Source organism: Molothrus aeneus, chromosome 6, assembly GCF_037042795.1.
Source record: "Molothrus aeneus isolate 106 chromosome 6, BPBGC_Maene_1.0, whole genome shotgun sequence".
Taxonomy (NCBI): Eukaryota; Metazoa; Chordata; class Aves; order Passeriformes; family Icteridae; genus Molothrus; species Molothrus aeneus.
The window spans coordinates 3,760,131-3,904,309 of record NC_089651.1 but is presented as its reverse complement, the minus strand read 5'-3'; the positions used below and the strand labels follow the sequence as shown (position 1 = coordinate 3,904,309).

At 39.8% G+C, this 144,179-nt stretch overlaps 1 protein-coding gene across 3 annotated transcripts; it reads left to right on the top strand.

Moving 5' to 3' along the window:
- Window positions 1-66,710: 66,710 nt before the first annotated feature.
- Window positions 66,711-135,928, top strand: SYT9 (synaptotagmin 9). 3 transcript variants are annotated; one of them, XM_066551178.1, is made up of 8 exons: window positions 66,712-66,898; window positions 98,572-98,923; window positions 102,016-102,562; window positions 127,308-127,428; window positions 128,473-128,644; window positions 129,226-129,355; window positions 129,932-130,088; window positions 131,082-135,928. In XM_066551178.1, the coding sequence occupies exons 1-7, from the start codon at window positions 66,751-66,753 to the stop codon at window positions 130,037-130,039; spliced, it is 1,578 nt and encodes a 525-aa protein (XP_066407275.1). In that variant the 5' UTR covers window positions 66,712-66,750; the 3' UTR covers window positions 130,040-130,088; window positions 131,082-135,928. The 3 variants fall into 3 exon arrangements, with proteins under 3 accessions (XP_066407277.1, XP_066407275.1, XP_066407276.1); XM_066551179.1 differs by lacking the exon at window positions 129,932-130,088 and having other exon boundaries at window positions 66,713-66,898; XM_066551180.1 differs by lacking the exons at window positions 129,932-130,088; window positions 131,082-135,928 and having other exon boundaries at window positions 66,711-66,898; window positions 129,231-129,348.
- The last annotated feature ends 8,251 nt before the right edge of the window (window positions 135,929-144,179 follow it).

Genomic DNA, 144,179 nt, shown 5'->3' with positions numbered 1-144,179 from the left:
TTGTGGGACATTTAATCCACATTTCTGTTTTTAAGGGCAGCAAAATCCCACTATGGAAAAAATGAAGTACTTTATCCCACTGGATACAGAGGCTGACAGAAACAAATGCAATGTAAATTGCCTATATATTATCAGACAAAGCTGAGTCCCACAACAAACAAGCATTAAATCTGCTTCCTTGCTTCCTAAACCCCACAACCTCTGAGAAAGAAATACCAGAAAAATGTAAAGGCATACTGAATTACAGCCTGTTTGGAGACCTGCTGTGCAAGATGCTACCACACAAATAAATATGATGAAACCTACCCAGAAAATAGGGGTTTTTTTCTCTCTTTACAAAATGGGCTGAGGTAAATGAGACAGTTTTATCTCATTCTGAGCTGAAATGATCTGTCCCAACAATTCCTTCAGAAATATCTTGCTCTTGTCTACTACCTTCACCTGTAGCAGAGCTGCCCTCCTACTCATGTTTGTAAGGGAAATTAGGCATGTTACTGTGGTTATAAAATGACACAACTCTGCAAAAACATCATCACCCCTGATCCAAGTTTTGAGTTTCTGCTTTCCCCGCCACTGAGCATGCTGCTCACATGGTTTGCTGTGTGTGCACATCAATGCTGCCATCTCAAACTCTGAATATTTACTGTGCTTTTATATCCCACTTTGGCTGTGTCTCCAACTCCCCACTCATTCACTTCTCAGCATCTGAGTAGGCAAACACATCAGAGTTCTGGATCATCACTTAAGTCTCCAATTCACTGACTAGCTCCTCCTGCTGATTTATAGGCTTAAACCTAAGCAACTACCACTGGGTTTGCAATTTCTGAAGAAATCTAATATCAAAGGGAGTCATTACATGAAAAAACCTGTTCTTCCTACAAATAAAACCCAAGGTTATTTAAAAGTACATAAATACAAACTTACTCCTGGAGGAGGCAGAAAATTAATTTCTGATACACTCACAGTTTACCTAAGCTGCAGGATGACAATTTACACTTGTACAAGATTGGACATTCACCCATTATTGCTGTTGCTTCCAGTATCTAATAATTTCCTACTCATCTTGTGCTGCTGGTATCCATGGCAGCTGTGCATCCCACCAGGGGCCTGCTGAAAACACCCTTCCAGAAGGGACACACACAAAGTACAGACAGAGGGCAGAGGAAATAAAATAACACAGGGTTTGGAAGAAAAAAGGGCTGCACTTTGATATTTAATTTAAAAAAAAAGCATGTTAATTAGAGATTTGCAAAAGTGAAATAAGTCAGAATACATAGACATAAGTGATTATTAATGTATCACTAAAATAAATGCTAGAAGGCAAAACCAAAGTAACCTCCAAACAATAATTCCATCAATAATGAGCAAATAGTGAATCCTGCATACTTTTTATGCCCTTTTCCCTGCAATCTCCTTACTTACAAGCAATTGCATCTAATCCCTTGTGCAGGCTGCCCTAGAGCAGAGGCTGGGCAGAGCTAAAGAATCAAGCAGGGATTGATTCAAAGCATCTCCTCCATGGATCCACCTTGGGCAGCACCAGAGCCCAGCCAGGCCTGCACCCAAGATGAACCAAAATGGCCCCAAAATGCCCCAGCGCTCCCGGGCTCTCTCCCTTGGATCAGTTCTGCTCCATTTGCATCTTGCAGTTCATTGTCCCATTCCAGCTTTAGCCCCTGCAGTCCCACCCTGCTTGTTTTTCTCTCTCCAGCCCATGGGGTTTGTGCTCTTGGGCTGAGATTGGGATCATTTGTCCTTGGTGCCCAGCTGGAGCAGGAATTGTTTTGTCTCCCTGCTCTGTGCACAGAGCTCACCATCCCCTGATGTGAAGCTCAGACCCACACAATAAAGCAGCACAGAATCTGAAAAACATGAAAGCTAAAACCTGAGGCATCATGAATAGCCAGTCCAAAGGACATTTTGCCGCTGGTACCCAGAGCGTAGTGGAAAAGCAAGAAATCCCAGGTCTTTTTTCCAGGGAATCCTTCCTTTATTCTAGCCACAACCAGTTTTCCCTGGACATAATTCAGTCATACAGAGGAAACACAAAATTTTGCAGAAATGTCACATCAAGATTCTGCCAGTGAAGACAATCATTTAAAAGTCAATATCTCATGTAGCAGGACTGAAGCAGCACGAGGGTCAGGGCTGGCTGAAGGCACAAGGGCAAAACCAGACTTCAAGCATCACAAATTTGAGGATTTGTCAAGGCTAAGAAAATGCAACTATGTCCAAGCAAAACATTTACCAACAGCATGCAAACCTCCCAGGGGCATTTCTAGTACAAATCAAAGCAAGGCATTCCTTAGTGCTACACCACCTGAACATCTGCGCTATTTATGTTAAAGGATAAAACTCTTTCTCCAAAAATTTATCATGAAACCCAAAGACTGTTCTCCTGAACCTCCTCTTGCAGTAAAATCAAGTGGAAGGTGTGGAAATAAATATCTGACAAAACAGCCATTTAAAAGTGTCCATTTAAAACCCTGCCTCATTCATAGAAAGAAAGCTATTGATTAGAGTATGTGATTGATCAAGGCTCAAACCAAAGCCTTGTGGAGTTATTTCGGCCAGACATTTCTTTTCAAATCTTCCACTAGAAAAAACTGCAACAGGAAAATTCAAGGTCTGTATTTTATATATGAGGTAATTGAGGAGTTCCAATCAACAAAATCCTTGAAAAAACACTGAAAACTTGTTACTAACTCTGAACATTTGAGAAAATAAAACTGGGTACAGCAATTACTGGTGCCACTATTGAGACATAAAGCAGGAATTTCATGGAGAGGATTAATAACAAAACAAAGCAAACGTGTTAGCACAATGTTTGAGGGAGTGAATTTCTCTCCACTGTATTATTTCTGTTAATAAACAAGACTAGAGAGAAAATACACTGTTTGAGAAATTATCCCAATCATCCAGCTACTTTTAAACTCTGAAGAAAAATAGCCCTGCAGTACTTCTCATGAATGCTAATTAATTTTCTGTAGCAAATCTCAATAGATCTACTGGATCCAGGAGCAGCTTGAACCTTTTGAGCTGGGGCAGACTGTGAACCTCTGTTAAATTTTTGTTCTGGAAACCCCCACATCTACCCAGGGATGGGATCTGGTGCAGTCCCAAGGTCCAGGAGTCCTTGAGTCATGATCTTCCTTCCAAGGTGCTCATTAGAAAATGCTAATCCTTTTTATGGGGAGGCAGCAAAGTAAAAGGAGAACCATTACTTTGCTGCTTCCAACAGCTTTACTACTAATTTTTGCATTCCCTTTTCTCCTGTTTTATTTTTATCTGGTTTGAATTGCCCATAATTAAAGCAGTGAGATGGAAAAAAAACAACAAAAACTTACTTGAGTTAGAGAAAAGTTACAGAAAACAAACAAAAAAATTCACAGCTCAAGCAAACAAATAAAAAAATGCAGCAAAAATTACAAAACCCTTGCCTGAGAGGAAAATGTAGAACTTTTTACTTCTGCTTGGTAACTCATGGAGTACAGTAGATGATTAGCCATAAATTATCCATTAAAAACAGAACATTTTTCTGTTTTTAACAGAACAGCACCATCCTAAATGGCATGGGTGCTTAAACTTGGGAAAAGCTTTTGGGAACAATACCTTATCAACAGAAAGTTTGGATTTGCAATTAATTATCTGTTAAACCAAGGCTGGCATTTTCTTCTCTCAAAATAAGAGAAAATAGATCTTTTTTCCCTGTTATTTCAGATTCTGAGATTATATAGCATCTCTTTTATGTAAAGCTCTCCCTTCAATATTTGAATGTGCAGGGCTTTGGCCTGGTTGGAGTATAAACCAATCAATAGCAATGTTTCTGCGCCTTGGTTAGAAAAGAAGAAATTCCACAGTGAAGTGCCTAGGGCAAATGCCAGTATAAAGCCAATTTAAAAGCCACCCCCATTAGGGGTGAATGTACAAGACAAAAAGTTATTTTTCTATGAGATTTTCTGACACCGAAGTGTTGAATAAGTGCCAAGACATAAGAATATGTTGAAACAAACTTATTTCCAATTCAACTAGTTTAACAAAACACTGCACCTTATGTGGGTTTTTGCTACTTGCTTTTGTGGCACAGGAAGTTCAAGCCTCCTAGGCTATTGTTATGCTATGCATTAAATACAATACAGTTGTTATGTTGTGCATTAAATCCATAGAAAAATGGGGCTCACACTCAACTCTCTCATTCAAATGGAAAAAAACGGTAAAAGTCTAAATCTTACATTTCAAATCTTCCTCCTCCTTGGAGCTGGGGGACAGCTGAGATCACCTCCTGAGGGTTCACAGAAGGGAATCCACTTCAGGCTGAGAGCCTTTGGGCAGCTGCTCCTGGCTCCTCCAGGAGCTGCTCCCAGCTCCTCTGTACCACCTGCATCTGCTGCTTGAGCTCTTTGCTACCCTTCCTCATAAAAATAAAAGATTTCTCCCAACAGCCTAAGCCTATCATTGCCAGGAGCCCCTGACACTGGGAATAATGGGCTCTGACTCCAGGATTCAGAAAGGCTGAACAAATGCTTTATTAAGTTATACTATATTACATTAATACTATACTATACTAAAGAAAAACCCACGACTGCCTGAGACAGCCAGGACACAGCTTTAAGTAGTTGGCTAATCACTCAAAACAACTTTCACCCATGTCCAATTAACCAAATCACTTTGGGTAAACAATCTCCATAAGGCATTCCACAGGTGCAAAACAACAGGAGCAGTGAATAGAGACAAGAATTATTTTCTCTTCTTCTCTCTGAGCTTCTCACTGCCTTTCCCAGGAAAAATCCTTGGGAAGCTGTACCTGCTGCTCTCTGTGAAGAAAGCTGTGGCCACAACAGCCCTCCTTCCTCTCCTTACAGCCAAACACCAGGTCCTTCTGATGTTCTCAACAGTGAAAACTCACGAGCTGTGGCAAAACCTGAATGCCAGAGGCTGTGGCTGAATTTGAGAACCTATCTTGCACCATTTCCTAAGCCATTGCTTCTTTTCCTTCCATTGCTTCTTTTTTCTGCCTGCAGAAACAGCAAAGTAGTTCCCAGATCTTTGGGAAGCTAAATCAATTAAGCTTGAGTAATTTATGGCTTTAAAAGATCTCAAGATTGTTGTACAGCAAGCTGAGCTGCACTGCTAGGTTAAGTTACTTGGATTATATTTTAAGGGAAGATGTGTGAAAATATCAGGTAAACAACACCACAATTTAATACTAAAAAGCAGCACAGCTAGAGTTATTGCAGCCTGAGGTAACAGATAAACAATCAGTATTTCACCTAAACAGATATACTCTAGTAGAATTGCTGAAATTACAATACCCAATGCTGTTCTTTGGAGAGAACTTTAATGCTAGGAAAAGCTCATTTTTGCACCACCACTGCCTTATCTGTAAAGTTAGCACAAGCACCCCATTCAAACACATCACCAATTATTTTAATCAGATTCTCCAGCAAACCACCCCCTCAGCCATGTATGTTATACCCAGAGACAGCACTGATAAGTGCTCATCACAAAATGCTAATTGCATTCCATTAAAAATACTCTAACAGCCTATATGATTTCAAATATTGCATGCCATTTCTGTCTAATTGGTCTAAAAGGAATATTTTCCTTTACCTTTTGTTTCCATGTGAACTTCAAAATTGTTCTGGAACTTGACAAAGACAAACACTTTGATGTTCCTTTGCATTAGGAAAATCTTTACCCAATAAATCACAATTATGTAAATACTAGCCCCCCTGGGGTTTAAGTTCCTCTTTGAGGCATAAGATGATTAGAGCAGAAAAATTATTAGATTTGTCCATGGCCACGCTATACTTTCCTTCCTCAGGAAATTCTGTTATCAAAGACTTTAATCCTATTCCCACTAAAGCAAGTAAATTTGGCCACGGAGTTAAATGGAAAAAGAATTCATTTCATCCATTCAGGCAGTCCCCTAAAAGCCTGGATGATAGTAGCATTCCCAGCATGAATATTCAGTTCCAGTTTTCAACACTGTGCTTTCACAGCCGTGAATGATTTTACTCATTCCCCTCTCTGCTGATGGGATATCTCAAAACCTGCACAACACTGCTGGGCAGGCAGCACAGAGCAATCCCATCTCCTGGGAGCTGCAGGGACATAAGTGCTACCTGGGGGTGGCCTGTGCCCTCAGCTCCCTTCACAAAGAGCAGCAGGCACAAGTTTCCCAAGGACTTTTTCTGGGGAAGGCAGTGAGAAGCTCAGAGAAGAAGAAGAGAAAGCAATTCTTCTCTCTATTCACTGCTCCTGTTGTTGCACGTGTGGAATGTGTTATGGAGATTGTTTACTGAAAGTGATTTGGGTAATTAGACATGGGTGAAAGTTGTTTTGAGTGCTTAGCCAGTCACTCAAAGCTGAATCCTGGCTATCTCGGACAGTCATGAGTTTTTCTTTAATATTCTTTAGTATCTAATTTAGTATAGTATTAGTGTAATATAGTATAGCTTTAATAAAACAATTATTCAGCCTTCTGAATCATGAAACACCATCACTTTGGGTAAACAATCTCCATGTTGCATTCTACTTTGGCACAACACAGGCACAGCAAATGAGATAAGAATTGTTTTTCTTTTCTCTGAGGTTCAGAGGATGTGAATATACAGAAATATTCTTGGGAAGAATTGTGCCTTGCTTTTCTCTGTGAAGAGAAATGTGGCTACAAGTCCCCAGAACTGCCAAGGAGGACAGAGCCTCTTACCAGCAAGCAGAGTGGGTTTGAGTTGGTTTGTGGACACACCAGGCTCCAGTGAGGGAAGGAGGAAGAATTATCTGAAATTTAAGGATTTATCTTCGAAATTCAGGGCCGGAGAATACAGCCTCCTGAATAATTTACACAGGAATGTTCTGAAACACATTTAGGAGAATGAATTAGGCTAGAGATCAGGGTGGAATTTTTAAGAACGCTTTTTCTTCTCTACATAGAATAAAAGGGAAAGTGAGTGGTGTTACATGTTTATATTATATCACAGGGCATATACCCATTTAGCCAAAGGGTTATGGTAACTGAAGTGTCTAGCACAGAAACAGGCCAACATGCCAGATTCCAAACATGTTGAGAAGCTTTTGAACTATATTCCAGAAGGGATATTACTACTCCATAAGTTTGAGGGCTCGTCACCTTCTCTCAGCCCCTAACTCCTGCTTAAAATACTTCTATACATACATGCCTGTGTGAAAATAATGCATTTCTTTAGAAGCACAGAAATAATTATCCAGAACTTTGGACAGTGCTGATGGGCCTAGAGAAATCACAAAGTGTTATGGGAGTATTTGATGTTCACACCGTCAGGTGAGGGCTCTTGCCAGCCCAGCTGTGGAACACAAGTTTCACTTTTGTTTCTATTACATCTGTATTATGCTACACACACACACAAACATGCCTATATTTAGGCATATTTGTTTGTTATGCTTTATGCTTATTTGTTATTATGCTTTATTTATTATGTTTATAACTAGGCATTTAGTTTATTATGCAACACAAGGATTAATTTTGTTGCCCTCCTCTGAATGCTATATTATTTTTGTACACAAAATTGGTTTTTATGAAGGTAATTAGAGCTCACCTGCATTCACATGAGGAGATAAAACCAGTGATGCCTTGCTGAAATTAAATGCAGCTCCTGGTCATTTGAACCTGGAACTCAGCACTTCTGGAAGCATTACCTGAATATCTGAACAGAAAGTTACAAGTTCCACCCTGGTTTTCAGGGGGGGAATTCCCTTGCAGCAGAGAGGGATAGCTGAACTCCCAAGGGCTGCAGAAGAACTCTGGCAATGAGGATATTCTACTGCTGCCAGTGATGGGCAAGTCTGGCTCTGCCCCAGCCCACAAGCCTGCTGAAGTGCCCATTGTAACTGATCCTTGCACTTGAGTACAAAGGAGATTAAATTTTCTTTCTGGTCTACTGAATATGACTGAATATGACTCAGTCACTCAGCTTCCTTTTTTTTTTTTCTTTTTTAAAGGTTTTTGAAGAGAAAGAGTACAAAAGCTCTGCCAATCTTGTTTGCTTTATCTTATCCCATACCTGCCTTCATACAAGACAAGCTGCAAAATATTCTTTTCAGCTTGTTTACCTGAAGTTTCACAAAATCCATACCATTTTGAAAGCCTAAAAGCATTTAAGGAGAGTTTCTTTGTAAACCATTGCTAAAGAATGCAAATAAACTTTCACAGTGGCCTGTAAGTACCTTCCTTTACCAGGTAATATTAGCATGACCAATATGTTACAAAACTTTGTCTCCACAGCCTTGTCTGGTTTTTCACCTTTCCAGTACTGCAAAGAGAAAGCACTATCCAAGAGAACCATTCTAACCTTGAGAAACATGGCTGGGCATTGCCCAGAAAGGATTTATTCTCTTCTAGAAAGGTGACTGTTCAGGTATTTGTACACAATTCAAACAGAGAATTTGTTCACTCTTATGACTGAGTGAAAAAGTTGTTTGAGATTGCAGCTCCAGACTTTGGCCCAATCAGCCCAGCACAGCAGATGTCTCAGAGAAATCCATTACTAAAATAAACTCCACACTGCTGTTACTGCTGCTAATAAAGCTGTAGCTTAACTCCTTTCTTACTGAGGGCAATATATTATTCTGTAATATATTATTCTGTATTATTCTGTAACTGATTTCAGCCCATTTCAATGTGGCCATTCTATGTTAAGGCACGGGAAAATCAGGATCTGCTACTTATTTTGTGCCCTTCATTAGCATCTCAAGGAGAAGCAAAACAAAATGAGCAGCTTTAGCAAAATCAAATGTTTTAAAGTGTGTTTTTCTGGTTTTTTTTTTCCCATTTCTTCAGCTTGATGGGGATCTGCCAGAGCATTGCACTAGAACTACTTGAACATGGTCTCCATTAACACACTGCTATTAATTTTAACTTTCTCAGCAACAGTATCAAATTCCTTTGGAGGCTCTCCAACTGATTTGAATGGTAGCTGATCTTAATCAACTTTTCTTACCCTTATTCAAAGAGTTGGTATTGCAGCAATGTACAAATTTGCAAATATTGTGGCAGCTGTTTGGACTTTCACAAAGAAGAAAAGGATACATTTAACCAGCACATATTTCTAATTCATGGTCTTTGACAAATCAGCATCAAAAAATGCTAGTAAAAAAACTAAAATAAATAAAAATCAATGATGTCCTTTATGGCTATTCATCATTCTTAAGAAGTTACATCCTCACTTATCACTTAAAAGGCTTGGGACCTACTTTCTAAATGTCAAGGCCATTTCTCCATAATTTTCCTCTCAGCACTGCAGCTTTTCCTCTGGCACTGATTTTCAGGCAAAGCAAAATCTCAAAACTACAAAACTAACAACAGCTGGTTTGGACCCTATTCTCTCTTTTCCTCTTTCCTCTTCCAACAGAAGAAGTTTGTCTTACAGACAATTTTCTCTATCCTTATATATTCTTTATTACTATAATTATCTCAAGACAACAGACTAACGTAGGGTAATGAAAGAAATAATTTAAGATCCTGTTGTGTGCAGACAAAACTCAACTCCCCAGGTTTTACTACAGGCAGGTAGCTAAAAACCTGATCAATTACTGCTGTATCACGTATCTTTCTTAAAATTGGAAAAGAATGGACCAAAAGCAGCACTAAGAGGGCTGTTGTGATGCATGAGTTGGAAGGAAAAATAACTGCATTAGAAATGTTCCAGATCCTATTCAGCAGTGGAAATTAATGGAACATTGTCAATTAGCCCAAAACACTTAGCTTAATGTATTTGGAATTTGCATGATGGATGGTTTATGTAACTCCATAACAAAGCTCAGCATGAGAAAATTGGTTCCTTCAACTTCTGAAACTCTGTTCATCACAAAGTGAAACAAAGAAAACAAACCATATATACACACCCATGTAACGTTTCCCAAGGGTAAAGTTGGGCATTTCCCCCTGCATTTAGGCTTTCAAACATTATCCAGAAGTAAAGCCCTTGCTAAAAAGCCCAAAGGAAGAATCTGAGCAGCAGTTTCACAGCAGTTTCACCTCCCAAGCTTAACTCACACGTGGTTGTAGGACTCGGAGGACTGGATACTAGATTTCAGACCTCTGACGGTGTACCCTGCTATGAACTGCAGGTGCCTTCTGGTCATCACCACCCTGTTCTCTTCAGGCAGAGCCACCAGGTCATAGAGAGATGAGTGGCAAGGCAGTGCCACAAGCTGCACTGGGACTGCACACACTGGGCAAAGGGTCAGCATCCCACTCAGGAGCTGCTTCTTGAAAAGCAAAGGAGAAAATTTCCCTTGTTTGTTACTCTCTTCTTCCTGTAAAACTATCATAAGAGCCCACCTGGTGGTGGTGCTTCTCCTGGACTAAGGATTGATTTGTGCAGTGAAAACGACTTGTGAGTTTATGAAGAACATCTTGTGACCCAAATGCAAACACCTCAACAGAAGGTTGTTTTGGTTTGGGTTTTTTTTTTTTGGTTTTTTTTTTTTTTAATTTGGGATACAGCGTACTTTAAAGAAATCCCTAGTCATTGTAGCATCTCTAGACTAAATTAACATCAGGGTATTCCCCTGATGCAAGTTCAGCCATCTGTAAAACTCCCCATGGAGCAAGAAGTCAAGTGCTTAACACATTTTAAAAGAATAAACTATTCATCAACAGGCAAGACCTCCCTCAGGTGGCTCGTTAAGAAGTCACATACTAGTGCTATAGTCACATACTAGTGTTATCGAGTAGTAAGTGCATGCCTTGTCTCCACTTTTCAGGATTCCCATTAGGAAAAGATTAATTGGAATGAAACAAAATTTACATTCTTACACTTACTACTGTTTTCTGTTGAAAAAAGAAATAACCTTCTTCTTCTGAACTTTGTGTGAGGCCCTGACAGAACCTTTGTCAAATCAAACTTTTTATTGAGCATTTGGCATCTGTCACTGGCATAGCTCCTCCCTTTTTCATTAATCCTGTGTTAGGGGTGAGATGAATTCTGTGCAGTTTCTTCAGCTTAGACCTCCTCCACCAAAAGTGATCAGTGACCTGGAAATGATTAGAAAACCTAGAGAGAGCTACAGATGGCATTTGTGTGGCAGTCCAAAATGTTTAAAATCACTCTCCTCCCAGAGCCAAACCCAAACAAAAACAAATATAGCATCGGATGCCATTACATATATTGGAGCTGCACACTCAGTTTTTCAATTTTATTCATAAAATTGAATCACAATCAGACTGTGTGCAGGAATACACCTTCACCCTGTTAGGTTCCATCTGTTCCCTCAGAGAAGAAGTTGGAGCTGGGGGGGGCGGGGTATGGAGTTTCCAGGGGATTTGTTGGCACTACCCTCACCCTGCTTTCCCCACAAACAGGGTATTCCTGCAGCAGGTGCAGAACCTTCCCAGGAGCTTCTTCAGAGAGCAGAGAGAGGGCAGATGAGCAGGGAGAGGGACTGAGATTGTGTGGGATGAGCTGCTGAGTGAAGGGAGGAGAGAGGGAGAGTTTGGTGGAGAGAAGACAGAGTGGTCCAAGGAGAAGGCAGATGGGCACATCTTGGCAAGGGCTCTGCAGGGCTGGGAAAGGAGTAGCTGGAGGAAAAGAGGCAAACACAGACACTGGAATCCAGCCAGCTTCAAATTCAAACAGATTAAATAATCCTCTATTCTTTTCATTTTGTTGCCTGTATACAATTAAAACATCAATCGTCTCACTTCCAAGCAGGGAACTTCAGAATGATGAGTTACTCTGGACAAGAGTTCTGCTTCCAGAGGTATTTAGACCTACATAAATTTGGTATGGTTGCTGAAAAATTCATTTTTCAAAACTCCACTCCATAACCAACATTCATAATGTACTCCTTCCAAATGGGCCCGAAGATGAGGATAGCACTGTTTTCTTAGCTGTGGTTTTGAATTCCATATTTAATAGTGACATTTATTAAATATTAATTGGAAAATACATAATTTATCCCAGTGGCTGGCATAGGTGAATAGTTCTGTCACTCATGACCTCTGCTTGAGCACAGCACTATTCATGCTCACTCAGTCAGGGGAAGGTTTCATTTTATACCTCTTCATTGCGCCCAAGTTTCCCAATCGATTTAGCACCCATTCATGTTGGCAATCAATAGGTGCCCCTCTGACCTCATCTGGAAGCCACCAAGAGCCCAGGGCAGAAGGAAAGCAGCCTCTCTCCCATTTTCATCTTGGAAGACTGAGTAGAGCAATGGAAAACCCTGCAGAAATTCATGGCTGAAGAGCAGTCAGAACAGTTTTTATGACTGCATTAACCAGAGCTGGTTTTATGAATGCCCCAGGTGCATTTCTGTGCTGAGCCAGGCCAGGCTGAACCAGCACAGGCAATAATTTATATTAATCTATTTGATGCTGCTTTGCAAGCACTGACAGTGGTCACTCAGACAGCAACTAACAAAGGAGTTGAAAAACTAGTTTTACTCAAGCCAATAATTTCTTCTCACTTTGCAGTTACTGAGGTGTAGAAGACAATGTGGGACATGGATTTTAGAAAGGAATTAGCAGTAGGTGAATATGTAAGAATTGACTGGTGCAAAGGCAGTCAATGAGCTGCAGATGTGCATCAGTAAACCCACAGTATTAACCTGAACAAAGCAAGAGAGAGATGTGTGAGCTCCCTGGTCAACAGGATCAGAACAGTGCAGAAAATTCCCTGGCCTGCACAGATCCCTAAATAACTGAGAGGTTTTTGCCTTAGGTCCTCCTGGACTTCTATGCACTGTTGGTGACACAGAGAATATTATTTCCTTACATTAGCAAGTGATGCACAACATTCATATTAAGCACTGAAGTCAATGTGAATTAAGAATTTCCAGCATTTTATTAGGGTGAGATGCCCTGAACATGTTAAATAAGTATTAAAATTTCACCTTTAGTCTCAGTATATGCATATGTATACGTATATATACACACATATATATTATTTATATATATATATAATAATATATATACATATATATTATTTATATATATTCTATATATATTATATGTAATATTTTTAATATCTATATATGTATAAAAGCATACAAATCAAAAATATTTCCATTCATTTGCTTGTAACTGCAGTTCAAATACCAGATAACTGTCTGGTAACTGTCAAATGAACAGATTAAAATTGCACATTTTCCTCACTTAGTCCCTTTCCTACAGCAATCAAGGAAAACACCAGGAAAAAGCCCAGCAGCAGAATTTCATTTACAATTCCCAGCCTTCAAACTTTGGTACTACAGACACATAACAAATCTCAAAACCAGCCTGCTTAATAACAAATTGTTTAAGCTTTAACATTTCAAATGCTGCTATCTCCCAACTGTAAGGCAATTATAAAAGGCAACTGAGAATATCTTTGCAGATGTGTTTTTGGACTTGTAAGCAGTTACACTGACATAAACCCAATGCAGTGCCACTGAAATCAATTAAAGTTGATGGGCACAAAGTTGGAGAAGAATCACAATATTGACATCCAAAAGTTAGGAGAAGGTACATCTTATTCAGCAAATATCAAGCATTACCTTAAACCTTTTTGATTTCCATTTAAAAAATTTAAAAAAACTCTAATGATCAGCTACAAATGCCTCATTCCCAAGAAGCCAAACAGTTCAATTTCGTGAACTCTTTTCTACAAAATTAACAATCAGTGGAAATGAATTGTGTGCTCCTGACTAAAATGTCATAGAAAAATTCCTGTAATATCCACATCAAATGAATGGTCTGGGGTTGGAAGGACTTGCTGGTGATTTCAGAGTCACTTTCTGCAAGCTGAAATTGGAAAACCACCAATAACAACAATTTTCTTCTTTTACTTTCTGTCTCTAAAAGATTTCTATCAATACTGGATCAAGAAAATTATTTAAGTACATCTATAATAAACCCTAAACTAGCTGAGATATGCAAATGAGTACACAAGATAAAAAACATTTTCTTTCAAAAAGCATCTGAGTATGCACATTTAATTCCTATTCATCCCTTTGTGAAACATCACAAATCTGGCCTGTAGATTTTGGCCTGCATGTTCTACATCACTTCTCAGAGAACTGAGAGCAGAAGGTGATAGCAAGAGTTCAACATCCTCTTCCACTTCTGTACTCTGCATTACTAAGATATAAATAGGAAAATTAAATATTTTTTCTGAACAGCATGTAGTGAGCAGCAATGGATTCACCACCTCTGACATACTCTGGTCCCTGACTCCCACAAAACTTCTCATCTAAGACACAAAATATGAAATAGGCAAATGTGGTGAGGGATGAAGATCAAGGGAATCAGATTTTAGTGGAGATTATCTGCAGGTAAAACTCCCAAGCAGAATGATCCTAGTGCTGAGCAGCACAAGGTTTATTCGGAAACACAGTCATGAGGTAGAGCTGCTTGCTCAGTCTTTGCAAAGTCTTCCACAGCAGCCCAAAATTATTAGCACATAGATAAATGTCAGACAATTCCCTTTTCTGACCCAAAGATGGGGCAACCCAGAGAGGCATTTTAAAAACTTTTATTCCATTTCCAGTCTCATGTGAAGAGTGAGACAATACAGATGTTGTTATTCACACCACCACAATCAGAAGCCAATTATTTCTTAATTACAATACACTATAAGCATTTCTTGGCCTGTCAGCTTTTGCCACACCATGTTGTAAATGCCCTAAAGCCAATCATCTAAAATTACTCATTGTGGGTCTAACTACAATGCATCTTTCACAGTTCTATTTCTCCACAGTATCCAGTCTTATTTGCAAGGCCATCCTTTGGAACTTGTTTCTAGCTCCATTTCTCTCTCAACAATATCTGTCCTATTCCATGGCACTTCTAAGTCAGCATTTCTTGTCTCAGAGTTTGAATATGGATGCACACTGTGTGAGCCTTCTGTCAGGCCCTGAGAACTCTCTACAAATCCATTTCCCACAGGTAAACTCTAGGAAATGTCCCCATAGTTCATCTGTAATCTGTCATGAAATCAATGAAATGTGTGAATTTCTTTGCAGTCTAATAGACTAAGTAGTGTCAGAATAAATACCAAATTCTGCTTAAAAAAGCCAAATCTCGAGTTCTACACCAGAATTTTCTACTCATTTATCACTAAGTGAAACTAATGTCACCTTTTCTAGCTCCATCAGGCCACATCCCACACTGCCATCAGAGGTTTGCAGCAGAGGTGGTGGCAGAGCTCCTCCATTTGTCAGTGTGTGATGCAGCCCTGGGCAGGCAGCAGCTCCTCTCTCCCTCTGCTGCTGAGCAGGAGCTGTACCTTGCACAGGTAAATGCTGTACCCAACCCAGTCTGTACCCAGGTCATGAGTTCATCCTCACACAAAACACCACTTAACGTTGAATTTAATATTTCTTTTTAGTTAGAGTTGGTATGAAATGTGTGAGATAGTATTTTTTGTTTGGATTTAGATGTTTAGTAATTTTATTTATATATTACTATTTATATTTTATTTATAAAACACTTTATTTATAATTATTTATATATTATATATTTAAATATGTTATTATACATACTATTTCTTTATATTTATATAAGTTGTGAGTTTTATAATAGTTTATTTTAATAAGTTAAAAATGTAGTTGTATTTTTTAATATGGTTTTTTAAGGATAAATTTTTTAAACAGGAAATGATACTTAAATTATTTCTACTTTTTACTTAATAACTAATTACTTGTGGTTTGTAATGTGGATTTTTTTATTTAATTATATAATACTAAAATTTATGAAGAAGAAAGTGAAGAAGAAGGATTAGTTACTACTTTAAAATTTTTATCTTATTATACATACTATTATATTCTAAAATTTTTAAACTCTAGATTTTCTATCATATAATATTACACATTTTATTTAAACTACAGACTCCTAATCTTAATTCTATCCTTTAATTCTGAAAATCTTTCCTACAACCTCAAATCAAATACAATATTTTCTTTAAAATCAACATCCATCAATACAAAAAATCTAAAACTCTCAATACCCAAAATTCCAACACCTGGGATTTTTCAGGGGTTTTTTTTGCTGCGAACTGACCGCTTCTTTGGGGGCTGCAAGGCAGCCCAAATGCAATCCCCTTTTCCCAGAATAGCTCCTTTCCAGTGTGGCTGCTGCCATCCCTCTGCAGCCCAGAGCACCACAGCAGCTCTGGAACACTCACATGGGAGAGGAGCACACAGCAAACTGCCTGATGCTGCTGGACACCTCTGAGAGAGGAGAAACAGGTGATCCCCCAGCCAGGGAATAATGAGCTCTGACTCCATGGTTCAGGAATGCTGAACTACTGCCTTATTAAGCTATATTGCATTACACTCATACTGTACTATATTAAAGAGATACTATAATATACTATTGGATATAAAGCGACCCTTGTGGCAAAGAGAAATGACAAGGAGGAGTCCACTGATACCAGAAGGCTAATTAATTACTCTATTGAACTATATTATATTATTCTATAATATTCTATATCTCTAATATTCTATACTTCTATACACTATATCTAAACTGAATCTGCACAAGCACTCAACTGCCCAGAATCTCAGCCGACAGTCCCAACACGCACACATGTGGATTCAATTGGTCAATGAATCCAAACCACTCACACCAGAATCCAATCACCAAACCCTCCAGGTAAACAATCTTCCACAATGCATTTCACTCGTGAACAACACAGGAACAGCAAATGAGATAAGAATTGGTTTTTTTCTTTCTCAGAGATGTCTTGCTGCGATTCCCAGAAAATATCCTTGGGAAGTTGTGCCTTGCTTTTATCTGTGAAAAGAAGGGCAGCCACACTATACCAAAGAAATACTACACTAAAGAATACTAAATAAAAATGCTGTGACTGTCTGGAGACAGCCAGGACACAGCTTTGACCCAACTGACCAAGGAAACAAAACAACCTTCACCAGTGTCCAATAACCAAATCACTTTGGGTAAACAATCTCCATAACACATTCCACATGTGCAAAACAGAAGCAGTGAATAGAGATAAGAATTGTTTTCTCTTCTTCTCCGAGCTTCTCACTGCTTTTCCCTAGGAGAAATCCTGGGAGAGAGAATTATGTCTCTCTCTGTTCAGAGAATGTGAATACCACACTCTGACACTTCAGATCCTGCCATTGCACCAGTGTCCTGAGATCCTGATGGAGCTGAGTCCCTCAGCAAAGCTTTCCAGGCAAGGGAGAGGAGAAAAGGCAGTAAGAGGGGGCTCAAGGAAATTTTCAGGAAATGTAAATAAGATAAATGTGATGCGTTCTCCCAGCATCCTGTGATGTGCAGCTCAGGCAAATTTCGAGGCAGAGAACATCTTTGTATTTATCAGCCCTAAGAGAGTTCCTCACCCATTCATTTCTTTGAGCTGCTCTTGAAAGCTGTGTAAGCTTTCAGAATTTATGCCATCTTATTGGAAAGGTTTCCACTGCCTGATAACATTGGGTGAAGAACACAGAAGTAAAAATGAAGATTAGGTTTCTACTGCGGGCTTATTTTCTCTGAGTGTTCTTTCTACACCTTGATCATCTATCAGCCTTACTCTCTAGCTTCTTAATTCTGCTTTATTTGAAAAATATGGGTTTGTTATTCACCTTTCTCCCCCTTCCCTCTCTTGTTCTTTTATCTTTAACCTGCTGGAGTCACCAGCCATTGTATCTTCCTCTTTGAGCACAGATTCAACTCTTGGCAGGGTATTTTCCTGCTTCTTGCAGCTCCCTTGTTCTGCTCTTTAAAAATGACACTTTATTTCTGGAGTTTGCTTTTCAAAACATTTTGATAAGTAGGTTAACCCTGTTTTTCTGGTTCAGCAAGCTTGGATGGTCCCCATTCTGCCTGCAAGATATTTACTTAGGTTTAAAAACAATTCCACATCATTTTAAGTGTCATCATTTTAATCACTTTTTTGAATTCAGGTAAGCCTGTGCCTCCCCTGAGTAGACTTCCACTCCTCCAGAGAGTTCTTTAACCTTGATGAAATTGTCGCCCTCACCCCCATGGGCTCTCTCCCACATTACCAGCTGCACATGGAATCTTTCCTGCTCCATCTCCTTACCTGTGTTTGCCTCCAAAGGGAACCACAGGCTAAATGCTGCAGAAAAAAAGCCAAGTACAGGATGAAAATCTCATTTCAACCCTCAAGTGGCCCTTGATTATACAGGATAATCCCAGATTAACCCCCCCAGTGCAGAAGTAGCATAATTTGGGTGAGTTTGTTCAAGCCACGACACCAAGAGTTGTGACCTATTAGTGCCAATTTTTGCCTGCCTTTGGAAGCAAATCTTAATCCTTTTTTATTTCCAACCACCAAGCCACAAGAGCTTCTGGAGATTTATCTCAAAGGACTGCTAATGAGTTGTAGTCCACCAAATATGACACTGCCAAATCTCAACCTTCCAGTTTTATGGGGAAAAAAAGAAAATAAAACAGAGTAAAGAGCAGTTTGATGCCTATTAGAAAAAAATCGCACTCTGAACTACAGTTCATGCAGGAGTTTAATCAGCAGGGAGCATAATGGCAAATAATAAATAATAAAATTAAGCCCCATGTTAATAAATATTAAGCAATCTTCCATTTGTTTCAAAACAGAGGCTTTACCATCACTTTCACAGAAGAAGATCATTATTAAAAATATTGCTCTGAATTTCTTTAAAACTCTAAAAACACACATTGCATCCTTATATAATAATATACTATAATAATAGTACTTATATAGTATATTTTTAATATACTATATCAATAATATATAGTATATATTAGTATATATATTATAATATAGCATAATATGGTATTTATTATTAATATACTATATTATATTATAATATTATGGTATATTATGTACTATACTATAATATATTATTAATACACTGTAATATAATAATACCCTTATATAATATAATATATTTATGTAATAGACATTGTGCTGATTCAACTGTTCCTCATCCCAAACTCATCCTGCTGCTTTGAACAGAGCTATTTTCACATTCATTTCAAATGTGCTTTCCTGAAGCAATCATTACAACACCAAATGAAGAAAAAGATGGAAGAAAAGTTTGGGCTCTCATTGATTTTGATTTAATGTTTAGAAAGTCTCTTATGGTACATCCAACGTGTGAGCAGTGATTGGATTAGAATTGGAGTAAATTCTCCCAGCCAAATGCAACATTTGGTAGATACTGAAATGACAATTGTGAGGTAGCACTATCAAAAAAAAAACCCACACAAAGGAAAAAATGGGGGGAAATGCATCAGGGTCTCTGCACACAAAGTAATTCAATATTCAAGTTGTCCTCTCCATCTGCTTTATTACAGCAACAAGCAGCTGAGTAGGCAGAACTGTGCTTTGCTGCTCTTATCCTATTATATTTTATATTTTATTTATTTTGCTCTGATTTAAAGGCCTGAGTTAGTGGACACAAGTAGGAGCAATGCCAATAACACTTCCTGCCTAAGCTTTATTCCTGTCAAACTTGAGCAAATTATTACAGTGGTTGCTCCAGATTTCCAAACCATTAAATTATGCTGAACCTGTGCACAGCAGTGCCTTTCCCTCCATCCTCCCATGAGTTTCACAGCACTGGTGCATATTTCTTACTATCATGAGATTTACCTTGTTTTTTCAAGCACAAATGTTACTAACCACCTTTCCTCCCATTGCAGTGTCCTGGAAGACATGACTGGGAATCTCTGGGGTCCTATCAGGGCAAAGCTGGGAGCTGGACACCTGGGCAGTCATCAAAACCTCCCTACTTGCACAGTCAGATTAAATTCTCCCATTCCTGACTTGGTTTCAGGGAATAATGCCCATAATACAGAAAGAATTTAAAATATTCTAAACTCAAAAGGGCTTCCACAGTGCTCAAAGAATTTCTGCTTCCTAAAATTTTCTTAGGCAGCTCTCAAAAAACATTAAAAGAACATAAAGGAAACACAAGTAGATGCTGTGCTAGAGCCAAATGGCTCCTGCAGAGCTTGTGCTCTATGGCTTTCTAGGATTCTGCAATAAATAAATACAAGTTGAAACACCAAAAAAGCAAAGAGGAGATCATGTACAGCAAAATGCACTGCAGAAATAAGGAATCTGGTATTTCATCCTAAGTTAGAACAAAAGAGTAATCTTTGAGCTGTTAACCCACTTGCCTTGATGATGAGCCTACTTTCTTGTTTGGAATTTTTTCCTGAAGAAAAGTCCTGTTCCCCCTGTAAATCAAATACTTTTGAGTCTGTCTTAATTCAGGACATTTTTTGCCTATTTTTCTGATTCACACCTCAAGTAAACAGGCTTGTTTTCATCATGAGTGCTAACAACAGTCCTCATTAACACAGCATTTTATAGACTAAATTCAACTCTCTGCTGCCATTCAATATTATTTGTTCATTTTAAATAACAAATTTAGCTTTCCTAATGTGGAACAACTTTAAAATGCTTTACTAGTCTAAAGAGCTTTACAATGCACTTAGGAAAAAAAAAATTGAGTTTTTAAAAATATATATATAGAAATGTGATGCTCCTTTCAATATGTATTTCTATTTAACCACTCCAAAACTTCCAGCAAGAGAAGCCCACAATTATTTAACAATAATTACATAATAATAATAATAATAATAATAATAATAACAACAACTCAGGAAGCCAAAACATTTTTACATGATGATATGTGTCTATGCTTAAAAGGTGGTTAAGAAATGATGTGTTTTGCTCACCATAACTGTTTCCATTAGATATTCAGTCACTTCTGCAAGTATTTTATTTATTTACAGAAAATATCAGCACGTAGTGGCGTTGCAGACAAAATGCAGCTACAGGAGGGTGAAATTAGATGGATTTTGCAAAAGAGTGCTAAGGATGAAGAAAAGAAGGGTTATGCCAACTTAAGAGAATGCAAGTGGTTCAGTGCAGATCTTCTTGACAATCTGTTTTTCATTTATTGATGGGTCTGCAGGGGAAAAATTCCCAAAAAACCTTTGTGAGGCCTCAACTCGAGTTAGCAAGGTTTGGCAAACAAAGCAGCTGCCACATTCTTCCTTAATTTCAGCAGCTTATCCTTGCACACAGACTGGTTTAGGCCACCTGAGCTCTCTCCAAGCTTGGGAATGTTGAGTGAGGTGGTGCCTTGTTCCAGGAGGTGATGAGCAATCACAGGGGTCAAACATCCCTCTGAAAGCACCTTTAGAGAACCTTGAATTCCTGATAGAATGTACAAATCTAAGAGAAAATCCTGTTCATGTTGCACTCAACAATCAAATATTCTTCAATTTATTTTCCCCCCTCCACATTCAGAGTGGCTCTGCTGGAGTCCAGCTCTGTCACAGACATCTTTTATGGAAAATCCTTTCCTTAGGATTTTTCCTTCTGAGAAGCTGAGAGGCCTCAGGAACAAAACAATGTAAACAATGATTATCTGCTGCTGTGGAATGCAACAGGTGCATCTGGGATTGGCCCATGTTGGTTTGTTTCTAATCAATGGCTAATCACAGCCCAGCTGGCTCGGACTCTCTCTCTGAAACAGAAGCTTTGTTATCATTCCTTTCTATTCTCAACTTAGCCAGCCTTCTGATGAAACCTTTTCTTCTTTTAGTATGGTTTTAATGTAATATATATCATAAAATAATAAATCAAGCTTTCTGAAACATGGAGTCAACATTCTTGTCTCTTCCCTCAACCAAGAACCCCTGTGAACAGTCACACACCTCCTTCTGCCAGAGGGCACCAGAGACTCCTCTTTTCTTATTACCTTACAGAAATCAAAAATAAAGATTCCTCCTGGACCTTCACCTTCTCCCTCTGTAGCTCTCCAACTCCACGTGACTTTAATATCAGGTTATTTTCACAGCTCAGACCAGAAACAAGGTTTAAATGCTTTTTACCCAACATTAAGAAAGATAAACAGTGTGTGAACAAAAGGTTGAGCCATTTTTATGAGACATAATTAAGATTCTTGAAGATTGCAAGTATTTGAGGCATAGGTATGCTGTAATATATCTGCTCCTGTCTGCTTCAAGTTAATAAAACTAAGGGAACCAGATGTCTTTGAGATTATTGCAGATTTTCACTGCCAGTAACAATTAAGCCACAGCAGGGAACTCATGGGGTAGGAGAAAACTGTAAAATTAAATTTCAAGTGCCTACAAACTAATCATACATTTAAAGCACACTCCACCAGTATAGTTTTGAAATCATCGTTCTGGCAGATTATTATTTTTTCAAAGAAAATGCAGATATCTGATGAAGAGAGCTTTAATTAAAAAATCTTGGCAAGGCACCAAGGCTTAGTCCTTCAAAAGAGTATTCTTTAAAAGCTCAGTCTCAGGCCAAAAATGTCACCACAGAAGGAAAAGAGACAAGCATACAAAGCTCTTAACATTTTAGGGAGAATCTGAGAGCATATGGGCAAAACTGGGGGGATTTTTAAAAAGCCCAAATTAAAAAGGTGCTGTTTATGAGAGAGAAGCAGTCAGCAGCTCTCATGTTCAGAGACCACTCCAATACTCTACCTTTAGAGTGGTCTTTGCTTTGAAAAAATCAATGCAAACAGAGATTCAGCAATCTAATAACAGAGCATTCCTGTCTTCCAGAAGAAAACCCGCAGGCACTTTCCACAGGCTCTGCTCGGCTCTCCCAGCCCCAGGGTGGAGCTAAAAGCAGCAGAGCTGTCTGTGGTGCTGAACTGATTTTCCCAAAAGCTCTGCGTCACTGTCTCTCCAGTGGTCCAAATTAACTGAACTTCTTCTCGTGTCTCAACAGAAAAATGTTGTCCTCAGACAATTTTGTCTCTCGTGTCAGATGCTGGGGATTTGTTAAAGAGAGGTTTCTTCTGTAATAATGACCTTTCATTAGCTGAATTATGCTGCCTGTTACAATTATAGAAGAAAAAGTCATATAGAGAATCACAACAGCCTTCTATAAATCCAGCATTTTGAGGATCACAAAGACATATAGCACTTCCAGCAGAAATCTCTAGGAATTCATTTTACAAAAGACATAATTTAGTTAATTTAGTTATAGTCTATGGGTACAGGAATTGGAATAACTGTATTTTAATTTAATGTTCCATTTCAGATTACATTCTTAAAGGGAAAATTGTGTTCAGAACAATTCTTAAATGAATTTAAAATAAAAATTCACCAAATAAGCTTTGTTGATATTCCTAAAAGTATTCCTAAACTGCCCAAAAGAAATCCCCAAATGACCACTATCACCAAATAGATAAAGGACAAATATTACTTGAATAATACCCCAGTACCTCAATACAGACCAGCACAGTCCTTCCCAAATGTTCCACATTCCCCTGTTCCTGCCTTCATTACACATTGATTAACAAAGTGGCTGCTTTTACATTTCTGATTAAAGCAAAAACTTTTGGACAGTTTTAAACAAATGAGGCTTTACCTGACCAGCAGGATTTGTTGCAGTGACAATAATTGCTGCTGCCATTTAAATGGATCAGGCTCAGCTGTGCTTTCTATTAAAGTGTTACAAACGAAAATGTTTTTCCCATTTAACTTTTTGCTCTTAAGGCACAGCCAAATTTCTTTCTTAGCCAGATCTTTTAAGGAAATGGGATTTATGCATTGAAATTGCATTACTCATAAATCCATCTGCAATTTTTCCTTGAATGCAATGGAGATGTAAAAATCCCCAGGTATTGGAAGTGTTTATAAACTCCATCACATGTTCAGGGAGAGAGGCCTTTGCAGTCCCCAGTGATGGCAGGGAAGGCTGCAGAATGAACTTGCTCTCCCGGAACAAAAACAGGAGTTTCATTTTTAGACAATAAATTCCACCTATTAAGAAGTAAATTGGGTTTTTAAACTTTCTGACCCTAAAAAGTTTCATCACCAGATGAGGGCTTAGGGAACATCACATGTTTTACCACTCAGAGAGCAAGTGAAATGCAGTCTTCATTATTAATTCCAGGTATTTCCTGGAAGCAGCTATCCAAAAGCATTGTGGCTGACTACCTGAGCAGCACTCATGACTTCAGTTCAGCTCTCAGATTGCAGATGTCTGTCCTCAATTAAATGGGAAACATCAACAATTTTCTTTCAAAGCTGCAGGGTGCAAAGGTGACCCAAATAAACTCTCAGTTTTGTTAAACTCTGTGGATCAGAATTGTATCTGGACCACCAAGAACAGCATCCACCATGTGCTTTTTTGGACAACCAGAGGACTTTTGCCTCCCAAGCTCCTCATCCACCCCAATCCATGAACACTGGATGTGTTTCAGTGCTACTTCATAGGAAGGTTCACCCCTGCACCTTTGCAAACAGCCCAAGCCAAAACTTGAACAGCAGAGCAGCAGTGACATTGGATGCAATTTCATCACAACTGGAAGAAAATAAATGTTTAGTTGAATCAGGCATCCAGGGACCTACCCATGTCCAAATCATCACTGGAATGAAAATGACAGGGCAGCTCATAAACACCTGGATGCACTCTTCACCAAGGAGTTTCTTTACTATTTTTTTTTAAAGAATGTAACTGAAATGTGGAGTCTTAACTTCTTTTTGCCAGGATTGGGATTAAATGTGTGAGATGGAATTTCTTGTTGGGATTCAGATGTTTATTAGTTCTTATGTATGGTACAGTCTCACAAACCCTGAGTTCTACAGCACTTCACTCTAACAAGGTAAAATGGAGCTGTATCTCTCTCTCTCTCTCTACGAGGCCCTTTAAGGATAAACTGTCCAATTAAGAAATGGCACCTAAATTATTTTTACTTTTAACCCAATAACCAACCACCCATGCCCAAAATGTGGACTTTTTATCCAATTACACAAACCCACCCAAACCCATGGAGAAGAAGGTGAAGAAGAAGGAGCAGCCTCCACCCTAAAACCTCCATCTTGCTTTATATATATTGTTATATTCTAAAACCTTAAACTCTAAGTTTCCCACCCTGTGATATCACACCCTTCTACTTAAACTCCACACCCATAATCTCAGTTCTGTCATTCCATTTTGGAAGCCTTCTCCACAGCCTCAGGTCAAATGCAATGTTCCCTTGGGGGTCAGTGCCTGCCAGCACAGAAAGTCTGAAATTCTCAGTAACCAGAACTCCAATACTGAAAGAGTAATTTTTCTTCAAATGTATCTTTGAGTAGGGTTAACACATTCTGTCACAGACTGTACAAATAAAAATCCCTCCAGTTTGCCCTCAAGAGCCAGAGGAAGAAATATGTGTTCTCATATGCACACACAATACCAACACAAACATAAAATGGAAAAATGAGGACAAAACCCATCAGAACTGATAAAGCAGCTTTTTAAATTTGCTTTAATTGCAGCACATGCTAATTCATGGATGCTTACTAGAGGAGAAGCCCAGTTCACATTGCCCTCTCAGGATTCAGATATCTGAGCCCAAACATGATGCTGCTGCTTGTAGCCCTGCTATCAAACCTCCTCTGCTGCACACTGCAGCCTTAACTCAAAGAAGGCAGCAAAGTGACATCCAGCATGGTCATTTTTCCCCCAGAAAATGCTGTCCCAAGCCAAAATGTCTTTGGAAAAGGAATTTAACATCCATATTGAGATTTTCAAAGTGTTTTTTTTCCATTCCAACCAGTAAGGAACAGACTTCAGAGTAAACAGTTCTAGCTGTGAGCATAATGGGGCCTATAAGAATCACACTTTTTATAATATTCCCATATAATGTCTTATATTGTAATAGAGACTAAAACCTCTACCTTAATGCAAATCTGCCTCCTAGAGCTATCAGTATCAATATTCAAGTTTATTAATAATGTTTACAAACTTCTCCTGACTTCTGGTTGCCCAGAAATGCTCAGGATGACAGCTCTGCATCCACAGGTTTGGGATAAGGCACATTAAACCCCAAATAATCAAATATTACTGTACCACAAACTTCACCCCAGGGTTAAACTGCCCACAAAAACTTGTTTTTGTTCTTAAGTAGCCTAGCACAGAAATAGAGGAAGTCTGAGGCATTAACTTCAAACACTTAAGAGCTTTGCCCATGCCAGCAGCAGTTCTAGATGTTAACCAATATTTAGTTAATAAATAAAACTTAGGGGTCATCTATAAAAAGACTAAAAATGACAGAGTGCAAATAAATACATTTAAATGGTTAAAATTTCTTATGAATTGATTAAACTCAAAGAAATAAAATTTACTTTTTTTTCCATTTAATTAAAAAAAATATTTGTGCAGCAGCAGCAGCAAAGAGTCAATGGCTTAATACAGAAAAAATAAAATTCCAATATATCTGAAGCCAGGAACATTCACTGCAGGGTTGTTCAGAATACAAATAAAAAAACGTATTCCTAGCAGCATTCCTTTAAGCCTAGAGACTGTATTTTGCTCACTCTCTCTCACACAATTAACCTGAGAAAACATTAGTGGTTTTGTAATCCTCCACAGTTTCTTTATGTACCAATCTATTTCTTGCCATTGGCAGTGTGTGAGGCCAATAATGCATGTTCAAAGGAATAAAAGCTATATTTAGAAGCCAAAAAGAACAAACTGACAAGGGGAAAAGCTGCAGCTCCAACTCACAAGAACACATGCAATGTGGAAGAACAGAGGTCATCCTTGCTGGAGTGAGTGGCAGACAGGGGAGCAGGAAGCAGAGCTTACAAGGAATGAGACTGATGCCTGAAGTTTTAATTTTCACATTTTCCAGATTTTGTACTGCTTTAGTATGTAATTCTGAACTTCATATAAAGTGTTAGCAAGTTCTCTTCACAGTCTAGTTAGACAAAACAATCCTTTTCCAGCCCAAGGACACCATTGCAGCTTCAGGCCCAAAAAGTATAAAAAAAAAAGAGTTGAGGAGAGCAAATTGAACGGATGGGATTTCATGACTTTGGACAATTAACCCCAACACGGAAATTGACCAAAACTTACAAAAGTGTGAAAACTCATCACCTGTCATCCATCTTGGGTCCATCTTGGGTGTATCCCCAGCCAGGCTCGTGAGCTGCCCCAGGTGTGTCCTTTGAAGGGCTTTTAATAAATCCCTACTTTATTCTTTAACTCTGTCTAGCCTCTGTTCTCAAATCATCAAGACCGCTGGCTCCAGAGAACAGGCAGACAGAGCTGCAAGATATCCATTTTTCAAAGTTTTATACACATCTGAGGATTTTTTAAAATTAATTCCCTTGTTTTAAGCTAGTCCCTACAGCTCATTTTGGTGCCTAACAGTACCACCTTTCTTTAGCTTTCTTTTCCCAGTTTTCAGGTGATTTCTTTAAACAGCCTCCATTTGATTTAATTTGATTTCTGCTTTATATTCTCTTCATTTTCATACTAATAACACATCTCTGAATCTACTCTTCCCCCAGATGCTTGCATTATCTCTTTTATCATGGAGTTTATCTTTTCATCCTTGAATCTACTGATTTTCTCTCTAGTCTAATTCCTTTTTCTTTTCTGTGATGCAGCCTGACCCTTTTATCAGCTATCCCATCACTTTTCTTTCATTCTCCTCTCTCTAAAATGACTCCTGAGAGACTGCAGACCTGAAACAGAGATCCCCTGAAGATCATCAGTGTCTGGAGAAGCGAGATTACAGTCTTTGACATCAAAAAACACCCTGTTTCAAGGCTCTTCCCTCTTACAGAGATTACAAAAATATCACAGCACCATGAGAGAGCTCTGCCATTGCACCTGATATTCTTTTGGGGGATGTTGAAAACCTCTCTGTGACTTGAAAACCCAAGTAGCCAAATCCTGAGAGTTGACTCATTAGCTTCTCCCAGGACACAGGAGAATCACAGGAGGCTGGAAGACTAAGAAAAATAATAAAAGAAATAGAAATAATAAAAGAAAAAAAAAGAATAAATAAAAGAAAAATGAAAATAAAATAATAAATGAAAGAATGTTTGTCTGCCATGCTCAAAAGCCAGGCTGCAGGGACATGAGAAAGCCTGCCAGTCAAATGGGCATGAAGAATGTTGTAAATAACCTGAGATTGGAATTGCAGTGTGCAGTCATGTGAAATGTGTTTCCAGCTCCAATAGAGCCAAAATTCAATAGCAAGCCTCAGAAGTGTCTTTAAAGATAATATATATTTGAGATTACAGTGAGTTATGGCTTTAAGCAAAGTACAAAGAGAAGCTTTTTTGATGACTTAAGGTACATATTAAATTATAAATTTTTGGATGTCAATGAATATTTTCAGAAAATACCTTCAATATCAATTAAAGCAGTGCTGCCATTCTGAAGAGATGTTACTTCTCAGCACTGGGAACAAAATCACTCCTAATCCTTGCCATAACTTCCACAACTCAGCTGTTAATCACTGTGTTGTGACATATATCTCTCTATATGAAAGGCTGAAGTGCTGAAAGAAAACAAAATAAAAATCACAGTTAAACGCATAGCTGAGCAGAGATTTGCTTTGAAATATCCCCACTTGAAGTCTAAACACAACTGCACTTGTCAGTTAGATTTTTTCTCTTATTTCATGGTACATAATGGCTAAGAATCCAATCCTTTCAGTTTCTCATCTGGCTGTTCACTGTAAAATCTTTTAAAATGTCACCCATAGTAAACTAGGGGTACCAAGATAGCACTTGCTACAGGACCCAAAATACCATTTGGCTATTTGCAACTTCAAACAGAGCAAAGCAGATCCACCTTGGGCACTGCAAACTCTTGCCAAAAAGTTAGGAAGCATTGTAAGGTTTTATTAAACCAGGAAACCTAAAAACAAAGTTGAAATGTTCATCCTGCCACTACCACCCAAATGTTCTGGGGAGAAGGAGGCTCTCCCAGTGTGCCCCAAAGCCAGGGCTTGCCGAGGAGCCTGCTCACCTCCCACCAAAGAAAAGTCCTTACAAATATAACCTTGGGTCTTGTTTTACACTATGGAGTCTGGTACATCAGACAGAACAAAGAAAATTCCTCAGAGAAGAGGTTCAATGCCACTTAGCACTCCACAGTCTGAAACATCATTCAGTCTACCCCAAAAGTCACTGAAGGAGCATGAATTTTAATGATGCTCTCACACACAGATCTGCTTCTTCACAAAATTAAACAGCCTTACAATAAAGGCCCCACTTAAACTGCTTTCTCTAATCCACTTGTGAAGATAAACAGTTGCTAATAACTCCTTACTTCTATAAACATCATCCTGGATTTCTTCATATTTCAAAGACTGACCCACACCTTTGAGGTTATACCACAATGGAATTAGGCAAACCATCCACAGCACATTATGTGTGTGTGTATCAACATCATAAAGTTGGCACTGTTAAATACTCCTGACGTTACACTGCTGGTCATAAAAATTTTAATTATTAAATGAGAAAATGCATGGATTTAATAGCATATGGTAAATATTTACTTTAAATAAATGTTTTAGTGTCGAGTGTTTCAGGAAAGGAAAACATCTAATGCTAATCTGACATAATGAGGAGTATTTTAGGATATGGGATTAACATCTTGCCTGGAAAAAAGCATTATTTCAGGACTTTTTCCAGTAATTTCTGTCCCCAGGATCCACACTGTGATTCCGGTTTTGTCTCTCAGGCAGCAGAGTGCTTTTAAATATCCTGTGAATTGAGAGAAAAGTTTTTACCAAGTACTCTTTGAAATAGATGAAAGCAATTCATGTTAGAAGACAATTTTTGATCCATGGATAATTACCCACAGTACTCCCAAGGGGTTGAGTCTCATATACAAACAAAAAGATGACATCTGTTTGCTAATAATGGTTAAGAGCATACATTGATTTTTGGGTTGATTAACTGACTGGCAAACTTTTGGTTTAGACAACGATGTGGAGAAAATGTGGAGAAAAACATTCTACATACACCACGTAGAGAAAAACATTCTACATACTGCAGCTATTTGCCCACAACAATTACTTCCAGGTGAGCAATTACAACCCTTTAAGTTCCATCCATAAGTTTATTAGGATTAAGAAAAATTACCTTGTAATGTCTTGACAGAATTTCCCCACTGTGCAAACAATCTTGGCACCCTTGCATTTAAACATCATTTCTAACGTGGACTTCTGCATTTCCACCTGTTTTGCAGCTAAACCAAGGAAAATGGTAGTTTATATAAAAAGCTTCCTTGAAGTTTCATGATCAACAAGAGGAGAATTGTGTCACATTTTTTTCTCTTTTCACTCAAACTCCTTAAGGTATTGTGTTTTGAAGAGGCTTTTAACCTGCAGTTGGGGTTCATTGTTACTGCTGCATACTGGATTTTTCAATTCTCTCAAAATATTCTATTTACTGCGTGCAGTATTGCATCCTCTAAACACACACAGGGCACGGTCCTGACCCAGTGATCAGATACAGCAGAGCTGAAAGGGCTGCAAAATCTCCCTGTAAAGCTGCCTAATCATTGCACCACCTCCTGAGAATGTAATAAAGATTCTCTGTGAGCTGTAGGATCTGTGGCTACTGCAAAGGCTGAAGCTTCTCTAGACAGCAACGAAGTGACGGGAGGAAGAAGTTACATGAGGTTAACACCACCAGATGAAAGAGAGAAGAAGAAAATATAACCTCAAAGTTAAATCACTGCAGTATCTTCTACAATAGCACCTAATGTCCATGCACACGATTTGAGAAGCAGTTTCTGGTTCTGAATCCCTCCAGGTGTTCATTGTTCCACTGCCAGGTGTTCCCTACCAGGAAAACTGCAAATTCCAGCACTGGGAGGAGGTGTCCCAGCTGTGCAAGCAACACAGCTCAAGGCAGAGCTCCCTCCTGGAGGAATGTCTCCAAAAATAACATTGTGGTGGGCACAATTGGTTGCTTACAACAGAAGTCATTTCAGCTGCAGCAATTTAAAAATTGCACGCAAAAAGAAAAATCAAAAATCTGCCACCATCTTTCTTCTGGAGCAAATATGAAACTGGAAGAATTAAGGGTAGGGATGCAGAAATCCACTTGGTCTGGGATTTAAGGCAGGCAGTGCAGCCAGGGAAGGATCTGGCTGAGGTGGAGCCATTTAACTGAGAACAGGGCAAGTAACACAGAGAAATATGAGCTGTGGCACAAACACAGGGCTCCCACAGGCCCAGCTCCATGAAGCAAGCATACTTATGGCCCTTTTCACCTCTAAACCATCCCCTAAAGCAACAGTTCTGCTGAGGAAGAACATCAGCTGTTGCTTATAATGTAATGCACAGGGATTTCACAACCAGCGAGAAGTCATTACACAACAATAAACTTAATTCACAAATGCTTTCTTTTTCTAGAATGGCTGCACATACATTCTATTTTCATCAGGCATCTGAACAACGTTTACAAAAAGTTGCACACCCACATGTCACTCAGGAGGAACCTATGCAATCAGCATTTCACCAGGGCCAATTTCTTTCTTCTTTTTGGAACAATGTCAGATAACAATTAGACCTCTCTTTCTCCAAGACAGGAGCTGCTTCCCAAGATTTATACTGAATGGTTTTCCTTGGCAGAAGTGACACAAAACAACTAACCATTAAAACCTAAGTTATTTTACCTGTATTCTTTCTTGCCTACAGCACTAAACTACTTATCCAGTATAAAACTATGGTGCAGCTTGGAATATTTTTTCCTACTTTTGAATATCAACGTCCTAAAGAGAGAAGCAAACCTTAACAACACCTAAAAGCATGTTCTTTTTAAGATCATAAATACAGAAGGAGTGCTTTGTCACAGACATCTTTCGGGAAAAATCCTTTCCTTAGGATTTTTCCTCCTGAGAAGCTGAGAGACCTCAGGAACAAAATGTAAACAATGATTATCTGCTGCTGTGGAATGCAACAGGTGCATGGTCTCGTGTGGTTGTTTGTAATTAATGGCCAGTCACAGCCCTGCTGGCTTGGACACAGAGCCTGAGCCACAAGCCTTTGTTATTCATTCCTTTCTATTCTTAGCTAGCCTTCTGATGAAACCTTTTCTTCTATTCTTTTAGTATAGTTTTAATGTAATATATATCATAAAATAATAAATCAAGCCTTCTGAAACATGGAGTCAGATCCTCGTCTCTTCCCTCATCCTAAGACCCCTGTGAACACCGTCACTGTGCTTGATACCCTTGGGGGTGCCAAGAGATTTCAAATGTAGGGTATTTTCTTCCACTTCATCTAAAGGATTTTATAGCATTACCTGTTTTCACAGTGTCTCCTAAAAATATCTAAGTTTCAGCATGCTTTGCAACAGCCAAATGACAGCTTAGCAGAGGATTACCTGTTCTCTTCTTTGTTGGTCATTTCTCCTCCTCACACCAAGGACTGTCACTTGCAGTGTTGTGCAAACATTATTGAAAACTTTGCTGCACTGCAGCACCAGGGAGAAGCCCCAGCTGTGGAAACCATGACCAGACATTCCTCCTGGAGGATTCCCCAGGGCAGCCTCAGTCCCAGAGCCAGCAGGATGAGGCACTGGGTGAAGGCAGAGGCTCTGCTGCCCAGCACGGAGAGGAGCAAGCAGCACAGCTCATTCCCAAGCACTGCCCTGGCGCCCCAGAGCAGCTCAGTGAGGGACTGCCTGGCACAGCACAGCTGCTCATGACAGCCCTCCCAGACTCATCTGGGACACACAGAGTAAAACTGTGCAGTGCAGAAGAATGCAGAAAGCCATATGCCTCTTTCTGTCCCCAAACAAAGGACACGACCAGTTTGAAAAAGCCCTTTTCCAAATCTGCCTGGCTGCTGGATGAACAATCATTCACTAGTAACTTCTGGAGGCTCACAGGTAGTGCAAAAGCATTACAGAGAGCTGCAGAGTTCTGAGTGAAGCCCATAATTAAGCAAGCTAATGATCTGAGATGATGATCCATGGCAGAACTGGTTTGAGTTTGTTTTGAATTCGCTTTAGAATTCTCAAAGAAATGTTTTGCATTAGTGGATAAAAGGCCCTGGTAAGTCATTTGTGCTTGCTGATAGATGTTAAATGCCTCTCAGAAAGCATATAAGAAGTCCCTGAAATGTTACAGATTATTACAGCCAGCATTTCCTCCAGTTAACATATCCAACCAACAGCAAAAATCAGAGAATAATTTTAAGGTTGAAAGGGACCATTTAGGCTTTATCTGATTAAATCCCTTAATTCCAAGCAAACAAAAGTCTGTAAATCAGGACCCTGGAGCAGTATTTTCAGTCTAACCATATCTTTTGCAGGACCGGAAACAATGATGTGCACAAGCCTCAAATGTGGGTTTAAAGGCATAAGATTTCCAACCCCAAAAGCGGATTCATTTCATGTGGCACTAGTCACAGCAGCTCTGGCCCTTACACAAACAGGATATGGAGAACAGCTGACATTTTGCTCACACAGACTGCATCACCCAGCACTTGTAAAAGTCCTGATGACCTGATTTGAAATGCCCCAGCTGTACCGCAGGGCAGCAAGGGCTCAGCTTTCCCCTGGGCTTCCCTTTGGCTGGGCCACCTCGGGTGTGACAGGGTTTACAGGGGTCCAAGGATGAGGGAAGAGATGAGGATCTGACTCCATATTTCAGAAGGCTGATTTATTACTTTATGATATATATTATATTAAAACTATACAAAAAGAATAGAAGAAAGGATTTCATCAGAAGGCTAGCTAAGAATAGAAAAAGAAAGAAGAATGATAACAAAGGCTTGTGTCTTGGACAGAGAGTCTGAGCCAGCTGACTGTGATTGGCCATTAATTCAAAACAATTCTATAAGACCAATCCCAGATGCACCTGTTGCATTCCACAGCAGCAGATAACCATTGTTTACATTTTGTTCCTGAGGCCTCTCAGCTTCTCAGGAGGAAAAATCCTAAGGAAAGGATTTTTCAGAAGATGTGTCTGTGACATTTCCAGCAGCTCATCCTCCCCGGGTGAGTGGGCGCCGCGCATCGGCACGCGGGCTCTGACCCAGAAAGGGAGAGCTGAGAAGGGGCTGATGAGATAAACTGTGCCTGTCCCCAGTTCAACACCAACACAGCCACGCTGCACTTGCAGCACACCCAGCAAAAATATCTGCTCTTCCCAAGGATTTATTTTTGTACAGCTTTTCCGCAGTAAACAAATGCTCCTGATGGAAACTATGTCAACCGTGCTGCTGGAAAATGTTAGACCCGACACCCTGATCACATCTTCAAACTCCTTTTTGGTCCTTTTTCACAAAAAAAAAAAGTCAACAGGATTTATTTGCCATCTGATTGTTACCTCTGTATTAATTTTTACTTATTATTTGGCTTAGTTTTAAATTTTTATTGAAACCTATTCTAGGTGGAAACACTGTTCTTTGAATAGTTATAGTGGCAAGACAGAGTATAAAATAATGTTTTCTCTAACATCTCCCTTTCCCACCCAGATGCTCATAAGCATGCTTTACCTTCCATTAGAATATTCATGGGATATAAATAATAAAAAAAGCATGAAAGCTGCTGGAGTGTAGGTAGAAAATTTACTCTCCTTGCTAGTTCTTCACTTTCACCTAACTTCCTTACAACTGGTACAATAACTTGAAGCAAAATCTGTCCTTTGAGAGAAACTTCTAAGCAGTTAACAATGTACTCCCATCTTTTAAATCCACACAGTGCCACAGGATATTAATGTAACAGGCCCATCCCTGATGATGTACACTGCTGCCTATTAAGAGCAGGAGCTGGGGAAACTAAAGAAATGTTTTCCAAAATTAAGCAAAGGGAATTTTTTTTGTGCTTAAGCAGATGGTATGCACAGAAAATTTTAAAACAATCTTATTTCCAGTCTCTCCCAGGACAGTTCTCTCCCCACCAAACATAGCTTGTTTTCCAAAGCATTGTTTTCATTTACCTTTCACTAACTGAGCAATTTTCCACAGGCTCTTGAATTTTCTTTGAGCCTCTACAGATACCATACATGTAGTAGACAAAGTGTTGTGTTAAAAAGCAAGAAATGAATATTTATGTTCTAAAAGTTATGGCTTATTATTAGACAGTATTTCCCCCCAAACTGTTGAGGTTTATTTTAGTAACTAATCAGCAGACATAGATTGCCTTACAAAGCTTTACTGCATAATTAATAGTATATAAAGCATTCTTGAAAATGTACAATTCAAGGTGCATTTACTAACATTTTGTGAATCATTTAAGTTTGAACTCTTTCAGTTGCATTGTAGGTTTGCTATTTATAGAAACAGGAATTGAAATAACACAGCTTTGTTTGGAGTTTAATGGCTATTCTCCTTTACTAGCTACAGAATTTTCAAAGCAGCTACCAAACACATGAATGAAGATTTGAAAGGACTGGAATATTTCAAAATTCCTCTTTATAAACTTATTTTGCTTCATGAAACTTTGACTGATGTACCCTCTTCAAAGTACCCAATTGCTACCAGCTACATCTTTCAGAAGTAGCTGTTAGCAACTTAGTGAATTTATTTATGTTGTAGATATTCTTTCTGGGAGATTTCAGAAGTTGCCTGCACATCTAATTCTCTAAACTTCTTTTGCAAGACTGCTGGTGAATGTTTTTGCCATGTTTGACTCTTCCCTGGCAGATCCAGCACAACAGGATGTGCTATTTTGTAAGTTAGTCATCTTGAACATCTTTGCCTTTCAGAGCACAGAACATTAAGCTAAACTAAGCTTGCACTGAAAAGGACACCGGGGTTTCACCAAAAGAGTTTTACAAGATGCAGTCAACACTTTACATTATTTGTCCTTTCTTCAACTCATGTTTTGACATTATATTGCTACAAGAGAATCAGTCACCCACACATATTTTTAAGCTATCCAGGCTTAGAAATGATTCTTCCATTTCTATAAATCAGACTCTTTTAAACAGAGCAACAAGTGTATTATTTAATTCATTCTAATAAAACAAATCTGCTGTCAAAGCAGTGGCCCCAATTAACCAGGTAAATGCATGAGAATGGTTAAAAAAACCAAACAAAAAACCAAAACCACAAGAAAGATTTGCAATGGGTTTGTCATTTCTTCCCAATGTTTTGGGCCAGCCACAAGGCCTTGTCTGACTCAACTCAGCTGATTGAAGTCCCCAGGGCACAGAGTTTAACAGACTAAAGTGCACACTTAGCATGATTCTGACAGTTCTCCTATGCCTCAAAGCACTCTAAGATACCCCAAGTTCAGGCTAATATTCAGCTGGAAAGCACTATCCTGCTCCATGCCATCCAGAAAAGAAAGGCAGCAAACCCCAACTATCCTTGGTAGCAGGGTTTTGGGTTGTGTTTAGATTTTGGAGCTAAAATATTTCAGAGCAGTTTGTAGAGTGACAGAGTCCCAAACCCATGATTTATTGTGGAGTGGTTGTCTTCAGGGATGTCTTCAGCTAGACCAGCTTGCTCAGACCTAGATCTCCTTGCTCCTGTGTTTCACCACTCTCATTGCACAAAACTTCTTCTTTATATCTCATTTGAATTGACCTCTTTCAGTCTGAAACCATCATCCCTTGCCCCATCACAGCATTCAATCCTAAAATGGCTGTGCCCACCTTCCAGCTGCCCCTCAGGTACTGAAAGGCCACCATTAGGTACCCCCAGAGCCTGCTCTTCTCTAGGCTGAAGGCTCAGCCTTGGCACAGGGACTGATTTCTACACTCCCCTGGCTCAATTCCACTCCTCAGCCCCAAACTGGAAACTGTGCTCCACAACTTGCAAGCCCTGAACAGAGGGGAGGGGGTGGGAAGGGTGCCAGCTTCCCTCTGGTTAACACAGCCCAGGTCACAGCTGAACAGCAGGAAGAAAATAGAACATACATTAGGACCCTACATTTGTACTACATTACAAATACTCATCGTTGCTAAACCTTCAAAAACACATTATTTGAAATAAAGCTACAGTTTGTAATTAATATGAGCAGTTACACTAACAAAAACACATAGAAGGCAATGAAAAAATCTGACAGACAAAAGACTGAGCAGCTTTTTCCTCTTGGGCATAGTCTTTAATAAGAGAATCAGTCAATCATTCTTTGAAATTCTGCTATCAGGACAAACAGAACATGTCTCCAGGAAATTTAGCATGATGGTGTCTGGAAAATGAAAAAAAAAGAGCATTTCCAAAGCATTCATATCTCCATCCAGCATTTAACAGATGCCTTTATAAGCCTTGAGCTGCAAGGACTGGAACAAGATGCTCTGTGCATTATTCTCTCACCTCCCCTATTGAAATCCCTGCCTGTGTTAATACAGGTAACAGATTTATGTTCTTACACTGAATCAAAGAGGTTTGAAACAATAGTAGATTTTTGCAATGCTTATCCAACCTAATGGGAATTCACACACACCTCAGAAGAAATTTTACTGCCTTAAGACAGAAGCAGTGTAGAATGTGGTTTAACAACATTTGGTATTTTCTGACCATTAAAACATTCTGCCCCACCACAACAAACTCATATTTTAGAGACACATGGGCCCAGTGTCCTCACCAATTTCAGTACCATAAATGGGCTGCTCACAAGCCAAATAAAAATGTACAGAAAATATGAATTACTGAATTATTCCTAGTCACTTTATAAAGCATTGCTCACCTGCAGGCATGTTTTGATTGTTTCTGGTGGTCCAGCAGGTCACTGTTGGACTCTAAAGACACTGAAGATTCCTGTGCAAGTCAGCCCCAAAGGCATACATTTGCTAAATCTTTCTTGCACATGGAAGAGAAAATAGTGAGGGGTAAGAAGAGAGAGAAGCTTTCAATGCAGAATAGAAGGAAAAAGAAAACCAGTGGTTTTTTTCCTAACAAGACTCCATTACATACTTCTAATTATATTTACTCAGAAAAAATGTAGGTATTTAGAGTGATAACAAAATTGCAAAAGCAGTACATTGCAAAATGCGTTTCCATAGTTATTGCAGTGTTCTTTCCCAAGATGAATTATTAACATTAGTATCACTGCATTTTTGAAGTCAGGGATGTGGAATCATGAATTCACCACTGACAAGACAGAGATGCTGCACACATCTGCAAGGAACAGCCTTAAAATGGTGGCAGAAAGAACCAACAGCATCATTTGCTTGCTATTGTGAAGAGTTATGCCTCATCCCATCAAGGAGGAGAGCCGCACAATTTTATTTCTTTCTAATCCAGGTAGTTCAAATTTGCAATGAGAAATACCGTCACGAGTTATTTACAAGCAGGTCGTACAGGATTTCCCTTGCCAAAATTATTCAGCAGATATGTAAATAATTTTGAAAAGCATCTGGCTCAGAGTTACCAGGTTTTGCACACGGGTGTCACTTTATGCAAATTATCCCGTAAACACATCAGTATGTTTCAAAATAAGACAGAGCAATGGACAAACTGTTCTAACTCAACCAGTTGTGGCAGATGGCAGGATGCAGGATGTCTGGAGCCTGCCAGATCCATGGCTTCATCTGGAGAGGACAGCCTTGGGAGGTGTGGCATGTGACCACTATTTCCTTCCCCCCACCATCCTTTTGTTTTTACACCTTCTACATCCAAATCCAGTAAGTGTTAAAAAGATTAAGGTATGAAAAAATGATGTTTAGAAACAGTCAGGCAGTCCAGCTAAGGATGGCCTCAGCACAGACTTCTGTATTTTCATCAGATGCTCTCCAACAGAGACCAAGAGCATCTTTGAGAAAAAAAAAACCCAAAGAAACAAATTACAAAAACCAAGGTGCATTTTCTCGTCTAAGATAATTTGCTTCTGGCAATTTGCTGTTTTGAAGCCTCTTGAACATCATCCTGGGGATTTTTTCTCCATAGCTCTATCAAATTTTCTTTCTGAACTCTTAGTTTTGTTCCCTATTGCATCCTGCAAAAGTAAATCTCATTTCTCTAACTATTTCAGAGGAAAACCAAAACAAAACATCCTCAAGAGCTCAAAATTTTTGTGGCAATGGTATTGCCCAGGAATTTCATATCAAAGCCCCAGGAAAAGCAGCATTGCCAAACAAAAATAAAAAGTATCATAAATTAACATAGAACATCTCAGATTAGAAGGGTCCTACAAGGATTACCAAGCCCAAGTCCCTGCTGCTCTCAGGATGACTGAAAACTGAAAACAAGACTAAGAGAAGTCCAGACACTGAATTCTGGCAAAGCTTGGTTATGTTCCACATTTACACTGCACATCTATACAGAACTACTTCAGCATAGCCTTGTGCAGAAGACAAAAAACTCCAGTTATTAACTCCAGAGATAGAAGTTTTGTAGCTAGAGCCAAAAAAAGTTATGGTCTTTTTCAATTTTAATTACATTTTTTCCCACATGCACTTAAATGATGCATATTTCTAAAACACACACCATAAGCGTCCAGGACAGATCACTGATGTATTAAAAAAAACCCTTTCACACTTAAAAACTTTTAAGGACCCTTGCAATGCTCCTCATTCTATGGCTCAACATATTGCTGTACATATTAAAAATGATAGAATTAAGAAACAAAAATAAAGAAAAAAAAAATCAGTCAGCATTGAGTAGTTATCTCCCAGTAGAGTTTTTCAGCTTGCATCCCACACAGCTGGTGCCAACAGCTCAAGAGGGAGTTGGGCAAGATGAAATTTTTCCAAGGACTATTGTCTACTTTGAAGTCAACATAGCTATCATATTCTATGTTTTAATTCCTGCTTTCTGAATGTCTGGGAGCAGCCACTTCTGCTTAATTCAGAAATTGCCTTCAAGAAATGGGAAAAAAATAGAACAAGAAAAAAAGAAGCTAATTTCATTGTAATGAAGAGCAGCACTTTATTCTGATGACTTTCAACTTTTGCTAGGTCTTTACTGCACACTGCACTCAACTGCTTGCATGGGGAGGTTTGATCTTGATTTTACAGTGTACCTTAGGAAGGTCTTTTTTTTAATTCATTAAAAACCAGGACATTGTCCAAGTATTTTAGATATTTCTCCTGACTCTTCAGCAAATGCTCTAATATTTAATTACTTTTCATATTTATGTTTGCCTAATGGTGGTCTATGTGCATATAACAGCTCTACTGGAGGTTTTCTATCATGTTCCAGGAATGCACTGCTCAGATTTGGTCTAAGTAAAACCCAAATAATATTACCCAACAAACATTTCTCATGTAATGATTCCTGACTAGTCATGATGAATTATAAAAAGTCACAAACAAACTTATTCTAGGAGATTTGTGTTAAGTAGCAAAAATAGCTGTACTTGTTGCCACATTTATTTTCACATGGCAAGGCAAAAGAAGAAACTGGATGCTATGTTAATGCACTGGCTGTTTCCCAACATCCTCTTGAACATCTGTTGTATCTTTCCCCTAAAAACTGTCAGTAGAATCAGCACTTCCATTGCCTCGTACATAGCAACTTAATCTAGCACTTTTATTACCCAAAAATGGATTCCAGCAATCAGCCCCAATATCCTAATGCAGCCAACATTCTTACTTCTCTTTTCAAACCAATGAGAAAGATAAATCTAATATTTCTAAGAACTAGAATATTTTCTAAGTTTCTGTAAAACTTACAGAATCAATAGGTCAACAGGATATGCAACAGTTAGTAAATTACCTTCTGGTACTACAGTAGCCACAACAAATAAACTGAAAGAATTACGAAATTAATTGCTTTGTTTGGAAACCCACCCCAATGGAGTCCTGGTTTCCCCAGTAATCTAAGAAAATACTATTTGTACAAAGACATTGTTTTAAAAAAACAGAAGTTTTGGAACCAACTGCTTGTTTTAGAATTTGTTTAACAGACTCTACAGCATCAAGTGATGAAATTCAGTAAGAGGGGATGACTGAAATAACATAAATATGTTTCTTTCAGACAATATTAAAACTTCATACGCATCCCTTAGGGTCATATTAAAAATGCACATATGCTCAAGACACCTTTAATCTATGAATAGTTTGTCAAAGTCACCAAGTTTCAACAGAGTAAAAACATTTCCAGAGAACAAGGGCTTCCTAATCTGCCTTTCCTGCACATTATATCTATTACATAGGAAACCTGAGAAGTTCTGCATCACATTTTACATTCTAATTAATTTCAACGGTATCCACCTCAAGCATTTTGGAAAGCGAGCTCACTTGCAATCTCCTGGAAAGCCTTTTCAGAGATATGCAAAATCTCTCAAAACCTAAGTGTTAGGCAAATCAAATAAAACACCCAAAGCGTCCCAACTATTCAAAAATGTTTCATGTTGAAAATTCCACCTTGCTGATAAGTTTTTCGTGTAAACTTGACTCATGTCAATAATTCACAGCATTAAACAGGAAATAATTTAAAAGTTCCAGGGCCTTTATAAACTCCAAAGAAAACTGTGCATTAGTATTAGAATGAACTGTTTGATTTTATTTTTCACTTTTATTTTTCAGCTTCTTTTCCCAGTTCCCTCTGGGTGGGATAAAAATAATTCAAGCCAGGCTGCAGTTAGTTACTAATATAACTGTGCACAACAAAGAAAAACAGATTCATTAAAATACATCTAGCTCTAGAGATCCTCCACAAAGCAAACATCTATCACCAGTCATAAAGTTCTGACTTCAAACTGAAAGCAGAGCAGCACAAATTTTACCTTCAGCTGAAATTCAAATAATCATTTCAACACTCTTCCAGTACAGAACACTTTTTAATTCTGTTATTGATGCTGCTTTCTTTCTGCTGTTGAATACTCACATCAGAACCATGGACACAAACTGGAAATTTTGCTGAAAAACTTAGAAGCATAAAGCTAGAGTTTTATGTGGAAGTGAAGGAGCATCACACCACCTACAGCCAGTAAAGGCTTTATTAGCCCATCTCAGCTCCACTGAGTGCACCCGTTCAGCTTTCAGGATTATTCCCAATAGGCTAAAATCCTGACAGTATTAGTCAGAAAAATTAAATTAGTCTTTACCAAATCACTTTGATATAAGTTATTCCAGGGCTCATTAGATCAATTCTGAACCATTAAAACACTTTTGTACTGACTGGGAAAGAGTGAGACAATTCGCAATTGATTTCCATGCAAGCTAAATTAAATTACATGGAGTTATGTGTCTAGTTCAAAAAGGGCAACAACAAGTCAATGCTGTGTGCTTTTTAAAGAAAAAAATTCTCTAATTCCCACTTCCTACAACAGTCTTTTCCAGTTTCCATAGAGAAAAATCCAACTGATACAGGCATCTAGGTGCCATGATAGTAGTTTGTAGAGATTTTTTTCTTTTTTATTTTGGGAAGCATTTAGTGAAAAAATTTGGGCTTTTGATCTTCTTTTCCAGAGTAGCCTAAAAGGATAAGTCTCTATCTTGGCCTTGTAAATTCTGCACATAAGACTTCATCTGTGGAGGTTTAAACTCTATTTGGACCATGTACAATTTACATGCAGTCTTTTGCTTTATTATTGCTTTTTCATTGTAAGCTTCAATACCATTTTCCAGCAGCCATGCACTTAGCTATCTTCAGATCCATTACTTTTGAAAATATCTCCCCAACAGTTTCTCAGAGTTGAGCACCAAAACATGATCTAAAAATCTACAAACACCACATTACCTGCCCCTAATGGGGATCCCCAGAGCTCCATCCTTGGCCTTGTGCTCTGCAACATCCTGAGTGACTTGGACACAGGATTTTGGGAGATACTAAGTTAGCTGATGAAAAATTGGGAGGAGCTATTGCCTCCTTTGAGCCAGAGGGACCCTGCATAGAGACCTTGATAAATTAGAGGCCTGGGCAACCCCCAACTGAGTGAATTTTTACAAGGACAAGTGCTGGATTCCAGGGTGGGCAACCCTGGATATACAGACAGACTGGGGAATGAGGGGATGGAAAGCAGCACCAGGCAAGGGGACCTGGGGGTCCTTGGCAAGCTGAATGTGAGCCAGCAGTGCCCTGGAGCCAGAAGGGACATCCCTGTGCTGGGGACATCAGGCACAGCATCACAGCAGGGCAAGGGAGGGGATTGTCCCACTCTGCTCTGAGCTGGGGCAGCCACACCTTGAGTGCTGGGGCAGTTTTGGGTGCCACAATGGAAAAAAGATATAAAGGTACTGGAGAAGATCCAGAGGAGGCCTTGAGAATGGGGATGGTTTTGGAGGGGAAGCTGTGTGAGGAGCAGCTGAGGACACTGGGTCTGCTCATCTTGGAGAAGAGGAGACTGAAGTCAGAGCTCACCACAGTCACAACTTCTTGTAAGTGGAAGAGGAGGGGCAGGCACTGATCTCTGCTCTGTCACAGGGGACAGGACCCATGGGAACAATCTGAAGTTGTGTCACAGGAGGTTTAGGTTGGGTATCAGGAAAAGGTTCTTCCCCTAGAGGGTGGTTGGGCACTGGAACAGCTCCCCAGGGCAGTGGTCACAGCACCAAGCCTGACAGAGCTCAGGAAGTGTTTGGACAATGCTCTCAGGAACAGGGTGTGACTCTTGGGGTGTTCTGTGCAGGGCCATGTCACAGACATCTTTCATGAAAAATCCTTTCTTTAGGATTTTTCCTCCTGAGAAGTTGAGAGGCCTCAGGAACAAAATGGTTATAAACAATGGTTATCTGCTGCTGTGGAATGCAACAGGTGCATCTGTGATTGGTCTCATGTGGTTGATTCTGATGAATGGCCAATCACAGTCAGCTGGCTCAGACAGAGAGTCTGAGACACAAGCCTTTGTTATCATTCTTTCTTCTATTCTTTTAGTATAGTTTTAATATAATATATATCATAAAATAATAAATCAAGCCTTCTGAAACATGGAGTCAGATCCTCGTCTCTTCCCTCATCCTCAGAACCCTGTGAACACGGTCACAGGGCCAGGAGTTGTTCTTTGGAGATACTTGTAGGTCTCTTCCAACTCAGAATATTCTGTAAGAATAAAAATTGAGAAACATTTTAGACAGGCATATCTTTCTACATTTAGTGCTACTCAATTTGTTATCCCTTGTTATATTATAAATCAGGAAAAGTAGTAACTTTTTCATATAAATGATAAAAGACCACCCTGTGCATAATTTAATTATCATGCCCATTTGAAACTCACTAATGGTTAACCACAGAAAAATACTGCAGAACCTAAAATGCTAATAGAAACTCATGTCTATTTCTCCATGGATAATTTTACCTGAACACACAGAAATCCCTTAACAAGCTTTGCTTTGCACAAAAAGACACAAAGAAGTTATTTCCTATTTTTGTTTCAGATTACAAAAAGCTTCCCTTCAGGAGAATCAATGTAGCACTGAAAGTTGGGCTCCAGCCATTGTTCATCAGGACACATATAGGTTACCAAAAATGAGTTCCTGAGCTGGGAAGTCAGAGAAAGAACACATCTGAAAACTATTCCAATGCCAAAACCATCTTGCCATCTAACACGTGCCAAACTTCACCATTACCCAAATTCACTTTCAGATCCAGTTTTCGATTAAATCACTTCTAGCTCTACAGCAACCTGCCTCAAACAGAACACAACAGAACCTCTGACATTCAGCAGACACAGCCACAATATGTTTGATGATGAACTGCTGTTGGTGATCATGGGGACAGGAGAAAGTCTGTTGACCAGGGAAAAATCAGGAGAAGAGAATCAGAATGCTGCTGGGAGCAGTGTGTCTCCAACTCTGTCATCACCAACAGCCTCACCACCAAGAGCCCAGTGAAAATAAGGGCACACAAGACCAGAAAGGGAACACACGCTGTACCAGGCAGGCAATTCTTCCTAATTTTTAGCAGCTCAGAAATTTAGCAGAACAGAGCAGCCTTGGAGACTGAATTTTCCACAAGAGACAATGTGGATTGCATATTACAGTAATTACAAAACTGTTATTAGTAGTGGAGAAATAATCTGCCAGTTGGACAGCCTAAGCCCACAATAAAGTGCAATGTGTGATAGAGTCAGCTCTGGAGGCACATGGGACAGCAAAAACATAGCTGCTGTTCTGGAATGGTGCAACAGACTCCTGGCAATTAAACTGGCTGTTGCTAGAGAAAACATTCAGCAATGCATCTGAAGAAAAAAAGAAAATATATCCTTTCCCACAGAGATTCACAGGTTCTGTGTGAGTTTGTTCAACAGGAGGATTTTCAGGCTGTCTTAGCATGTGATTTCTCTGAGCAGATTAATTTGATACTAGATTTTTGGTCACCTGGAATCTTCTCAGGTCAAAATCCATACCCAATGCACTGCTCTGCTCAGTCCCAAAAATGGATTTGTTCTAGTTGTTGCAATAGCCAAGTACAGAAGCAAACCTTGTGGTTTCCCCTCTATAAGGAAAGTAGGGCTTAGAGGAAATGAGGAGTTGAGAAGCTCAGGCTTTTGCTGTAACCTATGTGACACCCCAGAAGATTCACGTGGAGAGGAATCAGAGATGCATCACAGGATCAAAAAGTGAATTTTTGGCACAGCAGGAGCAATTCTCTGCCTTAGAGTACATGCATTACACTGTATATATATCTACATAGTGTACTGAAGAAAGTTCCTATTACACTGTCATCTTTCTAATGCCTGAAGCCAAATCATAAGGTCAACAGTTGTGCTACAGATCAATTAAGCTCCCTGCAGGTGGTCATTTTTCCCTGCATTAAGCACTGCAATGTACAAGAAATAGTCCAGTAAATAAAATGCTGAGACTAAATCTCCTAAGAGCACATCTGTCTAGTTGCTGCTTTTTACCACAACTCCCTTAGGTAAAAAATCACTTGTCACACTATATCTATCTTTTAAAGCAAATATACTACTTCTGTTTTATCTGCTAAAAGTGTTTCTGACCCACAGTTAGTGGATTCTTAGCACCTTCCCATGTTCCTCCTCCTTGCAGGGCAGCACTAGTAACTCCATAATAACAGTTGCTTCAGTGACATGGATTGGAAAGGATCTCTTTACCAACAGAAGTTTTATAGAAAGAACATATTCTACAAAGTTTTTATTTAAAGCAGTTGCATAGAAATAACCTTGCACTGAAGACTGCACAAAAAGACAGAGAAACTCCAAAAACTATCAGGAGCAAGAGGTGAAGGGAACATCTTGCAATGCTTTGATTTCTAATTAGAATGCAAGATCCTTGAAGCAAATAGTACAACTGAGATGGTCAATTAAGAGTGCTGTGATTGTTCTTCTACTGTAAGACCCCCTCAACCTTGCAAAAGACAGAAAATCATTACAAAATCGTTAATGCTTCAGTGTCTAGGTAGCTATCCTTTGGAGAAGAAAAAGCTTATTTATATCAAAATACAGATACAACTGGAGTAATTTTATCTTCTGGTTTCCAAGGAGACAAGTGACCTCTATAGACTTCTCCTAACAAGTGCATCAAAGTCATATCAAAGCAAGTAAAGCCATGAAAGCCATAAGAAAGTAGCTCAATGCAGAGAAAATCCGCTGCTCAAACCTGAAGTTTAACAGCTTGGGTAGTTTGCTTCGCTGTTGGTGTCACTTCCTGAGATTCCTTTTAACAGAGCACTCTCTGTGACAGGTATTGCCAACCTTTACTTCAAGGCAAAATAACAGGCAGGAAAGGCTCCAACATGGCAGCACAGAGAGTATATTACAACAGGGGCAATAATCTAACTTTATAGCACTCATGGGGCACACCTTTCCTTCCAAAATCCATCCTTTCACAGCCCATCAGCAACGCCTTGAAGCTAACATTTATGTTGTGTCAGCAATTCTCTATTTTAGTACTCCAGAATCTCTGGAGGATTCTGCTTTCTTCCTCAGCCAGGCGCAGGAAACCTACTGGAGCCCACAGGATGTATAATCACATTTTCAATGCCTTCCTAATCTACAAAAAGCAGATTTGTTTTGGCAAAGTGCACAGTTAAAGAGATTCCCTGTCTTTCCCCATGTCCCTATTGTCACTCACACATTCTGAACACACTAGAGAAACACTGAACCAGCTTTTTCTTGGAGAAATTGCGTCAAGTTTCCTCCAGTTAAAGTTTACCATCCATCCATCCCCAAGTATCTGCACATATTTTGGTTTCCTTGTGTGGCTCACCCTCATTTTCCTGCTGTTGCTCCTCCATGTATTCACTTCAGGCAGAATGCTGTAGAGCTGAAATGGAGATGGTGAGCTGCAGGACCTCAGGGTGCTGCTGGGAGCAAAGAGCATGCCTGGGGAAACTTATGACTCATTTCAGCCTGTCCTGATCTAGCTCAGCTGACAGCAATAAAAAGAGGTAAAAAAAAACCAAAACATTAAAATATATGAAAACCCTAGACAGAAGTTCTACATTGTAATTGTGCAGCAGATTAATGGGTTCTCTGTGGTAATTCCAAGATCAGCTTTAGAGCCTTGTATTACTTGTGGGGTAGGGCTGGGAAAGTGCCCTTGAGAGATTCACAAGTGTTGATGGCAAGTTCCTGCATCCTAAACATCTACCTGGGCACAGGCTAACCAAGAACTCAGGAAAAATGAGGAAAAGTTTTGATTCAGGAGACAGGAAAAAAAAAAAAAATCAATCAGGTGGAAGAAACTGTTATTTTAGGCCTGACTAATGAAGCATTTGGGAATAAAAATGTGTGAAGGTGTTTTGAATGAGATCATGAGAGACAGCACCAATGATGTTGCAGAAAATAAGAAGTGAGAAAAGCTGAACAGGAGCAAGACAGCTCCAGGTCAAACTCACAGGTGCATCAGATGCCAACAAACATGGGGAAAAAACATCACCATTTAATGCCAGAATTGGGGGCTGTAGTGTGAAATGGATTTGTGGAAAGACACAAATAGCAATAAGAAACATAAAAAACTTGACCTAGACAAATACAAGTCCAGGATTTCTCCAGTAAGGCAAATTGCAAATGCAAAACTCCCCAAACACGTTCAATATCTGTTTTGCTTAATCTTCAGAGAAGACTAAGAGACCAGATATTGAGCACAGTTGGTGATAAGAGAAAACAAAATAAGGAAAAAGGTTTAAAACCAGCAAAATCTCAACACCAAAGAAAATTCCAACGTGCACAATGCTAACGGTACCTTGCTGGAGAATTGATCTAGCTGTTCTGTTCCCCTGGATCCTGCAGTTGACAAAATACACAGAAGAGAAAGCAACAGAAGAAAACCCACATGGCAAGGGCCTGGCGAATGCTCAGGTGCAGGGCTTTAATCCACTACCAACTCAACAGCAGAATTGTCACTCAGGTTTTTTACTCACTCCTATTTGTGATGAGTTTTACAGGCAAACAGCTGTAATCCAGGCTTCTTTCTCCTACAGATTTACACATTTTCACATCCTTTTGTTGCCATATACACATTGCTCTATCATATTCTACCCCTTGACCAGTCAAGCATGTCTTACACTCATTTGGTTTGTAATTCCCTGTTTACATAAAGGATGGGCTTTCACTTTGTATGGGACAAATAGAATCAGTACACACAGAAACTTATTTTTAGAGGAAAAAGTGCTGAAGTTACCACTTTTGAGCTTCCCCATCTCAGAGGTTCTCTGAGAAATTTGCATAGCTCATTCATAGAGCATCTTCCTGGTGCTGCCAGCTCTCATTCCAGGAAGAGAAAAGAAAATGAATCAGAAATCAAGTGTTGAGCACTCACAGTCCTGTGCTTGCTCCTCCCTCTCCTCACCTAATTACAAGGCCCTCAGCACTCCCAGCTGTGTGGTACAATGTGACACAGGTGCGCAGCATCCTTTCAGAAGCAAGATGGAAAACACAGGCCTCCCACACTGGGAGCTCTGTGGCAGGGTGTTTTCCAGAATTCCTGTGCTGAAAAGCATTTGATGATACAGAAGGTTACATAAATAGACAGAGAGATGAAGGTAGATAAGAAAAAGACGTGACAGTGAGTGACAAACACATTTTGGGGTACAAGTCTTACAGTGCAGTCAGCAGAAAGCCCAAGGCAAAGTGGTGTTTTATTAAAGTAGATCACATAGCATGGAGAAAGGCTAAGCAGGGTTATCAAATCTTCTCTTTTTATCAGAAATAAAAAAAAAAAAAGACTGCTGCTTACAATTTAAAGAAAGGTCTGACTATTATGAACCTTAGCCATGGAATTCTCACTAAAACTGCTGCTTTTACAAAAGGTCTTCTCTCTCCCACTGGTGAACAACAAAGCATTGGACTGTTCAAAAGTCCTTAACTAAAAGCAAAGTAACAGATTCAAAACCACAAGTATGTCAAAGAGCTGGAAATCAAAAAGCTGCAGTATAATTTGGCTGAGTGTACGAGTTTCATATTTTTTTACTACAATCAAAGCCCTTCAGGTCTGTGCCCTTTGTGATTTATCAGTAAACAGGTGATTTTTATTTACTGTTGCTCAATCTTAATTTGAGGGAAGTAAAGGATCTACTTCACCTGCCACAATGTAAGCTTATTATGGAATTGGCTATTCTATCTGTAATTTATCACAGGAGAGCACAGGGTGCCTGCAGCAGGAAGTCTTCCAGTGGCTCACAGCTGCTGGGTGTAAGCACTTAGCTTAACATCACTGAACATCATTGTCTTCAACCACCAGCTTGCTGATCTTTCCAGGCAGCAGGATGCCAGCAAGGTCTCAGCACTCAGAACATCTGGAGCACTCCAGGAATCTTGTGTTGCCAGCCTTCTTTTACTCTTCTCCTCGTACCCTTTGGAAAAAGAGCTTAAAGCTGACAATAACTATGTGCATGCAGTTAGCCTTGATAGAAAGCATTTCCTGAAATCTCTTAATAAAACTAATAAAAAACAATAGTTTTCATTCAATTCTGATAAGATCTCGTTCAGTCTGAAAACTCAAGATCTTAAAACTGATTCTGAAAATTCAAGACCTGAAAACTGATTTTTTCCATTACTGATGTTGTATTAGCAAATAGTGTTTAAAAATTCATTCTAATCTGGGTTTTCTTCTCCCAGTTTGCTTTGACAACATCAACCTTCCAACATTCTGCTATTTACAGGTAGGATATTGCATTAAATTCACAGTGATTCCTTTGTAAATTGATAAATTTCATTTTTTCAAGAGAGAATATCTTTTATAAATATTCTTAATCATCAAAAGGAATAAATATTTTAAAAATTCTACCATTCAAATGGTTGAAGAAACACACTTTGACAGCTTCCTAGAGACATCCCTTCCTGAGAAGCATCAGAGTCCAGCAGTGAAAATCTGCTTGGACTGAATTTAATCAATCTGAAGAATCACGAGTACAGCTTTTTTGATAGTCTCATGGTGAGGAAGGCTTCACCACACACATCCATGCTGGTTCACCTGGATGGTAGCCAGGCTTTCCAAGAGATCTGCAGCCAGGGAGAGATCATAGCAGGTTGACACATTTTTCAAGAGAGCACAGCACACAAAGTACTCCCTGTGCTTCTCCTAGAGAGAGGCTCTCCTTGGAAAAATCTCGCCCAAAGGGAAGGCTGGGGGCAGGTGGGGAGCTTGAACCTTTCTCCTTACACTCTCTAAATGTAATTTAACTGCAAAGGAAAAGGCTACACATAAACATTGCTAGTGCTATTAGTGAATAGGATAGCTTTCTGTAGGAGAATAGCCATCTCTGGGAGTGAAAATGTGTGTATGTATACTGAGTTTCTCATGTAAGTGCATTATTCAACAAGCTTTCAATCAAAATTTTAGTTATGATTTCTCCTGCTTAGGTATAAACTCAATTTATCTACCAAAGTAAACACAGCATAGAAATTAACAGTTATACATTTCTAAGCTAGAGGTGTCAAGCAGAAAGTCTGAAGTCTAGGAAACAGAATAAAGAAATAAATTCAGTAATCCATACACAGCTGCCTGAAGGCTGGGAAGAAAAGCAGGTGGACTAAATAGTACTAAGGATCACCACAGGAAGGCCTGTAAACCTAGAATTGTTTTTGGATTAGACCTCTATTTTGGACAAAAATTACTTGACTGGCTGCCTAGAGAATCAGGCTGGCATCACTTGGCTAGGTTTATTACTTGGAATAAGGCTCAGACTATGAACAGGGATCTGGAAAGCAGGGGCTAAAGCTCTAAGATGATGCTTGATTCTAGCTGTGATAAATGACAAAAAAAGCTCTCTTTATACAGGAATTTAATGTGGACTTGTTGCTCCAGCTGGACATCTCACAGAGGATGGTTTTCCAAAATGTAACTCAAATTCCTCAGTTTCAACCTGAGTAAGAGATGTATCTTTCTTCTATCTGATACAATTATGGTGTAAGCACAAGTCAATGATTTATTAATGATTTACAATTTAAACAGGAAGTGCAAGTCACATGGCCAGGGATATGTTAAGGGATGAGGGGAAAAAAACTTCAGGACTAGATCATGGGAAGACAAATGGTCACAGCTGAGACTGTAGGCAGGGATGGTTCAAGAATTGAGAGCTCATGAAGCTGAAACAGGCATTAAATCATAAAAGACAAGCAAGTGTGGTGGTGTTCACAGGGGTCTTAGGATGAGGGAAGAGACAAGGATCTGACTCCATGTTTCAGAAGGCTTGATTTATTATTTTATGATATATATTACATTAAAACTATACTAAAAGAATAGAAGAAAGGATTTCATCAGAAGGCCAGCTAAGAATAGAAAAAGAAAGATGATAACAAAGGCTCTGTCTCGGACTCTCCATCCGAGCCAGCAGGGCTGTGATTGGCCATTAATTAGAAACATCTAACATGGGCCAATCACAGATGCACCTGTTGCATTCCACAGCAGCAGATAATCATTTTTTCATTTTGTTCCTGAGGCCTCTCAGCTTCTCAGGAGGAAAAAGCCTAAGGAAAGGATTTTTCATAAAAGATGTCTGTGACAAGCAAGACCACAAGTAAAACTATGTTAAAAATGTATAAGGTGGAAGCTACACCTGAAATATGACTTGTACCTGCCTCATTTTAGCTCTGTGGGTCTTAATAATCCAGCAGGCACTTGAGCCTCTCCCAGTCCCTGCAGAATAGGCTGTGCCTTCCTGTCCTGCCCACAGCACTCACTTCATTCCTACCAACCCTTCAGGACTCAGCCCTGCTTCCGGCCTGGCAGATGCTCCTGAAATGAGAGTCGGAGGAAGCAGGGCTAAATGAGCTGTCACTCCAATTCAGGCAAGTCAGCCCTACAACTGCACTGGGAGGCAGCTTCAGGAGAGCAGAGAAGCAGGAGTGATATGAGTGCTGCAGGCTGAGAGCCTTCCAGGTGACCTGGGGACGGTGGACAGAGGTAGAAGCAAGCAAGTCCCACTGCCAGGCTGAAAGATGGAATTTAGGTTAAGGATAGAGCTTGGAAAAGCACAGTATATGCAGCTGAGTGATGGAGCCTGACATGCTCACACAGCTAAAATAAGAGCTTGAAGAAGCAGGAAGCAATGTCATGTCACTCCTTCTAAAGCTGGTGTGAGACTCGTAGGTGCAGCTTGGGCTGTGGCTGGTCGGGCACAGAGAAAGTCCAGACGTGAAAACAGCCATGGACTGTCAAAAATGGGAAATGAAGACACAGGAATGAAACCACAGAGGAATTACCACTCCTGCTACAGCAAGTACAGAGCCTTTGGCAATAATCCAAAGGAGAGGTTAGGCTGGTTTAAAGTTAGGAATGCAGAGCTGGAAAGCTGAAATTGATGGTGATTGTTTAAAACCTCACACGGAAAAAAAATGAAGACTGGAGGGAGGAGAGGGGATTTATCTATCATTCTGTTTAAGACAGATACCAATTTATGGCAGCAAAAAAAGGCTGGATTTAGAAATAAGAGCCCCCAGAAGGCTGCTATTGCTCTTTGAGTGCTGAGCACAGCCAATTCAGTTTGCATTTGTCCAACAGCACAGGCTCTGCCTTCTCAAAAATCAAGTACAATGGGAAAGGTCTAAAGGCCTGACAGTAATATCTGCCATCAAAGACTAAACTTTAGACTCAAGTAATGCTCCACACAAATATCACACAAAATCAGTGCTTCCTAAAGGAGCAAGTAATCATCAGCAGTCTCCAATAAAGCACTCTTCTTTTTAACAGCTAACAGAGGTCTTCATACATCAGAAGTAGTGCAGGTGGTGGAAAATCATTGGCTTCAGGTTTCAAGTACTACCTCTCTGGAATTTTTAAGCATCTCTTGAAGGGCAGACCTTGTGAGGTTGAAGTAGTTACAGGCTTGTACTAAGAAGAAAGAAGGGAACTGCTTGCCTTGGAAAGGAAAACAGAAAATACAACAGCTTTGAACCATTTTTGTTTTAGGCAGGGGCCACTGTTAAAGGATGTCTGGCATTGGTTACATAACACCAGAGTTGCCTGTAATCTTAAGACTCTGTGAACTCATGAGGATGATTGATGCATGCTTTTGTTCAGTTAGAGACTGAAGAGTAAGTTACTTTCAATTTGGCTAAAATTAGGTTAGTCACGGTTACCTCTCTCATGATTTAGTAAGGTTAACAGTAAGTAAGTACACAGTAATAGCCAGCTGTTCTCTGAAAATGCAGACTTTTTTTGTGCTTTGCAATGAGAAAGAAAAAAACCATGGCATTTGTAGCACCTTGCATTTCAGAAAGAAAATTTATACGATCATTCATGGAGAAAAAGAAGGAATTACAGAATTTCCTTAAAAAGAAGGAATTAGAGAACCCTTTAGATTGCCACATACAGAAGCAGACACACAATGATGACAAACCCATCCTAAAGTTTCACTCAATCTGACATCACATGAGGATATTCTGGTATTAGGATGTTTTAGTTCTTTCTCTTGGCATTTCCAGTTCTTCTGATGATCCACCCAAATTCTCTTCCCCCAAGCCCCTAAGTAGCAGTGTTCTCATTGGTTTATAACTCAATCTGCTGCACTATAGTCAAATACATCTCACTGTTTTTAATTCCATAACAGTTTCTTTCATAGTTCCAATACTCTAAGACTCACAGGGCCTCCTCTGTATTTCTCTGTATCACCCTGCACACTCTCCGTTCTTACTGGTTTTATTCAGTTGATGCTCAGCATCTTTCAGAACATAATCTTATTTTATAGGCATAGGCTCTAATGGCTCCCTAGGGTTTGCCTGGCTATTGCTGTTTGCCTGAGATGAGCACACAGTGCTCCCAAAGTCACTGATGTGGTACACCACAGAGTCTGTCCTGCAGCAGCTGCAATCAGCAGCAAGGAGGGATGACAATAACCAGAGGAAAAGAGCTTGTCACCCCCTTCACCCCATGACAGAGAACATCTGCTGAATCTGCTGGACTGTACATCAATGGGAATTAGCCTTCCAGCAGCTCCCAGAAGGAGAGAGGCTACAAGATACCTCCCATTATCTTTGCTGTGTCCAAAGTGGAACTGTATTGCCCCAGACAGCCCAGGCTCTCTTGAGTTCAGGCTGTTCTGAGTTTAGGAACTTCTCCCACCTTTGCAAATACAACCTCTCCTAAAACAGCCAGAGTGCTATTTTTCCTAACCTCTCCTCATTAAGCTGTTGGCACCACTCTGAAAGATATCAGAGATGGCTTTGAGAGAATAAATGTTAAGGGCAGGATGCTGCAGATTTGAGATGGGGAAGCCAAATTTTGGTAACAAGAACTACACTGCATAATCTTGATATCAAGTATTCTTTCTGGTAAGTCCGCAACATCATCTGGCAGGGAGAAGAGAAGTCCATCCATTATTCCAAGACAGCGGGATACAATGCCAATGTTATGCTCACAACATAACTATAAGGAAGCTATTTTATGGCTGCCCATAGTCAAACATAAAATGCATGACTAGAGCCTGGAAATCTTACCAAGTGCAATCAATGAAAGACAAAATACTGAAAACCACCTGTTTCCTACAGCCATATAAAGATATTATGAGCAAGACAAAGAGTACCATAAACTATAAAAGTAGGGCATAAAGAGATTTTTGAAATTGTTCCATTTGCAACCCTGCACCCTTCTTTTTTTTCCCTAGGATAACAAATGTTATCATACTCCAGGGCTTCAGTTTAAAACAAAGAAGCAAAACCTGAAAACTGCACAATATTTATTTTGTTGCCTTAGCTCTACAAGACATATCAGAAAGCCAAAAACTCCTCAAGGAAATTAGTGTGAGTTAACATGGAGAGCTGAGAGCTACAACAAGTAAGATGTAGGCTGAAATGAATCCTCACTTGTATTTGCTAGAGTAAAGCAAGGTGTATTGAAAGAGGCCTCCCTGTTATGTTTTCTTTCTTCCCCTGACAAAAATAATGAAGGTGATCTTCGTCACACTTATGGAATTATGAAGAATTGGTCTGGCTGGTGTCTTAGAATATTTAATCCCTTTACATCAGCAAAGGGATTCACTTGCAGAGAAAGCATGCAGCAGAGTGAATGCTGTAATCTTATTCTTTAAAAACATGGTTAGCACAGAAATTGCCCATTTTACTCAGGAGGATGCAATTACATTTCAGCTTTCATGTAAAGCTGCTTTATGAAATTGAAAAGCCTGCACATGAACAGAAACAGAACAGCAGGGAAAAAACAAAGACTGTGGCTGGCTATGGATCATTTCTCCTTTTCCACATGGTTTGAGGGAAAAATAGCTGGCTGCACTGGGTGAGGGCAATCTGCAGTAAGCAGGCTGGTACCACTCTGCTGACCTAATGGCAACAAGGAGTCTGGACTGAAGAGCTCAGACTCCTGGGGAAAGCAGGTAATCCAACCCCTCATGTCTGTGAGTAAAGACTTTATGAGCTACACAAGACAAAAAATAAACAACCACAGAAAAATAAAAAAAAACAACCACAGGGAAAAAAAAAAACAACAACAAAAGATACAGAGAAATGGGAAGACATCTGAGGTCTCAAGGGAGGAAGAAGGATTCTTCCTGTTAGCCAATCCTAATCCAGATACTGGGACTAAAATAGAGAAGTCCCACTCACCGCTTGCTCTGCCAAAGCCTTTGAGAGACAGCAACACAAACTGCCAGGAAGGCTTAAACTGAACAGGTTTCTGTAAACAAATCCCAGTGTCTTCATTTGGTTCAGGAGTGCTAATAAGAAAAATAAACTTTCTGAAAGAGTCAAGGAGAAAAGAATTTAAAAGGTGAGTCTTCGTTCCTTCCTCCCAGCTGGATATGGCAATGGGGGGAAATTCATACAGAAAGAGGTATCAGGAATTTGCTTCAGGGTGCTCTCTTCCCAAGATGACAGTCTTTGGTTCAATGAAGGCAGTTCCACTTTCATCAGCAAAACCAAAAACTCCAAAACACTCAGAAAAAAGCTTGTTTTCTGCCCATGCTATAACAGGAGCTATCATAAAAGTCCTCCAAATTTCAAATAATAGGAAAGATGCTTCTCATTAATCTCTGGGTGCACGTTAATGAACAAAAGGAAAGTGCAAATTCAGATACAAATGGTAAATATAACTTTCAGGTCAGAAACTCTCAGCTTAAGAAATTACCCTCTGATTATGTAAGGCTACAGCAAGTTAATTAAAATTTATTAATCAATGTTGGTTTCAATGTGAAAAGCAGAAAATCCAGTCGGAAGAGACTATTTCTACATTCACACAAATATGACTTATGTTGTGAGACATAACTGAGTGTAAATCTTGACTTGTTAATTATCAAGGTCTTTACTGTGTAGTTTTAGATACTTTGATCAAAGGTTAAAATCTCCTGTGAGAGACAGATGAGCATTTGGAAATACACGGTGATCATATTTCATTACAATTTCTCCTTGTTGTCTGAGTCTAAAGTTGTTGGACAGAACAAAAAGTTCAAAGATCTTTTTGATGGATATCTTAAAAATGTCTAGTTGCTATTGATAATGTGATTAAACTTCTGTACCCTTGATATTTGGCATATCTGCCAAGGAAGAGCAAAGTTATTACCAATAACATCTTTGTTACGTAGCGTAGAGAAATTTAAGTGACCATTGACAGTTCAGTAAGGAGAACTACCAATAAAAAAATCCTATCACACATTCCTTAGTTTGCTCACATCTGTGCTTTGATAAAGTATACACTGAGAAGTAGACACACCTGTCTGGTTTAATCATTTCACATTTTTGGAGTAAAAGTGAAAAAAGAGAAAGTGTGAAAAGTTAAGTCCACTGTGTGATTCAGAAGACAGAACTGTAAAGGTTTCATCTTCTAATCCCTTGGTTCTATGCAACACTGCAGTGCTGAAGTGAGCCCACAATTTACAGAGGGAACTTAAGATGCAGATGACGAGATCCACCTTGAACTAAAATCCCCAGACCTCACACAGACAAACAAATCTCAGAGCTGGCTGCTGCCATGTACTGAAATACCCCAAACACAGGCACCCTCACAGATCCCTTTGCTTTTACTCGACTTTGGGAGTAAAGACTGTTTTACAGTGTGGAAAAAATCATCACAAATCTTCCCAAGGAATTTGGTGGGAGCTGCACTGGATATTGAATGACCTGAGATGGGCTGCATTTGGAACAATTAAGACAACCCTTTATGTTTTTTCTGAACTCAATACACATTCAACAGCAAGGCATGCTTATTCACTCAAGAAAAATATTCTGAATAAAAATAAAGATTTGCTAAACTAAACCACTTTGAAGACATTAATGTAAAATACTTTTGCACAATTTTCATTTGAGACAAAAATGCCTTCTCACTTAAATTCTTTTCTTATTTGGTTAGACCACCTTTTATTAAACAGAAAACTGCTTTCCTATATGTTTTTCCTATATGTTGTGTTGATTATATTTTGCCCCATTTTTCTGTGTAATCATACTCAATTTCTATTTGAAGAGCCCAGAAAACCTGGCTACAAAACCAACAATTTTTTTATTTTTTTCCACAGTCATAACATCATTCTCTTCTAGAACAGCTTATGAAACCTATTTCTCTTAGCTTTTTCTCACAGGAAATGCTTACAAATCATTGTTTTGTAAGATTGTTTTTTGTTTCTTTTTTTCCAGAGACTCTTTAACTCATCTATATCTGAAATTGCAGCATCCAAAACTTGTGTTAGATGAAGCATCAGCAATTTCAAATCAGAACAATTATGTTCTTTGTCTTTCATGCAATATTCCTCACCATAAACTGCAGAGTCACATTTGTCTCTTTTTGCAATAGCTTCGCATTGTCAACTCACTCTGTTTGTTTCTCCCCATGAGCCTAAGTTTGTGTTCCAAACCCTGCTCCAGCCAGCACAAGTACAGGGTGGATTATGCATTCTTCACCTTTTATTTTCTAATATGAGGGAAGGAGGCCACTGATTTTCACACAAAATCCATGGAGTCAGGCACACACCTCAGCAAAATTCAAACTAGCTGTCACTGACCAAGGAGATTGCTGGCATCAACCCACTCCAAGCACCACTGCAGAGACAGCCCTAGGGAATACTGGGACCAACACCACACTTTACATTTCCCCTCTTTCCTCCAGACTCAAAGGTGGGCTCCAGCAGCCACCTGGAATACTGTTCAGAATCCTCTCCCAAAAGCAGGCACTGTTCCAAAATCAAAATCCATAGTAGCCAGAACAGCAGGATTTCAATAAAACAGCACCTCACATAGATCACACTGGAAAAGGTGAGGCCAGGAGGAATTTCATCACAGAAAACATTTTTTCCCCACAGGTTCTGGCTCAGAGAACAACTTATAGATGAGGCCTGTGCCCTCTGCCTTGCTAAAGCAACCTTAACTCTTCTGGCTGCAGAGATATTCCTGGGTTGAAAAGAGCTGAAAAACTCAGCTTTCAGAGCTCATTCTTCTTTAGGCACTAACAGCAGCTGACATAGGCTGGAGAACATTTCTTTGACAGCTACAATATTTAGCCAGAAAAATATGGAACATTAATCTCAATTTTCTATGTAGTGTTTTGGTGTGGACTTTAGTTCCTGGAGTAATTAATGGCAAGAGAAACCCTTCTCACACGGTGAACTAGGTGCTTACCTAGTTTCTTAGCAAAAACTCATGTATTCCAGAAAGTAACCATTTGTGAGAATTTATTTTTAACACAAATTCTGCTGTAATATGAAAGTTCAACTGCTACCAATTGTCAGTTTTCCCTAGATTTAGGCAACAATGTATTTTGGGAGTATGACTCAGGAAAACATTCACATGACCAAGTAAAGCAGGTGGCCAGGACCTACCACACAGCATCAGCTTCATCAGAACATCCTCAGAGAAGGAAAAATAGCTCCTAGCTGTTTGGGGAGGTGATCACAGGGTGGAAGAAAAAACTGTTCTAAGGTATAGGTTATAATTATTACAACAAATAAAGCAAACTGCAGTGTCTTTTGCCCCAGCATCATGAAGAGATGTATTTCTAAAAAACACAATTCTGCTGATGGAAGTGTTTATACCATGTTGAAAAAAACTCATCTACACAAGGGACTCGGTCACAAGTTTAAATTATGCCTCTGCCAAAGAAACAGCTTACCTGGTTCTCCCTCAAAAGTAAAGTTCATTTATTCCCCCAGTGTTTCAACTGCAATAGGGCAGAGGAGTCACTTGCTAGTCTGTTGGGAAAGGAGATGCCCAAGAGCCCATAAAATTCCCCCTGTCCTGTGCAGATTGATGCCCAGCCCTGGGTGCTGTGGCTGTACATGGGAACAGGAGGCTGGCACACATTGCACCAAGGTACCACGAGTTACAGTGTGGCCAAAGCACCCTGCTCCCCTGGGCTGCCTTCCTCTCCTCCTTCACCTGGATGAGAGGGGTTTGTTAATTGTTCCCCGGGGATTCCTTCCTCTCCTCCTTCACCTGGATGAGAGGGGTTTGTTAATTGTTCCCCTGGGATTCCTTCCTCTCCTCCTTCACCTGGATGAGAGGGATTTGTTATTCCTGTCATTCCCTTGCCCAGAAACAAGGCTGTGCCTAAGTCTGCTGTTATAAAAGCTGGGCAGCTTAAAGGTTTTTGACCCTTAGCCAGTGATTTGAGGAAAGAATTCTGCCTCAGGATCCTTACAGCAGCATTCCAGGACTCCTCCGTGTTGTCATTACATTGCAGGAGCTCTGTCATCATTACATTGCAAGGGTTCCATATTGCCAGAGTTTCGTACCTCCTTGGTGTTTCTCATAGGCAGCTCCTCTAGGCACTGACTCTTCCTTGCCCTCACAGCAGCCAACCAGCTCCAGCTCCCCCTTGGCCAACCAATCCACTCTTTTATAACACTCTTCTGATTGGCCACAGCTGCAGCCTGTTAACATCAGGCCTCTCCTAATCCTTAATAATTGGCTCAGCTGCAACTCTTTAGGGGGTAAGATTGCTTTCTATACTACCTTTATTTACTTGTGGTCTATCTCCCTACACCTCCAGGGGCAGCTCTGATTCACACTGGGAAGCAACTGCCTTTTGGGGCATGGGTTGTTCCCTTTAACTAAAACCAGAAGAGTTCAGGCACTTGAAACAGTGTGCATGCACGTGCTACAACTCTGATTTGAATTCCTGCTTGTGGCAAAAGGGATTTTTAGCCCAGAAGAGACACTATTTCTACATTTCCTACCTCAAGAATACTCTGTAGAAAGCATATTCTTGATGCAGTTAACTGACTATTTTTAACCAAAACTGCCTTCTGGATGGACTCCAGTTTATTTGATTATATGTTAATCAGAACTAAAGATAGATCTAAAAGGAATAAAAACTTTCACCCTTCCACAAGGGTGGAATTTGTTTCACTTGCAAGCAGATCCCATCTACCTGTCACTTAATTTGAAAAGTTTTCTAGATTTAGCTATCTTTCAAAGAAGTCCATGACTACAGAAACTCTAGTGATATCTGTAAGTTACAAAGCATTAATTTACTATGAATCAAAAATGAGGGTTTTTTTCTTGGATATTAAGAATTTGGTTTGAGTTTTTTTCCTTTTTTAGGTTAAGGTTCTGTTATCTCTTAAAGTTCAAGGATAAGGGACCATATCCTCCTCACTGAAAGTTACTTCCTTAGCATTCTCTTAAAAATTCATCATAAAACTTGTGGCAAAAGGGATTTTTAGCCCAGAAGAGACACTATTTCTACATTTCCTACCTCAAGAATACTCTGTAGAAAGCATATTCTTGATGCAGTTAACTATTTTTAACCAAAACTGCCTTCTGGATGGACTCCAGTTTATTTGATTATATGTTAATCAGAACTAAAGATAGATCTAAAAGGAATAAAAACTTTCACCCTTCCACAAGGGTGGAATTTGTTTCACTTGCAAGCAGATCCCATCTACCTGTCACTTAATTTGAAAAGTTTTCTAGATTTAGCTATCTTTCAAAGAAGTCCATGACTACAGAAACTCTAGTGATATCTGTAAGTTACAAAGCATTAATTTACTATGAATCAAAAATGAGGGTTTTTTTCTTGGATATTAAGAATTTGGTTTGAGTTTTTTTCCTTTTTTAGGTTAAGGTTCTGTTATCTCTTAAAGTTCAAGGATAAGGGACCATATCCTCCTCACTGAAAGTTACTTCCTTAGCATTCTCTTAAAAATTCATCATAAAACCACCAAACATTTTAATTTCTTTCTTTTGGTTAGGAAATGTTAATTTATAGCTGCAAGCAGCTGAGTGGAAATACATTAGCGGAGTTTTCCTGCAGTCCACATTATGGCTGAGCTCAGATAGTTACTTATATGAACTATACTACTCAGTGAGATTGTCAATAAGAGTTAATTAAATAAAAGTTCTACTAGACAGTGTGAAAACAATTTTCAGGCTATATATTTTATTTTTTTTCTGCAGATGATTCTGCTTTTTGAACTAGGTAAAAAATGCTTTAGAGGTAATAACATTTACTTTATTCAGTGGCTTTAAGAAATGATGAGCATGGTTCAGGTTTTATATAGAGTCCTGAATACTGGCTAGATTCTCAGAATTATAACATTTTTCTGGGCAAGCTACTTTCCGTGATAGGTATTTCACCTTGCAGAAAATGAGCTCTATATTTTATGCATTTACAAATCCTTAAATGATATTAACTTGGGTTTTTTTATTTATTGGCTGCCAATGCATAAAATGCAGGACCAGCTCCTATTGTTATTGTCTGGCTTCCATCAGCATGTTAATATAAATAACAAATTTCAGGGTGAGTTAAGACATCCCATTCTCAGGAGGTTCTTTTCTGACATCATACTTTCACCTTCCTTGAGAATTTGGATATTCAGCACGTGAGGGGAGGATAGTAGGAAGAGTGCCTCACACTCAGCATGATGGCTCCATCAACTTTCATTGGACTATCTTCAACATTCAGGTCCAAAGTTAAATTCTGATTTATTAGTGTAGCAGGCTATCTATGGCTCCCCTTGGAAGCAGAAAGGTCCTTCAATGGTTCTTGTGTGTTTATTTGCAAGAACAGAGAGTTGGTGTTCAGGGATGAAAAGCCAGACAAAATTGCAGAATCTGAAGGGGAGATAAAAACTACTGACTGCAGAGACAAGACTTTCAATCCATGTGAGCAGTCAATAACAGAAACCACAAACCACAGACTTGGGAATGCAACAATTCTCCTCAAGCTCAATTCACTCTCAAGGCTGAATTATTCAGTACACTTCTTTTTGTTCTCCCAGTAGAGTTTGCAAAAGCTGTCAAGGAAGAAATTGTCAAATTAGAAGGCAAATCAGAAGAGATGTGTTTTCCTCCCTCTTTCTCAGGTTTTAAGGACGCTTTCTTAAGATAGATTAAAATTGCATGTGACATGCTACAGCACCCAGAGTACTCTTTGTTAACAATGTGAATGGTACAAAGATCAAGAAAAAAATGGTAATCTGTTATAAAGAGGCCATGAAAGTGGTCCATAATACCAAAGAGCTTGTGTTCATGTTGAGCTGTTTACATTCTTTTGTGCAGTGTCTCCTACTTTGAGCTTGCAACTTTTCCTTAGGCAGCAAAATTTAGTCCAATGGCAGCATGGGGAAAAGAACAACTGAAGAAAAAAAAAAAGAACCATAAAAAATCCCACTGATGAGCTGCAGTCTTTTTTTTGCTCATAACCTCCATTCAGACAACTCATTCTTTATCCATACCCCTTCAGCTCACTCTGTGGAACATATCTGAGTCCCAGTTGTACCAGGACACTGGCTGTCAGATGTACACTCCTAATCCTCTGGTACAGCACAGCTTCCAGTGACACTTGACGGCATCTCAGACATTTGACACACTTTTCCTCTGCTCAGGAGGGACACTTGGCTCTTCCTTCAGGACCTGCTGTGAGAAAGTTCCCTACCATCATTCAGAAAACCCCAAAATGACATTTTACTCGTTCTGACACGGGAGCAGCTCACATGCCTCCTGCAGAGGAAAGTACAAAGATGGGTACTATCCTAGCATTTAACACTGGGTTTATGCATTATGTTTTAAAAATGTGAGAACACATCAATAAATGACATGTGATTTCAAATAAAAAGCCCTAAGATTTTAAAAAACCATAAGGAAAATACACTACTATCCCTTCTGTCATCAGAGTATGTAATCCTGATCTCAAAATCTTCAAATGACTCCATTATACTCAAGGACAGCTATTTTTTCGTGTTAACACCATCAAAGTGATGATACCACCTTCCCTTTAGGTAACACTAACTTGTTTCCATATGACCTCTAGAAGTCAATGATGAGGGAAAGCCCATATGGGGAACACATCTATTTTCTAACTAACCTCCCCTTAGAAGCATTCCTAAAACCTTCTGTGAAGAATAACTAACTCAAGAATGACACTGCTCAGAAAACATCATCATAAAACAAAAAAGAGTTGTAGTTCCTCAGATTTCCATTCTCTTGTATGTTTAACTAAGCATTTTCTACTTTTCAGCAGCAGCAGAAGGTAAATCCATTAAGAATAGAAGGGTGACTGTAAATAAGAAGAAGAATGAGCCAGAGAGTCTGGCACAGACAGTAACAGAAACATTTTTGATAGATGTATTAAACCTTGGACCTACAATGACATTTCCCTTTTCCAGCCTTTGGTGAAATGACCTCTTTTAACCACACCAATGTTCTCCTTGTTTTCAGCCATTTTGTCCTTCTATTTAACTACAGATTCACAAACTTTAAATTCTTGAGTTGAAAAAAAAAGTCTTGCTTGTGGTGTTCCATTAATGACTTAGCTGTTCTACGTGTTTTCTTGATTTCCTGAAAAAACCCTGGCCTCCCTTCCTCCCTTTTTTTAAAGAAAAGGGTACTCCCATGATGAGCTGTGCCCAAATGGGCAAATCTAAGTCAAGCAATTACAAACACTCAACACAAGCACTTGATAAGTTCTGGTTGCAGCATAGCCATAACAAAAATTCTGATGCAAGCTGCCTTACTTGCTTCCAGAAATGCATTTGTTTCATGAATGCATCAGCTTTGAAGGTGACTTCATTGCCAGCAATCCTTGTGCTGCTGCCAGAACACTGGGGAAAAGCTTTACTTCAAGAAAAGAAAGACGAATGTGTCAATTGATGATGACAGAACTGTTGTAGGTCAAACAGTTAAACTTATTCTGACTCTGTGTGTAGCAGGCTTGGGGATTTTTTTTTCTAACTTCTGAGTACACTGTGTTGTGTGAGGGCAGCTTGAGCTAAACAGGAAAAAAAAAATAGACTTACTGTGTCAGTACAGATTGTAACTCTCAGGATAAGGTTAATAAGAGCATACCACTGCATCATTCAGTGACCTTCTAGGACCAAAGTTAATTAGTGCAGCATTCATTGGGGATCTCAAATGTAACATGGTCCCCTCAACTGGGGAAATCTGCTGCTGACACAGGAGGAAACCAGGAGTGCCTGCAAGATGACAAACATGCAATCAATGATAACAAAATGGCAGATATAAACCAGTTCTCAGAGGCAAGATCAGGAAGGAAATGTTGCACTTCTTTTGAGACACAGCTGATTATATTTACTGCTGTTATCTCCAGAGACATGGGCATTTGCTCACACAGTGCACTTAGAGCTCAGAGATTTGGAGAATAGATGCCTTTGTTTTCAAGCAGTGATGCCCAAATAGTTTCTCTCCTCCACCAGACTGAAAAATTTCCATCTCCAAGCACCTGTATTACAAACATCTCAGCACCTTCAAATTGCTGCTATTCAAAAAAATAAAGCAAGATTTTTGTTACAGGAGAAGGATAAAGAAATTACCACTTGATCACCAGGCTGCCCAGAGCTCACTCTGCAGCAAGCCTGAATCCCAAGCTAGCAATGGCCTTGTGGTCCCACAGGATAAAAACCACACTCTGGTTTTTATCCCTTTGCAGTTGATATATTTGTCTGTCCTGGAGAGAGGTCAAGCTACAGAACAGCACAGCCATCTTGGTCAGTGCCAAACTACCAAATTATAGCTAAATAATATGAAAAATTATATAAAAATTATAGGCAAATTGTATACAGTAATTCAAAATCTGGTCACACAATCACTGGGCTTTGTATACAGATATCTCTGATAGCTTTGAGAGTTTACATACATATGAATAATCTGATAGTCCTCTTGAATCTGTTTTTCCCTAAAAGACATTCTGGTGCCTCTAGGTCTATGAAGTTCTTTAAAATTTGCCCCTTCTTCACTGCAGAAGGGTAAGCAGCAGGACTGCTGGAGCCTGATGCTTAGTTTCAGAGGAAGAGCTCTGACTGACAGTACCTCTTATGAATTGTCTTTCTCCCTGCATACTTGGAGAAACAAACAAATGTCATTGGTTTTTCCAGCACCAAGATGAGCATTTGTGCAGCATTTATTGAGACTAGCAGAGAGTTTCACAGGGGTAGATGTGAAAACATATACTGATGTCACCAAAATCTCTGGCCCTCAAAAATATTATTACAATGGTAACAACTGTAACAGCTACACACTATTTTATTGTCTATTATTAATTCCTAACAACGACAAGCCAGCCTTAGCAAGTCACCTGATTACTGGTGGAATTGTGCCTGGTTTATACAATCATGTTTTACAGATATCATTTTTGTATCATAAAGGGTGGAGAGGTGGAGGGGGGAATGCCTTTCAGACATAAGCAATGTTGCCAAAGCACTAAGAAGCAAGTTATATTAGTAAACAACTTTTCTTATTAATACCCTCTCCTTTCCCAAAATGCACCTCATTTTGACGATATACTTTTTTCTTTAAGAAGAAAAAAAGCGTCTACTAGAAGATGATGCTATTTCTAGAACCGTTATCAGCAGTCTTTAAACAGGAGGCTGAACATCCACACCAGTCTGAACTTCCCGAGCTTACCCTGGCCTTTGATATTTGCCTGAAGTATTATAAAAGGGAGAGACAGAGAAAAAAGAAATGAAGTTAAATGGAGCAGCCAGTTCTCAGCTTTTCCCTTCATGACACCCACCAGCCTCCCAGCCTACAAACCCAGAAAGCGAAGCAGCACCTTACGAATCTCCTACTTGTCAGGATAAACATGCCTAATGGCAGACATCTCCTCAGCCCCCTCCTCCTCCGCCAAGGCCTTCCTGCCCTCCCCTCCGGCTCTGCCGGGCTCTCAGGTGCCTGAGCTTTCTCAGCCGTGCTTTAACTCTTTTTAACCCGTCCGTACGAATCCGCTGAACGAAGATCGCCGCTCCGCCGGGGCTGCATCTCTAACACTTTCCCCTCCCGGCTGCGAGGGCGCGCGTTCCGGATAGCGAGGCGTTCGCTCGCAGTCCGCCAGCCGAGCGAACGGGCTCGCCCCGGAGCAGGAGCGGGCACCGAGCCGCAAGGGCGCCCGGCCCGGGACGAGCCGGCGGAGGGTCGGGCCTGCCCGCCATGGGGAGGCAGGGGACGGGGCGCTGTCCGTCACGACCCGCGCTCCGCCAGCCCCGGCGCCGCCTCTGAAGTTTCCCCCGAGTGGCGTTCGCGCTGGGGGCCCGGGCCGGTCCTGCCCCCGGGGCGGAGAGGGGCGCGGCGGCCCCCGCCCGCTCCCCCGCCGGCAGCGCTGCGCCAGCGCGGCTGGGCGGCCGCGGCGCCGGCGCTCCCCGCCCTCGCGTTCAACTGGTGGGACCCCCGTGCGGCCCCGGCCGCGGCACCGCGGGGAGCGGCGGGCGGCCCGGCCCGGCCCGGCCCGGCCCGGCCCGGCTCGGCCCGGCGGGGCGGGCGCCGCCGGCTGAGGAGGATGCGGGCGGCGGCGCGGCGGCCGCAGGCGGGCGGCGGGCAGCGGCGCGGCGCCTGACCGCAGGGCTCCGCTCCGCTCCCGAGGATGCTGCGGGGCGATGCCCGGCGACAGGGAGGACGAGATCTGCCAGAAAGCTCTGCAGCTGCTGGCCGAGCTGTGCTCCGTCGGGGCGGTGGAGAACGAGAACTGCCGCGATTTCATCTACTACCTGCGGGACAGAGCGCGGCCCCGCCTCAGCGACTCAGGTACGGCCGCCGCCCTCGGGGGCGCGGGCACCGGCGGCCTCCCTCCGGCCCCGGCTGCGGGAGGAGGGCGAGCTCCCCCGAGCATCCCCGGGCTGCCGGAGCCGCGGGGAGAGGCCTGCCGGCGCAGGGAAGGAGGTGGCGGGGAGGATGCTCCGGGGCCGCGGGGCCGGGCGGGTTTGCTGGGGGAGGACTCCGGTCCGGGCTCGGTGCCGCCAGGCTCGGTTTTAGCGCCCGGCGCTGGGCGAGATGCGAGCCCGAGCCCGCTGGGCGAGATGCGAGCCCGAGCCCGCAGCGCTCGCCGAGCCCGCGGCGGGTGCGGCAGCGCGGGGGGCGGGCGCGCAACTTTGCGCGGGTGCTGCCGCCCGGAGCGGGTCGGAGCCGCCCTGGCCGGCACCGCCGGGACTCTGCTGCAGTGCGGGCGGCCCGGGGCTGCCCCGCTGCTCCCCCGCTGCTCCCCCGGCCCTCCCGGAGCTCCGGGTGAAGCGCCAGGCGCCTCGCATCTCCGTTTGACTGAAACACGGTTTAACGCAACTCCCCGGTTCCGTGTGTCGCAAGCTAAACAAGAGTGTTCTTCGCGTTCCTGTAGCAGATGTGGGGCTGCGGGTCTGACAGAATGTACGCTGGGTTGGTTTGTGTGTGTTTGTCAGGGTTACGGCTTCCACATCGTGGCATAGCAGTTTTACTTAAAAACTTTAACTTAAGGGAGCTTTCTCATAAGGAAGCTGAGCTCCAGCTGGACAAAAGCAGAAAAGATTGAGGATTTCTCTCTGGATGCCAGATAAGGGCAAATTGCAGTTTAGATTAGGAGCTTATTATATTTGTTTTTACATCATCAAGTTGAGGTTGCTAAGTATGGGGAGAAATTTAGTGAGTTAAGACAGAAGTTGATAAACGTTTGCAGTACTGGGAAGCCTTGCTGTTTGATCAGCAAGTCATCACAGCACAGTATTCATTGCTTCATTATTCTCTGAAATAAATCATTCCATTTAGCACAGGGCAGTCTAATGACACTTTTCTGTAATTCAGTAGCCTGAAGTAACACTCAGAGGGCAACTTCCTGACAAATCCTTGGATATGCTGGAGGCCTGGAGAAAATAAGTGAAACTAAATAAAAAAATACTCAAGGGAAGAAAAAGATGTGCTGTCACAACAAATGAATAAGGAATTTTCCATCATTCAGTTTGCTTGTATCCAAAGCTATTTGCAGCCATTCTGGCTTTTCACTACTTAAAATATTCAAATTGGAGTGATTCATGCAATATTTGATAGGGTTTCTTTAAAAGTAGACAAATTTAATTGTTTGATTCATATAGGCAGATTTAATTATTTTGTTCATATAAGCAGTAATTTTAGGACAGACACCTGTGATTTTCTGTAATTTTCATTTACTAAAGGATCAGTCATGTATTTGCGTATCAGGTCATGATTCCAAAGCCGTCTGCTTAAATCAGTGCTCGCTTTGGATACAAAACTACTTGAAATGCATATGGAGACTTTAACCTCCACCACTTGGATAACAGCTTTTCAGATTTCTTTCAGAAGCTACCTGCTTTTTTTTTTTTTTTTCTTTCATCAGCCTCAGGCAAAAAGAATACCTGGCATCTGTTTGGGAGTGATTTTAAAACACGGTGTGCTCAGTAAAAATTTATCACCTCTACCTAAAGATGATTAAAAAAAAAAAAGAAAAAAATAAAAGAAAAAGTGTGTTTATTTCTACCTGTTTTGCTTGAACTGTTATTACACAACAGCCTTCCGGTGTTGTTTTGAACCTGCTCGATTACACCGAGCAGCAGTCCCTAACCTTTGCCAGCCAATGTGCAACAACACTGAGCAATTATGCTGCAGGCAGCATCTTCCCATTGGCCTCCATCTGAACGTTTTTATTTTTGCAGCTGCAGCCAGTCTCAGAGGGTCTAGCAGGCAACATGTTACCCATAAACCCTGACTTGGGAAATAGTTCTGTGAGGTGGTCACGTCGGGAATTCCTTCATTTACCTAATCTCATATTTCTTTGATTAAAATATATTTCTTACCTCAGTATGGCTGTCCCCATGGTTTGTTTATCTGGTCCTTGGTTGTGGTGCTGTGGGCTGTAAGAAGGCAGTACACATGACTTCCAAAATGAAGCAATACGACTCAGAGTTAAAGGGAAGTAAATAACACTGACCGAACCCAGCTTGCTGCGTGTAGTGAGTTTCATTGACTTAACAAGGGCAAAACGGCCTTAAAAAAGCCCTGGCAGCTGATCCATTACCTTTCCAGCCACTAGAGGCCTGAATAGGGATGTGGAGAAAAGTGGTGCTGAAGGACAGCGTCTCCTTACCAGAACTGGGCAAAAGATGGAGCTGTCCTTGCTCCAGCTTCCAACCCCGAACTGGGAAGGTGATGTGCTTGGGTAACTGGCTCTGAGGCCACCCAAAACAGCAATCTAAAAAGATCTACAGCATCAGAGTGGAGAAAAGTAAATGATTGTGGAGAGCTGGGCAAAAGTGCATGATTGTGGAGAACCGAGCAAGAGATGAAGCTGTCCTTGCTCCAGCTTCCAACCCCGAGCTGTGAAGGTGATGTGCTTGAGTCAAACTGAGTAACTGGCTCTTAGGCCACCCAAAACAGCAATCTAAAATGATCTTCAGTGTCAGAGTGGAGAAGAGTGCATGATTAAGTAGCTGATGAGGTACATGACCAGGTATTGTGAAGAAATTAGAGCATGGGGACGTGCTTTGAAAAGTGTTTCTGAAATGAAGTGGACACTTGCCTGAATCCATGGTGGGTACAGACAATTCTGCAGCACTTTTAGTTGAAGCCATTCATGGATGTTGGCTCTGTCCCCTGTCAGAAGTTGTTGGAAAAAACCCAGACCTAACTAGAGAAGGAGGGAGCTGAAGGGCTGCTGAGCCTGGTGCCAGCATCTGTGTCCAAACTCAGCCTCCCAGTGCCCCTCAGCCCCAGAACGGAGCAGCCAGATCCCTGGAGATCCATTCCTGATTCAGGCCAGGAGGGGACTGCATGCCTGTGGTGTGTGCCACATCTTTATTTTTCAGTTCTTCAGGGTATTTCAGCGTTTTTCCCCTGTTGTGGGGAGTGCTGCACGTGCTTCGAGCACGAGTTTAAGGGTTAATGAGATCTGGGTTTAACATGCTGGTCCACTGGATTTCAAGGGTGACACGAGTGAGTCAGATTTTAAAGCTTTTCAGAAAACTAAAAATGCAAATTAGGCATTTAGTGAAAAATCTTCAATTAGTTCAATAAGAGTTATATGTCAGACCAACCTTGAAAATCCCCAAAAGGCATCCTTAAGCATTTAGATACCTTAATAAGCTGACTCGTTTTCTGTTCCATTGTAAAATGTCAATAATATTTCTGTATCACTGAAGGGCTTCATAAGGGTGAATTGCAATGTCTGAACACATCAGGTATGTAATACATTCATAAAGGAGAGTCAGATGGACCTCTCAGAGATAGTCAAGTAAAAACAATGTTTGTCATATGGGCATTTAAAAGCAATCACTCAAGATCATGGAATATTCACCCCATGATACATGATAAAGCAAATATTGTGGAGGGGGAATAAGCAGAAGAATTCCTTGAATGTGTCAAAAAAGAGAAATACAGTAAACCAAAACAACAACAGCAAAATCATGAAAGCAGAAAATCTTGATAGAGAGACTGACCATTAAAAGAAGAATTAGGACAAAAAAGCTGTTTATGAAATAAGGGTTCTAACAAAGTCCAGGCCACTAACCATAGTGAATTTTTCACTAATTTTGTAGTGGAAAAATTATATAAATATAAATAAAAAGTAAAGTTTTCTGTTGCTTTGGGTTGCACATCTTGAGGATGAGCCATCAAGGTCTTATAATACTCTTAATTACATTCTTTAAAATTGACTAATAGATGCTAAAACATAATACATGGTGAATATTGTGGGCATAGCAATGGCATAAAGTGTTTTACAGGTCATAAGTATGAGATAATTATTTCACAGCGGCAGAAAGCTAGATTTTAGTACTTGATAGAGCTAAAGATAGTTGACAGTCAAGAAATTAAAAAATCTGGGAGTGGAAATGGGATGGATATTGAAGGCAAAATGTATGAGAAACAGCAGTTATAGTCTTGCAGTAGAATTTACGCATTTTATGAATCAGTACTTTACTTTTTGATGTCTACTTTCAGGTTCAGGACAGAGAAAAGCACAAAGAAAAGAAAGCCAAAGAGCATGGCCTACCAGCCCTCTTGTGGAATGTGAGAGCCCAGGTTTTCTGTGGAGGGTGTTGTTCCAGTAGACTGCTCATTGCCTAGAAAGCTAACACTTGCAATTAAATTGTACCTCAGAAAGTTACCCTTTAATTCAGAACTGAGTTTAAAAACAAAACCTGTCTTCAGAAAGTAGTTTGGTTCCTTAAAAAGGTATTTTAAAATTTTTTTACCTTAAATTGCTTCCTGATTTATTTCCACCTCACCCCCAAAATTTTCCAGGAGCATAACAAGCTGCGGAGTTTCATCAAGACATTAAATGCATCTAGATTCATCTAGATAAATTCAAAAAGCATTTGCAAGTTTTAAAGACATGAAAAACATTTGAGTGGGTGAAATAACTTCCAGTAGGTTTTTTCATTTTCATTTTATTTTCCTCACTGTGAGCTGTTGCTCTCCATATTTTTAAATTTTCTTTTCCTGATGGTACTCAATGTGTCCCACTAGTGCAAGACTTTGTAGGATAGAGGACAAGTGTAAATCATATTTCCTCTTTTGAGGTCAAATAAATGAGCACATGTGAGGCCCAAATTCCTTTGGGTTTTGAGAACCAAAGTGCTCTTTCAAGAGTTGAAAAAAATACAGTGATGTTATGTATTTAAGACCAAAAATAGGTATTCATTTTCTCTTTTGAAAAGTCAGAAACAAGTTTGAAGTAGGTAAAAACAATTACTTCCTGTTGCTTGAATTCTAAAATGCTCTGCTAGTTTAATTCCCTCTAAACAAAGAGGCTCTGAGAGATTTTCCTGTCATACTGGAGGAGTTTAATATTGTTTTTCTGCTTGGAAATCGGTTTTAAACAGATAGCTAAATTTTGAAACAAATTGTAGAAAAGAGCAAATCATGTTCAAAGGGACTACCTGTGTGCTTAATAATGACTTGAAACTATAATTAAGATAAATCAAGTTAAATAAAAGTAAAGATTTTAATTTATTATCACCACATATAACATTTTCTTGGAATGCATTTTTGTTCTTTTGCAGCTAACCTAAAAAATTATAGGTGTTAAGTGATGACTTACTCTTCAGAACTAGAGAAAAGGACGACTACAAAGATTTTCCTCATGATAAAACTGAGCTTTGATCAGGCTGGAACACAGTCATGTTAAATACTCTTCAGATATGAAAGAGCCCTGCTCCACTGAGATCACTTTCTATCTTCCAGACATGCAGAGCAGCTGCACTTTACCTTGAGAAGCCAAACATGAGAAGGTTTTCTGTAGTACCTGTGACCAAATCTCACTCTGCTGCTGTCCCATGGCTGCTCCTGGACACTGTGGGGAGCAGAAATGTTTCAAGTCTATGAGAAAAAGGAAAGAGGAAGGTGGCTTCCAGCCCTTCTTGGCCTCTGCATCCAGATTCAGTACCGGTGTGGAAAGTAGGGGCTTCCATTTCCATTTTGGTTTTAGTCCTCACTTACATGGGGATTTCACCAAATGTTTGTTGTTCACAGTCTGCATTATACCCTGAAACTACAACGATGTGTAACACTGTGTTAAGTAGACTGATGCCAACTACACCTCTTTGTATTTAACAGAAAAAAATGTGTGTTACTCAAATATGACATATATATATAAATGTTGTTTACTCGTATACGACACATATATAAAAATGTGTTTACTCATATACGACACATATATAAAAATAATACTTATTTCCTGAAGTCATTGCAAGCCCATTTGTAAAGTCATGCTGTAAGTTAGAATAACATGCTAACTGAATCAGGAATCAGTTATCTCTGCAGCCACACAGTTTATGCAAGTGTGCATTGAACATTATGGAAAATGGGTTATTTTCAACTCGGAGTAACAAAAATGTCTATCACTGAAAACAGACTGAAGAGTAATGACCTTAGAAAATTAGAATGCCTAGACTGAATACAGTCTGTCTTATACCTGAATTCTTGTCCCAAGTGCCAATTCTGCTGATGAAGAGCAATAGGTTAATTTAGGCCTTGTACATACAAACTGGTTTTGCCACTAAATCTTGATCACTGCATTTCTCACACCTCCTGTTTCAATAGGGTTTGCACATTTCTCCTAGATGGGGGGAGAAGGGAAATAATTTTCTAACTATGCTTTCCTTAGAATTATCCAAAATTTTGTACAGGCCACAGTTTACATTTTTCACCAAAAGCTCTGATTGCTTAAGCAGAGGTGTTGCTGTAAGAGATTTATGGGTTATTAATTCCTAAAAAACCCATTAACTTGTGTTACAATAATGACACTTTTAGAGTTTTACTATGGTAGAATACTGAATTGTTAGGTATTTGTGTGATCCACACATTTAGTGACCCAAGTACAAATGATCAGCCACATGTTGCCCCAGATAGCTTTCTGGAAAATTCCTTTCCAAACTAATTTGTGTGAGTTTAATTACACTGACAATTCAGAGACCTAGAAATGTAAGTCCAAAATTATTGCTGTCATAACAGCAGATCTGCTTAAACTCAGTCTCAAGGCTGTGCAGCTCTGTACCAGCTTTGATGTGCAATATGTAGAGGCTGAGCACAAACTGCAATTTATATATTTTTGTTTAAAACCACATTTCTAGGGTTTAGCTCTTCCCCCACTGAAAATAATGATCATTGTTGATGTAGTGCAAAGCTGTACTTAAGAACATTGCACTGTACATTTTTTGCTATATTTTGTCATTCATTTAAGCTCTTCTGTGGCTTTATTTAAACCAAAGCGATAAAGAGAGATTATTTTGACCTAAAGCTTTATGTCTTTTTCATATTGCTAACAAAATTTTAGTCCAAGGGATAAAAATGTAGAATAATTAATTACAGATGCTGTCAGTTGCAACTGCAGTTCCTAAAGTTGATCATTTTACAAGATCAATCTTTTTTGCATGCTTTGTAGTATTGTTAAGTAGAGAAATATGTGATCCATTTATTTGGAGAGTACAGAAATAAGCTGTTGTGCATAACAGGTGGTGGTTTGCACATTTCTTACATTTCCTATTGTGATCACACTGGGTATTGTGTGGCTTAAGCTGCTCAAGACGTTCAGCTGCCTCTCTTTTTTTGGATTTAGGCATTCATTAGCCCAGTGAGATCAGCTTGGCTTCCTCTCGCAGCCATGTACACTGCAGGATTTGATCCTGTGCATCTCCCAAGGTTAGCTGGAATTCAGAAATGCAGGAGGTGCAGTCAAAACTGGCATGTGTGTGTGTGTGTTTTAAGCCAATTTAAAGGTGATATGTGTCTACCAAAGCTAAAGGTTGGAAGAGTCTATAATTCTGTCAGAAAAAGCTTCCAGATTATTGCTGTAAATCTACCATGCTGACAAAAAAAAAGTCAGGCACTAATGATTTTGGAGTTAAAACTTTCAAACAGCTTTTTCAAAAACCTTCCAGATTTCTTTTTGAAATAAGAATAATGAGGATTTGAAATAGGATAATTCCTGCCGGGAGACTTTCTCACTTTCTTTTTGTTCCTGTTGAGTTTCACATGCACACTAGAAAGCCTTGCTGACTTCCCTTGGATATAAGTTTCTTCAGTTCATTGCATGTCCATCAGGGAGTTGTTTGGAATATCTCTTTCTATTTTACAGTCTGTGAAACTCCCTAAATATTTCCTTTCCAGCTGTGACGGACCTTTCCTGTGTGTATACAAAACCCTTAATATTTATCTTTGAAAGTTTCTTCTGGTAAACCAGTCTTCATCACTCCCATCCAGGTTACTTTGTGCCTGGTTTCTCCATCCCTTTTCTAAATTATATGTGTATGTACACCAATGTTCCATGTGTTTGCCCCTTGGGGTGTTCCCACTCCTTTTCTCAAGCAGCAGCTCATTTTATTTACTGCCCTATTTTTAATCTCTTTAATTCATCTCTGTTTTAGTTGTCTGACTTCAGCAATATAGTTTGTTTTTCTTCTCACATTTTGTGGTATTTCAGAATGCAGTGAGAGTTTCAGTAGCTGTGTAATCAATCAGTACATAAGGTTTGACCCATCTTACAGACTTCTTGTCTCACTGGGCATCTGTCTGCAGCTGTATAAAATTCCTTTAGAGCTCCTTTTTAAAACTTTCTCCTTCTTTTGTTGTTTGCAGGAGGTTCATGGCTATGGAGTTCATGGTTTCACCAGTACACATTAAGACATTCCAAAAGCTGTTTCTCACATCTATCCGATTTTATAAATAATTGCAACTTGTAATTCCGTACAAACTATCCCACTAGTACAGAAAGGAATGTACAATGCAAATTAGGAAATGATCAATGAGACCAGCAGTCTTATGATCTTCCGTTTCCATTTTTAGCAGATGTTTTGCCCATTTAAAAGAGGAGTTTATTTTTTTCCCCCTAGAGAAGTGAAATGGATAAGATTGATGCCGAGTGATTCCATCTCTTTTTGGAAAGCCTACCCTGAACAGGCTGATCTCAAGTGTTCATTATGCTAAGTTCTCTCTGCACAGCAGAAAGGAAAAGAGACTTTCCTGAGCCTGGCTGCAGGAAAATGCAGCAGGTATTGAGTTGTTCTTGCTGAGTGCTCTCCTATTCCCTCTAGTAGGGCTGATGTAGGATATGTGTAGCAGTGGCATTACCTGCTGTAAAGAGATTTTAGGTCCATTAGCAATTAAATACAAGACAAAACAGAGCTGGTATTGCTTCAAAAATATGTAAAACTCTAAAGAAAAAATTCTCTTATCAGTACAATTCTGTTTTTTTTAAGCTATACCAATTTACTCGGGGTAATACAAGACACAAATCTAAATCAGGTGCTCAAATTTTGTTTTCTTCTGTGATTGTGCTCTCTCCTGCAGTAGATCATGCATCAAGAAAGGGTACTATTTCTCCAGATGCCACTAAGGTAGTGATATATCCGTGATAATAAAAGTCTAATGTAAACTTTTCTTCCTTTTTTGTTTTCATTTTAAGTTGACAAACATTAAAGATGACTAATGAGTTAAAAAACAAAAAAAGCAGAGGTGAGAAATTAGGCTTAGCAGGTAAACAGAAGGTGAGGGGCTGGCCCAGTTTTGTCCATTTGTTTTGTTTTTTCCAAGTTCAGGGATGTTTCACAAAGGTGCAGCAGGCACAGGATTGGTGCCTGTTACCCATTCTGCTCAGGAGATGGACCTGGGGAGCAGAAGAGGCAGCCAGACCTCTGAAGAGAGAGATAAAACTCATATTCCTAAGGGACCAAAGAGCACCAAGCTGACTTGCTGCCACCTGGAAATTAGAGTTAGCAGAGGTGAAGTTTGGGGTTCTGGGGACCTGCTTGTGGGGACATAGTGGACAGGAAAAGCTGTGGTTATAACTCTGTTGTAAGAATTTCTATTTCTGTTTTATATTACACTAAAACTTGCCTCTTTTTGTCCTGATTTTTGAAGCCTTTTGAGCTTCTTTGTGGAGTTTAATGTAGGAAAAAAAAATTGATAAAGCAGATCTGTCCAAATTCTTTGTCTGTCTTGGGGTCCTCTCACTGGTTTGTTTGTTGGCTGGTGGGTTTTTTGTGGGTTCAGTAGCTTTCTAGGCCAGCCTGAGAAATCAGGATTTGCTGCTGACATTTGGGCTGTGGCTAATGAGGAAAGAGAAGGCTTGGCCATTGTGGCTTCCCCTATTTTGGAAAAGCTGTCACCTTGACTCTTCCCTGTGCAGCAGCATCACTGTTCCTGCCAGCTTCTCTTAGCTGCAGAAGGTGTAACATTTTTATATCTGCTCTCATTCTCAAGTTAATGTCTTGTTCCTGCCTACCTTATTCGTTCTGTACCTGTCTCTTGTTCTGTTGTCATTGTGTTATAAAGAGCAAATTGACTAGTCAAGATGATTTCTTTCCTGCTGCTGCTAGGAGCCAGTGATGATAAAATAGCTAAAAGCAGTTCCCAAAATAGCAGTGCACAGGTATAGGTTTGCCAGAGAGATTGGATGGTGATTACTCTATAGGTCCTTCTGTAGTGTTACAAGTCAGACCCAGCACTGTGAACAAAAACTGCTCTTTCTTCTTTTGATGGATTTTTCTTCCTTTTTTTTCTCCTTTTCTTGGGAGCTGGAAACCAGAACAGACCTTAATTGCAACAGGACCAGCAGCATCTTCAGCCACTTCAGCTTTTCTTTCCTTCCCAGATTAGGGGGAAGCAGTTTTTCACCCTCAGGAACATCCAAAATTCAGTCTCGGGATTCATTCTTATCCTAATGGCTCGGCGCACTGAGATGAAGCAGTAATTTTGTTAAAATGGAAAGCTTGGGATCTAACATTTTTTTGTCATTTGGCAGTTTTACCTCCCTTTTTTCTGCACCCCTCTCTCTGTGGAAGATTTACAGTGGTAGTTGTTGCCATGGCACTAGGCAGGACGAGGCGTCTACTCCAGTCTCAAAACTGGATGTTTACGGCCATATCGTGAAAAATTATCCCTTCTGACAACTCAGAGTTGTTTACTCAGAATTAACACACCACTCCTCTTCTTCCAAAGTGAAGAGAGGCTCTTCAGGTCATTCCCTGTGTGTCAAGACAAATGTGAGCTTCAGCAGTGCTGGAAAAGCCTCAGAATCAGCTCTGTCCTTCCAGTCCCTCATTAGCTGTTCAAATGAACAACCGCTTCACGCCCTGCCGAGCAGCTGATTGGCCTTGGAGGGAAGAAGCATCTGAAGCAGTATTAATGTTTCATTCAAAATCATGAGAGCCAGGGAGGAGGGGAATTAGGGAATTCAAAACCCCAAATCAGGACTGCCTTTTATTTCACCAGGTCCTGTTCTCTTGAGCAGCATCCCAAATTTTCTCCCACGCTGGATTTCCTCTCAGGATGGTCTTGCTGCCTTTGTGGGGTGCTTTTGCCAAGGGTAAATTTAACAGCTCTCTTCCCTTTGCTTTTCTTTCTCCATTGTCTGCTTCTTTTCCCCAGCCCTATTGACAGTATCTGCTGTGACATATGCTGTACAGGAGATGGAGAGACAAAGAAACTGTGCAGTCCCTCCATCCTTTTCTCTTTTCCTTTCTCAAGTCTTCACTGCTGCATCAAGGCCAGTGAAAATCCCTTTTTATTTTCTCACCAAGCAAGCAGATCAGAAAGCTGAAAAATTAGTGCCTTAAAATGCTATCTCAAAGATATGTGAGCAAACTGGATGTGATAAAGAAATCAGTAAAGGAGTGTAGTGGGTTGCATGACAGCAAGAACAGCCAGCTGCATCTGGGAAATATGTAAGTCCTTGGGCTCCAGCAGTATAAAACTTCCCAAACTGTAAAAGAAGAGCAATTCTTTCTCTTTTGTGACAGTCCCAGTGGTTTGAAACATAGTTGGCAACGAATAATTGCAATCATAGAGTCATTGACGTTAAAGGAAACATCACCTCACAGTGGGTATTCACATAAGATCTTGGATTCCTTGTACGTAGTATAGCACGTGCTGGGGTTGTTAAATTTGCAGATGTTGCTAATAAATAAAAATAGTTTTATTAGGACAGGAATAGAAAAAAAACATTAGATACAGAAGTGTTGCATAACCAGCCTTGATGAGCAGGGAAGCTCCCCTTCTACAGCATTCAAGTACTGTTCCCCGTAAATGACAGCAAATAGATCCTAAATCCCTAGGTCATCCTGAGATAAATATTAATACCACTGTTTTTTTCAAAAACTCAAATGTTGCTTATTCTTTTACCTGTTAGCCTCTGGGAAAAAAAATAAGGGGAAAAAGCAAGTTTTGACAGAGTATTTCCTGACTCAGCATTTGGATGGAGGGAACGATGCTGACGCACTTGGTTCAAGGTAATGGAAGGACTTCACCCCAGCTGAGGAGAGCTATGAACACACAAAACAGCACAGGAAGTGCCTGCCTGTAAATCCTGCTAATCAGATATTACTCAACAATCTGTTAATACAAATGTGTTTGACTCAGGGATGCTTTTTAGAGAGAGGAGTCATGCTTTAGTTGGCTGTCATAGATTACTAGCTGGAGACTGTGAAAATTAAGGCTGGTTTTTTTTTTTGAATTGTGCACTTGAGATGTGATCTTGTAGAAATCTGTCAGTGCTGGTTTTCCCTACCCTTTCAGCTGCTTTTTCAGTAGTGATATGCAGTAAAAATTCCATCTAATGCCCTGTCTGTAATCAGCAGAGAAAGCAGGGCATGTCTCAAGTGTGATGTCAGTAAAGCGTTGAGCAGAAAACGGCCTAAAAAGCAGCCAAGAGAAAACTGTGGGCCCAAGGATTTAGGTGGAAAGTAGCCAGCCTGAATATGGCTCACTCTATTTTCATAGCAAACACAAAATAAGAGCCTGAGCTTTGCTGGGGCCTCTCAGCACTTTACTCTTATAAATAATAAACAGAATACATTTTCCTCCTGCGTGGGTTAGCAAATAGAAATGTGCCTCTGTTATCAGCAAGGAAGCCATAATTGAGAGGCAGTGATTTTGTGGAATACACATTGAAGTGGGACTAAATAAAAGCATGAAGAGGATTTCAAAACTTCTATTTCTGTGCTGGGTTTCATATGTTCAGCTATGGAACTTATTTATGATAACCTTTTTGCAAGCTTGGATTTACATTCTCAGACTCAAATCATGCCACTCACTCCAGCCTGTATCTGACACAGCAACAGCTCTAGCAGGGTAACTTTAGGTAATCTTTTGCATTTCGCTGTTTACTGCCCCATTTTCAGCATAATTTCAGAGTTTTGAGTGTCCACTTTCATGGCCTGGCTTGGATTACAAATGCACATCTTGGTGTGACACCATTTGAGACTGAAACTGAAAGGAATATGGTCATGGTAATCCTGTTCACATTATTGTAGCGGAAATGCAGAATAAAACATATTTTTCTTGGAGAGGGACACATTTCTAACATGCCCCATTTCCAGTTTGTGTCCTCTTCACATCTGTGATTAAAGAGTGTCTTTTTACTGGCTCTAGTTACTTGTTCTTAAGGATATCTATTTGTTTATTCATTTCAGGATGCCTCAATATATGTTGTGCTCATGTTTAGGAACCTTAAAGAATTAATTACCCACCCCTTACATGAAAGTCCTCTAGAGAAATTACAGTGGGTAACTCTTCTCAACAACCCACTAACAGCAAACTTTCACAAGTCAGGAGGTTTGGAACATGCAGTTCTTGGAAGTGCTTGGTCCTTTTCCCTACTTTTTTGTCAGTTTTTTCCTTAATGAATGTAATGTCATGCCTACAAGTGAAAAGTTTTCTATTTTCTTAACATTCACATTTAGTCATTCAAAAAATTATTCCTTTTTTTTTTCCTACAGTCATCTGAGTCAACCCAGTGGTGGGAATTGTGTTGATTTTAAGGACATAGGATCACAAGGACTTCCTGAGAAAAGGATGTGTACAAGCACCTGAGTCTAAAGAAAATATTTAAAGTACTGTTCATGTAATTCAGTTTTAGGTATTTTTTCCCTAATATAATCAAGCTATCAGACGAGTGATTTTATTTTCTTCTTTCAACCTCATTTCTTTATTTATTTTGAGGGGCCATGTAGAACCAAACAAGAAGTAAATATTGGTGGGTGCCTTATCTACCTGTGCTGAATGACAAAGAAAAAAGTACCAAGTTCTCAAAAATTATCCTAAAATGATTCCACTGAAGTGGCTGAAAAGTTAGCAAATCCCATCAGTGTATTCCAGCTAGAAAGAAAAGTGGGGTGTAGCTGGTCTCTGGAGAAATGAGAACCCCCATTACTATTTTTAGAGACCAGAAGATGAAAAAACTGTGGCTATAAATTTACCATCCATTGTGTTTGTTTTTCCCTTAGAAGCAGCAGAACTTTTTAAGTTCTTCAAAGCCAAGGAAAACCCCAGATTTGAGAGCAATCCAGCTGAGCAAGTCTTGGAGGAGAAGACATGAAAGCTCAGGTTTCCACTCCTCTTAAGTATCCCACACCAGTGTTGGGGTTTTTCAGGAGCAAGGGACTGACACCAACATCTCCTTCACACTCCTTGTAATTCTGGGAGGGAGATGAGGGGAGCAGGGGTTCTCCCCTTGGAACAGGCCCAAGGAAGAACAGCCATAAGTCTGCAGGAAGCAGGTTTCAGGGCTGATGGTCCCTTCTCTACATCCCATTTGTTTGTGTGCTCTCACCTGGAGAGCCTGGTGCGTGCATCATGTGAAAAGTGTATCACTGATTATAATTGAACTCATCCTAAAAAAAATGTGCCATACCCTGTGATTATAATTTCTCTCTCTGGTAAGGTTGTTTATCTTCACTTTCTTGTTTATTGCTTGAGTGAAGCTAGCACATTTGAAATTCTGTTTTAGAAGTAGGATACTGTGCAACTGGTGGTATTTCACTGCAGAATAACCCCCAGAGGGATTTGTAATCCCCTGGTAGTATCATCCAATAGTGAGCCAAATTGAATAATGAGCTCGGTGCTATGAATTCAGCCTCATGCTCAGCCTCATTCTGCACTGCTTAGAAATGAATTAATTATTACTCTGTATTTATGCTGTCAGTGACATCCAGAGTCTGGCCTAAACACTCTGGCGCCACTGGCAGCAGCAGCAATATATGTACATGCGTATATTTTTATGTAGATGCAGATATTTTGTTCTCCCTCTATAAATATGTGCTGTAGACTCTCTTTTAAAGGAGCTGTTACTGCACCTTCCCCACAGCTAGGCACAAGCAGACCTACATGCTGGACATCAGTCAAAGATGCACAATGACACATAGTTTGCTATTAATGTTTACAGGATTTGGAATGTTGTAATTGATTTTGGCACTGAAAGTGCAGTCTGGTAAATTGCTTGTCACCCTTGTTTCATCCCCAGTCTCATTGAGAATCTCATATGCAATTAACCATAATTGCTATACTGTATTTATTCTGAGGCACACAGCACATTGCTGGTTTGATTTTGCTTCTCAAAAATGGTGAGTTAATTGCTTATAAAAACACAACTCAAAATAAGGGGACCTTTGTGGTGAGGGACTTTTCTTCAGAGTAGAAAATTACAGAGACTTTAATACCATCCATGTTCCAAACTCATGGCCCTCCTGTACTTGAAATCTCCCTGGCTTCAGGGACAGGAACTTGTGCATAAAGGCGGGACAAGTCCATCTCCATTACCAAACTGTGGGACACAGCAAGAGAAGCTTTGGTCTCTGCACACCAGGACCAAAGTTAACAAGTTCTTGTGCTATCTGTAAGACAGAGCAATTCCTTCTGCATGTGGAACTGGACAGGAGTTCTTTAAAGCAATGTATTTGCTCCACATCCTCGAGGTCACAAGGTAGAAGCAGCACTGAATGGCTGACATGAATTCCTCTGCCAGTTTATCCTGGCAATATTTTCTATTTAAACAGCCAAGGCTCCAGAATTAGCATGGGCTGTCTAGAAACCTCAATAAAACGAAGAGCTTTGCCAAGAAACAGTCTAGGACAGCAAAAAAAAAAAAAAAAAAAAAAAAAAAAAAAAAAAGAAGCCCTTCTCACAGATCAGCAACAGGAATCTGCAAAATTTTCCTTCCCAGGAATGAAGAGCTGCATTGTCTCCTGCTGTCATCCAGCATCCAGGGGCTGGATGCTGGAGGACAGGTCTGGTTCTCAGGTTTAGGATGAGGGCACCTGCTCTTTTCATGTGGTAGTGGATTGGTCAAAGAAGACCTAATCATAAATTTCATTGCTATCATTGCTAAAGCAGAGGATACTCTTCAGTTCTTCATGTTAAGAAACTAGCTGTTCTAATTTTTTCTGGAGAAAATAATTTCAGGAGGTAAGATACAGATCCAACTTAATTAAAGAAAATGCAAATCCAGTCTAATACATTTTGTAGTCAGGAGTGTAGATTCTGCTTGCTGCAAGCACAAAATATCTCCAAGAGTCTGGATTTGACAAGTAGTGGCAATACTTGCACATCTAAAACATTAAAAATGTCTTTTATCAGAGTGCTGGATGAAAAAAGGAATTTTTTTTCAACTCTTGCAAATTGAAAAAAACAAGCCTAAATACCATGAACTGATTTCCAGGATATTCAAACTAGTTTAGATCTTACTTTTCATCCTGTTAATTATTTTGCTATTCTCCATTCAATTAATTATCAGATTAAGGTTCTTATGTAATATGTAAAATGATCTTTTGATAATAAAAGATTATAAAAGAAGTGCTGCAGAGTTTGCTTCAGAAGAAAGCACAACAAGATTGAAATCTGCAGAATTCTAACTTGAAAGAGGCTGTTAACTCGGATAGCAATTGCATGTACCATTACAGTTGCATATTCCACAAGAAAATGGGGTGCATCACTTGGGGCATGGAAGACAACTGCAAATCTTTACTGTAGGAATCATTACAGATTGTACATAAATACCATTCCTTGGATTTTCTGCTTAGATCTTCCAGAATTGCTGCATTTATCAAAACCCCTGTTTCATAGTTTTTATTACAGATGTTGATTTTAACTGATTTGGAGCTTTGTAGTTTGCACAGGAAGGACATGAACCAAAGGCCAACAAGATGATTAGAGAGGTGGAACATCTCTCCTAAAAGGAAAAGCTGAGAAAATTGGATTTGTTCAGCCCAGAAAAGAGAAGGTGGCGTAATTGTGGCCTTCCAGTACCTGAAGGGAGCCCACAAGAAAGAGGGAGAGGGACACAAGGGCCTGTGGTGACAGGATAAAGGGAAATGGCTCCACACTGAATGGTTGTGGGTTTAGATTAGATATTAGGAAAATCTTCTTTGCTGTGAGGGTGGTGAGGCCCAGAGAAGTTTTGGGTGACTCATCCCTGGAATTGTCCCAGGACAGGTTGGATGGAGCTCTGAGCAACCTGGTCTGTTGGAAAGTGTCCCTGCCCTTGGCAGATGGTTTGGAAGTAGATGATTTTTAAGGTCCCTTCCAAACCCAAACCATTCTATTCATGATATTTCAGTCTTCATGATTCAGTGATATCAGTGATTCATGGTATTTCAGTCTTCCTAGAATCTAGTCTGGAAAAAAGAAGAAATCCTTTTGCTTTACAACCTAAGAACTGATTCTCAGCATGAGTTTTTTTTGCTCTGCAGGGTTGGTGACGTGACTTTTCAGCTGCCTGTATCACCTTCCTTCTCCAAAATCTGTTCATCCTCTCAGTCCTTCACATGTTGGCCGTGTGCCTGCTGAAAGCAGGTGCATTTGGAGAAATGGCAGCTTTCTCAGGACTCAGTTATTTGATTAACTCATTTTTAACTGGATTATTTGAAAAAGCTATCCCAACTGTCTGGTGGTCAGTACCTTGCTTGTGGGCTGAGCAATGCTTGTCAAACTCCCTGCTTCCCTTCTCTTCAGTTGCATCACGCTTCTCCAAAAGCAACTGGAAAGCTGCTAGACTCACAGTGAGGAGTGAGAAGGTTCCATTTTTAACTTTCCACACTCTTTTCCAAAGGCTCACCTTGAGAGTTGTGCTGCGTCGTGGGTTTCCATTCTGTGTCTTGGTTTGCCTGTTTCTAAAAAGACATTTAAGTAACTTTGACAATTATAAAAAAAAAAAAGTTACTTAGTGATTAACAGTTTAGTCACTGACATAATTTAACAGCTTTGTTCTATGGTCTACTTGGTATTGTGAATAGAAAAACAAATAATTCTTCAGATATCCACTAGGGTTTTTGAACACATTTCTGTGCTGTTTACATTCCATTAACATTCTACTGATACAGTTTTACTCACAGTGGTTTTAACTGTGTCTGTCCAGACACATTTTTATGCTTTCTAACAGCTTTCATGAGTAAATCTTGATGTAAAAAAAAAAAAAAAAAATTACCCTATCAAGAACAGCAGATTCATTGATTATTTAAATAAGGACAGAAGGCTGTCACTTATATCCCAGATGTATAGCAGCAGTCACTAAACTTAAACAAAGACTGAAAAAAATAGCTTGAAAATTGCTCTTTAAAACATTATAAATTACATCTTTCCAATTAGAAATCTGAATTTTCATATCTTTTCCTATTAGTATGGTATTTGAAAGCACTGGAGAAAAATGTTTTAAATGGACCTTCATGTCATAATCCAGGAGGTCAATATCGTAAATTGATGGACGTTAATGAAGTAACTGTGCATCAGAGAGGTGGTCTGGAGGCTTGGACAAGAAAGCGTCAACTCCTCTTAATCACTCCTGAAGAGTAATTAAATGAGTCCTTAAATTGGGATCTCACAGGTGCTTTAGATAGTTTAGCTTTGTAATTCTGAGCTCACTGATGACTGATGACATCTTCATTGAATCACAGCATAGAATATTTAAGGGTGGAAAAGCCCCTTTAGGATCATTGAGTCCAACTCTTAAACCAGCACTGGGATTCCACAAAAAACAGGCCCTGAATGCCAAGATGCCATGGACACTTTTTAAACACCTCCAGGGAGGGAGACTCAGCCCCTGTAAGGTCAAGGAGGGAAGCTTGCATTTGGCTTTCTCTCTCAGCTCCTTACAGCTCCATCAAAACAGAGCAAGGACCTGTGGCTCCAGCCATCCCACTCAGCATTAGTAATTTTTTAGACCACCAAAGCCCTACAGGCTTATATTAATAAATATCATTTATTAAGCTTATGTCACTGGTCATTTTATATGTATTTAATACATACTTCATAATCTTATCTTTCCACCCATGCTGATGTATCTTAGACTTGGGATGGTCTTGTGTGAGTGTTTATGGCAGAGGGGACGGGTGGAGAGAGGGGGAAGAACAGAAGGAGAAGGGGAAACCTCTGAACACACCAAGTAAATGGGTGCGGATCCATTTGCAGTGTTGGAAAAATGGAGTGTATGAAGTGTGCCTGTTCATTGTATAGAGAGAAATAGATTAAAATTTTCAGGACAGTTTTAAGATATTAACCATTAATATTTTAAGTGCTGGATATTTTTACATGCATCAAATTAATACACTTCTTTAAAATGGTTGATAACCTTAAATAGTGTTCAACGTGCAGCCACTGCTATAGATGACTTTTTGTATGAGCATAAGAGCATCTGATCCTTTCTCTGACCTTAGTATCTGGTGTTTCTTGAGTTGTGGCTCACAGTGATTTTAAATATCTAAAATAAAAACACCTCCTGCTTTTCTTAGGTGCAAAATCTACCACAAGGCCCCTTGCAGCTTTTTCAAACCCCCAGGCAGATGCAAGGCTAATGTGTTTGGTGAAGTTACTATCAGCCTTAAAACCCTGAAATGCTGAAGCATTACTATCTTGACCTTTATGTCAAGATGAATGAAAAATAAATTAACTTCTAGGACAGCAGGCTCTTCTGCAGGACTGCATTTGTTGGAAAATGTCTGGTTTTACATAGAGGCAGAAGGGCAAAAATAGGCTGTTTTTCATAAATCTGAAATATCTACATCTTGATAGTTGCCAGAATTTCTAGCCTTAAAGAATTAGTTACTGATACTGTTCTCTGGCATTTCTGGTTTATTATTCTGTGGGTACAAAGCTATGGGTGTTGTTAACAGGAAGGTACCAGAGGGACCAGGATTGACAGCATGTAGGGTTATACCAAGTCTCATCTTTGTCCCTTGTCCCCCACCTGTCTCTTTCTAAAGATTTGTTTTCCTCATGAATCCAGCAGGTTCTCAGCAGCTCCTGACCTTTTCCCAGTAAGTGATTTGTTGAGTGTGCCCCTTTGGCTGTGTGGCAGGGCCATGTTTCTCCAGGTAGAGGTGCCCAGTTTGACTCAGGAAATTTAAAAGCATATTAATACACTTAGGGAATTCAAGGGCATATTAATACACTAACCTTCCTGAGTCACTGACAGAAGTTTTGCATCCCATCCGTGAACTCTGACATTTATGTTGGAGAAGAGGCAATCCCATGGTTGCTTCACTGATGCTGAAGTGCATGGCTCAGATTTATTATCATCTTGATTTTTTTTTCCTCTTTTTTAATCTATCACAGCTCAATCAAAGTGCTTAAATCAGCAGCTGTAGACAGTAAAGCCCTGAATTCATCCCTCAGTGAGCTACAGTACATTCAGTTTTCTGTTCTCTGAGAAAGCTGCAGAATTGGATGCCTCCTGCCCACTGTGGAGTGAGAAACACAAGAAGAAAAACCCTTCAAGCTTTCCAGTTTCAATTTTATATTCACAACTAAATACAACAAGAAATGATTCAGTTCATAAGAAATTGTTCTGTTTACAAGAATTGTTGCTTCTTGTTCTTTCTACAGATTGCTTTTAAATAAAATGTCTTGCATGACTGTACAATTAAACCCAAGAAAACACCAATCCAGATATATTCAAATCTTACTCAAAGCATACATTCTTTAGTATATGCTTTGCAAAAATAAGCAAGTTGAAGTTCTTTTCTGTATTCAGATTTGCCAGAATTAGGAAGACTTCCAAGAGCATCTCAGCTTTAAAATAATCCATGTCTAGGAATGAAAAAGAAGAAGAGCAGTCTGAATGATAATATTATCAAATCTGTTTCTAAGTTCTGTTCTTTAGCTGCTGCATTTGTAAGATGTTTCACTTCAGATTTCTCTTGATTTTCTGTTTTCATATCTGTTCTGCAGTTTTCTCTTAGACAGTGCTGTTGACAGACAAGACATTTGGACTTGATCTTAAGGATCTTTTCCAAGCCAAATGATTCTATGATTTTATGACTTCCAGAATTACCCACTCATAATTCTGAAAGTCTTAAGCTATTTCTTTTGCTCTCTATCAGTGGAGTATGAATTGAAAAAAAATATATTCCATATTTTTTTCTTACAGTTAATTCATAGTAGACATGTGTTGCAGTGTGCCACCATTTCCTGTCTCACCTATCCCATACCCCTCAGGTGTGCCAACCTTTCCGCCTCCCCCTGTGCCCTCCTGCCTGGCACCTTCCAGCAAGGTGTTGAGTGATTGGCAGATGCTCCCCCAGGTCTGGGCTCATTGGTTTGTCCTAGGGTCCACATCCCCTGACCCCTCCCCTGCTCACACCTGGTTGGCCCTCACCTGTCCCTCTGTCCCCCTGTCCCTGGGGCTTAAAAAGGACACGAGACCATGCGGTCGGGGTCTCTGCCGTTGTCTCTGCCGTGGTTGGGTCTCTGCCTGTCTGGCTGGAGCTGTTACCACATTCAGAGGTCTACATGCTACAATAAAACTCTGGATTTAAGCTCTACAGCAGAACCCGCTCCTTTTCTCTTCACCGTCTGAACCTTTTCCACCAAAGGTAAACTGAGTTCCTATTCTGCCTGGACCTGTTCTGAGCGCCCAGCTGCAGCACCCAGCCGGCCAGAGATATCTCTGGGGTGAAAAACGCCACAGCTGCCGCCTTTGGTCCAGCAGCGAGGCCAGACGAAGCCAGGCAGGACACACCCCAAAGCCTTCGGGGCTTAATATTTAATAGACATGATTTGATGGTACATTATTAATGCATTATCTTTTCTAGTAGTAAATATCCCTGGCAGTAAGGCTTTCATCACACCCTAATACTTATGGATCAGCCCAAAAATCTTCCTTTTATATAGTGGGAACCCTAAGTTCACAAAAAACAACAGACCCAGAATACATTAACTGTGGCTGAAATATTTTTAACAGAAGTCAATGTGAGTGTTGCAGTGCATCTGGCTCCTCATCTGAGAAAGATAAATGCTTTCAAGGCTGTCTTTATTTCCCTTTGTGCCAGCAACCCCCTCTTAAAAGAAAAATCAGGCTATTTAATCAGCTTAAGATGTTAGTGATTTGTGATGGCAACAAGCAATAAAGCTCCTCCTTATCCATCTCAGTCTATGCAGGCAACTTTCTTGAAGTCCCTTGTGAGGTTTCAACACTTGTGAGAACCTTTTTATGATCTGCCAGTATAGAGAAAGCAAATGAATTTTGGCTCTTCCTTAAATGTAGAGCAAGTATTGTAAATATTGAACCACTGTGTAGTGCCAGACTCCCATAACGTAGGCTTAGAGTAGTTGATTCTGAAAAGGAAGCTAATGAAATAATTGACCTCGTTTCCATTGCAAGCAATCTGACTTTAAAGAGAAGCTTGCACTTCTTGTCTATGTAAATTGTTCAGAAAAGTAATACTGTCTTATTTCTTACATATTTATTTTAAAAAACCCCAAAACCAAAGTACACCTAAAAATTAAGAAAGGTTCAAAAATAGATATTTCTTTAGGTTATTCCAAATCAGAAAGGCTAAGGGTTTCCACTAGACTTAATAAGATTATAGAGACCACTGGTATGTTAAATTCAGTGCTTCTGGTAGGAAAAAAAAATGGAAATTTGAAAGAAAAATACAGATTTTGACTAGAACTATGTATGAGCAATACAGCTCCTATTAACCATTTGTCTCTGAGAAAGTATCTGTTAATCATATTCATCAGCTTATAGATTTGTGTGTGTATATTTAGTCTTTAGGTATTAATGTGAAACTTAAATGTTGTGGAAGCTCAAACAGCCCTTCATACTCTTTAGAGTGCTCTGTCCACATCTCCCAGTCCTTTGAATTAGTTTAATTTCACAAATTTTGGAAGGTGGCCCTGCCCATGGCAGAGGGGTTGGAATGGGATGATCTTTGAGATCCCTTCCAACCCAAACCATGCTATGATTTTATGATCTCCCTAGCTGTTGTTTTGAGCACTTCTGGGAGAATATTACTGTACAGTTTCATACAAATGGGAAGTGAAATGCTGCTCTGTCATTTCCTCTAGTACTCTAAAACACTTCACTATTATTGCAGCTTACTGGGCTTTCAAGGACTATAATGGAACTTGGAGCTTTTTGGCATGGTTCAAATGAGCTGTTTGCTCTATAACCTGGGGGCTTCCTGCTGCTGGCTATATACTGCAGAAATAAATGGCAATTTCTCTTCCTTATTATTCATAGGGTCATAATATTCAAGATTAATGTGAGCTCAGATGGCTTAGTCATTAAAATAGTCACAAATCTTGATGGTTCCATAATTTTTAACACATGCAGTTTGTCCAAAAAAATTTCTACTGGAAAATTTCTCGTAGGTTATTCTTTAGTCATTCTCCATCATTCATTTTGCTATTAAAACCTTTCATTCTGCTAATGAGGGAGCATACACAGCATTTGCCAAAAGTGACTAGTCATTTTGTTCGACTAGATGAGAAGTTAAATTCTTCAATTACTGCATGAACTTCTACTTTGCATACCCTAAAAAAAGCCAGGATAAACACTTGCAAAACATTAATTAACAGCTCTGCTCACTTTGTGAAGGATCCTGAAAGAAAAAGAAAAGTGAAAGTGTATCATATTAATTGTTTTCTTGGAATAAATAATCTGATTCTATGATTTAATACATGCAAAGAAGAAGCAGAAAAAGTCACAGGAACTTTAGTCCTACAAAGCACAACTGCTCACTGTGAAGGACCTCACAGGACTGATGGTCACAGGCATTTGAAGTGTGAGTGTCTACCCCCAAAATTTCTTTTCCACTAGTAATATCACCAGCTTTCCCTTTTAGCTAAGACACAAGCATGCCTCAAATGCCAAATGGCTTTTAGGAAATTGTGTTCCTTTGCTCCAGCTACTTTTCCTGTCCTGCATATGCATCATTCCCCATGATTCTTCCTAACAGGGTAAAATAGAGCCATTAAAACCATCTCCATACACAGAGGACTTGAAAATCTCACATGGTGTTTGTAGAACTGATGTCCTCTCTTCTGTTATATTTTAATTTATGGATTTTTTCCCCAGTTTATAATTTTTTACACTCAGCATTAGAAAACCACAGGTATACAGTAATTTTGCACATTTTATCAGTTGTGTGAAGTGTGTACTGAAAGAGAAATCAATAATAATCAAAAAGAATCAAGAATGAGGCATGAGAACCTGAGAAAATCTTACTGCAGACACGAAAAATTCTTTTTTCTACTGCACTTTGTGACCATGTCACTTATGGAACATAAGATTTCATTTCCACCAGAGGAACATCATTCCTTGTCAGTAGATACTGCTGCAGGATGGCAGGGAAGAATGGAAGCCCTTGGACATACGACTCCTCTCAACTCTGTCTTTAAAATTCACTGCTCATATAGCCAGCTGTCTGATTAGGGAAGGCTTTTTTGTCACTTACAAACTGTAGCACAGTATTATGTGTCAGCTGAGTTGTCAAAGATATTCACATTAATGCAGACTAAATATATTAGAGATCTACTGTGCAAACAGTAATAAATTCTTCTTAGAACAAGTTCACATACAATTTCAATTGTAATTAATCAACTATCTGAGTATGAAATGACCTTAGCTGAATTACAAACAAGACATTCTGCTTACATAACTTTTCATCTCAATAAGCAAAACTTCCTTTTTGCAAAACAAAAAAAGGTGTAATTTACTGTGTTTTGAGTACTTTTTTCTTGTTCTTTAATGTCCATGAACAATTTGCTTTAGGTTTTGTTGGTTTATTTGTTTTGTTTTTGTTTTTTTTGCTTTAAGCTTTAGTCTTCTGACCTTATCAATAAACTATTATGTCAGTCTTATGACAGTTTTGAGTTGTATCACAGCGATTCCTGCTAGAAAAATACTCTGCACAAACAAATCTTTCAGTGTTTTTGCCCTATTTATTGTAAATATTTTGTATGGCCATTTAGTAACTCTGATTTCATATTGAAATTGTGCTATGAAATTTATGTAGATTTTAACTGATTGACAATTAGCTTGGTGAAGTCCTAGGATTATATTTATGAATGAGACTTAGTTAATGTTAAACAGTACCTGGAGAAAACATTAAACAAATTTGTAACCGTAGCAAAGCAGATGAAGAGAAAGCACACTCTGATAAACTGGAATTTGTAACACTTTTCAGGAATAAAAAGACATGCAAGCCACTCAGAGGATTAGAACAGTGTCTTAACCAACACAAGAGCTTTACATACCCTAAAGCCTACCTAGAAGATGTAGAACACACAACCAGGGAATAAAAAAAAAATCACTAAAAGCTAATAACAGCCTCAAATACCAGTGAGACTCAGCTACAAATACATTTTCAGAGCATGGAGAATGTTACTGCCACGTGAAGCCCTGACACTGATCTCATTTAGGCCAGGTTTGTTGGTCCACACTCATAAATGTCAGGGTCAGACACAGGTGGAGCATGTATGTGTTATAAAATGAATTTAGTCTGAGATTCATTCATTCCCTTGGTTTTCAGCTGCCTTCCTTTAAAGAATTGCACTGAAAGTTTCTAAACATGGTATTAAGGATAATTAACAGCATTTCAGAGAAGAGTACATTGGCTAGGAATTATTCCTCTGTCCCAGGAGTCTTCGCCAAGGGACACCTTCCATCCTGAACAAGTGCCAGTTATGTTAATTAAGGGAAACTTGTGAAGCACAGAGGAAACTGCAGTGCAATGCCAGGCTAAAACTGCTTCAGGTACTTGATCCTAACACTTCTCCTATGGAAAACTTGGAGTTTTAGGTTTAAAACCTTGGGGTTTTAGGTTTAAAAAAAACCCTCCAGTTGTTCCTGCTGTACAACTACTGACCTGAATGATGGCTACTAGCCCTCCATGGATGTATTTGCACAAAAGAAAAACAATTTAGATTGTCAAAAGCACAGCTAGGATTTCAGAAATAGGCACTGATGTTTTCTTTGTTTTTCAAGAAACCAGACTTCTAAACATATTCCTTAAAACCTCCCCCCGAACAACAAAAAAGTAATGAAAAGAGTAATTTTTTTCCCCTTCAGGAAATGACAGCTTGAAATTTCCACTGAATTTGGACAGAATCATATTTGCAAAGATTGATCTGTCCCAATATATCCTATATTCTAGTAATATGATAATTCAGAAAAAAAATTAACTTCATTATTTTATTTGAATGCCTTTTGCAATTTGTTGGGTATAAATAGGGAAAGATTGCTTCTCTCGGACTAAAAATATCTGTATTGAAAGATTTTGAATTGCTAAAGTTTGTTTCACCAGCCAGCCTTCACCCAACTTCACCCAAGAGATCAACTGTATATTACAATACTTCTGGAATATTAGAATAGTCATTTTAATAAAAATAAATCATCAGAGGAAAGAAAGCCTGTTGTAATTTGATAAGAATGTGTAAAGAACTCTCCCAGTTAGGATTTCTAGTAAAACTCATTCAACCTCAAGTTAAACCAAATTACAGCCAGTTTGTTGGGAAAGGAGTTCATTTGGTAGAACACCAGTCACATCCAGGCAACCTACAACTTGATTGTCTAAATAATTACATTATTCATCAGTAGTTCCTTTGATTAAATGTCATCTCTGTGCCTGGATGATGAGAAATTGCCCGTTCAGTTGTTTTTTATTTATCATATGTTGGCTTTCATTTGAATCTTTTGGAGTCAGACAAATCCAAACAGCATAATTTGTGCTTTTTGACTCCACAACTCCAATTGCATGTCTAGACACATAAATTGATCTGCATTAGCTATTGACCTTTCCCATTGTTTGCTAATTTAGATATTTTATTTTGTATAAAATTTAGCAATCCAAATGGTAACTTAATAAATACAAGAAGGAAAAAAATACTTCAATTCTTGTTTCACATATGAAAAGACAAACGTGTTTCTGTGTGTTTTGTTTGTCTGATTTTTTGGTGAGATTTTTCAGCATCGGAGTTTTAGAGGGTAAAGCACAACCATTTATTCCAGAAAAAACAAGTCACAGGCTTGCAATGTGGTACTGTCAGTATTTGAATGGAATCATTACACATTTACACATTACACATCTTATCTACATAACACTCATGCACCATCTATGTAAAAGTTCAAGACAATTCAAATTCTTCTAGAACAGTCTATGATTTTATTCAAAGTCAATATAAAAGTTTATGTTCAGTGGATCTATACTAAAACCCTTTGAAATATAAATAGAAGCATAATTTAATTTCCTTTTTTACTAGATAAACTGCAAAGTGCAGCTATGTCTTACAACATTACTGAAATTTTGGTTATTGTGATCTAAAAAATGTTACCCACTTAGTATTTCATTCCTGGCAAAGTGAGATTATGCTATGAACCTACTTGGTGGCTCTCAGACATTGGAATAGGTTGCCCACAGTGGCTGGGGAGGCCTGAATCTCTGGAGAAATTTCATCTGGGCATATTCTGTGTGAGGTGACCTTGCTTGGGCAGAGTGTTGAACTAAATGATCTGCAGGGTCCTTTCCCCAAAGGTTCTGTGATTCTCTTTAATAGGAGAATCTGAAGACAAGACAATTTATATTCCTATCATGCATTCCTTGACATAAAAAGTGGGATTTTTTTCTGTGTAACAGATGTACTTTAAAATGTAAGTTAAAGAAATGTAAAAAGATTCAGCATTCAGCAATGATGAAACTGAGTCTTTTTGATAAAAGGGCTGAGGATTTTTTTATCTCACTGACTGTAATAAAATCTGTCACAGACAGAAAGTTCATCACTCCAATCTGTGGTAACAATTGATGGTGTAATCCACAGGTACAAAACTCAATTTCACGTGCTATTTCCACATCATTTTTAACCTTGTGATTGCTACCAAAAAAAAAATAACCCAACCAAAACCGAACAAACAACAACAAAACAGAACAAACAAATTAAGAAAAACAGAAAAAATTGTGCTGATAAGCATAGTAGATAAATTAGTTGGAATTCGGTAGAATAAGAGGGATTGAAACATAGAAACCTGGTCAAAAATTGATTATTGCATCAGAATATCTGTAAGACAATGCCATGAGTAAGATATTCAGAGAGCCTCTGTCCTTCCTGGAAACCACTGCTGAATTCCTGGTTGTTGGAGCTGCATGGAAATAGTAGCAGCGCCTCCTGAGTCCTCTAACAATGAAGTCACAGTCTCAATAGACAAAGAATTAGAGACAGCTACCAAATCTCAAGAATGTTTCATCTGGGGCCTGTCCTCCTGTTTTCTGTCTATTCAAAGGCCTCCTTTGCTAGAGGGGAACACATTGCCCAGCGGCAACATGCCATAATCAATATGCTATAATCCAAGTAGTCTGACATGCTGGAATTTGGGACCTCAGCTCTTAGTGCAGCCATGATGACAAAGGTAGAACTATGAAATTTTGACCTGGATTCACATCAAGATGCTTGGCTGGCATCATGGCATTGACAGAGGGATTTCTGAGGAACACTTTCTGTGCTGTAGATCTCATTTCTGTGAGTACAAAGCAGTAAAGACTTACCCTGCTCTCGTTACAAAGTGGAGGAAATCACTGTACTGCTACCACAGGAGAATACAGATAAACAGGCTTAGAAAAACTGAGACATCTGGAGAGATGGAGTAAAAATTATGCAGAAAATACAGTATGGAGCAGTACAAGTAGCTAATAGCAAAGCAGCTCAGGGATGCAGCCAAAAATCTCTTCACGTGGGACTGTGCTCACCCCAGATATTCACCATGGATCTGCACTGTTGTTGAAAATTGCCTGCCAGGCACACAGGATGTGAAAATTACTGTCTGATGAAAGGGAAAAGCTTAGAGCACAACCCTTTAGTCTGCTGTCTTCCACAGAAACAAGAAGGATACGTGATGGTCTCTTTTCCACACACAGAAACAAAAATTTCATACAAAAACTTCTTCCTGACACAAAGGAGCCAGGAGAAGTAAAACCAAGATGATGGATAAACACTCCCCTCTTCTGCTGTGACCTGCACTGCTTACTGCCCAGCTTCTCTGCAAGCAAGCTGTGAGATGATGGTGTTATAGATGTTATTAAAGCCCCCCAGATTCTCCAAATGAAAACCAGTTCATGTTGCCCCCATGTGTTTCTTTTCACAGTGTCTGTTCTCTAGAAAACTTCCTCTGCTAAAGTCATCTTCAAGGTAGGGTAGGGGACTGCTGGTCTACTTTTCAAATCGTTCTTCACCTTCCACACACCCTTATCATTGGGCAGTCTTCTGTTCTCACCTTGTAATCTTCTGGCTGCTTCTGATAACTCCAAATGTCTCATTTCTTTCAATGCTGGGTCATTTACTTGAATCAGTTCTTTGAAATAAATGGCCTTTTTGGAGACCTCTCATGTATTTCTTGCTTCTTCACCAGGGAATCCAAGACAAATTACTTTATTCTAAAGACCCTCTTTCACTTCTTCATCCTTGATCGTCAGCTTTTTAATCAAAAAGTGGTTGTGCTCTGCCTCCACTGCCAGATTTGTTTGCCAATAAATATTCAAAAATTATTAAGAACTGCCATTCCACTCTCCCAAATTCCCTTTTATGCACGGGAGGAATTTCTTTAATTAATTTTAGCTCTGAAAAAACTCTCTGCTGTAGTTCCAAGCAGCTGCTGTGCTGTCCCCACTCTTAATGAGCTTTGTCTTGATATGACTGGGAGAAGGACAGAAAGGGCCATGCTGGCTAAAATTGTTTGAAATTGGTTTGCAGCATGCAAAATAAACTGGACAGCTCCTGTGTGAAATGGATTGCAGTGTCACTCCCCCCACTGTGGAAATTAAATCTGTCTGGCTGGTGAGAATGAGACTCACAGCAGGGGCAGAAGGTATTGACTTTTCTACTTTTTTAAAAAAAATGTTATTTTTATTTTGGAATGGACTGGGGCTGTTTCATCTGAATTGTCATTTTTAAATAATTGTCTTAGTAGAAGCAGTACATTTCAGCCTTCTGCCATCCTTTGAGAATTGAAGCTAGCTGTTTGCTTAGAGAGATGCAGCCTGACACTCTGAACCTACACACAGTGTGAAAAATTGCTTTGATCAGCTTGTGTTTATAATTTAAGGCAGTAAAATAGAATCCTCACTAATTGTGTTCAAGGGATGATGTATTGTGTAATCCACAGAGAGATTCGTTTCAAAAACATTGTAACCACAAAAACAGCTGTTCCACTGAGTCATTTTCCCAACCTGCAACTTAAAGCAAAACATAGCAAAACCCACTCCCAGTAACTTATTTCTGTTGATGGAGTGGTATAATGCTGGAAATGTGGGGAAAAACAACAGAAAACTCATCTATACATTCCTTTTTATACCAGAAGTTTGGAAAAAGAAAAGAAAGAGCCTTTGGAGTTAAAAAAATCCAGTAAAACCTCACTTTTGAAGAGATATTGCTATCCTAATTAAATTACGAAGAGCAAGCCATGCATTGATAGTCAAAAATAATTTTCAAATATAGGAATGAGTCTAAAATTATATGGAATGGAATTAAAATAATAAACCAAGATACAGCAATGAAATACTTCAAAAATTCATGTCATAGATGTGCTTGTGTGCATATTTTCATGGTGTTTAAGCCTAATACAGGCTCTGGAAGAGAAGCTAGTAAGAACTGGTAAAACAGGTGGAGGACATGCCCTACATGAAAAGAAAAAAAAAACCCAAAAAGATAAAATGTACTCCAGGCACAGCTTTTTCATCAACAGGAAGTTGAGTGAGCAAGAGAACAACCCTTTTCAGATTCAGAACGACCTTTCATCCCACCCAGTTTTTGGAGGGTAATTTTAAGCTAGGTTCAAGTCTTATGTCGCCCTGATTTTTTAAGTTTTTCTAAGCCTTCTGAAGTTTACATTCCTGTAACAAACTTTCTCACACGCTTTATGTAAATATCTCATTGTTTTGCATCCTTTTATGGGAGAAAAGAAATTTGCTTTATGTAAATATCTTATTGTTTTGCATTCTTTTATGGGAGAAAAGAAATTCGATAGACTGTTGGTTTGTCCAGTGTCATTGGAGAGGTGGCACCGTCACCCTCCAATCCACTGTCACTTTTAGAAATCTGTAAATGTTGGAGTCATGTCAGAACTCAGTACATCCCTCTGGGTGACCAGAGTTGCCGAGGACCCCGCCGGGGGGCTCAGAAACCCTGGCACGCAGCCCAGAACACCTGGGGATTTGATTATGACCCCTGGAGCAAATTAAATTACTAGCTTTGTATGAGGACCTGAAAGTCACAAAAATTTGAATAGTATAATAATAAAATTATCACAGGGTGAAAATGTAGATTTTAGGATTTTTGGTATGGGGATTTTGGTGACAAGATGGAGGAATCTGGGTGTGTCTAGCCTTTCTTCTTCTTCTTGGTCTCCATTTTCTGCTGTGATGTTGGCACTTTGGAATTGGTTTAGAATAGAAGTGCACTGTCTAACATAGGTGATAGGTATTGGAAAGTAATTGTAAATATGATATACGTAGTTTGTAGTATAAAAAGACAACACTGCCCTGGGGGCGGTCAGAGTGCCTCTGGCTGCCCTGCTGAGCAGATTTTGGCTGGGCAGAAAGAAAATTTTATAGATAAGAATTAACAAACAACTTCAAGACCGAAAACTGAAGAGCTCTGACTCGTTCTTCATTCGTGCGGGCCGAAACAGAGACCTTTCACATGTCTCAGGGCTGCAATTAACAACTAAACTCCAAGAGAGTCAGAAATTAAAAATTCTCTTTTCACCTTGAGAAAGCTGCGTGGCCGCGTCGTGTTATTTCGTGTCCTATAGTGACAGTCTTATACTGAATTCCAAGCTGTTTGGGGGAAAGAATTAGAAATTAGAAAGAAAGTTTGCAGCCCAGAGGCGTTGGGCGCCGTGTTGGCGCTCTGGAGACACGGAGTGCCGAGGCGTGACAGGGACGCCCTTCTCTCGTTTGCAGATATCTCCATAAGCCTGCTGTCCCTGGTTGTCACTGCCTGTGGCCTGGCTCTGTTCGGCGTGTCCCTGTTCGTGTCCTGGAAGCTGTGCTGGATCCCGTGGCGGGAGCGAGGTTTGCCCTTCGGGAACAAGGATAGCAAGCAGGAGCCGCTGCACTACGCGGGCGCGGAGGCCAATGAGCGCGACTACAGTGAGGAGTACCTGGGGCAGCCCGCCGCCTTCCCCGAGGCCTCCATGAAGATCAGCCACACCTCCCCGGACCTGCCCCTGGACACCCAGGCGGGAGACAAGGAGAACTGCGTGCCCAACGTGCGGATGCAGCGCCAGACCACCGAGCCCACCTCGTCTGCCCGGTCAGTAGCTGCCATTTGTCTCTGTTATTCGTGAATGCAGCCCAAAAAGCACGGCACACGCTGATCGAAAAAGGGTTTAATTTTCTTGCCACGTTCCTTTAAAAATATACATAAAATTTTTTTTTTATATGTATGTGATGCTGTTCACAGGGGTCTTAGGATGAGGGAAGAGACAAGGATCTGACTCCATGTTTCAGAAGGCTTGATTTATTATTTTATGATATATATTACATTAAAACTATACTAAAAGAATAGAAGAAAAGATTTCTTCAGAAAGCTAGCTAAGAATAGTATAAGAAAGAATGATAACAAAGGCTCTGTCTCAGACTCTCTGTCTGAGCTAGTTGGGCTGTGATTGGCTATTAATTAGAAACATCTAACATGAGGCAATCAAAATTTACTTGTTGCATTCCACAGCAGCAGATAATCAATGTTTGCATTTTGTTCTTGAGGCCTCTCAGCTTCTCAAGAGGAAAAATCCTAAAGAAAGGATTTTTCATAAAAGATGTCTGCGACATACGTATATATATATATATAAAAATATATATATACACAGAAGTTTTTCACTGAGGGGCACAAACCTCTGCAAGAGCTGAAATGAGGGATGTGGGACTCCAGGCAGCTCTCCAAAATGCAGTTTATTCCATCCAAGAGGTTACAGCAGTCCAGGGTCGTGGGTGACAGAGCTGTTCCTACAGCTGTCAGCTCCAGCTGCAGGTAGGCCTGGAGACCCTTTGGTTTTGGTTACATTGCATTATATATTTTCCTTTGCTGAGCATCTTAATAAAGTAGAACCAATTTACACCTTAATTTTTATCTATAGCCTATCATAACTACTATAATTACCATATTCATGTTACTATTCTCCAATCACTAAAAGTTAGTACATTAGAGTTTAAGCCAGAAGTTGTTATTCAGTTTTCTTGCAGTGGAAAATTCTGAGACCTTTTTTCTACTTGCCACATCAGCAGGCTTGTTTGCCTGTGCTATCTTTCTGCTTGGTAAAAAACATCTTCTTGTTTGAGGTGGGTTTATCCTTTGCTCTAAGCCATAAAAACCCCTTCTAACTAACACACCCTTTGCTCCTTGGTTATCCAGTAATACTGGCTCAGCAATTCTTTTCTTCTATATCAAAACTTGCTCTTCCATCTCTATTCCTTCATCAGACTCCACATTTAAAAATCTTTCTGCTAGGCATACATATCTGTGAGACTTCCTTGTCAAACTTTCATCCTTCCCAACAAACTTTGTAGGTCGAAGAGACCAGATCGTAATCCTGTTCCAGTCTTCTCACAGCTGGTGCCTTTATGGGACTACCTAAAAACAGAGGCCAGACAAAATTAAGGGAATAAAATGCATTTGTATTTATTGAAAGGCCTTCAGGTACATTTTTGGCAGACAAAGCTCCCCTCAGGGACTATACCCAAAATGGATGACGGGTCACAGGTTTTCATACTTTTATAAGTTTGGTCCATTTGCATATTGGAGGTTAATCTTCCAATTACAGCTTCAGGTAATGAAGTCATTTACCCCCAGTTTGCTGCCCCCAACTCACTTTTTTTTTACATCTCTTGGGGCCTGAGGCAGTGATGTGGCCTTGATTCCCAGGCCTGGAGAAGAATTGTTCTGCCTGGTCAAACTGGGACAACAGTAGCTAACACTTTATATGGAGTTTAGAGTTACACACTAAAGAATTGGAGGATTACAAATATATGAAAAATATAAAAGCCAAAATGCTAAGACATCACAACTACTGTCTCATTGGTGCTTTTCCCTCAGGAGCTGGATAACACAGAGCCCTGCATCCTTTAAAAGCACCAGTACAGCCTAGATTTAGCTTGTAAAGCATATTCATTTGCACTTAGCACTAGTGCTGAACATTCAGTAATATCTCCTCAAAGATTTTTCCAAAGAAAAGTAGGGCAAGCTAATGAAACTCTGCAAGAGTTAGAAATAGGATTAAAAAACTCATAGATTTTAGCCACAATCATGACTTTGGGGAGAAGAGTGACTGAACACAAGCCAGTGAAGTCTCCAGGGGAACTGGAAAACCAGTGCACGAGGGAAGAGGAAAAGGGGAAGCTGACAGTGTGTGCAGGGGCAGGTGAAAAAAGGATTATGTTTCATACAGCAAGAATAAGGATCAGCATGTGAAGAGCCAGTAAATATCTGAGTCAAAGCAGATGCACTTCAGCTGGAGAAGGTACAGCACTAGCCCAGTGGCTCTTTGCTAGCCTCTTCTTTTTATTCCTTCGCAGGATATTCTGTGCCTCTCACTGCCATGAAGAGCTTAAGGGTTGAATTTTTTTTTCTTTGGTGACATGATAATATTTTATCCTGGAATTGACTAATGTAGAGCTATAAGATTATGTATTTATTATGCAACAAGAGAAAAAAAATTAGGATAGCACATAAGAGGCTGTTCCTGCTGTAAGCTTGGGTAAACAGATATTTACCAGGAATGAATGAACAATTATAGCAGAGGAACTCTTGATGATTACATTCAATATAGATAGCTTTGGATTAATCCTGTGCTGGCATTTTCCACATGCTCTTTCTGTGTTCAACCTGAGCTCCTGGTGCTCCAATACTCTGAGTGATTGCTGCATATGAATAGGACAATAAAATGGAACTCATAGAAGATTAGGCTTTTACCTAATTCAGCTTTCACTTTCACATCTCCCTACCTCAACAGGGATTGCAAATTTGATTTTTGTTACTATCCATGAAGGAGAAATTTCAGTCACAGTAAGTGTGAATTATTAAAGCTAAAAGCAACTTTGTTTTCCTCAGCTAATGAAAGTAAAGGAGCTTTTCAGCCTAAGTACCACAGAGTTTATTACATCAGGTGTGAGAGAAAAGGGAAAACAACTGTTGGGGTGATCAGCAAACCATTTCAGCCCAGCTCGAGACACGAGAACAGACACTGATGTGGCATTAGCAGTGTGATGCTGAAGGTCAGCTCTCACAAACGCTGAGGTGGTTCATCCCTTTGTTAAAAACCTGACCCCGCGCTACGGAAACACCAAAGGTGAGCTGGATCTTCAGCATGTGTGCACAGCCTGTTTCAATTCTTTCCTTTTGGCTTTAAGGCACAACTCGCTCCGGAGGCAGCTCAACCTGTCCAACCCTGACTTCAACATCCAGCAGGTGCAGAAGCAGGAGCAGCTGACGGGCATCGGCCGCATCAAGCCAGAGCTGTACAAGCAGAGATCGCTGGACACAGATGATGGCCGCAGGAGCAACAGCAAGGCCTGTGGAAAACTCAACTTCATCCTCAAGTATGACTGTGATCTGGAGCAGCTGATCGTGAAGATTCACAAGGCCGTCAACCTGCCGGCAAAGGACTTCTCTGGGACTTCAGATCCCTACGTGAAGATCTATCTGCTCCCTGACAGGAAAACAAAACACCAGACTAAAGTGCACAGAAAGACCCTAAATCCAGTGTTTGATGAAGTTTTTTTATTTACTGTCCCCTACAATGATCTCAACACAAGGAAACTCCATTTCTCTGTGTATGACTTTGACAGATTCTCCAGGCACGACTTGATTGGCCAAGTGGTAGTGGATAATTTTTTAGATTTGGCAGATTTTCCCAGGGAATGTAATATTTGGAAGGATATTGAATATGTCACCAATGTAAGTATTATAATTCTTTTCGAATTTTATTCGTTTCTGGCTTTATTTCCCTAATCTGATTAAAACTGAAATTGTTGAATTTGTGAAGGAAAATACTCTATTCTCTCTCTTTCTCAAGCTTTGACCTTAATCCAGGGAAATTGACAGTACATTTTCAGTCCTCATTTCTTGTTCTTTGGGTATATTAAAGAATGTTTTATGTAGAAGACAGTGGGTTTAGTCACTGCCCTGCTGATAGGGCAGAAATGCTGGAGAATGTTTTAATCTTACTTAATCTGAAACTTACTTAAGGAAATACTCCTTTTCTTATTTTGCCTATCTTCCTGTTTTGCATGATTTTTTATGTAACTTATAGCACACTAATCAGCCAGAACTGCAGATTCAACATTTCTTATGTAGCAATCTTCAGTTCTTCAAAAGACTGAAGACTTAATTCTCTTAAAGTCAGAAAACCCCAGAGCTACAATCCATCCAAACAGAGTTCAGACAGTGCTGTTCCATGAAAGCAGTGAATGGTTTAACACACTGAATTGGTTTAACTCTTTATTTGGCATTGCTGTATTCCCAGGGAAATGAGGAATGTATTTTACAAGTCTGTATTTCAGTTATCCCAAAGTCTCTGTTATCAAATTCTATGCAGGAATCCAAACAGGGATTAGATATAAAATCATGGAAATTACTTCCAAAAAAGAAGGAGCTTTCTACTCCGAGCAGGAGCCAACTTCCTTGTAATGCCATTGGAGATGAATCCCACACATCCTCGGGAGGACAGAGCTTCAGTGAGAATGATGCACTGCAGAAATCCACAGGGGTGAGGGCACCAGTGCCAAGTGTCAGGAAACATTTCATTTGCTGTGTCAAACCACACTCCAGTGCAGTGCACATTTTAGAGTCAAATAAACCAGACATCATTAGCAGTAAGATCAAAGGGTAAGTTTGTTAGACCTCGGTTCAGGAAAGCACTGAAACATCTGCTTAGCTGAGAACAAGAAGTCATTGAAAAGGACTTCTGAGTTAGAATTTTCTGAGATAAATAACTTGCCTGAATTCAGACCCTCACCTTATACCTCTGTGGTCTAGTAACATGCCCATATTAAAGACCAAATTGATTTTTTTTTCTTGGAAAATTCTTTATGAAAATGGCTATTTTCCTAGCTTTAAGGAGAATTCTCTGCACAATCCTGTCCCACATGAGGATGGAAATGCAGCAGCAGCACAAGCTTGGGGAGTACAGGGCAGGGGCACAGACACTTGGTGTCAGGAAGGATAAACCTGGCTTTTGTAGGAGAAGTTACTTCTTTTCAGCTGCAAGGGAAAAGTAAGGATGTGACAGAGCAGATGACAGTCATTGCAAGTGAAAGGCTGCCTTCATACAGCATTAAGTGTCCAAAGATCAACTTAATTTTTCACAGTCAGCTGAAAGTTGAATGTGCACACGCACTGGGGCTGCTTTGATGTGAACAGGTCATTTTTCCCTGCTTTAACTTAGGCAGAAAATTGGCTCTGGTATTTTCTTTTGAATCACTTCTTCCAAATTTCAAAAGTGATGCAGCATATCATTTACATTCAGGTTTCCTGTAATATCTGAAATGAAATGCAGGACTGCAACATGAGTCATTTATTAATTCCTCCTGATACCAATTCTCCCATGAAGTGTAACCCTGTTTATCCAAACAGAACACATGACCTGCCATCTAGACTTGTCACTGGCTTTCCAGCTAACAGAGGCCTTTTCAAAGCAAGTGACTCATGGCACATAGGAGACACATCCAATTTTGGGTAATGTGAGTTCTGAGATAAGAGTAGCAGATAAATGAAAGTGTGGAGTACCCCGGCTTACCAATTAACATTTCCCAAATTTCAAAGGTCAGAATTCATTCCATGAGGTTATGAGAAATACTCCACGCATCATTTAAGAAACCAAGTTTCCGCCCATTTTCTTGTCTGTGTAGCTGAGATATCTCTCAGCCTGACAGCAGAAGCTGGATCCTGATCCAGGGCTACTCAGTGAGGCTGCTGCAGTGAATCCTCCTGTGGCTGCTCTACAGGCCAGAGGCAGCTTCAGCGAAACTCAGAAAGAAATTTTGGCAAAGTTTTGAGCCCCATTGGGAAGTTTATGGTTGGAAACCAAAACTGTATCAACTGTAACAGGTTTTCAATAATTCATATTCGAACGTTGTCTTGTTTCAAATAATAATTAAGAGAACAGAAAAATGCTGGGCAAAGTCACTGAAGGGAATTCACTTTATGTAGGTCAGCAGAAAGTGCACACAGGATATTCCTAGGAAATGAATGAGAAAAAGGGAAGCTCCACACAAACTGCACATGACAGGTTTGACATACTTCTGAAGAGTACAATTCATTTTAATTCCTTGTGCATCTTATTACACACCTAACCAGCGAGCCCAAAGGCCTTTATTTTACATTCTCCATTTTATTGTGTTCTAATCCAATTTGACACAGCAATATAAAAGAATGTATCAAATCCTTCTCTTCCCAGCAAAATGTCCTACTTCAAGTGAGCACTGCAGATTATGCCTGAAATGTCAGCTTTACTGCAAACAATGCCATTAAACTGACCTATTATGCCATGTGCTTTCTTCTGTTTTCTTATAACACTGGAAGATTTATTTTTTTTTATCCTAAACCAGCAGTTTTCATTTTTTGACCTATAGCATCTGTTTCCATCCCAGTGTTTGAAATTATTTTGTAACACAGACACATGTCAGCATAAAAATTTTTTACATGCTTAAAAGCAGTCTGGTTCCAAAGACGAATCTTCAATATTAAAATGACTGTTCTTCTAATCCAAGGCACTCTGAGCATAAAATCTCTCTCCTGTAACACTGACACTTTTTCCAAGCAGAAAAAAAGCAGCAGTGGGCTGTATAATGGTAGAAATAATTAAGCGGATCAACTGTAGCATGAGCATGAAATGAACTAGATAAGCTTTTTTTTTTTTTTTAATATCTACCAGTCAGATTACACTGGTTTCTGGCTTATCAAGAAAAAAAGATACTTTTTATTTTAGATTTTTAGCCTGTGTTTCTCTTGTTGGCATGTTTTGTTTAGTAGTATCTAAAACATAGTCAGGGTTTGGGGTAGGGTTTTTGGTTGTATTTGTTCATGAACTGATGGCATGTTTTAAGAGTAAGAACAAGTGGTTGATATTTCCTTGGTTGTCATCTTCAAACTCAAGTGGGATCAAGCAAAAACACATGGCTTTGTCACAAGATAAAATGGAAAACCATGAAAGAAGAAGGTGTCAGATATGAAGCAGGAAGGTGTCTGATGGTCCAATTCAGATAAAGGAAAACCTTCTCTTTCAGAAGGTGCCAAGTGTCCTCTTTCATAACTTGCTGTACCCCTAGAAAGGAAAATCTTTTACTTGTTAAACATCACTAGCCGATGCAGGGGACAGAAAGCCAGCTGGAAATACAGCTCTGGTTCCTCCTGGTTCTTGGGATTCTCAAAGTGCTCAGCACTTGATAAGAAGGTGAACTTCCTTGAGGAGTTTCCTCAACTTAGATGAGGGGGATAACTGGAGTAAGGAAGTCATTTTAGCAGGTAAATTTGTGGCTCTGGTCTTAGAGTGTAATAGCTTCTGCCACTGATGCTATTTTTTCAGTTGTCAGATATGTTTAATATCTAGGCATGGAACAAAAACTGCTCTTTTTTTCTGAATGTTTAAGTTCATATATACACTTTAAAAAATATCCTATTCCTAACACCCCATTGACAGCTTTCTCTCATTTCAAAAAACCCCAATAGAAAATAGAAATGGAAATATAGGGAAATATTTCTGAATCTAAGGGGGAAGAGAGTACAGAAACTGGTAATACAGATAGAATTTGAGAAGTAACATGCCACAGACTTTAAGGAATGTGTTTACTAAAACCCAAAAGAGAGTTATGGATAGTTCAAAGCTATGAAGAGACATGAGCTGTATATCAAGTTGTTCACTTTGACATCCAGAAAGAACCGGTGTATGCCAGAAATTTCAAAGCCAAGAAATTGATTTCATCTGTTTGTAAGAATCTTCAAGCTATTTTAGGGTTTGTGTCAAAAACACAACAGTATATCAGACAATGCTGAATTCCTTTTGAACACATTCAGGAAATAAAAGCATATTGAAAAAAATTAATTTAGGATGCATGTTGAAATGCATGTTTGTGTTTTGGCGAGGAGAGGGTTAAAAATTAGGATGCCTATAAGTATTTTAAATTCTGCATTCTAAAAAATGCTAATTGATTACTGCTGCTGTTCTTGAGTTTGCCCAAGCAAGAAAGATTTGAGAATTTGTATTTTTAGGCATTTATGTTGTATAACTGAGATGCAACTGGAATCATAACATCACCAGAAGGAAGTTTCAAGTTCCCTGTTTTGGAGATGTTAATGCCAACCACGGTATGCGTGGAAGAGAGATGAAAAGAGGCTACATTTTTCAGTCAGTTGTTCATGGAAAGCATAATAAAAGTATAAAATACTGAAATCTGAACTGAAAAAATCTTCCTCAAAGGCTGCATTGCTCAGGTCCATGCATGCTAAGAGCTGTGAACAGTTCAGCATCTGCCAAATGCACATGAATTGGTGCAGGTCATAAGACTGAGGGCTTAAATCCTGGAAAATCAAGGAAAATAAGCATTCTTTGAAAGAAATAGGTAAATCCTGCCCCTAGCTCACCCACAGAGGAAGAGGCTTGGCCAGCAAGGACGGGGCTTGCTCAGGACACGGCGCTGCTAATGGCAGGGATGAGAGCAGGTCCAGGATCTGCAGATTCCTGGCACCAGCCTAAATCCACTCTGCTTGCACTGCTTATCTCCCTCGACAGTGTGCAGACTCTGGAGCTGGCAGGAAATCAGCTAAATCCACCTACTCCAGTTCTAAAAACTGTTTAGCTTGTCAAGATGTTTTAGCTAGTGTTTCTGAAATCCCTGTTCTGGCAACTTGCAGGGTTTGGAGAAGTGATGGCAGTGAGCAAGAGCTCAGAAAAGCCTTTAAAATATTTACAGTGGTTAACAGAACTTTTGAATTTGAGGAGGAACAAAAACAAACCAAGTCTCTGTTTATGAATTCAAATCCAACCCATCAAAGTCAAGTGCCATATCTACTTTTTCATTGTCAGTAAAAGAAAAACAAAAGTTGTTTTTTTTTGTTTTTTTTTTTTTTTAAATACAGAAAACCTATCCTGCATTAACCTGATATTCTATTTCTTTAGGCTTTGGCATCAGGGAAGCAACCAGTTATGGTTGTGGAGATGTACCTATTTAATTGATTTGCAAATACAAGTCTCTTTAGAAGAGACAGATTTGCAAACCCATTAATCTTCCCTGTTTAAAAACATGGCAAAAGCTTAGCAGCAACAACTATTTCATGACTGTTTTAAGGGAGTAAACACATGGGATAAGATTTACCTTGTTTAATGATTTTTTTTTAAATTAAAAAAAAAAACAAAACCACAGTCAAAACCAGAAGTACTCAAAAAAACCCCAAAACCAGAAAGCATAATTGCCTTTGAGAGGCAGATTAGTGGATATTCATCTTCTCCTGAGTCACAAGGTCACCCTTTGTTGCATGATTTTTTCTGTCTATTCTTAATCAACTGTACAGAAAAAAAATGAAAGTGCATGTGTAATGAATCATTTCATAGCCAAAAGATGCTGGAAAGTCAAACATCTTTAATCCTTCCTATTCCTAAGGGTCACCACAGTAAGGATGAAATAGAAATTAATTAGGCTTCAGCATCAGCACAACAGGTATAGTACTCAGTGTACAGTAGAGAACAGCTGCAGACAGTGGTTTTCTTTTTAAACACCTTTTAATCTACTATTTAAATGCATTAATTTTCAAAACTGGGCTTTTCCTTTTGTCTGTTGGGGGCTTTTTCTTTGTACATTTAATGATTGCAATAATTACTTTGTAGGAGAAGATTTGTCAGGAATGCCATGCATTTAAATGATTGGGGGCCAGCACTCAGCATGGCTAAACAAAGGACAGACACAGTTATGTATAACCACACAGGGTGGAGATAAAATATTCACAGCTTTTCAGAAAGTTAAAGGCAGCATGTGCCTAATTGTGCTGGAGCAACTGGGTAATGGTGAGAATATTAAAAAACAAAACTTGGGAAGGGTCAGGGGCAAAAAAAAAAGCCAAATGCCTTGGGAGCAGTGTTTTGATGAGGAATTTTTTTTCTGTTGGTCCCAAGTCAGTGGTACAAGCACTGCAAGCTTGACTCTAAAAGGAGTGAAGTCTCATGCAAGGGATTTCCCAACAGCTTTGTAATTCCACAGGCATGGCCAGAAACAGGACGGATCCTGTAATATCACTGAGGCTTCAGCTACCATTTACTGGGGGTTTGGGAGTAGTTTAAAGGAATAATAATTCAGAGAGTTGTGTCCATGTGTATACACCATGTGGAGTTTACAGAGCCCAGGAGCATGGCCATCAGAATTTCCAAGGGAGCTTTTTCAGGATGAATATTTTTCTACAAAAAAAAAAAAATCAACCCTACATACAGAAAATCAAGCAAACAAAAGAAACTAAAGCAGTCAAAAGAATAAAACCAAAACCTATGTAGTAGAAATGGCATCATTCCAGTTAAAAAAAATTAATAGGAAAAAAGGTATTTCAAAGTTAGTATTTTGAGAAAACTGAAATTTCAAAATAAGGTCTTTTGATTTCTCATTTGGAATGCCCTTCTATGACTAGATTTTAAAATATTTTGAAAGCAAATTGTTTCGAGTGAAGTGATGGGTATTCTGCTTCAAAATGGAAATAACTCAAAATTCCTTATCAGATGAGAATCCTGCTTTCTAAACTGATACTTTTCCTGCCCATCAGTGCTGCATCTTCTGGAGTTCTCCGTGGTCCCTGTATCCTCCATGTTTCCCTGGTACAACAGCCCCAGAACAGCAGTGGTGTATGAAGAATAATTTCCTCCACACATTAGCTGCATGCTGAAAAAGGTCAGACACCATCCTAAATTCCTGCTTCCTTGCAAGTGGAAGTGTCTCTGAGTGTCCCTGTTCCACACATCCCCCTTCTCCTTTCTTCTCACCCTCCTCTGCCAGTCCTTTTTTTCCCCCAGAAATCTCTCTCAAGCAAAGCTCTGGGAGAGAAAAAGCTCCCAGCAACACTGGCTGCACATAAAACAAAGTCAGACTGTGATCCCGGTCAGCCAAGCCTGTCCTTCAGTTATACCATCCAAAATTGTCAGTGGGAGCTGCAAATACCAAAAAAAATCTTGCCCCCAGTATTTTACAATTCATAGGCAGCAGTTCTTGAAGACAAGCAAAGAGCATTTGCACAGTGCTGGGACTAAAATAGCTGTATTAAAGGGATCTTGGTTGTAACCATTCTGCACATAATTCAGGATTAGACTGTGCCATAGCCTTTTTTTCTACAGGGTTATATAACTTTCAATTTAAACATGTATTTAGCCAGGCAGGGGAAAAAAATCGCTTCAAACACGCATTTAATTATTGAACAGTTTTGGGAATGCTTACTCTGTCTTTTTTTCCCAGCAGAGGTCACAAAAAGCATTTCAATAGCTTATGGATTTATCAAAATTTCTGCAAAATCCTACTCTTTAAATTAACTTTCAATATTTGGAGCCAAACTTGAAAGTATTCTTCCCTCTGAACATACTGTGCTTATGTGAAAAGCCTCAAGCCATTTTTAGCCTTTAATCCCCACTAGATATCACAGCCATCAGGCATCTTTCTCCACCAAACAGGGTATTTCAGAGTTTTACAGTTCCCTCTCTGTGCAGTCTGTTTACCCAGTCTTCATGTTATTTTGGCAGGGCTTTTTATTTAAGAGTAAGTGGACTTGTTCTGTTCCAGTTTCCTTAGGGGTTCACTGTAAGGGTGCCCTGAATCACAGCAGGATATCCTGGGAGTTGGGGCAGGGGACAGCAGAGCTGTTTGGGAGGCACTTCCAGATCCAACAAGCTGGCATGCTAACACAGCCTGAAATGTGGATGTGCCAGGGCACAGCCCTGACTTCATCTCCTCTAGTACACTTGAGACCCAGGTGGGAGAGAAAGTGCCACTGCACACAGGCTCTTCTCTCTCCAAAAGATTTGTCTGGCCCCCTTTTTTTGATGTCACCTCTCAGGATTCCAGGATCTGTAACAGAGGACAAAATATCACCTGCACAGAAGGGAGGAATTGCTGGATCGTAACTAGTGCTAAGAGGCATGAGATTAAATTATAGATCTTGCCAAAATTAAGATAAGGCTGTACCATTTGCTAAATAACCACACAGGGACTGTCTTCAGGCCTCTCCACTGCCCTTGTAGGGGGGAAATATTAGAAGCTGCAGCTGAAGTGGGAGTTGACCTGAGGAGAAGGACAGATTATTCCCACGGTATGTATCTATATATGTATCTATAGATGCTCTAGCTTTTCTCCTCAGCCAGGAAACTTTGAACTGCCGTGAATGACAGTAGGAACTTCAAAGGACAAGATTTAGTGCAAGATTGGCTGCACTGGTCAGAGCAGGGTGCTGATAATGCCAAGGTTGTGGATTCAGCCCCTGTAAGGGCTGTTCACTGAAGGGTTGGGCTGGGTGATGCTTGTGGGTTCCTTCCAACTCAGAATATTCTGTTATGCTGTGAGAAGTCCAGACATTGTGGAGGCCCTGTTTGTCCCTGGGTGGCTGTGGAGGTCGAGGTGTGTGGCAACTTTGCTGTGTTCAGTCACAGCCCCTCGAGCTCGAGGGCTCTCTCTGTAAAGAACCTTGCTCAGGTCATTGCAGAAAGATCCACAGCTCTGCTCCTCCATTCTTTCATTCTGTGAAAAATCGGCAGCCAAACCACCCAGGAGAAGAGGGGCAGAAGGCATCGCTCTTTCATGCTAAGTGAGCTATTTTTCTGGGAGCTGAGCTAAAGAAGCAATGGCAGAACTGAGGACCTGACTGAAAGCTTTTTCATGGAGATTTATCAGCCCCAGCTTTATGACACCTTTGCAGCAGAGAACTTCATTTTTATTCACTGTTTCATTTCATTTCTTGTCATGTGTGCTCATTTCTCTAAACATTCTGAATACATATGTATCAGGAACAATGTGAAAAGTGTGGTGTCCCCTGCAAAAAATCCAACAGGCCATGGCAACATCACTTTGTGCTTGCCTGGGGAAGATTAAATGACAGACACACAAATCTCTGAATTCTGCTATGGTTCTCACAAAGGCAATGCATGCTCAGTGCACACTCCAATTCTAAAATCATGGATATTATGACCCCTGTAGCTAGTCTTGCTGAAGTTACTGGAAGTATTCACAGGGGTAAATGAGGCAGAGAGGCTTTTGCAGTGTCTGATCCTTCCTGTGGCTCTCTTAACAGAGATTTAGAGTGAGCATTTCACACCATGTACTGTGGAGAAGTGACAGGCTCAAATGATGGGAATGCATTAGCAATGTCTGTGCTATCATGACATTTGAGATTTGTGTAGCTACATTCTCCTGGCCCTTCATTGCTTGATTAAACACCTTGCTCTATTTACTCAAGAAAACAGGAGTCACAAGCTACCTCTTACCTTAGTGAGTGCTCAATCATTCACTGCTCCCTTCACCAGGCAAACTTCAAATTAAAGCTACATACACCATCTGGAAGAGGATTCCTACCTCGTGGAGGGATCTTGCTTGTGATGGGCAGGGAAGCAGAAAACAACTGACAGCTGGTGGTTTTCACAGTGGATTATATGAACTATTGGGGAAAAATCCCCCACTCAGGTACCTGGGGCAAACCTGACACCTAAAAAAATAGCAGTTTATCACAACATCAGGAAACATCCCCTTTCTTGCCAGGCAACCAGTTACTGACATCCTCAGCATAATGTGTGTCTAAAGTCATTGCACCCCCAACCTAACATCTCCTCCTGTTTCCTGCAGTAAAATTATCTGGAAAGGAGCAGTGAATGGGAGAAACACTTTGAAGGTTAACTCCAAAGACAAAAAGAACAATTCTCCATACTGTATTTTGTACATCCCTTTTCAGAATTCATTGAACTCTATATGTGTTTTCTCTTTAAAAGCATGCTGGGGTTTTATAAGTATTATTAAAAGCCAGCTGTGATTTAATCAACCATCTGATCTGCATTATGAAAACTCTTCTGAATAACCCCAACAATAAAATAAATATATATGAAGTAAAGTGAAACAAAAGTGTGTACAAAAATGATAGAAAAAACCAGCAGACTTTGGTTTCAAGCACCCTAGAGAGATATTTATGATCATCAGGAAGAAAGAAATCACTTTAAAATAATGAAAACCTTTCAATATCTGCATTTCACTGAGCACAGAATCTTACAGTAAATGCTAATTTAACTGTAAACTTCACTCTGTTGGGACCACCACACTTTATGCAGGTGGAAATGAGTAGTGCTCAGGATTAGATCCTGACTCTACTGTAAAGTCAGGGAAAGAATTCCCACTGAAGCTCAGATTTCATGCACATCCTCTTGCTGTAGTCTGGCAATATTATCTTGTAAACAGTACGAAAAGATAAATGAAATCATGTAAACAGGTAGCCTGAGCTGTGCATCAGGAAATGCAATAGAACTGAAGAATGAGCAAATTACCACCCTTCTGTTCCTCTCTACAAAAGAAACATGTGACAATGACCTACTCAACAAAGATTTGAAGGTAGTCCTCCTCCCCCAAAATCTGATGATTAAAATGTGAGTGAGCTATCAACTTTGGTTTTGAAGAAAGCAGATAGGCTTCTCTCCATCAGAAATTACCTGAGTTCAACATCTGCTTCTTCATTTCTGACTGGCTGCAGCCATCCTGATAGAATGAAGACAGATTATTTTCCCCCAAGGTTTCTGCTGTGAGCACCCTGACCCATTCCTTTTGGTACCTCAGCATTGTTTCTCATTTTCCAACTTCTTTTCCAACTCCTTCACTTTCCTTAATGTATAGAGCACCAATATTCTTGGGAAAGCCATGAAAAACACTCCATTTGACTCCAGCTTTTACCCTAAAAGGAGATATAAAAAGCTTCTTATCCCATCTGTAACAGTAATACTTTTTTCATTACAATACAGATATTTTTAAAAACAAATGTATCTATAGCATTAGATGCTCACTGTCTTCATCCCCATCATCATGTTCTTCTCAAAACTTACTTATTTTGGGAAACCTTTCAGTGCTAAATCAGCACACACATCCTTCTTTTCTGACAGTTTTGAGTCAGGAAGGTCAGAGATAAGTACACTAAATTCTTTCAAAATCATACTTCCAAAAAATTGAATTTAGGCCCTTTTAAGGTATCAGATCAAGTACCCAAAATCAGATTAACAAAGTTCTAAAGTATACTCATAATTTAGGACAAGCCAGTTGACAACTCTCATCTGAAACTATCAAATTATTTAAATTACAAAACTAATCAAACTGATTCAAATAAACTGAAAACTTGAGAAGGCATTTAAGTGACCATGAGATTTTAAGTCACAAGCTGCCTAACAGTGCTACTTTTTTTTCCTACCCATGAGTGAGAATGTACTGAATAATACCATTTATTCTGAATATAGTCATAACCAGCTCTAAGTCTGGGCAGCTCACCACACTCATCTCATAATTCCATGAGGAATAGCAGAACAAGCTGCAGAAAACACTCATTTTCCTCTCTAGGTGTGTTTCACATATAGCATGCGTAAGGTAAAACAAGTTGGAAGAAAACTCTGCTAGGAGGAGAGGGTTCCATTGACTCATCTTTGTGGACTTAAAGCACTAAAGCACTTCTATATTTAGTGCTCTCTTTATCTCACATCTTACACTACCCTCTGTGCATTCTTTAGGAGAAAAAACGTGCTCACTGAAGTGGCTCTAAAATTGCCTCCAGTGCACATCTAGATATAATGGGGAGGCAGGAACACATCTGATAGAGAAGAAGTGTTACAGAAAAAGAGCTGTTATCACACCCTGCACAATCACATCTTCCCCTGCTCACCCTGCAGACACCTGGATGGATGATACACTCGATTTCAGAGTCTGCATTTTCTAAAATGGATTCCTGTCTTCTCTCTTCACCTTCCTTCAGATCCCTCACAGTCTTTTGTTTTGTTTAAAGCTCTTTTTTTTTTTCTGTACACTGCTAAGGAGATGTAGTGCTGGGTTGGTAAACTGCTTAGGAGCTTCATGATTAAAATATTCTGTTTATTTGTAAGGTAGGGGGACGATACACAGCAACAGCATAAATTCTTCATGACCAGATCCATATATCTCAATGTGTGTCAATTTGTGTCCTAATGACAATGGTCCAGAGCTGTCTCTGAAGGAAAGCAGGCAGCTGGATTTGCATGAACTTCTGGGCAGCACCAGCAGTGAAGAGACCAAGAAGCAGTGAGATGTTCCTGGTACTGCCGGAGAGAAGTGGATCACCATGGGTACCATGGCATTGGTTTGGGAGGGGAGGCAGGGAGGTTTGCCCTGGCAGAGTTAGGTACCCACAGCATCTCAGCATGACATGCAGTCTGCAGGTTTTGAAGACTGGTATGAAATCATCTGTAGCACCTCTAGGAGGAAACAGAAGAGCATTCCCTCCCATGCCTCAAAAAGCCATCACCAAAACCCCAACTTCCCTCCTGATTCAAATGTGTAATTTTCTTTTTAGCACAACTGGAGAAGCAAAGAATGAAAACTGTCCTCTTGTCCACACTTCTGGAATGATGCTGTCTGGTCATTGTTAATTTTCTTGTCATCCTCTTTCTTCCTCCCACTACTGCTTTAATTCCTTTTGTATTTGGAAACCAGAGAGATTCTAAGTTATGAAATGAGATCATTTTGCAGTATTGAAGATGTAGGAGTGTCGTCCATATTGACATATTTAATAACTGGGTTTTATAGGATTAAAGTCCATGATTCTATCCTTCCATTTAAGTTGCAGTTAAGATGGAATGGCTGTGCAAGGACACTCAAAGCACTACAGCTGCACACCTTTGCACCCCATCCATTAGTAGAATACTGCCAGCAGTGAAGTATTCTCTTTACCTTGGCTGCTTCAATTTGAAATTTGCAGATATTTTCTTTTCTATATTACCCATATAAAGAAATGAATGAAACTTCTATGGAAATCAATTTTTCCATCTTTAAAAGTGGGCAATTTTATGTAGGAGTGTCACTAGTACAATGCATGTTGTGAAATTTAGTTGTGCATTTGTTCCAATGGAATGCTCTCAGAGTTGGTTTTGAGTCACAATGATCCCTTTTCACCTTTTCTCAGGTGGAGGAAGCTTTCTGTGGATGGTGCATTGGAGTCTGGCACTGTTTTACAACTGTTACTGTTATTTAGGTTACTGTTACACAGGTGACAGATCAGAAAATGCTTTTGGTTTTTTTTTTTTTTAGTATTTAGTGGCACCACTTAATAGCAAGCAAGTCAAAGGTAACAGAATTTCAGCATCAGAAATGAAGTTGCTTTTTGGCAGCAAAAAATTCTTCTTCATGTGAAGTATCCTCACTGTTGCCTGACTTGAGGGCATGCATGGCGTGTCTCCAGAGAAACAAAACACATGGAGAAATTTCAGCAGAAAGACACTTGATTCTGTAGAATCACAAGGATGCCTAGGAAAAGTGAAAAAAAAAAAAAAAACAAAATACCAAACTTTTTATAGCAATGAAGGAAATCCCTTTGTAAATCACAGGAAATAAAAAGTAGGAGAAATAGATTCATAAGCTGATGCTGCTTTCCCCACCTGCTAAATTGGCACTGAACTTAAAAGGAGCTACTCACAGAAAATATTGCTTTTGTAAAGTCCAACTTAGATAATAACACTTGTATTACCTTTTTAGTGGGGTGAGAAGTCAAAAAGGATCAGAGAGAGACAGAGAAAAGGTGCACCAGGGGTTTCATTGAATGTGGATTTGATATCCTGATATCACAGAATTGTTTAGGTTGGAAAAGACCCTGCAAATGCAGTAGTCCAACCATTAACCCAGCAGTGTCAAGGCCACCACTAAACCCTGTCTCTGAGTGCCACATCCCCATGTCTTCTAAATCCTTCCTGGGCAGCCTGTTCCACTCAGCAGAATTTTTAAATGATCAGACAGGGTTTGGATTAAGGGCACTAAAGTTATTTTTGTGGTCTGTGAAGGGAGCACAGTGTATCCAAGGGGATCAGGATATAAGGGCTGCTTTGCTGCCTGTTTGCAGGGAGCAAGGCACATGTGCTTCCCCAGCTTCTGCATTCTTTACACTGGCCACCACATCTTCCCCCTTGAAATCACACCTGGAGTGGAATTCCACTGCAGATGGAAAAAATCTATCAAGAGACATCTGATTAAATAAAAAAATTAAACATATCTCAGAGAAAATGTCTAGAATGGCAGGCTACTGCAGCATCGAGTTTGACATTGACTTTCTGTTTTTCAAGCACGATGCTATTTGGAGTACCCTTTTTTTTTTGTATCAATTTCTGGAAAATTGTAGAGAAAACTTAGACTAATAGTCAGATTCAGGTTTGTGAAAATGGCCTTTCCTTATTACCCATTTTGTGAACTCAGTTTGCTAAGCCTGAGGAGCCAAGTCAGTTCAGAACACCTAATGTGAGTGTAATGACCATGTGTACATCCACAACACATTACAGGTGCTTCTGCAGACTGAAAAGAACTTTTTTTTTCCCCTGATACTGTGACATTCTCCATCTTTTTGCAGCATTACCCAGGTACTTAGTTTCTCTCCTCAGAGTGATGTGCTCAGAATACATGATGTAACAGACAGCTGCTTTGCACAACACAAAATGCCTGCACTCAGAATGAAATTCACATTTTAGTGGAGCTGTAAGTTCACGTGCAGCCATTGTAACTCAAGGTAGAGTGAAAGGCCAATCCATTCATTTGCATACCGATCTAGTTTAAATTGACATTTTCATTTTAAAACACTAGGGGGGGGGGAAATTAACAGGCAAAACATTTTGGATTAAAACATTTTGATTAGTTAACTTCCTTTTAAAACCAGCTTCCTCCCTTGCAATTTTTCTTGGATGTATTTGAAATTTTCATTATTAGTGGTATATGAAGATAATTGAACATATCTTTCAACTGATGTCAGAATGGAAGCAAAGGGTAACTGGCAAATAATTCGTGGTAGAATTCGTGGTAGAAATAATTTTATGCATTTGAATGGATTTGCTGCTTCATTTTCTTCAAGCTCGTGTTTGCCTAGAGATACTGAACACTTAACACGTAATTTAACCTCTTCTTCACACAACAAACCAGCCTTTAGCCTTGAAACTATTTTTTTTTTCTCATCTCTTTCCATCTCTGTGATGTTCACTAGAAGTTTTCTTTTTAATCTGCAAGGTTGCCCCCCCCAGGGTAAAGTGGTTTAAGGTAGTGCATACTACAATGCCATTAACCTCTGCTTCAATGTAGTCATTGCACAAAAAATTTCACTCTTTTAAAAAAATAGAGCTCTAATCCAAATCAGCCTGTGGAAAAATTACTGGGTTTCACATGAAAGATGCTGATGGACATTCATAAAAACTTTTGTCCTTAATTTAGGCAATGAATGCTTCAGAACAAATCCAGTCAGTGTCCCAATTTTCCAGATTGCAGCGTTCCACTGGTTTGTGACACTGCCCTCTGTGGAACATTCCCTGTCTGCCTGACCTACCTGTCCTTCCATTTCTACCACCTTCACCTGACATCAACACTCTTATTTTTCCCAGTGGAAGCTCCCTCCTCATTTCCTTTTGAGAAAGCACATGCCCTCCAAACACATTTTCCTGTCTAGGGCAATTTGTATGTCATTGCTATTCCTTGTCAACATTTCTGAAGCAGCCACTGCCTTCCCTGCAGAGGGAAAGGTCTGACTCAGCTCTGTGCCAGAGTGCTCCCCCTTAGAGCTTCAGGAGTGGGAAACCAAACCCACCCCCAGGAGGCTCTGGAAGTGTCATTCCAAAGGTGTGAGCACTGACGAGGTGGGAGAAAAGGAGAAGCCAATTTCTCCACAGCACCTTGCTTGTGAACTCATGTCTCACAGGTTATGACATTTTCATCATTTTTATACATTCCATCATGAAGGCACAGTTATTTCCTCTACTTTTCAAGCCTTCCCTGCCACCCACCCATAAACACACCCTGCCTCCCAGCACCAACCAAAATTATCCAAGGCAGCCTGGAAAACAAGGGCCAGGGCAGAAATTTTTGTATCATTAAATCTATACTGAACTTTTCATTTTCTAGAAAGTGACAAGTTATAGAATAATTTTTAAAAAGGCAGTAACAATTCAAGAAACTGACATAGCTTTCAGAGGAATAGTTTGATTTGCAAGGAGAAACTTAAACTTCAATTAACTTTTCTCTCTGGCCAACAATGCCATCTAGCAAGCCTTCAGAACCAATTCTATACTTTTTCCTTAATAACTGATGAGGGAGTTTAAAATTACTTCTATCAACTTTCTACAGAAGTTTCACTTTCAGAAGGCCTCATTTCTGCTTTTCCCATGAAATCAATTTCTGACACACACAAGCTGGACAAGTACTGCAGCTTTTGCAGTCATGTCTCTGCGAATTCTCATTAGCTCAATTCAGACTATCTCTGCCATTCATCAATTTAGTTTGGAACAAATTAAGACATTATTTCTATCTCAATAGCTACAGGGTAATTCATTAGATTCACTGTTAGGCCCAGATTCAGCAAACCACTGTAGTTGTTGTGAGCTGAAAATCTGCATAAAGGATTCAAAGCCACTAAAATATATAGGATTTAAGAACAGATATATATTTATATATATGTTTATATATATGTCTAAGAACATATATATATTTATATGTTTAAGAACAGCTATGGGATAAAGTTTATCCCATGGAATGGAGGCTTTTATAAAAGGATCTTAATACAGAATAATTTACCAATAAAGTCTTAAATGATTCTAAGAACAAATATATCCTGTAAATGCATCCCAAGGATGGTATTCAGCTCACCAATTGGAAAGTTTCAGTTAATCACTTCCACCTTATTTTTAGGACATAAATTAAGACAACGGAGTTCTCTTATGTGGCCTGGATTAAAGAAAAGTAGTCATGACACAAGGATAATGGAATCAGGGGAGGAAACAACCCAAAAAACCCAAAACACAAACTCTAAAAATCCATATTAAAGATCTTCACCCTCTGAAGACAGAGGATATGGTGTTGACTTTGTTTTTGATACTGTCTTTATAGAGAAGTTGCCAAAATGCTCAGGAAACTATGAGTGCAAAATCCAGAGTGAATTACATCAAACTCTTCAGCTTTCTCGAATTCCTTCACTGCAGTTAAAACAAGCTCCTGAATTGTTTGTTCATGTTCTTTCCCAGTAAGTGAAATCAGACATACCAAGCTCAGAAGGCTTCTTTGCCTATTGGCTTTCACTTTTTAAGAAAAGCATAAAGAAAAGAAATAGAGACAATGAAATAAAAATTTTAAAAAATGAAATTACAGTGAGAAAATGGTACCCCTTGAAGATTAACTTAAAACATGAAATATAGCCTGACATTGATTTATTGAAAGAATAATTCTAAAAGATAGGCCATTCCCATTTTCCACTTACTTTACTTAATCACATCTCTGTAGATATGGATCGATTCAGGCATTAATAAATATCTCCTCTACTAGGGTTCATTTCTTTGATTTAAGATGTCATGAAAATAGAATTTTCCAGTCATATCTTTTCTATTCATCTCAAAATGTGTAATGAGAAGCAACTGGCACTCTTCTAGTCACATGCAAATTCAATTAAAATCCAACATTTCAAAAGAGTTTTTATCAGTATATATTTCTCATAGATATAACTCAAAATTACTCTGATGAAATTATAAAAAAAGGAGAGCTAACTTCACAAATTCTTCATGTTAGATACTTTAGCTTTTCTGCCATTCCGAAACAGATTATAGTCTATGGCATTTGTATAATATTTGTGTCCTGGCCATGTTCCTCAGCAGAATTAGTATCTTATCACTCAAATCTTATTCCAGGCTTCTCAACACAGATAAGTAATTTAATAAATGTATACCCCAAAAAGCAGATAACACTACTTAAAGCGTGTGTAAATCATTTGGGCTTAACCTAGTATATATACCTAGTACATATAAGTATACATATACCTAGTGTACTTAACTCATCCTTGCCTTAGCTGAGTGAACCTCCTCTGAAATAAATCCTTGCAAAATTCAAATCCCCTCATTAGCAAATATTAGAATGATGTACAGTGAAACTTATCTTGCACTGGAACAGTATAATTCCCTTAATTCCAGAAAAGATTTGGAAGTAACTAGGAATATTTTTTGTTGTTGTTTAAAATGCAACTAATGCTCCTCACCTTGGAGGGGAGAAGAAAGAGAGACTTAAATAAAATAGTGGCAGTCTGTCCTTTCTGTGCAATTCAAATGGTACCTTCTCATTCCATGACACCTTTGCTCTGTTCCTGTTTTCCTGTTTTCCTGTTTTCCTGTGTCCTTTGCAGAGACATGTCCAGCTGCTACAGGAGGCAGCATGCAGAGCTACCATGGCCTGAGCTGTGCAGCTCTGACACAGCAGCAGGAATTTAGCAAATCTCCAAACCCACTTCTGCCTCAAAAACCTCTCTCCAGAGTTACCAACTTAATAGGAAATAAGCAAGGGCATCAGTGCCTGCTAAGTGCTCCAGTTAATGTTAGCTTGGTGAGATGCATAAAAATACATGTGGGCACCTCACAACCCATAATTAGTTTTGCAACATAGCAGAAAAGTGAAAAAGTGGTGTCTGTCTTTTTATAGCTGGAGAAGGGAGGAACCTGGTATAATTGAGACATATGCTTTAATTAGAGTGGCACAGGCCCTGCGTGGTGCAGGCCCATCACAGCTTCTCTGCTCCAGAAATACAAAACTCAAGTTGCCAAAGAAATGAGCACAAACCTCATGAATGCCTACCCCGAGGACAGCAAATCTCCTTCCAGATCTGTGGCAGAGGCAAAATTATATAAATTGTCTTGTTTTATTCCATCCCCTGCTGCCTGCTTTACATACCCATTTTCTGCACTCTAATGCATTTCTGAGAAGGCAGAGGAGAGCTCTGATCCCAAATGTCATTCCCATTTGTCAGAATATCCCTAACAACCAGGTGACTTGGAGGTTTCACTGGGAAGGTTTGATCCAGCCTGAGCTGCTTAATGCAGCCTCAGAGGCATCAAAGGTGAGGCCATTTCAGTCACCATCCTCTTTGAGGTTACACATCTCCCTGTTTAATATTCTGGGTTATACCCACTGAGCAACAGCATGGAGCTGCTGACACAGAACTGGGGAGGGATTTATCCTGCAGGCTAATCTCCAGCAAAATTGAATAATTTTAAAAACTATAAATCATGTGTGATTATAGATTAAAAGCCTAATTATGTTACTAGTAGAGTTCAGCATTTTCAAAGGTACATTTATTTTGGGTTACTTTTACAGGAGGGAAAACCTGAAATGTTTTCTGGGAAAAGCAGGAATGATAACCCTTTCAGTAGAAACCACTGAAAATTGGTAAAAAAATATAACTTTTATAATGTATCAAGTATTTCCACCAGGAACAGAGCAAGAAGGAAGCATAATATGAGAGGGGGGCATGTCTCCATGCTCCTAACACCAATCTTACTTACCTTGAGGTTTCACGGATTATGGGATTCATCTCATTTGCAGTTTTCAGGCAAACCTTGTGGTTTACATCTCTGGTTTGAACTCTCCCAGGTAGGACTGGGACATTTTCAAGGAAGAATCTTCATGCTCTTGCTCCATTGAATAAAGAGCTGCAGGAACACGGCAAGGGCTCGGAGACAAATCCAGGTGGGATTATCAGAGGGTCCCTGTAAGGCACAGCTCACAACATCAAGACGCTCCTGGAGCCCAAGCCAGGGCACTGCAAAAGCAAAGCTGATCCCAATCTTGTTCACTTTTTTTAGAATACAAGAACATGCTGGCTACAGATTAAAAATAAAGGCTGTGTTTCTACCTCTGAACCTGGGCAGGTTTTGAGGAAAGGGGAGAGTGGTATTTTTGTTTGAGGATATTTATTTAGTTATGCTTCCTGCTGAATGGGACCAAAAGAAAAATAATATAGAGCACGTACATATAAGTAAATTAGCATTTCAATTTAATTATTTAATTATCTTCTGATTATTTTCTTTTGAGTTGACAAGCCTTTAGGTCTGGTTATATTAGGGCTGTCACAGCTGCACTGTAATATGCCCAGTATGGTATTTCGACCACACTGAATGAGATTAGGCACAAATTTGGAAAGTACAACATGCATGACTTGATAACCTACACTATTTATGAAATCCTCTCCTAAGCAGGAATTCCAAAATGCCTCTGGCAGTGCAATGCCTGCAGTGCCACGTTTTGTGGAGCGTACACAGTAATGCCTAAGCACTCAATTCAAACAGGAGCTAATCCTTGCAGAAGATCCTGCCCTCTATCCTTGTTAATTCTGTTCCTCAAAGTGATTTCTTGCTAATACAGCACACCTTTAGTGACAATCCGTGGCTTAAGCTGTGTAGCTCAGTGATTCTAAACTTGTGAAGATGTGCACTAATCCTCTCTGTAGTCTGACACGTTGGCTTTGGTTCTGTTAGAAAGCTGCATTTGCAGGAAAGACCTGTTTTTGCTGGATGTGAGGGTCATGCCTGTGACAGAGTATGGTGCCTCCATCCCCCCAGGGAGATGAACACACACCTGCAGGTTCTGGGGGGCTGTGGCAGTGAAGCAGCAGCCCAAAGATCTGGGATTTAAGGCAAAATTAAAAGTGGCTGACGTGTCCACAGCAGCTCAAAGCTACACAGCCATGAACCAGGGTGCTACAGAGCCATATTTGAAGTTTGTAGAGCGATTGCAAAATGCATTAGAAAGACAAATAGTAAATAAAGAAGCCAAAGAACAAATAATACATCAATCAGCCAGAGATAATGCTAAGGAAGAGCTGTCAGCTTTCTCATGTCGGCTGGAGTCAGGATTCTGTTTTTAGGCCTTTTCACCACCACAGGGGGCAGTCAAAAGTTTGTGGGGCTCTCTGAAGAACGTTCCCTCATTAAACCTTTCTAACTGAACCTTGAGGACCCATTGTTTGTAACAATTTTCAATGTTGCCCTTTGATTAGGGAAAATAGGGGCAAGACAGGGAGGAATAGCCAGGGCAAGGGGCAGGGCTCTCTCTGTTAAAAAAATCCTTTCCAAACTTTAGAAAACCTTTACAATTAGCCAGTATGATGGAGTAGTCATTAATTCCCTACAATTTAAAATGAAAGTATGAGAAGATAGGGCCTCTTTTTTAACTGAGAGAAGGATTTACATGGCAAAAGGTGTCTCTTCCCTGCTGCTGCCTGCAGGCTGCCCTTCAGTCACATTCCCAGGCACTGTCTTGTGAACAGACCATCTCACAATCATCTGTGACCTATTGCTGCAACAACTGCAACTTCTACAACTGGAAAAGACTAAAGAAATCACAGGCTCTGTTTCCAGTATAACTCTGGTTTTTTCCCATATAATGTCCAGTGCAGTTTTTCACAAAGTATTAATAAAGTACTATTATATTATATATATATATCACACATATATTATATTATATTATATATATCTCACACATATATTATATTATATTATATTATATTATATTATATTATATTATATTATATTATATTATATTATATTATATTATATTATATTTTATATTTTATATTTTATATTTTATATTTTATATTTTATATTTTATATTTTATATTTTATATTTTATATTTTATATATTAATATCACAGCATTTGCTAAAAAATCCCATCACCATGCAGGTGACAACTATTTTTCAGTTGTAAGGCAAAGCTTATGGGTAAGTATATTATGGCCTAATTCCTAATACTGCATTCAACCCATGTGATCCATTCTTTTCCTAAGCAGTTCATTTGTGCAGTTCATTTGTGCACTTATATATGCAGGGTTTGACTCTTCAGGTTGTTCTGTGCAGGGATGGGAATGGGACTCTGTGGGTCCCTTCCAAATCAGGACATTCTATGATTCTCTGATTTTTCTTGGCATCTGAATTCAATTCCTAAAACAATTGTATAATTCATTTACCTATAAACTTCTTGATAAAAAATGGATAAAATTTTTTTAAGTGTTCATTCAGGATGATCAAGTCTGGAGTGGAAACTTCTGTATTTGGTAGTGGCAGTAAATTTACAGTACTCACAGAATGAATTCCTAGTCACCATGTGGAGCACTGGAGTTGAATATGGAGTATGGCTCTGAATTTTGTATTCAGACACACAAAACATATCTGCATCAAGTAATAATGAACTGAGTGTCTAACTTAATATAGTACAAAATATGTAAGAAGGATATTCTGCAATACAGATATAAAATATATATATTTCAGTGGTGCATAGGTCAGTTGTTTAATGAAGTACCTCCATGATTACATAAAATCCAAAACACTATGTCAGTGCATTCTGAAACATTTGAAGTCAAACCTACCCCTATCCGATAAAGATGAACTGCAAAGTGCTACAAAATGAATTACAAAAAAGCTATGTAAAATCCCCAATCAGTAACTGTCCATATTTATGCATATAAGTATGCCACAGCTGACAATATTGAAGTATGCCAAAATACGCAGTTAAAACAACAGATGCCTGATGGGGTCCTCTGTGGTCAGGGAAAACCTGACTGATTCAACAACACTATAAAGGGCAGTGACCAATTCAGGAAAAACAACCTATCAATATTTGCAAGAGTGGCAAATTCCCAAAAGATGGCTTCAGTCAATAATATCTTTAAATGGCTTTTGAAATTCTGGTCCCTCAGAGGTGCAGCACAAGAGAGAATTTCACAGTTACAAGTCTCAGCCCCTCAGAGCTGGGGAATTATATTTCCATGTTGGAAGTTGCTCTCACACTGGGAAGGACAAATGAAAACTTTGCTTCCTCTTTCCCTGGTTATAGGTATAAAGCTCCAGCTGATCACTGGGAAAACCTCAGAGGTCAGTTATTTTCCTGTAATGATAAGGGCAGGTGTTAGCCAAGAGAAATTTCTGCTGGATGTGCTGACACCTCTTTAACCTGTAGGACTTCTCACAGCATCCCAAGCAGCTTTGATCCTCCCACTAAGTGAGTCTGTGGCACAATTTGTTGCAGCAGGTTTGCTTCCAAGTGGGAGCTATCAAGAGGCACTAAACAGCCTGAGTCATAGCAACCACTTCGATATTGTCCCAGACTTTATTAACTTTTCAGCCACCCTGAAACACTGATCTTCAAAATGGAAAAGGTGATAAGGTTAAAAGCTGGTTATTCCTGACAAATGGCCCATAATATCAGCCTTTTCCTTCTTTGACTACATCTCTTAAATAACAGCACAAGGAAAGGACTCACATTTGAGCGACTGTACCTCTTGGGTTTTTTCTTTCTTAGAAAAAACCTTTGGGTTTTTTCTAAGCTGTGAGCTACAGCAAAGGTGCCTCTCTTGAGCAAGGGGTTGGACACTGAGCAGGATTCCCTTCTGACACATTTTTTTACAGCTGTGTGCCAGCAATGCTTTCTGTCCTGCTTATGTCCCCTGCTAACTCCTGGAGTGACACAAAGTGATTGCACAGGCTCTGGGCAGCAGCTGCCTCAGACACAAACCTGTGCTAGGGGCTCCTTCCAGGTATTTTTATTTCCTTCTATGTCACCCACCACCCTTCAGCTTTTGGTGACTGACAGAGAAGGAACCAGCTTGGGAAAGATGAGAAGCTATTGCACAAAGCTAAGTAAGCAAGATAAACACACCCAACAGCTGCATTTCTCTTCCCTAGAAAACCTGGAATGTGGCCTTGAAATTGCTAATTTCAAGAATCAGGTAATTTTTTTTTTTTTTTAATTTTTCAGTCAAGAATGAAATACTAAGTTACAGGAAGCAGATCTGTGAAAGTGTGAATTCACTGCTCAGTCAAAAAAAATGCAAATCAAATCAAAGAAATCATTTAATGCAATCCTTCTTTTGATATTTTTTTAATGAAAGAGCTGGATTTCCCTCTTTGAAAAAATAGTGATGCTTTGTAACTGCAAACAGGGTTTGGAGATTTTCTAGTACTTTTCTGGAATCCCTGATGCCATCAACACAGGAAAGGGTTGCAAATTATTCTATCAATGAAACAGATGGATAAATCTACTTAAGGGAGCTTGTCTGTGTGAGGCACAGGATGTTGTCTTTGTTGTTATTGAAATTATTATGATCAACAATTAATAATAACCCTTACTCTTCTTCTGGTGGAGACTGTCCCATTGCCATAGACCCTTCAGATCTGTCACACCAGAGTTCATGCAAACTTAAGAGTTGGAAAAAGCTTTGTCCTGCCCAGACCATGTTTTTTTTTTTTTTCTGTGACTGTCTCTGTGGGTTTCCTCCTGCAGACCAGAGAGAAAGGCACAGACATTTGTGGCTGCTTGTCAGTGAAAGAGGCAAATCACTAAAATACATAAAATAGAACAAAGGTTTTCCAGTCCCTCACAGGGTACCTCATCATTTAAATGTATGTCATTTCTAAGGACTGAGTGCTAGAAACTATAACCTCATTTACCCTGGAGAACTTTGGTGGTCTAGCAACAGAGTGACTTGAATTTTGTATGCACATGGATGGCTGTTTTTTTCAGATATGTTTCAGAATGAGAATTCAGCTTTTACTGCAGATCCCCAAAGGTGTATTTTTATCTTTAAATCCTGCTAGGAGTAGAAAAATTGTTATTATTGCTTCACATTATCTTTCTTTTCTCGGAACAGGATAACGTGGATCTTGGTGACCTTATGTTTTCGCTCTGCTACCTTCCAACAGCTGGTAGACTAACTATTACAATAATAAAGGCAAGAAATCTAAAGGCAATGGATATCACAGGAGCATCAGGTAGGAATGAATTTAATGCTCAGTGTGGATTCCTGTCCCACTTCCCTCCCAAGATACAGAATTCAACATTGTCAATCCAAGAATGGTCTTTGAGAGGGGGGCGGTTTTACTGTGAGCTCTACTTGAGTACAGGAGTTGATGAGAAATAAATAAGACATTTAAGTTTGCTTAGATCCAAGCAACAGTTTAAAACAAGTTGCTCTGTCAGAAAGAGTGCCAGATTATAATTTCCAATCCCACTGTAATTCAGAGTAAAACAAATTTTACACAAAGCTGGCCAAAATGCATCCCCAACACTGGGAATTTGTTTGTGCAGAAGACTGTTACAGCTATGACACAGAGGCAGACTGGCCCTCTCTGACAGTCCCCAGGAGCCACTGAGCCAGTTCTGCTGTTGCTGGCATATGGATAAAGTGGTGATCATCCCAGAATCCTTTCAGCAACCCTTTCCAAAGCCCACAATAAAAAGTAAAAACATCAATAAGATTTCATAGATTTCTTTTAAATACTAGCAGGGAGTTGTAGAGCTCAGAAAGGAGCTACAAAGAAATAACTTTCTTTTTTTGCTACATTCAAGAGTTTAAAAATAATTATAATTCTCTTGAGAAATGTAAGTCACTAATTGTTGCACTTTGAATTGTATTTAACCATACATCAGTAAATCCCATTGTGAAAAACATTGTCATCTTCTGTCTGTCCTACAAATCTAACAAGTAATTAGGCTGCTATAAATAGGCTGATACACAGGCTGTTGTATAAAATAGTCATGTATAACATGCTTCAGTGGATATTTTAATACCCTTTGAGAAGTTGGTACACAACAAGGAGCTTCTTGAACCTAAAAAGTTCATTATGAGCAGTCAACCAGGTAAAGCTTTCAAAGCTGCACTGCCTCCCGTGCATTCTATGGTGACAGAGAAGCTCCAATTCCAGTCAGGTCCAGGAGATTAATCCTGCAAGCAGGTATGGGCACACAAGAAGTCTCCCTTCACTTCTCCATTTGCATTTGTCAAAAAATCAACATTGTTCTTATGACCCACACAGATCCCTACGTGAAGGTTTCTTTAATGTGTGAAGGAAGGCGGCTAAAGAAAAGGAAAACTTCCACCAAGAGGAACACCCTCAATCCCGTTTACAATGAAGCCATAGTCTTTGACGTCCCTCCAGAAAACATTGACCAAATTAACTTGTCGATAGCTGTTATGGATTATGACCGGTGAGATGCCTGTAGCTGTCAAATATTGGCTGATAGAGTCTTGCACGCTGGATTTGCACCCAGAAAGAAAGTTATTATTTTTTTCCCTATAAGCGGGGAATTATTGTCAGGTTGAGCTCAGTAGAAATCTCCAGTTTTTTTGTTTTTCCAGGCAGAACTTCCTTACTAAATTTTAAAGTATAGATTTGCTTCCATAACTGACATCAGTAAGCTGCAGATGTGTTTAGCAGAACGGAGGTAACTGGGCATTTAAGCACTGATGTTCAATTTATACGTTTTGCTAAGCCTTTACGTACACACACTCCATTTATAAAGTTGTGTCTTAGAGCCTGTTTGTCTTTGCAGCTAATTACAGAACACAGGCAAAGAACCTTCTGTGTGCTACAAGGGGGGAAATATCAAATTGTTCTGAGCAATGGGAAACGCAAAGAGCAAGTCTACATATTTCCTAGTGCTTTGTGTTCTCTGGGCAATAATTAATCCTAAAAACCCCACGGTTAACGTTTCTGAATGAAATATGCAACTGGTGTGGTTCCAAAGGTAAAATTTTAAGAAAAAAATATTATGGACCATTTTCACAGTGTAGGTCACAATGAGGTCATTGGAGTTTGTCAAGTAGGCAACGATGCAGAGAGTCTAGGTCGCGACCACTGGAACGAAATGCTCTCGTACCCTCGGAAGCCCATCGCTCACTGGCATCCTCTTGTGGAGGTAAGGCTCTGATTTATTGCTTCCCCCTTGCTGTGATCAGAAATGTTCTCCCACACGGCTTTAGAAGTTGGATAAAATTTTATGAGCAAACCCAAGATCCGCGTGCATGAGGTGAATCCTAGAAAAGGGTTTAGAAACGTTTTAAAGCTGAAATGTGACACAGAGGTTAAGTCTGCTCCTTTCAATTTTAGGGAGACAGAAGGTAACAGTTGTCTGTAATATACAGACATGAAAACACCAAACATTATACACTCGATTGAGGGTTTGGTTTTGCTTTTGAAATAAGATCTTGGGTAACTTTCACCGTTAATTGATATAAAGAAATGGACCATGTTTACAGAACAATCAAGACTTATTGTTTTTATATACAACAACCTAATTTGACTTCTTTTCTTGTAACAATATATCATCCATGGCACTAGCACATCTCAAAGGATGCCTAACTGCAGTGACAAAAATATGTTTAAGTGTCTTTGGAGATCTGAGGCGTTCATGAGAAGCGACACAATCAGAAAAGCTTTTCAAGGTTCCTATGGCTTTTTTTTTGTTTTGTTTTGTTTTGTTTTTTGTCTTTAGGGCCCTATTCAGCAGGAATGTTATGCAGGTCTTCTGCGCTTGGATGGCTGCCGAAGAGGCTTCCTCACCCTTTTAACCTATTCAGCAGAAATTTGGCATTCCTGTTGAACTCTTTCTTAGCCATATCCTCAGGGGCTATTCCACAGAGTCCAGTGGGGTAAAGATGTCCTTTTAATCCCTCTGTCTAATCCTCTCCCCAATACAGGGAACACTAATCCTGATTCATGAGACACAGAAATTCATCAAAGATCGAACTAAATTGCTTCCTAAAGTTACCATGACTTGCTCCCATTGTTGCTCTCACTGGCTGAGTCAGGCAGTGCTCCCAGTCAAAGGGAAGTATCTTGTTTATGAACAGCCCCAGAGCTATCCTCAATGTTAAAAGACAGGAAAGAGCACATGCCCATATGAAGCCAGGAATGATGCTGTGGGCACTATTACTTGGAGACAGGCAGTTCACAGTGCCTCTGAACTTACTTCCTGCACCAGAGTGCAGCTGTGTTACCGCAGTGCCACTGAAGATTTCCCTGCTTGGTTCTGAGCGCTGGCCATAGGCAATTCCAGAAAAGATTGTCAGGCATTATGAAGATGCTGCAAACTGGGAAGAATCCCACAGTCTTGTCCTGTGTCCATAAGGAATTGTGTTTCCTGGTGCCACAGCAGCACAGGCTGAGCAGGGAGTGCCCACGGGCTGTGTGGCAGGAGGAAGGCTCCATGCCTTCTCACCACAGCTGCTGCCAGCAGTGGGGCAGCTCTGCCCAGCTGTTTGTGCCCCCAGTGACAGGGTAGATGCTGGCTGAAGTGCCACGCTTGAAATGCTGACCTGGGCATTTGGGGGCTCTCTGCTGCAGCCAAGTGTTGGCAGGAATGTCCTGACACAGCACACGAGGTGTGGTGTAAGGGTTACTGTCGCCCAGAGCACAAGTGTCTCTTAGCAGAAGTTGTCTACATCCTTATATCCAACCTGTCTTCCCTCTTTGATAAATTTCATTGCAGCCAGAGCCCACAATTAGGTTTTGACAGCTCTTCCCTTTTCACAGGCATCCTGTTCTTTTCATACATGCCTGGCTAACTTCTTTAGATTTCATTGCTGTGGATTGCTTTTCATGTCACTGAAAGCTAAACAGAGAAATATTTTTTTCCTTCCCAGGAATCAAGTGGGGGAGGGTGTCCAGCACATCCAGGCTGTGCAGAGAAATATATACACAGCATATCATTTTGGTTCCTGAATCAGGATTAGACTCAGCGAGAGCTTCTGGAACCTCTGTGGCCACAGCCATAGGACCCTGAATATTTGCTGAATAGGACCCTCAGTCTTCTACTGTGTGAAGAGCTATTGGTTTCAAATAGCGTGATGTTATCCACTTGTAGCATTAATTCTCCATCTGACACTACTGCTACTGATAGATTATTTGTATGGTCGTAAGCATTACCCGAATTGGAGTCATCATTTCTGTTCAGTAGAATAACCCAGGTTTACAAGCAAAAATGATAGCAATGTAAACCAACAAATATGGGAAGCAGCAACAAATATTGTCCTTGTACTCGCAAAAAAGGTGCAGTTTTGTGAACGATTAGCTAAGTATTTTTTTTTCAAGAATGATTGCCATCAGATACTTATTTTTTGATGACAAGTTGTGTCCTCAGTCTCAGCTGGTGCCTCCTTTCACCTGATGTGAAAACAAATTAATATGGTTCCTTGCAGAAATCCTTCAAATCTGAAAAACTGTAAAAAAAGTTCTGCTGGGTGAGAACAAGATGCATATGGTATTTGTAATGACAGTATGGTCTTTGAGAGAGGAGATAACCATCTGTATAACATGGAGGTTGTTAGTCCTCAACCTTTGTGGATGATTTTCCAGTCAACGTTTCTGAGTCGTGTCCACAACACTGCAAACTGTTGGAAGAGTGTCCCAGGTGGCAATGCTGGATCATACAAACAAATACACACACACCCCATGTCATCTGAAAATGCTGTTCCAAATATATAGTGCCTGTGAAGACTTCCTTTATTATTTGTGGTAGAGTTAGCAGGGCTGTTTTACATGATGGTATATTGTAAATTCTGACAAATCCTGACCATTAAAAGAAAATTAATCAAAGCACTGCATTTTGTCACTTAATGAAATTTGTACCCCAAAGCAGGAGACCCTGGAATAAATTTTTCACCACTCATTTAGCCATGCATGGAGTTCTCTCATCCTCCAGTGTCTTCTACAGAGAACTTGATCTTTACATGGGAATTTTTTGTTTAAAAGATTTAAATGCAAAGTATGGATGTTTTATACAATACAGCTGTCTGCTGTGTAATTACAGAGAGGGAGACCTGGTCATTAGATAGAGTTCACATAAGTTTATGTGCACACACATTGCTTTACATCTTTATGTGATGAGTGTTCATCAAGCATTTTGGACCTGCAACTCTGCTGACACAAATATGCATGCACAGATTTGAAGAAATATCTAACATTTTGGCCTCAAGTCTAAAAAATTAGTTTTATAACCTATCAGTGAGGATCTTCCACAAAATCAGAATTACTTGTGGGTAAAGAATATCTTGGAACTTGCAGGAGATCTTGGATCTGCTGTAAATGTATGCTGCAGTATAAATCAGAGTTCCTGTAAGCACAGTGGTTTTCAAAAATCTCTTGCCATGCCATGGAGAATACAGCTACCACAGGCAAGGGTATACCTGGCAAACTAAACAGCACTTCCAAACCTGCCCAAGCACAATTTCAGGAGGGCATTTCCAAAAGAACGAAACTAATGTTGCCATGGCAAAACTGTTTGACTTCACTTTCAGCTTTTTATCAGGAGGCCAGTGGTACAGGACAATGTGCATTTCTGTCCATGCATCAGCCTCCCCTGGGGCAGAATCCTGTGCTCTTTTCCCCGAGGGGAGATAGGCCTGAGCAAAGGAGGAGGAGCTCTGCCTTGGAGTGGAGCTCTCTGATTTCCCGGACAAATCATTCTACATTGCATCTCTGCCTGGAATGCAGAGCAGGCACGCTTCCCACTGCAATATTAGCAACGGAAACTGTTGGGAAGGGGAAAACACCTACACAGCAGGCTCAATTTGTGTCCATGGAAAAGTGCAGGAGCCTTTCTAGGATTTGTCCCCAGCAGCTCAAAGGGACATCAGCTGAAAAGTGGTATTATTATAATTGCCAGTGGGTTGCAGTTCTTCTATTTTATTACGATGCTCAGTTTATTTAATGCATCAAAAGAATTATTTTGAACAGAGTTCTACTAAAACAGGGGAAGAATTCTCTGTCACAGTGAGCATTTAAAGTGGAATCCAGCAGACTTCAAAGGCTTAGAGATGAGGAAAACCCCCTACATTTATTGAATTCTCCTAATTTTTGCTCATGACTTGCAAACTGCTACTCAGGCTATGGCATTACTATGTGCTTTTTACAAATACCTGCCTTATCATAGTAGTGCATCTATGGAGTGATAGAGATTTTCTATATATGGATACTTCACTCTTCACCTTTAAACTCAACCGGTGATATTCCCTAGACCCTAAATATTTTTCTGTTCTGGTTCTGGTTGGCCAGTAGACTGCTGCTGTTCTTTGGGCTGTATTACAATAATACCACCACCTGGAAGGACCAGAGGATACATAATTCTGCTACAAACTCAACTGGAAACCCAGGGAAAGCTATGGTCCCAGTGCTGCTCAATCTTTCTTCTCTGAGCTGTGATTCTCAGTGGTAATCGCCAGTACGCTCACAAGAATGATTTCAAAGCTGAAACCCTCATTTATTTTCTTATTTGCTGTGAATGCATTATTACACTGTGTGACAAGTATCGTAACTCTAAAATAGAAAAGAGAATCGCTTAGAAATGCATTGCAGCAAGATTTTAATCCCATTTTGCTCTTTAACAACCTGCTATTAAATTGTTACCTCTAGTTTTCCATAATAAGCCTCGGTGTCAGGTGCTGTTCTGTGAAAAAGCAGTGAGTGGCAATGGGAAAACCTTCAGAGTTACTGACAGTGAGGCCGAGTACCATGGACAGTGGCCTGATATTCCCGTGACAAAACACTCACAGCACAACTCCTCTGCAGCTGAGTGCTCAGATATCTCTTTATCTGCTTCCACTGAAATCACAAGACATTAAAAGCATTGCTGCTTTCTTTTGTTTTGCTTTTCCCTTCAAATAGCTCTGGCAGTGGATAAGCAAACATTCATCTCAATCTGGCGAAGCAGGGAATACCAGAACAGAAAAACAATATGTAGCATAAAAGGCCCAGTGTTAAAACTGTTCTTACCAGCTGTTGCATGGCTCAGTTTTCCATGCCAGCAGATCCATAAAACACAAAACCAGCATGTGTGAGACAGTTGTTACATAAAGGTACAATTCAATTGCTCATAGGGGAACTCCTGGATCAATACAAAATGAAATAAGAGCAAAGGACAATGCAAAAGAATGAAAAAAGAGTGTATTCTAGTCCACCCTTCTTGGCTTGAGGGGATGGTTGCTGAGGGGGCTTTTGGGTTGTTTTTATTCTTTGGTTTGGTTTGATTTGGTTTAGTTTGGTTTCATTCATGTGATTTAAACACCAAGCATGGTATGTAGCTATATTAACATGAGCACCCAAAGCCAGAGACAAAAGAGATATATTGATTTACATGCTTATCACCTAGCAACCTTCCAGCACTGAGTGAATGTGTCTGCAACTGAAATAAAAAGTAGCTGAAAACTCTTTTGGTTTAAAAGTAACAAACAATAAACAGGGACCAGAAAATTCAGTTGAAAAATCTGTTTGACCCAGCTAGAAATCCATCAGAAATGACTTTGTTGTTAATACATTTTGTTTGAACAGAAGGAAGTGAAAAAAGCCGATCAGGTGACTCCATCTGAAGTGTCATTGATGAAATGCTTTTTTCCCCTTAGAACAGTGCATTGCCAAACAATTGCATCTCAGTATCAAGAGAGAAAACAACAGATCTCTTATCTAGTAAGGAAAAAAAATCATATAGTGAAAGTAATCCACAACACTGTAGAATTTAACAGAAGCCCCCTGTGCTGCAGAAAAGGGCAGCAGGACAGACTCAGTGACCTTGGATCTTGCTGCAATTAGTGGCAACATGATTGAAGGTGACATCCTGAAGTGACAGCCTGGCAGTGCGTGTGCCAGGTGCCAGCTGTATTCCAAGGCTGGCTAGCTCCAGGAGCTGTGTTCACAGCTCTTTTCCTACACAGTGGGTTGGGCAAGGAACCCCAGCTGGGAGTTCTCCAGGGCCCTGCAGTTCCCTGGGAGCACATCCATCTCCAGGGCCCTGCGGTTCCCTGGGAGCACATCCATCTCCTTGGAGGGCAGTGATGGCGCTGCCCATCGCGGAAGGCGTCGCCCACGGAGCGAAGGCAGCGCAGGGCACACAGGGGGAGGTGAAGGGAGGACCTGCAAACATCTGGGCTCATCATTTGCTCCCTTGTTTTGTCTGGGCTCTTTAGTTCCTCCTCCTTTCTGCTCAAACGTAGACATTGTAAAACTGAGGTGTTTTACTGCATGCTGGCCAGCTGCCATCCTCGATACCCGTCACGAAGGTGCGTGAAGAGAGGTGTGTTGTTTTTTGGTATCCTTTTGGTTCTGGTAGCACATCAACATTGTACTATACTTTATTATTTCTTGTTCAATAAGTAGTCCTAGTATCTCTATGTTTCATGTCTAATTTTGGAGAGCAGGGCCATACCTGTATCGAGGCTCTCTCAATTAGGTGGGCATTTTGTTTGTTTAGTAGAAATAATGCATGATTCTTTTCGCAGTGATGGTTTGAGGGACAAAGAAATTCTTAATTTTGTAATATGTATTACAATCTTCTGAACACAAGTAAAAATGTACTGTGATTTATTTATATAAATCTAGTCTGAACAAATAAGTTTTGATCTTAATAAAAACTGTAAGAAATTGTGCAATTGTAATTTATTACTATTTTGTATTTAATAAATATTAAAGTTCAATTCATTATTCAGAAAGCCAGAAAACATTCTGGAAATGTTTTTGCTCAGTTTTTCTCCACACATAACATGTTTTGATAAAGTACATGAGGCCAGAGAGAAAAAGCTTTTAATTTTACAGCACTCACACATAATTTAGCAGTTTGGATACTGAAACCTCCTCGTGTTTCATCCCATGTCCACAGTCATCATGGCAGAAAGATTATTTGACATGTCAGTCGTGAATCTCATCTGTGTTTCATATTAAGAAGAAAATCAAGACGCTACAGAAGTGCTTCGCTAAATTACCAAAATTAGTAATTAGCATGGCATGCTGGCAAAATTAGGAGTCCTCCTGTCAACACCTGACATGTAGCTCCAGGAAATTCTGAGAGGTTCCCTGGCAGAGCCCAGAAACAAATGGAAAAGAGCAAAAATATATCTTGTATGACCACACAAACTGCACCCAAAAAGGTAGCACTCCTGTCCTTTTTCCTTCTCTTTTAAACCTGAACTTACACATCCATCAGCAAGAGCCCTACATGTCCATGACTTATAATTAAGAACCTCTTTGTGTCTTTAGGGATAAGTTCAGTCTCTCCTCATTTGGCAGATCTGGCCTGCTTGCACACACCACATTAATAAAGGGCTGCTGACACGTGGTGTAAGACACAAAACAATATTCCATGCCAATAAGAAATTATTTTCATTCTGCTCTCTTCTTGGGAATATTTGATATCACAGATGCATGGAAAAGAGATGAGAACAGGCCTGTAGTTTTGAACTTGGTACTGTCCTTAATAGAGGGAACACCTTTAGGCCCTGGGTAGACTCCTGCTGGGGTACTGGGAGATGGGTGATTGGCAAGGGACACATCCATAGGCATTTTGGCAGTGAATGCAGTGTTAATTATCCCTCTGTCCCATATATCACTATAAAATACACCTCAGCACAGGAGGTGTATGAACTTCAAAATTGTTTTTAATGCCTTTCAGTAATACTGGTTTCTGTTTCTTTGTTAATAAGCAAGCAAAAGCCTCTTCCTCTGTCAAAACAGGCCCACACATTTCTCCTCCTGAGACACTTTTCCAGCAGAATCATCCTTTAAGTCTTTATATGTAGCCTACAGACATGAAAAGGGGCAGTGGTTGCACCAGCCTGCTAATGCCTGCAAGCCAAAGTTTGGGAATCTTCTCTGGAAAAGCCTGATCAATACAAGGCATCCCACATGGCCTTAAACCTGAGAAACTATTGCTGGCCAGGGCCTGTGTACAAATCACAAACGGGACAGGACTGCTGGGAACGTGCCTTGAGCTGTTTGATTTTCCAGCATCAGTCTCATTACATGATTATGACAATGGGAAGATGCCAGCAGCTCACATCCCAGGCAGCAGACCAAGAACTTAATGTTACAACTTTCTTTATAAGTTTTTTGACCAATCACACAAAGCAAAAGCACATTGAGAGTAGTTCTATCCAACCACTATAAGCACACATATCTTTGGTTAAAACAATGCTTGCTTATTTTGAATACAACACCTGCTTGTAAACCCTAAAACACAATGCACAGAGCTCCATTATTAAGCTTCAAACTTCCTAATATCTGTGTGAATCACTATCTATCTAGTGAATAAAAGTTCACTAGATGAACTTTTCTGTAGCTTAGGGAGTTATTCTAGACCAGTGTTAATACACAGGCCTCTGTTCTATTTGTCCTTGCTTTTCTACTTTTTAAATAATTTTTCTGCTGACCAATCTCATGGCTGCTGCTTAGCTCTAATCACAGTTCTGCTGTCTTTGAGGCCTGCCCTTTGCAGCTTTCCCAAAACCCTCTGATTTTGTGGATTCCCACAAGAAACCCTGTAATCCTGCCCAGCTGATCAGCTGAGAGGTGGAAATGAGGGGAGGAGCTCTGCTGTGGCTGCCTGCAAGGGGAATGGCTGCTGAGGACGCAGCAGAGCCCGAGGAGTGCCTGAAGTGACAGGGATGTCCCCCAAGGGCTGGGACATGAGCTGCTACAGAGAAATCAATGCCTCAGCAAGGAGCAGAGGCACAGAGCAGGGCTGCAAGCTCTGCTTCTAAAGACAGGATCCTGCCAGGAAACCTAGGGACTCCAAAATTAACCTCTCCAGGGAAGGAAATCACAGTGTCGTGTTCTGAGAATGAATTCCTCTGACAATATTGTCACTGGAATGTGACGGTGTTCACAGGGGTTCTTGGATGAGGGAAGAGACAAGAATGTTGACTCCATGTTTCAGAAGGTTTGTTTTATTATTTTATGATATATATTACATTAAAACTATACTAAGAGAATAGAAGAAAAGGTTTCATCAGAAGGCTGGCTAAGAGTAGAAAGGAATGATAACAAAAGCTTCTGTCTCAGACAGAGAGTCTGAGCTAGCTGACTGTGATTGGCCATTAATTACAAACAAACCAATATGGGCCAATCACAGATCTACTTGTTGCATTCCACAGCAGCAGATAATCATTTTTTACATTTTGTTCCTGAGGCCTCTCAGCTTCTCAGGAGGAAAAATCCTAAGGAAAGGATTTTCCGTAAAAGATATCTGCGACCTGGAATTTGTCACAGTGGGTCCTAGCAGAGGTTTCTCATGTAAGCAGCACATATTTGTTTCTCCCTGATTGGTGTTCTTATATTGCCATTTAAACAGAATCACATAATTCCCTGGGGGCACTTATGCATTTATCATTCCCATATTAACTACACACTTCAAGCTAGCCCACCACACCATCCCAAAGGTCATGGCTTTAAACCACTTCATAACTTGCCAAAAAACTTTCAGTGAATTTGTGTTCCAATACCAGCACATGTAGGAAAATCTGTGAATGTTCCAAGACATCAGAAGTGCCTGAACAGCCTGGTGCAAAGAGCTTGACTAAAGCTGTCTGATATTAAAGAATCATTTAGAAGTGTCAGAAATGTCAGTAAGCTAACTAGTGTTAGATCCTCACCCAAAGATAAAACTGTCAATAAAAATACTTTTGTTGGAGTAACCATTCTTAATAATAACAACAACAAATTCTATACTGAACCCTTATTTTGTAATTTTCAATTTAGCAGGCAAAATTCTGTTTCAAGACTGTCACTGTAATCCTATCATTTATATCCTGGTAACTGACACAAAAGCAGTTTTAAAGCAATATATTAAATAGAGTTCAGCTACATTAGGTAGCCATTCCATCCCAAAAATGGAATATAGTTTTAATAACCATCTTTTCAAAATGTAACAGTTTGGACCCTTTTCCATAACTTCTGTCTTCCTAAAAAAAAAAAAATATATCATTCCAAACATAAAATATTACTAAAAAAAAACCTGGATAACATCTGAAGAATAATCACATAGCTTAGAAAAAGATCTGAAATCATCAATCAGTTTTTGTATTTTAGTGAAACTCAAGTCCAAATATTTGCTGTTCCAGTGGAAATAGCTCTTCCATCTGCCAGAAGACAACTTTGATATTGGTATTCCCTCACTTCAAAACCTCGGCTCTCCAAACATGCTGGCATTTTCTTTTCAGTTCAAATGGGTTTAATATAGACCACATTTCAGGAAAAGAACAGTAAGTTCTCAGAACATCTTTTCTAAGCCTGGCCCTGAATCAATTAGAAATACAATTTTGGACAATAAATAAAATAAGTTTTACTATTCTTATCAGGAGCTAAGGCTTTCTGTCAGATTTCCCCAAATTAATTCATTTCTTGCATCTTTGCCCAATTGTTTGTAAATGCCTCAAGACTCCTTCCCTTTCTACACTACTTAAACTACTTGAAAAGTTAAAGTGGATTGAAACAGAACAAGCAATTTCCAATGTGACATTGGAGCTGTATCATCCCTTGATGAGGAAGGACAGGAAGTTACTTCCTCCTACTCTCACTATAAATCCATCTTAAATAAAAAATTTATTGTTCCAAATAATAGGTTGAGATTACTCAAAAAAAAAAAAAATCCTTCCTTTTATCAGGAGCATCTTTATGATTGGGTGTGGGGCTCTGTTGAATTGCTTTTCCATTTCCTCCAATCTGCCTGAGAGCTGGAGTTCCACTCTGCCCCACTCGCTCCCTTTTCTGCCCTTGCCCTGCCAAGGCAGAGCAGCAAATTTCAGCTGAACCTCCAAAGGTTCTGCAGCTTTTCAGAAGATCTGAGACCACTTGCCTTGGAAATTCCACTGCCAGTAGAAATAACTTCCAAGTGGTATCTAGATATATGCCTGACAGATTTTCATTTTAACTGTCAACTGCAGTTATTATTATTATTATTATTATTATTATTATTATTATTATTATTATTATTATTATTATTATTATTATTATTATTATTATTATTATTTATTTATTTATTTATTTATTTTTGTTGTTATTGTTATTGCTATTGTTATTGCTATTGCTATTGTTATTGTTATTTTGGGGAGTTTTTACTTCTGATATCTGCTGTTTTACCTCCTCCTATCCTCAAAATCTTTCCCTCAGTGATTTTTACTGGACAGATGGGTTCAGGTGTTCTCATTCCTCACATGTGAGTTCTCCCAGTGAGCCCAGGTCCAGCAGACAAGGCTGGTAATGAGCTGCTTCAACCTTTATTCACATTTCATCTGCCACTCACCTCACAGCAATAACATCTTCATCACAAAGGTGTGGATTCGCTCTTCAGATAATGGTCCAAAATTGTAGGGACATCAGGACTGCTGCAGGATGTGAGGACATGATGGAATTAAGTTGCCAGTTTTCAATTTAATGAGTTAATAGTAATGGCCAGGCCTGAAACACTTTTGATGAATGCTGCAAAATCCAAGGTGACAGCAAATCACAAAATCAATAGCTACTCATGTCTGTTCCTAAAGACATCAAACATTTAGGATGTCTAATGTCTTCAGGTGTTTGAATAAGTATCTCAATAAAATGTTTGAGGCCATAACACAGCCTGAGATGTCAGAACATTCTGACACCTGTCTAATGTAATGTTCAGCCACACAGAGAGCAAACAGACAAGTGAGAGAGCTGTGTTTATAAAAGGAGCTATCAGAGGATTCAGGGGAACAGACACAACTATCCAGCTGTCCAAATGACAACAATTAAATGAGAAATATCTTCTGGAATTTTTATTTAAACCAAAGGCACAGCAAACTCTAATGCTGCTGTCCTTAAGAGAAAGGATGTCTAAAGAAAGGAGATTTGCACTTACAGCTATGTATTAATTTCCTTTCCTTTTTGGCACCTGCTGTGAACAGTTTCAAGCAGGGTAATTACTTGTTACAAAGCAAAAAAAAAAAAAACCAAAAAAACACCAAAATGAAATCTGTAAATCATGGTTTTGGGTGCCTGAGTAAACTCCACATTTCAGGGTTTAAGAGGAGTCAGCAGCACTTCAGTGTGCAAAACACCCTTTATTCAGTGCTGACAATTTCTGGCTCCTCACAGAAGTAAAACACCTCATGTTTCTCAGAGCATTATCTTGTTCCAAAACTGCATTATTTCTCTTACCCAACTCCCCTCACACCCTGTTACATGAATGGCTTTCCCAGTTTGCTAACCAGCCTCAGTTTTAATCTGTGTGCTCTGATTGCATGGCAAGGTGGTGGCAGATGCAGGGAGCAGTTCCTCTGGGTGCCTGAGCTCCCACCAGGGTTAAACCTCCCAGTCAGGAAACAATTCATCCCTTCTTTTCCACATCCAATGCCTGCAAACAAAACCTGAACTTTTTGACACAGAAAATTTAATGCAAAACATTTAAAAAAATTTATTCCACCCAAACCAGCTCTATGACAGTGACCCCAGCTAGAGTTTATCATAATAATACATATAATATTCTCATAGCAATTCATGTGTGACTCCACATTACCTCTGTTTAATTCACCTTTCTGCCTCAAATGTTCCAGCAGTGGTTTTGTGTTTGTTTTGAATTTCCTAGTAAGTACCAAGGGTGTGCTGCAGACTGTGCCTAAAATAGCATCTGGTTTGTAATTACTGCCTGGAACCTAAATTACAAAAGCCTGTTGCTCCATGAAAAGATATAATTATTGAAAAGATCTTTTATGCATGGTTTGTCTGCATGCTCAACCATCAATTAAATCATTACCATTTAATCCTGCTCATAAATGGAATTGCACAGATTCCCAAATTCCTGAACCTACAAAAAATTCGTTTCCAAGTGAAAAATTACCATGTTTATTGAATAACTAAAGGAAAGCATAATGCCTCTATGGAGAGTGGAGCTCCAAGCAGGGCCTTTTATCTCTTTTCTTCATGGAGGGCTATACAATCACCAAGTTGTTAATTGAGGGGTAAAATCAATTCTGGCTTAGCCACTACAGGTACATGGGACAAAAGCTAATTGATCCCAAACCTATTTTCTGGGTACCAATCTGCACCTGCCATCACAACTTCAGTCTGGCAGCACAGCCTTTTTGCTCCAGAATTTTGCCCAGACATCCCAATTTTGACTTCCAATATTTTTGGTTTTTCCCTGCAAGCAGACAAACACATCAGACACTCATGAAACTTCTGAGCTTTCTTCATTCTGATCTGCTTACCAAAGGAACGGGACAGGACAGGGGATGCATAAACACACATTTTTGTGCTGCCCAGGGCTGCATGTCAGGCAAAATCCAAGGACTGGTGTGTATTTCAAGAGCTTAAAACAAATCCTTGGTATCCTCTAGATCTCCTTCCACCTACTGACACAGTTCCTGTGCCAAGCGCAACAGCTCTGAATTGTGCCAGGGATGCTGTGCAGGGAGAACTCAGCGTTCCCTCTTGGGGCTCCTGGGAAAAGAACTAGCAGAGTGAGAGCAGGAGGAGCTCACCCTCCCCTGGTGGGACTTGGGAGCCTCCACATTGCCTGGAAGCTGATGGACAAGCTGTGGGAGACCTTCAGTTTCCAGTGTTTTCCCTTCTGCTGCTGGGAAAATTTCCCTTATCGGTCTTTCATGCAGATTATCTCTGACACAAAGACTTCTTTTCCTCCAATGTGAAGATTTCTGCATCCCCTGCTGATGGCTGGGCTTATGTTGCAGTAATTCGGAGTAATGTCAGGCATGGATGCCCCATTTCCAGAAATGTAAAGGAATGCCCCATTTATCTCCAGTAATGTAAAGGAATGCCCCATTTCCAGTAATGTAAAGGAATGTCCCAGTAAGAACCAGCAGGGCTCAGTTGGTAATTAGTTTATAATTAGGAGGCTGCTCTCTCAGGTTAAGGTACTGTAAAGTTCCAGGGAATTGTTAAGCTATTCACAGCACTCTGATGATACTAAACTAGGAAAATATATAAAGTCCTAGAAATACCCTCATGTAAACACATCAGAAATGGAAGGATGGGAAATCCAGACAAAATAGAAATCCATCTAGAGTGGTGTCTTCTACACATGAAAATGGTGAGACTTTGCAATATTTAATTTGAGGCTGCCTGACCAAGAATTTTAATCTTTAAAAATGAAGTGAGCTTTGCAGTATTTCCTTTGATCTATCTTTAAATCACAACCTGGGTAATCCTCTAAACAAATTCTCCTTCAGGTTGTAATTTTTCATTCAATAAAGACATAAACACCTTTTCCAACATCCTGATGTCAGGAGTGGTGGGCATCACTCCTGATTATGCAGAGGAAGCTGAACAAGCCCAGTCAAGGAAGATGACCTTCTTCTATCATGAATCGTCACATCATTCACTGTGTCTCTGGAAAAAGCCCCATGGTGGCTTTAGAAAGATGAAGGTTTGGGTTTTACTGAACTGGATGGATGAATTCCAGTATCACTGTGGACAAAAGAATGCAATCTGATATGAATATTTTGCCTTCAGTCCCTGACATTTCTTTCTGCACTGCCTACTCTGGGCATTCCCCTTGTGTTCCTTGGTTTGTGTTCTGGAAATAAAAGCATTTCCCTTAAGCCAATAAAATGAAAAACACAGGATATATCCTGGGAAATGCTAAGAAAAGTACAATGTAGATCTATTTCTCATCTCCAAAATAATCTTACTTCATACATTTTTGCAAGTAATTTCCTCCTTCCTCTGCCTTCCTGTAACTCCTTTGGCTGCATGTACACACAGAAGGTTTTCCCTGGGTATGTCTATTTTTCATTAGAAGTGCATTTCTCCTTCAGACACATAGAATTTATTCAAAATGTGTCGCACTAATCATATCTTCTCTAGAAAAAATGTATTTCAAAGGATCAATCATTTATTTCATCTTCTGAGCAAGAAGCATCATTGCCCTTGCTCCTGCCAAACGCACCAGGAAATGTCCCCCAGAATGACGCCCGCACTGGATGAATTCTACATGGCTC

Excerpts from the sequence above, each read along its gene's own strand:
- SYT9 (XM_066551178.1), top strand. The coding sequence starts at position 66,751 with ATGCCCGGCGACAGGGAGGACGAGATCTGCCAGAAAGCTCTGCAGCTG. Across the intron at positions 127,429-128,472 it reads GGATATCACAGGAGCATCAG|ATCCCTACGTGAAGGTTTCT; the intron begins GTAGGAATGAAT and ends TGACCCACACAG. Across the intron at positions 128,645-129,225 it reads GCTGTTATGGATTATGACCG|TGTAGGTCACAATGAGGTCA; the intron begins GTGAGATGCCTG and ends CCATTTTCACAG.